Below are 134,331 nucleotides of genomic sequence, written 5' to 3'. Positions count from 1 at the left end.
ATGTGGTGACAGCGGCAGAGGCGTAACTAGGGAAAACGGCGCCCGGGGCAAGCACTGAAATGGCGCCCCCCCATTTCCCCCCGCCCCCCAACATACTACATTATACTTAGGTTTTTCCTCACAAGTGCCCGCCGCCGCCACCAAGCCAGGCCACTGACTGGCCGCCAGGCACCAGCAAAGCAATGGGGGGGGCGCGGGCGGTGCGGAAGGGACCGCTCGTGGGGGAGGGGGCGCCGACGCGCTCCCTTGACTGCTGCAGCGCTGCTGCACTGAGCAGGAAACATTTGTATTAACAAAAAATAAAAATAAATAAATATTTTTTGTCATGGCGGCGCCTCTCACGTGACCAGAAAAGATGGCGCCCGGGGCACGTGCCCCCCCTGCCCCCCTATAGTTACGCCTCTGGACAGCGGCAAAGAACAGAGAGCTGGGTCCAGGCTTGGAACGTGGAGGTGGGGCAGAGTCAAGGAAGGGTAGAAGAGCAGCAGTGGTGGCTCCCTCCCCAGGGCCACCAACAGCAATTAGGGTGTGGAGGCAGCAGGGGCACATTCTGCTGCCCCCTAAGGCACATCTGAGGCAATTACCTCAGGTTGTCTCAGATCTGAGCAACCTGTAGATGGGGCCAAGGAGGGGGTAGGGCAGCAGCAGTGTTGACTCCTGCCCAGGGCCAACACCAACTACCAGGGTGGGAGGCAGAGGGGGAGGGGGGAGGGAGCATTCTGCCTCCCTCAAAAATCCCCCACCCAAAGCCACGCCTGAGGTGATTGCCTCTATTTGCCTCATGAGAGAGCTGCCCCGCTCCTCAGGACCAGATCCAGGTTTGAGCAGGTGTTGGGGACAGGGTGTCCTTAGGACATAGCAAGCAGGGTGACCGCCCTGGGGTCCCACTCTCTTACCCCCTATTAGAATTAACTGGAAGGGGGGCCCACAATGGCTGATTTGCCCTGGACCTCACACCCCTCCAGGGCACTCTAAGGAAGGCCCTGGCTGGGGAAAATGCCTTCTGGTGCCCCCCACCTATGTGGATGGATGTGCCTTAGTATGCTGGGAGTGACAGCAGGCGGCGGCAGCATTTTCAGTGCTGTGGGTGGGCCCTGTCAGGCTTACCAGGCAGCAGGTAACAGCAGTGCTCCTCCCACCACTAACATGGCAGAGCCACCAGAAATTCCCCACAATGTTCCAAAGTAACATCACTCCAGACACTGTGAGGGAGACACTCCCTCCAAGCTTTGATGACCAAGGCTCAAGAGAGATCTTCAGATAGCTCCTAACCATTAGCTCCCATTAAGGAAACATCCGGGGCCATTAACTGATAATCTGCCTAACAAAAGGAATGGCTGGCCAGCAGCCATAAAATTAAAATGTCCTACTTATATTACTTATATTACTTTGTCAAAATATGGTATATTCGTTCAAAGCATTAAAAAAAATTATAGCAAGGATAATTCCCCATGAGATTTAAGAAGATACAAGTATTAAATGCCTTCAGTGGAGATATCTATATAATTTCTCACATCTGAAAGTTGCAGAATAATGTTGGTTTGTCCATCAGTCAAGAGTTGATAGCATTATGTCATGTACAGACTGTAAATGCAATTGTTCCTGTCATCTGCAACATTAAAAGCCTGATGATAGAGATTTTAAGGATATAACTGAAATAAAAAGGATTTCCCTCCTGTAATATCTAAAATGGAAAAAAGATACTATGTCCACAGAGAAAGCAATGAGGGAAGATACAACATGATTGAGTACTTTAGGTTTTGTGAATCTCCTGCTATGTTCTTTCACTGTTGCCTTTGTGGGGGAAGGGGGTAATTCTGAAATATTTCTTTTTATTCCCAAAATAAAGGGCAGTTTGTTTCTTTTTATTCCCAAAATAAAGGGCAGTTTGTTTCTATTAAAAAGTGAAGATCTGGAGCAGAATCTATATTTCCCTTTGCCTTTAGGGTGACTAGACATGTACAGAAAATTAAAATGAGAACATTCTTCATTGAGACAGTTACCAAATCAATCACCAGGAATGGATGGAAGAAAAAGCCAGGACCTTATGCTTAAAGGAACATGCTGTTCTCTAATCCCAAACTGCTGCTTCTTAACATCAATAGCTTTCTGGCATCCCAGAAGGAAATGTTTGCAGCTCTGCTCAGTTGTGCTTAATTATTTTCCAATGATGATATATCAGCATAAAGAATGCCCGTGATTCTGGGAGGGAATTAATAGGTTTCCTCCACAGCAGACTTTGGAAAGTTGACCTTGGAGATTTGTCTCCAAAGAATTGGAGCAAATCAAGTAATTGGAACCTACACCCCCTGCAAACTGGACCATACCAATGTTGTATTGTATTCAGAAGCAGAAAAATCCAATCCCAGCTTCCTGCTAGTGAACTATTTTAATAAAGTGGATGAAGGACAGTGACTAAGTGCATGAGCTTTCAGTCAGGACATTCCCAGTTCAAATCTTACTTCTACCAGGCACTCAGGGACGTAGCTAGAGGAGAGGGGGCCCGTGCTCATCCCTCTCTCTGGCAGCCCCCCAGAGTGAGGGAGATAATGAAGGAAATAGGGAGGGATGGAGCTGGAGGGCCCTCAGGAGCTGGGGGCCCGTGTTCTTTCAACTCTTTCCCTCAATTATAGCTATGCCCCTGCAGGCACTCACTTGGAGCTTTTATACACATGACTCTTACTTCGAATCTCCTCCTGATTGGAGTGTGCCAGTCCACCTATTAGCTGCATCTACTCCAATGTCTCTGTGAGCTATCAGGAGCCCCTACAGACAGGACTTTGTTTCCCCCCAAATCAAGGCTAAGCATTTTGGCCTAGCCCAAACTATGTCTGACTTTTAAAAATCCTCTATGCTAAGCAGCTTTTTTAAAAAACAACCCGGGGCTTCTATTATGCCCCCTAAGTTTCTATGTGATGTGTGGAGGGAACACTGCCAATTTTGCCATTTCTTTCTTTGTTTCTTCCCTTTTGGTGGGGGGCACCGGTGAATTGCTCCCTTTGAGCACTGCAGTTGGGATGTTAAACCTGAGGGGAGGCTGTTCTTTGTCCGCCGCTGCTTTTCTCTTCGCCTCACGGTCTGTGGCGGTGGCTGGAGGACCCCCTCAAGCCTGGGCTATGACCTGCCTCCCAAGTTGCCTGAGTGGCAGCAGTCCCTGCACCCTCCACCGCATCTTGCTCAAATCCTCCTGCAGGCAGCAGCAGTGGCACCTCGCCACAACGCCCACCACCTTCCACCGGGCTGAGTCGTACCCGGACCCTCAGAACTACTTAGAGGCAAGATTGGGAAATAGCCAGATCTACTTTCTTCCATAACATCTGAGGAGGTAAAATGAACAGTAAGGAAGGAAATGGGTATTGTGAACGGCAGGGGTGGTGGGAGAGAAAGAAAAGGGTTTCAGTAGTGAATGAGGCCCAGGATAGGGAAACGGAGAAGGAAACAGGATAAGGAAATGGAGCAGGAGAGGTACCAGTACATGGGGCTCTTGGAAGAGGGCCTCAAGCAGCTGTTTGCCTTAAAGGGGTCCAATTACAGTGGACTACTAGAGCGACATCATATTCATACCAAAAATGTGGAGCATGTCGTAGATAGTCTAAGGAATGAAAACATTGAAGTCTGTCTTGTGAAACGCAGAAAATATAATGAAGAGACTGTTTTTAAAATATCTGCTGGGTGGTCTTCCGTAACACCAAGTTTCAGCAAAGGAGAGTTTGACAGCTCAGTCCGATGTGTTCTTTGAGTGATTTGCAATTGCATGCGCTGGGGGCACGGGGGAGGGGTTGTGGCAGATTGATGCAATTCTGTGAAGGGAGTCCAGAAGGGGAGGGGGAGGGAGGGAGAAATTCCTGAGTCAGGAATGCACATGCAAAATGTGGGTCTTCCTATGCTTTCAAGTTTGGTCAACAAAGGAACACAGCTTACATAAGCAGATGTTTAGAAGCTTAACAATGGAGACTGCAGGTTAGATGTAACCTGAACAGCCTTTCGTATCTGAGCTGATTTTTCTTCATCACAGAGAGATAGCAATGATTTCACAAAGACAAGTTGATTATAAAGACAAGCAAAGATTTGGGTCAGATTCGGCAGGTTGGAGTTAAGCGTTATGTTGTTTTGACTTGTCAGTTTTGTGGAAATCTAGCTGCCTGTCAAACTTTTTAAAAAGGTAATACTGAAGGGAGGCATCTTGCACCTCCTCCTGGGATGTGATTGGTTGGAGGGGGAAAACGGGGCAAGCAGTGGGAACGCACATAGGAGAAAGATCACAGGGAGTGTGGGGAGGAGCCCACGGCTCGGTGAACTGTCCATCTAATCCCCGTAATTAAACTGCTTCGAATCTACTGTGAAGTAGATTCGCTCCTCGATTACTCCGCGGCATAAAGCCATGTGTGAATAACTCCCTGGTGGCCTTAAGAGTGCCATGATCTCTTAGTCTCAGTTCCCGCAAAATGGGAATGATAATACTGATCTTTATTATGGGGCTGTTGTGATGGAGGTAATATATATTAGAGCTTAAAGGGTGCTAAGCAGGGTTGTAGCTATGTTTGAACAAGGGGGGGAACAAATGTCCCTGGCCCCCTGAGGGTGGAGGGCCTACTGGCAGCTTACTCTTCATTCTCCACCATGTTCCACCTCCCAGACTCATTGGCACGCCATGGGCTCATGATTGGTGTGTGTGTGTGTGTGTGTGTGTGTGTGTGTGTGTGTGTGTGTGTGTGTGTATAAATCCCCCCTCTCTCCCTGAGCCAGGAATGCACACATGCGATTGTGAGTGTGAAAATGTCTGCATGTGTGTGAGAGTGTGTGATATTATTTGCATAGGAGTGAGAGAATGAGTATGCCAATAGTTTTGTTTTGTTCCCTATGTCCTTACAGTTCTTTTGCAGAAAAGGCAGGGGGCAGAAAGGAGAAGGCAGAGCGGGGTCCAGGGGCCTATCTTTGCTTCTTGTCCCAGGCCTACTCCAAACTTTCTATGCCTCAGTGCAAAGTGTTGTTATTAACAAAGGACCAGTATGTGGGCAAATAAATAATTCCTAGGTAATCTGAAATGTATAACACACCACAGCTACAATCTGCAAATGTGGAATATACTAAAGAGGTATGGAAAATAAAGTATTAAAAAACACAAGTCATTACCCCAATCCACACATAGTTAGTTAGCAATAGTCCTATTCAGACATTGCGTTGTACAGGTATATATATGTCTGCATGCTTGTACATGTTTGTGTGTGGATGACTGTACCTGTGTTCATTTTAAAAGCGAACCCGGGTACAGGCCCCTTAAATGCATGGCATTGCTGTACCTGTGTTCCACATAATGTGTGAATAACTACCTGTGTACACTGCATACTCATACAAATGTTGAACAATGTGTGGATTATGTCACCCTTGTAGAGGGGTGTCACCCTTCAGCTCACTTCAGTCTCATATTTGCTTTCCAAGCACTCTAGGCTTGCTTCTTTTTCTACACAGGATATTAAACCACCTAAAAAGGAGCATGCTCATCTTTAAGTGATAGTTGAAGTCCAGAATTCACTGCAGGGGAAAAGTTATTTTTGCAGATGCAATGTCAAGGTCACTAGGCTTCCTAGCCATTTTTAAAGCCATGTTTATGTTGGAGCTAGGACTCTGGCAGCATCAGCTCTCAGCTGCAATGTCTCATAGTGACCACTGGGAGGGGTCGTGGATAAAGTACTGGACTCCTCCCCAATCTGTTCTCCCAGTGTTAGTCTCCATTTTCTCTCTCCAGAGATGGCTGTTTGTTTAGTCTCTCTCCCCTTTCAGCCTTAAGCTCAGCTTTCCTATCCTTTTTAAGCTTCTAAATAAATCCTTGTTGTTCTTCAAACTTAAAGAACTGTCTCCAGACCTCTTGCTTGGCTGAATTCTCCCCAAATTGGCTTTGCTTTGCTAATGGGAGCTGAACTGCCATTCTTCTCCTACAGTTTATTGATTCAGCATAAGTACCTAAATGAATATCCCTTGAAACAACCTGCTGGTCTTGCAATCAACAGTGCTCAGTAGCACCAAATGTCATGGCCAAGAGCAGCAACCCAGACATCAATTTATGTGATGCTACTGCCTTGTCTCCAGACCTAGTATGATATAGCCACTGACCCAGAGGAGGATGTAGAGTTCATGGGATCTGAAGTCCAATCTGAAGATGAGCAAATAACAGACTCCAATGGAGAAGAAGCCCTGCTGTCAGTTGTGCATCCAGAAACAAACATTCACCTTTTTTTTCTCCTTTGCTCAAGATGTTAATGGGCCAAGAGGACACACAGGTCGAGGCAAGTGTGTAGCCCCTTTCAAGGATCTTCACTGAGGTGTAGGACTTGAGGGAGTTGTTAAGGCCTGCATTGCTAGTTAGCACTCAACTCTGATCTGGAGACAATGAGGTCATTCACACAATCAAAAACTATGTTCTACCTGGGTTTGGGAGCTATGTGTGCTCCCAATTCTTGGTTGTGTGGAAGCAACGTAGGAGGAAAAGCCATGGTTTTCCTTCTACCTTGCTTCTGCACAATAACTTTTACCCAGGTTTTCCTTTTACCTTGCTTCCACACAGCCAAAAATCAGTAGGACACACAGCTCCCAAAGGTAGAAGAACATAGGTTTTGATTGTGTGAATGACCTCATTGTCTAGGAGCTAATCTTAGGCCTTCAAATCCCGGCTGATGCTTTGTCAACCGCTTTCCCATTGTGGTGGGCATTCCAGCAAGTTTCAACTGCCTTCAATGTGGACTTCTGGCTCTGGGAGGTCAGTGCCTGCTGCTCTTGTTTGCTTCTATGTGGGTTCAGTCAGTCCCTGAGGACTTTGCCCTGTTCCTCACCAGGGGCTTTGACCAGCCAAAACAGCATGTCAGGAGAATCATACAAGAAATTGGCTGGTGTTATCTGGTAGGACTGCCTTTTACTGATTTTTCACACATTTGTAACTATAGGCATTTAGAGATCTTGCAGCATGTGTATGCAAAATGTTGCTCCTCTTGATGTTTGCCATAGATGACCCTGTGTAAATTTCTCCAATTCTACTTTTATCAGGTTCTTACATACTTGGAACCAAACCCTTGGCTGTTACAGAGCAAGCAAATAATACATGCAGGCAATCCTTCAATGCTCACATCAAAAAAGATTTCTCTGGAATTCTATTGCATTATTATTTATACTAGCTGGCCTTGCACAGAACACCTGCGCCCTAGTTCTCCCTCTCTCACCCCTCCCCAGATGGCATCCAGGATGGCAGTGGAGGTGACAAAACCTTTCCCACTCCCCATCAACTCTCTCTCTCCCCCACACACAACTCTCTCTCTTCCCTTCCACAACTCTCTCTCCCCACTACAACTTTCTCTCTCATTCTCACTCTCCCCCACAACTCTCTCCCCCACAAAACTCTCTCTCTCCCTGCCTACAACTCTCTCTCTCTTGCTCGCTCTCTCCCCGCACAGCTCTTTCCCCCCACAACTCTCTATCTCTCCCCCATCCCTCAGCCTCCCCACTTCCCTCCCCTCCCTAAGGAGAGCGGGGTCACGGTGGCCTAGGTCAGCTCCTACCGCCGGCCTCCGTCGTGTCACCCTGCCGAGTCTCCTCACAAGAAAAATGGCAAATTTGGGTGGGAGAGCACACCAAGGGCAAGCCTCCATCGCCCTGCCATGTTTCTTCATGAGCAGAATGGCCGAGCCAGGCTGGGGCTTCCTTTCCATCCTGCACGGACAGCCCTCAGTTCACGATTCCACCATGGCCGTCCTCCTCATGAGGAGACTTGGCAAGGTGATGGAGGCCACCGCTCAATGTCTCTTTTTCTTTCTTCTTTGTTGCCACAGCACCACCGCCACCTCGGCCCTCGTCCTCCTCAGCCCTCCGTCCGCCACTCAGCCCTACTCGATGCCTTCTCTCTCCTCTGGACAACTCTCACGAGATGTGCCACATACCACGGGATGTGCGACATACATCCTAAGGCTTTTAAATATAGAGATGAGAATTATTTCAGCCTGACCAGTTATATATCCTAGTTATTAGCAAAGGAGACAGCAAGCAGCACTTTGTGATCCACACACAGCACATTTGCCTACCAAAACTCATGTGTTAATCTGCTTTGGCACAGAGATTGCCCTTGTTGGCTCCGAGTGCTTATCTCAACTTACACAAATAAAAGGTCACTGTAAATTATTCTGCCTCTTTTAAACCGAAGCTGACGGCGGTTATCAAACATCCAGAAGGGCACTTGGCAGTCTGTGACTTTAAAAGCCACATGGCAGCATTAGACATAATTTATTTATGACTGACATTTATAATTATATCTAACAGTAGGCTGACAGGGCACAAAATAACTTTTCTAGTCTGACATTAAGAAAATAGCCATGCAACTGGTTTCCCCTTCAATGTCTGTATTATGGTATATGGGACCATATGCAAACTTGAATCTGTGCCAAGCATGTTACAGATGGGGACTTGAGGGCAGTGTAGAAGGTTGTGGGTGGAAGGGGTGATGTTGCAAAACCAAGTGACTGACACATCCAATTTTACATTGCTTGTAAAAGTAATGCTTCACTGCATACAGCTATGGCTAGATACAACATCACAAACATGCAGCGTATTACCAGTCTCCCCAGAGTCTGACATTTTAGATTTCCACATCAAAAATAACTCCTGCTTCAAAAGCATCTTTCCCTCTGAATTTATTCGTCTTTCTCGTGTATATCTATTAACTTTAATTTCACTATAATACAGGCCACAGGAGGGGCCTCTCTGTATTCTAACTTTTCTGAACTGGAACATGGCATTGACTTGCAAACAAGAGTGTCCTGCAGAGCCAGGACAGGTTGGCTGGTGACTTGCATAGACCACAATGGAAGCATGGGTATGCATGATCAAACAAGTTCCAGGGAGTTCAGTGAGACTTACTTCCAAGTAAGTGTTCTAACGATAGAGGGGAGAGTAAAATGGCATAGCCATTGTTGAACAAGGAGGGGGGATGTTGTTAGGTTGCCAGTATCTGGGAGCCTCCTGGGGTCCCCTCACACCCCAAGGGACCCCCTCACCACCCCCTGAAACCCAGCTGGAGAATGAACTGCTCAATGCCTCCTAGACAGTGATGGACGGCATTTCCATGCCCAATGCGGCCACACCCCATGCCTATGTCAGAAGCATGTTCATGCAGTGGGCATGGCCAGCCTTGGGCACAGATACACTGTTGGTAGGTTTCTCCCAGCAGGCAAGGCGAGTGTTTTGTTCACCAAATGAGTGCTACCTTTCTCTCCTTCTCAAGAAGAGAAAGGTAGCATATAACTGGCAAACACAGGCTGAGAAACAACTGGCTGGCTGGCTGGGAGAGACCAATCAACAGTGTTTCTGTGCCCAATGCTGGCCATGCCCACTGCATCAACATGCTTCTGACACTGACACAGGGGGCATGACTGGCATGGAATCCAATGGACAGGCGGCAGTTGTGGAACATAGGAAACTGCCATATACTGAGTCAGACCACTGGTCTATCTAGCTCAGTATTGTCTTCACAGACTGGCAGTGGCTTCTCCAAGGTTGCAGGCAGGAATCTCTCTCAGCTCTGTCTTGGAGATGCCAGGGAGGGAACTTGAAACCTTCTGCTCTTCCCAGAGTGGCTGCATCCCCTGAGGGGAATATAACCAGGGTGGACCCTGCTTAGCTAAGGGGACAAGTCATAGCAATAGCAATAGCACTTACATTTATATACCGCTCTATAGCCAAAGCTCTCTAAGCGGTTTACAATGATTTTAGCATATTGCCCCCAACATTCTGGGTACTCATTTTACCGACCTCGGAAGGATGGAAGGCTGAGTCAACCTTGAGCCCCTGGTCAGGATCGAACTTGTAACCTTCTGGTCACAGGGCGGCAGTTTTACCACTGCGCCACCAGGGGCTCATACTTGCTACCACAAGACCAGCTCTCCTCCACAGTGCACAGCAGGGCTGTTGCAAAAGCAGGCTTCTTATACAGAATTTATACTATATAGTATAATATATATTATAATATATTTATAATATATAAGAATGTATACGTTCACAGGGGGCTGCTGCGAACTTTCCTATGCCCATGGAAGAGTGGGATCAAAATGTAATAAAATAAGGGAGGAAAAATAATTACCATAGTTATTTAAATGAACAATCAAGTCTATGGGTGCAGTTCTTAAGTATGCTGACTTGGAAGCAAATCCTTTTACCTGCCTTGCAAACTAGAGGGAGCAGCAAAGACCAGAGTTCGTTTTTCTAATCCAGGTTGTCTTTTGTGTGAAATATGTGATTGACTTTCTTTTTAGCTTTTAAATACTTTAAAAGAAATGCCCTTCTTCCAATGCCAGTACAGACCCTAATCTCGGCAATGCTGCAGGGGGAAAGCTGCGGCTGAAAGGGAGTGCCTTGGCAGTCCTGAAATTTAGTCTGTTGTCAAGATTGCAGGCTAGGAGTGTGGCTGAGCCTGGGTAGTATTTCCAACCCCAGTGCTCCCTGAAGAACATCCCTCAAGTTGCAGGAAAATTATTTTCCACATAAGAGTTAAATTAGCGGGGGGGGGGGGTGTATATAATATGCAAACTAGGCTGTCCTGGTTTGGGGAACTGGAATATTGCAGCCTTAGATATACCTACTCGAATGGTCTTTCTAGCAAAGAACTCTGGGTAATTTGACAGATGACATACATTCTAATGACTCGATGTATCAGGCAGCAGGGGGCTCAAACATGGAGGCTTACAGTTCAAATACTGGCTTCCTGTACCCCGAAGCACTCTTACCCCCAGACTTGGGGGCATCAACATGCTTCTGTGTCCATAGCCTCCAACATCCAGCATAGATGGAGGCTCCAACATAGCCTCCAACACGCGTCCATAGCCTCCAACATCCAGGAGGGCCTCCTGCGGCCTCCCCACCCCACGCCCACCCTGCCGCTGCCCCTCAGTGCCGAACCGCAGCGCCAAAAACTTCAATAATTGTAGCTGCCATGTGCACAGCCGGGGTGGGGGGTGGGGGGTGAGCTGAGCAGGCCTCCCCTACCCCTGCGGTGGCGGCTGCAGCAGTGGGTGGAGTGGGAACAGCCACGGGGCCTGACTGTTTGGCCCAGCGGCCCTTGAGAACTGCAAGGTGCTCCAGCGTGTCTGTATACTTAGAAAAGAGTGCCGCAAGCCTGTGACGTCGGGGCTTGTGACACTCTATTCCAACTGCCCAGGTGCGCTGGAACGCCTTGCAGTTCTCAAGGGCCGCTGGGCCAAACAGTCAGACCCAGTGGCTGCTCCTTCTTCACCCACTGCCACCACCACTACAGGAGTCGGGGAGGCCTGCTTGGCTCAACCCTACACCCCACACTCCCCAGCCATGCACATGGCAGCTAGAATTATTGACGTTTTCGGCAGCGCTGTTTGGCGCTGCAGGACAGCGGTGGCATGCTTCTGGGGAGGCTTTAAAAAAACAAACAGATTCGCTGCAGGGAAGCCTCCAAAGCCCTTCAGGTCCGGTCACCAAAATTACCTAGATGTGCCCCTTCCTATACCACCAAAACTAGTGGTCAGGAGAAAACAGACAGCTCCAACTGTGATACTCACCAGCAACTGAAACTTCTCCTAGTTCATGCAATCAGGTGACACCAGAGGGCCAATCTAGTGCTACTGTCTGATATAAAATCCCTAGATGTGTTGCTTTCCCTGAGTTGAGCAATTTTGGTGCTTGTTGTCTGTGTGCAACCTGACTGATTCTCACCTGCAGTATTTGCTTGCTCTTGGGCTTGAGTGTCTGAATTGTTAGCCCCCCAAAAAGTAAGATCATTTGTGCTATAGAACCATAAGCCCCTTACAGCTAATATATGTTGGATTTTCTTGCTGTACAGTATACAATCCATCAGCAAATTGTTTGCATTTCAAAACAAGTTTCATTAAACAGATCATTAGCAAATCCTACCCAGCCCTGCACCTCCCGGGAGCAAACCTCCTGTCAAAAAAGTCATCAGCAAGATACTGACATGCAGCCCAGGTTACTATATTTCAGGGGGGAAATGCCAGGATTTGTGCTCAAGTGTTTCAGGGGCACAGAAGATTTAACAGACTGAAAGATTAGTTTATTGATCAGCCCTGCTGCCATGGAACAATATTGATTGTATTTTCTTCCCATGTAACTGCTCCTGAAACATATTTTCAAGTTAATTAACCTCACTATCCTGGCCAGAAGGCAGTGCAGTATGCTTTGGATACATGATGCGCAAGTTTAATCCATCCATTTTGATGATAAATGATCAAAGCAGTGTTGTTAGAGAGGTTGTTAGAGTTTACCTGTGTTTGGGCTAAAAAGTTGCTTTGAAGGGGCTCTTGTTCAGGGACTGGAGAGATGCCTCTGTTTCCTTATCAGAAAACGATAATGGCCCGTGAGTGGGCTTCCCAGTTTTGTTTTGTTCTTTGGGAAATTATAACAGCCCATTCATATTCACGTGTATTTGGACATATTCTCAGATGTGTGCATAAAGGAGAGCTAGTCTTGTGGTAGCAAACATGAATTGTCCCCTTTGCTAAGCAGAGTCCACCCTGGTTGCATTTGAATGGGAGACTACATGTGAGCACTGTAAGATATTCCCCTCAGGGGATGGAGCTGCCCTGGGAAGAGTATCTAGGTTCCGAGTTCCCTTCCTGGCATCTCCAAGATAGAGCTGAGAGAGACTCCTGCCTGCAGCCTTGGAAAAGCTGCTGCCAGTCTGTGTAGACAATACTGAATTAGGTGGACCAATGGTCTGACTCAGTATATGGCAACTTCCTATGTTCCTAATTGCAGGCTAAGATATTATTATTAATACACTGCTGAGAGTTAAGATGTGGAGTCGTTTCAACATTCTGCCATTATAAGCTGTGGGCATTCTATTGGTTATAAAATCTAAACTGTCTGTCCAATTTTCTTGAACATTTGTAGGCGTCTGCTAGGTGACACCACTCCTCCTAATCTGATACAGATCTGATATAAAATGGCTGAAAGGTCGCAGTTTAAAAATGGACCCTTCAGTGTTGGCTGCTTTTTGCCACTGGATAACACACCTCCTATAATTTGTAAAATATTTAAAGGGATGCTTTTAAAATTAAAAAAAAAATCCTTCATCTGCTTCAGCATGCCAATCTTGTGGTGTTTTGTGGGGGAGAGTCCATGTAATATTTACTTGAGTTCTTAGCCTCTGAGGCCCTCATAATATCAGGGTAAAATCAAACTTAGAGTACAGATCAATAATTTTGCCCACTGAAAGTTCTGAAGGCAGAGTTGGGAAGGGCAAATCGGGGCTGTCTTGGCAAGTTCTGGAGAGTTACTTCCTGGTTCTGAACAGAGCTGCCTGATAAGGAGAGTCTAGGAGCACTCTGCAAGCCACCCAGTGGTACAGCGGGGAAGTAACTTGCCTAGGGAGCAAGAGGTTGCTGGTTCGACTCCCCACTGGTATGTTTCCCAGACTATGGGAAACAACTATATCAGGCAGCAGCGGTATAGGAAGTTGCTGAAAGGCATCATCTCATACTGTGCGGGAGGAGGCAATGGTAAACCCCTCCTGTATTCTACCAAAGACAACCACAGGGCTCTGTAGTCACCAGGAGTCAACGCCGACTCAACGGCACACTTTACCTTTAGGAGGACTCTGCACTTAACACACAAATCCATTTCTCCCTCTTTTTCCTTTTATGAGTTTTTTTCCTCCTTCCACTGAGGCAGTGGAAAGGCAGCAAGGGGCTCTACAAGGACACACAAGGTGGAGTTAAACTTCTATATAAAGTAGTTTATTTAGGAAATACACCAGAGAGATAGGAAAGGCCTACATGCTGAGCTGCTTGCTACATCAGAGAAAGAGAGAGAGGAATAGGAAGTCTGCCTCAGAGCATGAAACCTGAGACTATTAGTCTAACAAAAGAAGTAGAGTAGAGAACACGTAGTCAGAGAGGGAATTCCCATGCTCACAATCTCTGCTTCTAGTGCCCCTAGTGATCAATAGGGTTGCTGGTGCTAAGAATCAAGGTCATCCAGAGTTGCATCTCCAACATAATGTCTCTTACGAGTGCATAGAATTCTTCCTTTGAATGTGAACTTCCTATATAAAGCGTATACTGTCCATGAATATGGAGCCTCCACTTAGCCATCATGAGGTCCTGTGACACTTCCTACCCATAGTTCCCAGTCAGGTTTTTCTTTTCCAAAAGCCTGGAAATTCAGTTATCCAAAAACCTTTGGTGTAAGATGAGAGTTAGTATGCTTTTAATTGCTCCAAAAAGCATGGAAATTATGAGTTAAGGTGCCATTAACTCCATACCTTAACTCTTAACTTCCACGCCATATAAGCTGTAAAGACTTTGTACAGTCTTATATGTTATGCTGGCTTTAGAAATGAGGCTGCATGCATCCACACTTTGCCTTGAAATTAGGCTGAAGAGGGATGCATTCAGGCAGAAATTCAACTGCAGTTTACCTAATAAGTTACTAGAGAAGCCCCTGATGAATTTCTGCCTGGTGCATCTCTACAGAGTACAGTGCTTCTCCAGAATGCCACCTATATAGTAAATGCCTGGCCAGAAATTTACTATTCCTGATGCTTTGTGAAGCATTGCATTGTGATGTATCCACAGCATTCCACGAATGGTCTCCTAAGTGAATATGTCATCAGTATCTTACATTGAATATGAATTCTCACAGCATCCATCTGTCCTCAAATAATCTGCACTGAATCAATAGGCACTTTCAGTCCTGAAAAGTTGTCCACATTTACAGCAATTCCCCAGACTTCAGCAGCTGGAGGAATTGCAGCTGGAGGAAGTATTTGATTCATCCCAAGCATTTTTTTTTTAAAAAAAACTGTTTCCAGAGGGATATATTAATAGCATGTCTGTAAGCAGTAAAGACTGCATAGCTATTACCATTTATTATGCCAGCTGATCTGCAGAATTCAATGACACTTGATTACATTGGCCTATATTTTGATAGAAGAAGAAGAAAACATATTGAGGAGATATCTAACTAAAAATTGAAGAAAACATTGAAGAACAAGGGCAGCAGAGCTAACCATTCAAAAGTTGCCGTTGAAAACTATGCCAAATAAAGGGGGGAACATAATTCACAAGCATATTCACGTCCACCTCACTAATATATATTTGTTGCCCTTTTAGGGGAGAAAATGTGTCAGCATGTTTTGAGGCAACTAAGCAGTGCTCCCACTCTTGTTCTAGATTGACATGCAGTGAAATGCAAGTAAACACAGAGCACTAAGCCAGAAACAACAACAACAAATATTTATATACCACTTTTCATCAAAAGTTTTCAAAGTGATTTACACAGAGAAATAACAAATAAATAATTCCTAGGTCAAACCTAGGAATATTTCCTCACTCCATTCAGATTGAGGGTCAGGAAAGCCCTTGTATTACCAGAAGTCTGTCCTGGGCACTTTCCAGATTAGACCCTGCAACGGGGTCACGACGTATCTCCGAAGTGGGCTTCTGCACTTCCTGTGTTGTGACACTATAATGTTGTATGTCTGGTGTAAAAAGGTTGCTGTATTTTCCGGTTGTTCATTTTTGCAAGACTGCTCCCCCTGCTGGGCACTTTGCTATTTACATTTTGAATGCAATTTGCCCGAACCAAAGCGGGTAATCTGGAAAGCTCCTTGGATAAACGATATGTGATACTGCCACATGTCCTGGATTTCTGCCTGGACCTTTACTATAATACATAGCATTTGGGGGAAAGAACTGTGCCTTGTAGAAAGCATCAGTCAGAAATCTGTCAGATGTATCTGTAGGAAGTGATTGGTGGCCTGTTGAATGTTCAGGCTTTTTAAAGCCCAGGTGAAAATTAAAAGCTTCTCAGCTCTTATCAAGCCAAAAGTTTTTTGACTACTGAATATGATTTGCAGATCGGAAGGAGTGACTTGTATGGCATTTCTATGGCAGGTAGGGAGATTGTCTCCGGCAAGAGAGCAAGAATTGAGGATGGCAGCTGCTCTGACTAGGTCTGGGAGTGGGAATAGATGTGGCTCCCACCAAAATAGTAAGGAAAATGGCTTTACTTGTACCAGAACTGGCAGCCCTAAACTGGATTCTCAGTTCTGTTGCTGCTACACATATTAACTGAATAACAAAAGCGGGAACAGTCTTTTAAATGTCGCCAAATTCACACATCAGAGACTTTTATTAGAGTAGCATACCAGTTTGGATGAAAATAAGACCAGACATTTATAGGACTGAAGACATATTAAATCACCAGCTCCGTTGTCTTTATATACCGTACAAGCCCAGAGACACACATATTATAAATTATACCCCAAAGTATGAGACAGCTCCATTTTTTCATCCTATCTGAACGCAGATGAACCTCAGCACTTCATTTCACAGATATGAGACCCTGTTGACTGCCTCCCAAAATGACTGTTTCAAATCACTCAGCTTTCTCACAGAGACTTTTCCAGAACAGAATCAGATTTTTGTCTTGCAGTATCTGATGGTTTTTCAAACCTTGCTCTTGGGAACCATAGTACTCCTTGATTATTTACTGGAGCCCTTCAATGAGTGAACAATAATCATAGACAAACACCCCTAAAAGACAGCTTATCCACTATTACCAATCTTCTCCTGCAATGGGTGCCTCCCCTTCTGGGCCCCATTCTGCCTGCAGGTCTGGTATGGGAGGTTCTGACAACATGGCTCCTTGTGAGACATGCAGGAGTTTCTTGGCAGATATTTATTTATTTATTTATTTATTTATTTATTTATTTATTTATTTATTTATTACATTTTATATCCCACTCTTCCTCCAAGGAGCCCAGAGCAGTGTACTACATACTTAAGTTTCTCCTCATAAAAACGCTGTGAAGTAGGTTAGGCTGAGAGAGAAGTGACTGGCCCAGAGTCACTCAGCTACTCTCATGGCTGAATGGGGATTTGAACTCGGGTCTCCCCCGTCCTAGTCCAGAACTCTAACCACTACACCACACTGGTTCTGATGAGTTTCATGGAAAGGTTCCAAGAAGATAGAAAGGCTGCGTACAGACTTAACACAGAACTGCGGGTCCAATGGACCCGCGGTTCCACTTCCACCCGCTCTCCCGTCCACATTCACACTTTGAAGAGAGGGACCTCTCTGCAGTCAGTGAGACTGCAGAGAAGCGGGGGAGCTGGCTGTGTGGGCTTTCTTCTTTCCTGAAGAACAGCCAGCACAGCCAATAGCAGGCAGAGTGAGGGAGTAGCCTCAACTCTGTTTGCAGAGAAGGCTAACAGCAGTGCCGGTGTTTGGATGTAACGCAACACCGCCAAACTGGAGGTTGGGACGGAGAAACTTAGAGATAACCAAAAGTGACAAACAAAGTTTGGGGAGGGAAACCACGAGTCCATTTTTTCCCTTTAACTGCAGTTCGCCACATTCTGATGTTCAGTTAGCAAACCAGAAATGAAACGACCTCCGGTTTCGTGTTACATCTGAACCTGGCCAAAGTGTGAAAGCAAGCCCCTTATCACATTAACTGAGGCTTGCAACCAGTTCACTTTTTACTACCTTGCTTGCCCACACAACAGCAGCAAAAGGCTGTTTTCCAGTTTACTAACGCTTCCTGTCTGCTCACCTTGAGGTACTTGTGAGGGTTTCTATTTTTAAGAAACTGTACCTTGAAGTAATTGGACGTGTGGCCAGCTGGAAGAATGCAGTGTATAAAAGGAAGCAGGAAGGAAGGCCTGGCCTAGGCAGAGTTCCTAAATTGGATTACTGCTGTTAATTGAAGATGTACTTTTAATAAAGCAGTTGTATTTTACTCCTGCCTCCATTTTGGATATGAAGGAAGCAGGAACAGTGTATGAGCAGTTTATTAAAGAGTAGATCCCGACGCATTTAGAGTAAAGACTCTTCTTCAGGGGAAGTGGTTTACAAGGCAGAATACTCAACTTGTAAGCACCTGATTACAAGTTGAGTATTCTGCTTTGTAAACCACTTCCCCTGAAGAGGAGTCTTACTCCAAATGTTTCAGGATCTACTCTTTAATATGTTGGGAATTCTCTCTGGTAAGAGATACCCTTCTAATATAGCAGAGTGCACAGAGGCACAACACAGTGGAGTCTGCCCAGGCATGCGTGCATGCTGAGAGTAAAATAACTTGGATCCTGTTCATAGTTTCAAATCAATATAAGGAGTATTTATTAGTGAACTCCATTCTAGATAGTAAAGTGGAGATATAGGATCTCTAATCTAGCTAGCTAGCTGGATGCACATGGATGCATCTCTGCAAACATGGTGCAGGGAGAGAGAGGGGCTTGCATGTTTCAAGAGAGAAGAAAGGAAAGAGAAGGAAGAGGAAGTGGCCAGGCAGAAAGGAAGGAATTCCCTAAGAACAGCAATCTACATTCCAAAGGGACAGTGTCAGAGCAGTAGAGAAGGGATGAGCAATGTCTTGACTTCTCTAGCCCTCTGGCTCACTAGTCTGTCCCCCTCTGTCACTGAGACATGAGACAGCGCAAAGTCCTTCACTTCCAACATAATAAACTGCTACTGCACAGATTCTGCTTCCTTTTTGTGAGTGTGGTGTTTTTCCCTCCTGTGTGCTTCCATTTTGGATCCAACAGCAATTCTTACTCGCCACAGGCAAACAAGAATGGCTACTGACAAGTTTGCCCTAGTTCCACCAATTGGCCACAGGTTTGCACTGGCTCCACCACACACACACGGAAATTCCACACGCCACTTGTGTGTGCTTCAGCTAAGAAAGTCGATCCAGTGAATCTGTGGCCTTTACTGAAGAGAATTGGGAAGGTTAGACAAGATGTGCAGCTGCATATAATCAGTGCCATAAACAGCTGTTTCTGGACCAGGCAGAGATGTGCCCTGGGTGCCTGAGAGCCTCAGCCAAGTGCAGCCAAAAAGCCAAGCCTGCATGCTGCTGGATGGGAGGAGGAAGAAACAAAGAGATGGATAGGAGTAGTGGCAACACAAGGCTTAGCAATGCCCCACTTAGCATTATGCTTCAGGTAGGAGTCACCTTTACCCTGCCTTTATCCCAGCACTGCCTGTTACCTGGCACAGGCACACACAGTTCTGAATTGGGGTTCAGTATTGAATATGTTACCAGAGACTGTGCTGGGATGCTGCCATCAAAGTTTTAATAAAGCACGATTTTAAAATGTATTCTATTTTTTTTTTAAAAAAAACCACTCAAGTCTCTCTAACCCCCACTATGTGTGGGGTGTGTGGGTACAGGGTACTTCCTTATGACCTAAAGGTCTGAAATTGGCTGGTGGATAGTGTTGTACATTTTAATTGCTAGGCCTGTGTATGGCCCAAAATATCAGGTTCTGACCTGACATGATACGACCCAACCATGGCAATGTCAACCCTGATCAACTGTTGTGTGTATCAGGTTGGACATCTGACATGTGTGTCCCCCCACATGTGTCCGCCCATGCCCTGCTGCTGCTGCCACCGCCGCCTCTTTCCCTCCTTTACGTTTGACTGTGGACTGGAGGCAGAGGATGGGCTCTGTTGTTCTGGAGGGAGCACATCACAGATACACAGGAAGCTGTATTCTGAGGCTTCCATTTGAAACTGCCCCCACTCATGCCCAGGGAAAGGAGGAGAGGAAGAGGGGGCACTGCTTGCCTAGCTAGAAAGCTGGTTTGTGATACCCATGTACATGTAGATGTCCAAGACATCTAGATTCACATAAAAGCCTTAAAATTGACAGTCAAAACTTGTGACATGAATTTTACTTAGAGACTGCACTAAGAACATAAGAACATAAGAACAGCCCTGCTGGAGCAGGCTCAAGGCCCATCTAGTCCAGCATCCTGTTTCACACAGTGGCCCACAGAGGCCCACCAGATGCCACTGGAAGCCACAGTCAGGAGTTGAGGGCATGCCCTCTCTCCTGCTGTTACTCCTCTGCAGCTGCTACTCAGAGGCATCCTGCCTTTGAGGATGGAGGTGGCCCACAACCCTCCGACTAGTAGCCATTGATAGACCTCTCCTCCATGAAGTTATCAAACCATTCTTAAAGCTTTCCAGGTTGTTGGCTGTCACCACACCTTGTGGCAGAGAATTCCACAAGTGGATTATGCGTTGTGTGAAAAAGTACTTCCATTTGTTGGTCCTAGATTTCCCAGCAATCATTTTCATGGGATGACCCCTGGTTCTAGTGTTATGTGAGAGGGAGAAGAATTTCTCTCTATCCACTTTCTCCACTCCATGAATGATTTTATAGACTTCGATCATGTCTCCCCGCAGTTGTCTTTTTTCTAAACTAAATAGCCCCAGGTGTTGTAGCCTTGCCTCATAAGAAAGGTGCTCTAGGCCCCTGATCATCTTGGTTGCCTTCTTCTGAACCTTTTCCAGTTCTACAACGTCTGGTACACTCTGGTACGAAGCGAGCCATACTGCATCTGGGTTGCATTTTGGGCTCATACAATTGAATACACTTTGGATTGGGGGACTTCCAGTAGCAACCAAAAACATCTGCTTGTAGAATGCAAGTCTCACTTATTTTATGTGTTGTCATGATAATGAATAACACAATAGCTGATGTTTAAGGGAGTAATATTTTCAATCTCTGGAGCCTTGATCCTAGCTTCATTTATATTTCTGATAAACATGAATAGCTCTGTTCAGATCAATAGCATTGTGATGGTGTTGCACTAGTGTAAACAGGCCTATATTGTCTGAACTAGCAGTTTCAAATAATAAGGAGCTTATTAGTCAAATTAATAAACCAGAGGAAGAGAACCATAAATGTATAATGAACTGAGTAGCAATGTTCTTCTTTTCTTTCCAGTGCTTCGCTGTGATTTTCATAAATCTCTACCATCAAAGGAGCCTTTAGACTCACAATAGCAACCAATGCTATTATGAGCCCAGTGATAAAGCAAGGGCATTATTAGTTGGGGCTACTAAAGACAAAGGATTGCAGTGAGAGACAGTTTCCTTCCTGAGGGATGAAAATAATGGTCTCATAAATACATCTTCCGATTTAGCCACCACTTTAAAACTTGCAAGTATAAATTGTGTTCCCGGGAGTGCTCAGCCAGACAAGAAGCTATCGACTCTTTTTCCAGCTAAGATTGAAATGCCACAAGTTACTGGGTTGTAGAGAGGAATTATTGAGAAGCTTGCAACTCCTGAAGAAATTGACAAGACAAGGCTATTGGTAATGTACCGAATAAACGGCAAGTTGCCCAAGCCTAGACAGGTTAAAAACTACTTTCCCATTTGCTGACTTTGTAATTGGTTTTTTGCCATTTTAAGCTATTGCTCAGACTTTCTGGCTCATGGTAATCTATAAAAAGAGATAAGGATTCTTCAGTGAAACCACATTACGCAAGATTTATTAAAGGGTTTGACTCTTGCAGTAATATCGATACCATGCAGAAAGACATGGGGGTATACTTTCCATTAGCGCAGAGAAAGTTATTGACTGTTGTGGACAACCTTCTTGTTTTGATCCCTTTTGACAGTACAGTGAGTTAAGCCCAGGAGCAAGGTCAGTGCTAAATGATGTAGGGGGTTTTGGAAGGTCATATTCTGATCTGGTGTTTGTGTTTTTAATGATTTCATGTCACAATAATGCAACCTTTTTATACAAGCTCCAGGACTGTTGAGTGCAAAAAAAGAGGTAAACACAATATGTGCCCCAAATTTAAATGTATGGTGGTCCAAAGAACATTCAGTACATTACTCTGTTGCCTGCCTGGGATTACAAAAAGAGAGGCGTTGTCATGCACCTGGCCGCAGGTGTGACCCAAGATCCCATGATGCCTGAGGTCAGGTGCCAAATGCTGCCTTGCCCCATGGGGGCCCTTTCAAAACCAAACTTTGAAACTGCATGGGGGGGAAGAGAAAAAGGAAGTTTGCAAGCAGCCTCAGCTTCTCTCCTCATGTGAGGAGAGGAGAGGAGCTCCTTGCAAATTTTCCAAGAGTGAGATTGGTACCAAAGAGCTTTTCCAATGGCAGTGGCAGGGGGCATATTGCTGCCCTGCTGGCATCCCAATAATCTGCTACTTGAGGTGACACCTTGCCTCATGAAAGGATCATCCCAGCCTGGCAGACCTCAATACACAGCTGTCCCACTCTTCCAACATTCCATCACATTCTAGTATGACCAAAAGCTAAAATTCCTGATAGGGCCATGCACATAGCAGTGAGTATAATAATGGCTGAAGTCAGCAGAGACAAGGAAGTGGTTCAGACTCCAGTGCAATGGTGCCCAGACAATGTGTAGTAATCAGCCTTTCCTCCCTCTAAAGAGTTAACAAGGAGTGAACCCTTGTCTCAACTGACAGGCTGGTAAACTCCTAGGCAGCCAATCAATTCACCAGGTGGGTGGGACCTAGAGAGAGGTTGCTGGGAATTCTGGGGAAAAGAATGGCGGCCTTTGTTGGAGAGAAGCGGGTGTGGAAAGGCTTAGTGAGGGGCAATGGAGTTCTGCTCCCTTGTGGTCAAAGACAGCATGGAAGTTTCTCTCATGGAATAACTCTGTAGATCTTTGAAAGAAAGAATTGCAGGAAGCTTGTTTCTCATCAGGAATTGTGTGAGTTCAAGGAAGAGGGGATTCAGCATGGGGAACAGTTTGTTAATCAGATTTTGCATTAGAAACTTATATTTTTTTGGTGTGTGTGCTTTTACATATTCCTGATATGGTTCTATTATTGTTTACCTGTAATGAAATTAAAATAAGAAACACTAGCCTTCACCCACCCTACATAGGGCATTGCAAAGGACTCTATAAACATTTAAATGTGCATTAAGACAACCTATTTTTGTAATCCTACTATGTATTCTTAACTGTATTTAAATCTGAGGAAAGCCTCAGACGGAAGCATTCTGTAGTAATTGAATAAAAAAAATTAGTTCTTTTCTTTTTACAAGCCTCTCAAAGTTGGTTTTTAACTCAAGAAAAGGGCGTGGTGATGAAGGGGGATCCCTCGGGTGCAAACGCATCCTCAAACGTTCAGCAGCTATCAGTTTTCTCACCAGTGTAGGCCTGCATGTGGAAGCTTTTTGTACTTATCCAATAGCAAAATAAAGAGAGTTTTCCCTGGGATTCCACCCCAAGCCCCGGGAGGTTCAAGCTCTGTCGATAAGAGGGGTGGTGGTGGCAGCATTTCGAACCTACCAATAATACAGAAGAGTTTTAGGAGAAGCCTAGCCAGGCAGCTCAGCAGGGATGATTCAGCATTTCTTTCCCTCACATGAGCTTCCTCTGAGACAAAGGCTGTAATCTGCAACACAGTGGTATCCAGTTCAATGGCTGCCATTCTTTCCTTTTTTCTAGTGAGGGAAAGTAAAGTATTGCAACAGGGGACAAGATCACAATGGAGACTAAATCTGTCCTGCACCCTGGTACTGGGTGGTTTGTTCCTCATTGACATGGATGCAACAAGGAGTAAGATGCACTGCACTCCAGGGATCCTTATAATATACAAGGTCTGTTCCACATACACTCTATCTATAATATACTGATAGGCATATGTTTTACTATAGCATTGCAGAAGGGGCACAAGTTCCTTAGCCTAATGGCCACAAACAAAAATGTCATTATTGAGGGCCAGTCAGTTACTAGTTCCTCTCCAGCATCAGAGCTTCAATTAATGGGAGTTATACTCTGTTCTGTCAGCATTCTCTCTCCTAGGACCTGCTGAGTTAAGGGCACTTTAAATTAATTCCCATTTCAGACTCAGTGCTAGTGAGCACAGCTCAATTGATTACCTGGGCATTGATCAAATTTGGATAAGTCATTACCTTCAGAAGTAGCAGTAGCACTTAATTATTCCATAGTATCTTTCTCCAAGTCAGATGTGGAATGAATTTTCAGGAGCAAAAGGCTAGAGATGTGCATATTTAGCCACCAGCTTTACTACTGAGACTTCCAACTAAGGACTTCACACATTACATATTTGTAATGGCCGGTATGTTGATTAAGTGGGATCTTTCAACTATATCGACACAAAAGGAATTTGAGACAAAAATGTTACATCATATCTGGGTTCCTTGCTCTCACATTTGGTTTCTTTGCTCCTTCCCTCTCACAGCCCCTTTCTCCCAATTCTTTCTTTCACGCTTCTCTCCTTTCTTAGCTGTGCCTTGTTAGCTGACAGGCAGAGAAGAACCTTCTTTTGGAATCTTCCCTCAGTCATTCGATGACTGCAAAGTATATGTGCTTTCCTTCTTTGGGGGTGTTTTTTGTCCTGTGGGAATTCCAGGCTCACCCCCCCCAAAAAATGGGGGGCATGCCTTATGGTCCCTCCCAAATGCCCCCTGCCCTTAACAGCAGCTTTCGGAGGCTCTGTGCCTATCCACTCACTCCCTTAGCCATCAGCAATATATTAATAGATTGATGATCATCTATTCCAAAATTAGTTTCACATATACATATATAAATTAAACTATTGTCTGATTTGCACTGCTACACAACTTTAAATGTAGTGGACATAAATCAGTTAAACTCTTTAAAGCCCTATTGATACCAGTTAGAATTAAGCATGTGGTGAAATTTCTCTCATTTTAAATCATTGGGATGCAAAAATGCTTACCTTTGTCGGGATCACACAATACTTTTAATATATATTTTGTCTCCCTGTATGAGTTACTACATGTGTGTGTGTTTTTCTTACTTAAAATATTTTGTAGAGAACATCCATTCTTGCTAGCACAAATACTTAGAGCAAGCCAAGTGATCTTCAGTCCAGATAGTGGATCTATTGAAAAGCACGAAATGAATTTTCCCCCTTTTATCTGTGTCTCTAGCGATGCCATTCACAACTCCTGTGATATCTGAATGCCTTACACATTTTGAAGAACGAATCTTCCAAAGACCCCATTGCTTTGCTGATATGTTTTTTCCACCTCCCATTGCAGCCTTTCAGACAGAAGCAAAGCTTGCTGGCAATTTAGCTTCATTGTGAACTGAAAGCTTGACATAGCAAACAGCACAGGCTTCGAAGAAAAGATGACAGAACTGCTCTTGTGGTTATCTTTTGCTTACAGCTAAAGCTCCTTGATGCATTCTAAATGCCCGACAAACCATTTTGGAAAATTATGCTCTTAAGCAGGGCTGAGAGAGAGACCTGCTCATGCTTACAGACACCAGACCCTCTGCCCATTTCTGAGAGACAAAGAAGCTGCTTTAATGTAGATATGGATAAATATGTTAGCAAAAAGCTTCCTTGCAAAAGCCAGCCATCATAAAATATATGCAATGTCATGCCCAGGTGCTTTTTCACATGTGGCTTTTAGTTCGCATCTTCTCTGGAACAGAGGTGTGTGTTCACATATCAGCCAAATATACCCTGAAGTCCCCTCAAGCTACCGGGGAGCACTCCACACACAATCTGGGTTTTTAAGTGCGGGTTAGAGTGTAGCCCAACGTAAATCCAGAGTTAAAAAATCTACTTTTTACATCAATTTTGGGGGGGCAACTTGGAACCCGCAGTAAAGCCTTGCAGTAAACCCAGTAAGGTCTGCTGTCTGGTCTGGGAAAGCTCCTGGAGGCTTTACAGACAGGGCTGTTACCCTGAATCTCTTTTGGAAGAGAGTGTGTGTATTCATCCATGCACCAAACTTACCCTGAAGTCCCTTTGAGATCCTTGGACCCACTCCAGACACAAATCGCTTCGTCTTGCAAATTCTAGCTTATCTTGGTGTATTTCCGGGTTTTAAAATGCTGGTTTTAAAACGCTGGAGCAGGTATGGAGAGGCACTGACATAGGATAATTAGCATGATAAGAGGAATACTCTCTTTAGAAATGCTGGTATAGCTCTTTAGAAAGTCTCCCCCCCCATTGGCTAGAAGGAAAACATGGAGGCATGCCATGTGAACTTGCATCAAAACAAAACCCAAGAGCAGAGGGGAGGTGCTGCTTCCCTCAATGCCTTGAGTGTTGATTTGAAGAGACTTCGCTCAACATTTACTCCACAGCATGAAGCCATGTGCAGATAACTCCCTGGGGCCTGAGGAAGGAGGAACATGTGCATCAGCAAGGCAAAATGGGGAGAAGTGGCAGCTGATGGTATTCTTCACAGTCTATAGAAGCCTCTCTCTAAGACACTGGGAGGATATAGTTGTTTTTACAAGCAGTTATCAAAATTGGGATGATACTACACTTTGTATGTGGATTATAGTCCATTTCTGCAAATGGAATCGCAATTCTTAATCCCAAGTATATAGGCAGAGCAAAGCTGGGATGGAGCAAGGGCACAGCCTGGCAGGTCATGAGCAGGCCCTGGTTGGCTCTCCCATGGACTCAGTAGATGGTCCTGTGGAAGTTAAAATATCTCAGCTACAAAAGGAGAGAATAATCACCCATCTCTCAGAGATTTCTCCCAGAGACGTGAAGTCCTGTGTATGTTTACTCAGAAGTAATGGTCACGGAGGCTAGTAGGACTTACTCTCAGGCAAGTGTGTATAGGATTGCAGCCTGCTAGAGAAAGGGATTCGAAAAGTCTTGCTCTAAAAGCTCTACATGAACAACAAACACAACAACAACAACAACGGTTCCTGTAGACAAATCAGGTATTAATTGCTCCTCCTAGGGCCATTTATAGTGCTAACTAAACATTTGCTTTTGAAAGTCTTTTAAAGAGCCATGCAGCATTAAAGTATTACTATCAAAGTATTGCATCATGTAAAATGTAAAATAAACTATATATGTGAGGTGAAGTTCTTTTCTTAGTACCTACTGTAGAAAGGCAAGTGGGACAACACATTAGCGGTACAAAAGTGAAGCATTTTAAAGTGTATCAGGGCCAGTGTAGTGCTGAAGCAACTGCTTTTTTGGCAGCAGATTCTAAAGAAGAAGCTACTCTCCTGCTTCCATTCCTTTTCACTGTGTGTTGATCACTCATTTTAAAATAATGAGTGACAGCCCAAAGCATGTGGGGTGGGGCATGACAACAGACCGCCGCATTGTCATGCTGCCTTGGTTGTCCCTTTTCCCTGAGTGGTGAAAAGTTCCAGGGTCTTGCAGTGTACCTTGGATTCTGGTTTTCCTTGAAAAGAGAGTCACTGCAGACATACGTTATCTGTGATGCAGAGTTAACATAAGGGTTGACTCCTGCTAACTTGTCAAAGAGGCACCTTTTAACGTGGTGATTCTCGCAGGGGGAGAGTAACTGGCCCTATCCACCCCCAGCACAGTACCTCCAGTGACTGTTGCTGGTGTCTATGTTATGTTTCTTTTTAGATTGTGAGCCCTTTGGGGACAGGGATCCATCTTATTTATTTATTATTTCTCTGTGTAAACCGCCCTGAGCCATTTTTGGAAGGGCGGTATAGAAATCGAATGAATGAATGAATGAATAAGAACATGAAAGCAGCCCTGCTGGATCAGGCCCAAGGCCTATCTAGTCCTGCATCCTGTTTCACACAGTGGCCCACCAGATGCCGCTGAGAAGCCCATAAGCAAGAGGTGAGGGCATGCCCTCTCTTTTTCTGTTGGTCCCCTGCAACAATTATTTAGGCCTATAGCCACCAGACTTGTATGTATGTATGTATGTATGTATGACATTTATAAACCACCCCATCTGAAGGCTCTGGGCGGTGTACAAGAAGTTTTAAAAGGAACACACACAAAAACCACTAGTTAAAACACAATGCTAAAAACAATTTTAAAACAATTCAAAACCAATTAAAATACTTTAAAAAACCATTTAAAAGCCTTGGAAGGCGAGGCCAAACAAGTAAGTTTTTAGGGCTCTCTTAAAGGCCGACAGCAAGCCTAAACTGTGGATATCTGCTGGGAGTGTATTCCATAGGCCAGCAGCAGCTACAGAAAAGGCCCGGTTCGAGTCACCATCAGACGTACTGGTGGTAACTGGAGACAGACTTCTCCGTAGTCAATAAGAAACAGGGTTTATTTTCACAAATTTACTGGTTGGATGGATTTTGGAAGCTAGCAAATTATTCCTAGAGAAGTCAACAGCATATTACATCAGGGAGATCAAACTCTGCATTTTGAGAAGCTGTGGCTTTCCGCATTGGCTGCTCCATTCCAGGCTCTCTCTTAGATTCTTTCTGGAGTCTCTCACCTAGCAGCTGTCTGCAGGCTCCTTCCCCCGCCCCTCCCGACTCCCTCCAATACTTCTCGGGGAGAGGGTGGGAAAGAGTGATGAGGCAATCTTATATCTTCCCGTGAGTTTTTGCCAGAAGACTGGAAGTATTATTATTTTTATTATTATTATTATTATTATTATTATTATTATTATTATTATTATTATTTACATTTATATCCTTCTCTTCCTCCAAGGAGCTCAGGTGTACGACATACTTAGGTTTCTCCTCACAACAACCCTGTGAAGTAGGTTAGGCTGAGAGAGAAGTGACTGGCTCAGAGTCACCTAGCAAGTCTCATGGCTGAATGGGGATTTGAACTCGGGTCTCCCCGGTCCTAGTCCAGCACTCTAACCAGTACACATACCAGTATGTGTCACTAACTACTACTACTTCTACTACTACAAATATTTATATAACACTTTTCAACAAAAGTTCCCTGAGCATTTTACACAGAGAAATAAAATGAGTTTATCAGTGGCATCCTTCTCCAGCATGGGGGCCATTCAGTATAGTTCAGTCCTAACCTGTCAAGGTGTGTGATGAACTAACAAAAGAAATGGCCAGCCCGCTAACACCCTGCCATTTTGTAACAATATTTTTGCTTCTGTTGCAAACAATGTTTAAAATTGGCACTCCTGAAAGTTTCCTCTACGGAAATAAAGCCGTGGTTTTCAAACTGTTCCCCTTTGAATCCTGAACTTCCTTAGGCAGTTCAGGCCCTGATCTGAACTGGAACCTTGGCTGAAAGAAGGAGTATGTCAGCTTCTGCCTATGCCAGTTTGGAGGCACCCATTTACTCATTTCTTTTGTGGGTTGGATTGTAGGTAGTACCCATCATGCCCTACAACACAACCCACTTTGGTGTCCCTAGGAGCTACCCATGGGGAACAATGGGGTGTTTGGAGTTTCCCCATTGTTCCCTATGCTGAAACACTCAAAACGTTTCAAATTTGTTCAGTTGAAACAGCCGGGGTCAACCGCTGTTTTGGCAAAATGTTCCAGCTGTTGGCATTTCATTTCAAGCTCAAAACAGAATACAGAAAACAGAAACAGAAAACCATTTCGTGCACATCCCTAGTCTGGAGACCTTATGGCCTTGTGTCTTAAAGGGGCAGTACATAACTATTTCCATTACCACTGGCAGATATGCAAGGGTTTCTTGGCAGTCAAGTTGATCTGGAAGAGGTTCTCTGAAAGTTGGAAGTTTGAGCATTTACCAAAACTATTTTTAAAAAGTACTGAGGTGACCTAATAAAATACAAGAAAATAAAGTAACATTGAACATGAACAACCTGCCTAGAAATCATTTATAAGTACAACGTGGACAGATAGTGATTTTTTCCCCTTTGCTTTTGTTCCCATAAAACGTATAGGGAAACTGCCTTTAAATGATTATCCAAGGAACCAGCAAGCATCAGTTGCCTGGCAGCAGCAGCATTTCTCTGTAACTTTACTGAAATAAATTATACTGTATCCTTGGGGGATACTTTGAAATGGTTGCTTAAGGCAGCAAATTCCTTAGTGCAAGTTTCACATTATTTCAACGTTTGATTTCCCCTCTGATTTCCCCTTTCATGACTTGCTTTCAGCATGAGCCTCTAGTTGCAGTGGAATATTGATACAATTATTTTGGTCTTCCATCATTAGTGCTATAAATGTGTGATTCGTGTTTTCTTCTGCTAAGTTTTCTCTGCTGGTTTCAGGATCTCCAATGTGGATTTCCACTGCATAATTTCTTCAATATTCCTAATTTTCTTCATTCAAATGAGCTGCAGTGATATTGAAATGTTTATGGGAGACAATAAAACTTTCTTCTAATGGACTTTTCACTCTCTGAACTTAAAGTGAATAAGAAACATAAAACACAGTCTCACCTATCTTCTGGAAGAAATAACTATAAATCACTACTTATGCTTCCATTCATCTAAACAAACAGCAGGGAAACTAATAAAATGAATTTAGGTCATGAATACTGAAGGGATTTGTGGTGCATAGCTTTTTATGTATGAAATGTGTTTTGTTCTGTTTAAGTGGTATATTGAACTATTACAGGCTGGATACAAAGGGCTACCTACGCCTTGTAGCAGGGGGAATTGTAACAGTCTAGTGTTTCCATTGTTTAAAAAAACAAACAAGTGGCCTTTGTCACAAGCACCACACAATTAGCACAAAAAGATCTGAAACTAAGCATTCAAATCACAACCCAACAGATCCAATCAGATAATAAATGCAAAAAGTACATAAGAAATGAAATATATTAACCTTGACTATACTATAGATCATAGAATTGATAATACAAAGTAAAAATCCTAATGAAACATGGGATACACGAAACATTCTATTAAAAAAGAACTATAGAAAAAGAACAAGAACTATATAGTCCATAATATATGCCCCAAATGACAACAACCTGGGAAGCTGTTCTGAACTCCTTGATCAAGTGTCCATGTATAAGTTTGTATTGTTTCTCATGCACATGTTAGAATTCCCCAACACATCTCACATTTTGAATTTTTATTGATCAACCAATAAATAAATCTCTTCTTACTGCATTGTGTAATTTCTATCAGGGCACATAAAAATTATTCCCTTTGGGTTTACTCAAAACTCCGCATTGGCTCCAACTATAAATCAGTGTGACATTTTGGAGAACAGCTGCTACCAAATATAAACCTGTCTCTGGTAATAATGCTGCTATAAAATGAAAAATTATATATAATCTGAACTCTCTCCACTGCAGCAGCTTTTATATGTTCTAAGACACATAAATACTATCCACCAAATTTTACAATCCCTTTTCTTTATCTCCATTTTTCTTGCACTATCTCAAAGCCTTTTTATAATTATTTTTACCATTTGCAGGCACTTACTGGTATTGCTCTAGTATAACTAAGGGCCAAACTAGTTGTGGAAGCTGTCTATTCATTGGACATCTCATTTATTTATTTATTTAAAATAGTATTGCTATTATTTATTGATAGCAGTTCTGTGGCCTCAGCCCCAATCATAATCAGGACAGGTTAACCTTTTCCCTTAGTGATTTTGCTCTTTGAAATCACAGATCTCAAAAGCTGCTTTTTGCCCCATGGGAAGAAGATTACAGCTATCATACAGGTACTTATATTTCCCTCCAGCAAGGCAAATAAAAGTTGGAGCATAATTTTAATCAGGAAATAGGCACAGGGTGGAAAGGTTTATCCTTTCCCCCCAGTACCACAGTCCCAAAGTAGTTAGTACATAAAGTAAAAGGTAAAGTTGTGCTGTCAAGTCAGTTTCGACTCCTGACAACCACAGAGCCCTCTGGTTTTCTTTGGTAGAATACAGGAGGGGTTTACCATTGGCATCTCCCAAGTAGCATGAGATGATGCCTTTCAGCATCTTCCTGTATTGCTGCTGCCCGATATAGGTGTTTCCCATAGTCTGGGAAACACACCAGTGGGGATTCGAACTAGCAATCTATATAGATAATAGCAATACATAACTGCTATTAATTCACACACGCACATACGCACACGCACACCCCTAATGGAACTCCCATGTCGTGTCTAGCTTCACCCTTTAAAAAGTGATGCAAGGGCTTTCTCATATTCGTAATTAATACTGGCTAACATACTGCACCAGGGGATGTGGGCAACCCTAGCACTGCCCATCCATTGTGTGTGTGTAAACGTCTGTGATGGGGCTGTGCAGCAGGACAGCAGTGCTTGGTGGTAAGAGCTCTATGCAGAGTTGCATTGCACTATGCCCATTGGAAATAATGGGTGTCACATCATGTAACTCTGTGCATGGAGCCCTTACCACTGAGCAGTGCTACCCTGCAGTGCAGCCCCATCGCAGATGTTCACATATGTGCAAGGGATGGGCGGTGCTCAAGCTGCTCGCATGCATCTCCTTGTATAGTACATCACAATTTTTTCTCCTTTTTTCCTCCTGTTTCCCATTGCAATTGACTGATTGGTCAGGTCAGGTCATCAGACAATATAATCATATGAGACTATAGTAGCATTTTCAAAGTGTATTTCTGTGATTACAGTTTTATTTCTCCCTCTCCAAAGAGCTCAGGATAACATACAAGGTTCATCCCCTCCCATTTTATCCGCTCAATAACCTTATTAAGTATTTTAGGCTGAGAGATAGTATCCAAGATCACCCTCAGTTTCATGGCCAGGGAAGGTTTTGAAACCAGGTCTCCCTGGATTCAAATCCTTCCTTCAAGTCTAACAACTTCATTATTCTGTACTGGCTCTCATCCAGAATAGTAGCACCCTCATTCTCAGTATTTACACAGGCAGTAATTATTGCTAGAAAAGCTGCCATTTTGACAGGGGTTCATTGTACCAGGATAAACCCCACATGACACTTAAGGTACATTTGTATTACAGACCTAGGCTGGTTTAAAAGTTATTTATTCTCTGCAATACAGTTCTGTGTGGGATGGAGTAGTGGCTAGGAATTTCTAGTATAGAATTCTCAACAAAGAATCTTGTGGCATCTGAAAGACTAGTAGATTTTATTATATGGCATACATTTTCAAGGACTACAGTCCCTTTATCAGATGTATGAGGTGTTATCCTCAGTTGGGTGGTTTATAAATACATACATATGGGCATAGAGAAAAAATATTAAAACTGAAGAGATAAGACATTCATAAGTTATGAATCATCTGCGTACAGTGCACACATGCAGATCTGTACACATGTCTTATGTCCACATTACATTCAGTGCACATATACCAATATACTTCCTATCTATCCCCTGAATTTGAGGGGCCCTGTACCCAAGTTCACTTGTAAAATATTTAGAGCAATTCACACAATATATGTACCAACACTTGTACACACATACAACACAATATCTGAAAAGGTCCACACTTCGTGACAATCCTGTGGGTTGTATCCAAAGCAAGTTAGGCATGAGTAAGCATAACTGAAATTATGCTACAGTGAGACTAGTTAGTTATGATTAAACTTAATTTCAGTGGCCAACATGTAGCACAATGAAACATGGGTGGTTGTGACCAGCTGTACCACTGTGAGTGTCGATAAAAACCATTGGTGGTCTTGCACAAAAGCACTCTTGGGCAAATAAACTGGTGCGATTGCATTTCTGTGATGCTACTTACATTATTTTCAATGTATGTAGCACTGCGGAAGTGTGAGCATGCCAGTTCAGGCATTTGACCAAGAGCACTCTTGTGCAAGACCGCTGGCAATTTTTAAAATGCCCACAGTGGCACAGATGGCTCACAGTTCCCTATGTTTCATTGGTATAACATGTTGGTCACTGGGACTTAGTTATGACCACCTTTCTTTGGATACAACTCTATGAGTCAATAGTACTGTTCAGGTGTAGAGCATCCCAAGTGGGTCCAGAAGTCACACCCACTGACCCCAGTACATCACCAGTGCCGTCACTCATCCTCCCATCCGTGCTCTTCACACTTAAGGTGTTTGTCCAAAAAGGTGAATGACCTAAGCATGATTGTGCACGATTCTGTGCCTGTGATCAGCAGGTTAGAGCACCCCAGTCTGATGATCATAGAAACAGTCACGATCACACTTATGGCATTTGCCTCTTCAGACAGATGCTGTATGTATGAAGGGGTGGGAAGGTGAGTGATTGTGCTGCAGTCAGAATTTCTGAATCTGCTTCGGATGCTCTACTCATCTTTGAACACCTGAATAGGGTTTAAGTTTCCAATGCAAAAGCAGCTATACTCTAAAAATAAAGCATTGTTTTTACTTGTCCGGATAACCCAGACATAAGAAACAATGCACTTGCTCATCTTCCTTTTTAGCAGTATACCATCAGCTCCATGAATTAGAAAATATGCATGTAATTCCATTAGTGCTAATGGGAAGTATATGGCCATAAATTCTCGTAAAAAGAATATCCCTTAACAGCTCCAGCAATCCAGCTTGCATGCTTACAGTTGCAATAGACCATCTGTGCTAGCATCCATTGGGATGAGCATCAGGAATCAGTTCATGAAGAGTTTCACATAGAAGAAAGATACTGTTAATAGTAAACGGCAAAATAAATCCTCACTCCAGTAGCAGTAGATTAAAAAGTAATAAATATCTCATAAAACATAGCAAATGAAGAAAGCATTACTACCAAAAACACACCAAAGGGATAAGCTCATTCTGACTGCTAATAATACAAAAAGGAAATTTAAAAGCGAAAGATGAACATCAGCACCAGTCTTTCATCATGTAAACTAAATGTTCACAATGTTACCACACAACTGGGCTAAAGAAGCCCAGCCCGGTTTTGCACGCACACATGTACTGCTGGGATCAGCCCGATCCCAGCAACACCACGGTGGCAAACCCACTTGTGGAGCCTCCCTCCAGAACGAGGGTAGGAGAACACAAACACAGAAATGAAGATACACACACTCACATGGCACAAACGAGTATACACATCAGCACATGGACACAACACAAACAAATGCATAAAAACACTCACAGTTATATAGAAAATTAAATCCATTCTCTACAATGATTTATTTCAAATTGTGCCCATCTGTAATTATTTCTAAAGTGTTATTGAGTTCCAGTTCTATGAGCAACTTAGTCTGGATGTAAGACAGTAGCATCAGTAAGACAGTAGCATCAGACAGAGCCCCTGGTGGCGCAGTGGTAAAACTGCTGCCCTGTAACCAGAAGGTTACAAGTTCGATCCTGACCAGGGGCTCAAGGTTGACTCAGCCTTCCATCCTTCCGAGGTCGGTAAAATGAGTACCCAGAATGTTGGGGGCAATATGCTAAATCATTGTAAACCGCTTAGAGAGCTTCCAGCTATAGAGCGGTATATAAATGTAAGTGCTATTGCTATCAGTAGTAGAGCCAGCCAAACGGTGGCCTGCCTGACGGCCCCTCCAGTGATACCCCGTGTGTGTGTGTGATGTCACATGCGTGAGGGCATGGCTCAAGCTCTGGAGAGCCCTGAGCAAACTTTCTCCCCTCTCATTTAAGGCAGTGTTTGCTGCATTTATTTCCCTTCCTCTCCCTCTCCCTTCCTCTCCCACACTGGAGGGAAAGGAAGGGAAATAAACGCTGTCAGGCAGCACATGCTGCCTGAAAATGAGGTGGGGAGGACAGGGGTGGGCCTTCTGGCAATCAGGCCATGCCCCCTTTGTGCATGACATCACATGCAATGGGGGCTCCAGCAGACATTTTAATTGGTGGCCTAGGTTCTTTGAACCCGCTTGCTCAATGGTGGTTCTGCCCCTGGTCTCTATGAGGTACTTGAGCTGAAGGTTTGCAAGTGTATCCTTTGTTTAAAAAAGGTTAGGAGCCCCTGCTTTAACTGGTTCAACCCTGATAAAAACCTTGTTAAATAAATGTATGCAAAATCACCTCATTCACATGTTCAGACTTAACTGGTTCTCAATAATAATTTAGAAATAACTTACAGATTGGCACAATCTGAAATTAATCATAGTAGAGAATGGGTTTAATTTTATGTATAAGTTGATAGTCTAATGTAGTTGTGTTGTAAATCTAGGTAACAAGGGTAATCTAGGTATTAATTTGTTTTCTAAATGCATGAGTAATTTTTTTGCTTATCTGTTCATTGTATTGTTGAGCATTTTTATTTATTTTTCTTTTTTCTTTCTCTTTGTTTTTCATTTTTGATGTATTATCAAAATGTGCCAATGTATTATGGAAGCAATAATGTTCTACTTTAACCATGTTGACATGTCTTCTGTATGTTTGCATGTTGTTGTTGTTGTTTCAGTCTATGTCAAAGACAAATAAAATATAATATTAACAAAAATATAAAAATAAACCTTTTAAAACCCTTATCCTGATTCAGGCTTGGGGTGGGGGAGAAAGAATGCACAGATACAATGATTTAGACCGATGTTTTCAGACATTGCCTTCTGAACTAAAATTAGTACAAAAATAAAAGCCTAAGGGGTTTTGAGAAACTGACTTATTCAAAAGTTTGTTTTTGCTGTTTTGCTTAAATATAAGCACATTGTAATATATAGAGTGGGTTACATTTGTTCTCTTTAGAGAGGAAAATTATTACGAGGCAGCATAACCAAAGGCAACAAATAAAATACATACTTACAAGGAAAAATAGAATTTAAAAACACATAAAATCACATTTCACAATACATATAATATACATCAAACCAGGACAAATTCACTACCAAAACCTACAAAAGAATTCCCTGCCACATTAATCAACAGTATTACAATATGAAGCTGTACTTCTAAATTCTCCCCAATACAGCTGCTAAATCAAACCACAACCCTGCCTGGAAAATTGTATAACTTTCATCTCCCCCGAATTTCTGGGTCCTACCCAGATTTTAAGCAAGTCACCCGGATTGCTTAGGCTCAGCTGCCCAGTTTCCCCCGGATTCCAAGTTTTAATGTTAAAAAAAAAAAAAAGTTAAGCTCTAGCCCTTGTAGAAGTGGAGTTATGGAGCAAAACATGCGGTCACTATTCTGCTCAACCACTGGACTTCGATTAAGGCAGGAGATAAAGCACAGAAGGCTAGCAGGGCGGGGTTCACAAGTATAGTAATCCCGTGAGGAATGTTGCCTTGGGTTTTTTTAATCAGCAGGGGATCTCGATTGGGCAGTTGAGAGAATAGCTTGATTTCATTTGTTTGTTTGTATACTGCCTTTCATTAAAACAATCCCAAGGCAGATTTTGATGTAAATCACTGCCTACCAGGCTGTGTATTGCAATGGTCTTTGACTTTATAGTGTAATCCATTCTATGCATGCCTATTTAAAATAAGTACCATTGGTTTCAGTCAGATCTTTTCTCAAGTAAATGTGTACAGAATTGCAGCCGTAACTGAAAAACTGTGAATTGTTTTTGTTCTATTGTTAATATAGCTGTTGTTAATATGACAAACTTAGTGTAGTTTTCATTTATTTTCTATAGATATTATTTCGTTTGTGTGTGTTTGTTTTAAAATTTGCTTTAAACCACCATGAATTTTCTCTGCCCACTGCTCTTTTTAAAACCTATAGTCATTTGTTGTTCCATTTTATATATTTATCTCAGGATGTACATGGTGACCATGACAAGGCTTAAGCTTGAAAGCCTTAAACCCTAGTGCCAGTTTTGTAGGGTCAATTGCAGAATTTAGCAGCAATGAAAATGCACTCAGTCAGAACTGCTTCTCAGCATGAGCTTTAATTATCTTCCCCTTCACCAATACATATCATATTTAAATTAGCATATTTAAACCAATAAATAGCATATTTATTCACCAATAAATAGTGCATTCAGGTATTGGGAAATGGAGTGGGATGGTATTCTATAGTTGGTGAGGAATCCATGACAGCACTACACACAGCTCATTAGGCAATATTAAAAACTGAATTTCTATGTCATTAATTGTTAGTAGGTATGTGCACGGAACCGGGTGGAGGAGGCTCGAAGGCAGGAGGGTGCTGCTTTAAGGGTGGGGGAGGGTGCACACATGTGCCCGCCATGTGCGCACCAGATACTTCCAATTAGTTCCCGTAAAGGGGGCAAACGGGGCGGCAGGGAGGTACGCTAACGTCTAGATGGACTTTCTAAAAATGGAGTGCCGGTGGGGGAAGAGAGGTGGGAGTGGTAAGTGCACCCTCCCCTGCCCTTAAAGTAGCACCCCCGCCTTCAAACCGGTGGGACTACTCACTGTTCAAACCAGTTCTGTGCACATCCCTAATTGTTAGGATATAAGGTCTGGGTGTTTAATGCTCAGGAAAATGGTCAGGCAAAGAGATATTCCCCAACTATTGTTGGTAGATATTCAAAGCAAATACAAGTCAACCGGAAAGTGCACCGGCTATTTTCCCATAATTTACATAATATGCAAATTATTTGCAAGCCAATTTACATAATATGCAGATTAGGGTACCCAGATTTGAAGAGCCAGAATATGGCAACCCTTCAAGAGGGTGTTCTTTTCAAGTATATGTACAGAGGTGGGGGGCAACTGTTAACACTATAAGCTGCTAGAAGCTGCTCTTCTATAGTCTCAGTAAAAGATTTCCCAGTGAGGATTTTCAATCACTCCACAAACTTGATCACCTGTGCAAATTTAGTAACCAATGTTTCAATGCTCACAGCACCTACCAATGGCAGTGTCTACACAAAAGTGGACTTAGACAATTTGTCACTAGAATAATGGGGAAGGTTCTTGTCCCTTGGGGAAGAGAACCAACCCTTCTCCAGGATCAGCGAAGAGTCTCCATGGGAACTCCCAATCCAAAGGACTGGCCCAGGAGGCAGTCTAGAGTCTTTTGGGCTTTCTCTACCCAGCCATAGATAGATTCAAGCCAGATCTCCCTGGGAAGGATTCTGATCCTGTGTCTTTCCCAGTTTAAACAACTCCAGTCACCAGAACCCCTCCAAAATGGATCCCAGTAACTTTGCTCTGATCACCCAATGCCTTGCTGGTGACCATTGGCAAACCAAGGACAGCCACCTCCCCAGATTTTGCTTCTAAAACATAATGCTTCTCATTTAGCCAACTGCCTCACCCTGGGCCTAGAACAGCTCAGCTATCTTCCACTCTAATTCCATTTCTCCCCAGTCTTTCCTAGTTCCTCTAACAGGTCTATCTCGCCTTTTGACCTCTCGCTGCTTCTTAATTGGCCCAGTATATCAGCTGCTTCTCTTGCTTTTTCTGCTCCCTGTGTCTTGGTCGTAACCTCAGCTCACTTGTTCTCTCTCTTCCTCTTTTTTCTCATTGCTTTGCTTATTTGTTCTTCACAGGAGTTAATGCCTTAGTAGCTTAATTAATTGATTATTAGTATTGTCCAGTCAATTGCTGAGCTTCTGCTCAATTACTCTGCTTCATCCCCCGCCCTCTACACTGAGTGCTCTTTATTTCCCTTGTCTCTTCTCTGACACAGACTGCTCTTTGACCTTGATTGCTTCTCCCCACAGTTTCCATTTTGCTTTCTTCCTCCATTTCTAATAGGAATTAGACTTGATTAGAAGAAGTACTCTGACTCTGTTTCATTTACATAGCCTAGACCTGTCACCTAACCAGGAACCTGGCCTACTAGATTGCCTTGGCCTCTGACTCTGCTTTTCACTAATCCTTGTCATTGCCCCTTCTTCTCTGGCACTGTTTTGCACCTAGTCTTTGCCACTGTTTCTTTGCTTCAGTCTATGGTTTAGCTAAATTCATCTACAGTTATGATGGTCTCTTGCTTTCTGAGTGGAGTGAGGGTTCACCTCACCCCACTTTCCCCCTGATCCCATCTCTGACACTGATTATTCTTGGGCCCTGGTTACTGCTCTTAATCTTATTTCTTTGCTTCTTTCTTCCTCTATCCTCAATAGGACTTCGTTTTGGTTAGTGATTTAGATAAATTGACCTAATTTGTTAGCTGATTGCTTAGCTATCTGTTTAGTTATTTATTACTTAGCTAATTACACACATATTAGAGAATCCACTCTAGTTAATAAAGGTTAAGTTTTAGTGCCTAGACACCATTACTATCTAGAGTGTTCTATGTAATGTGAGAATACTCATATGTGTTCTTAAATGCCACACCTCTTCATATAATCAATATATCTTTATTTGAACCATAAAATCTGTGGCTGTCTTTTCTCTTGGGGACTGCTTAACCAACTCTTGTGATCCAAATTTTGGGGTACCAGGTTACCCAATGTTACATCTCTATGCCTCTTCTTCTGTAGACTGGGGGCAACTCTGAAGACGGGGTCAGTATTATGTCAAACTTTAATCAGCTACAGAAATCTTAAATGAGGCTGAATAGTGGTAACAAAAAAGCATAGTTCTCTCTCTCTCTCTCTCTCTCCAGTGTGCCACAACAGATCACCCTAAATTATTTTTTAAAAGGTTTTGTAAATTGTGGACGATGCAAGTCATTTAATGGTACTAGAGAAAGACATGCTGTTCTGGTAGCTCCAGGTCTTAACACTCCCATCAATTTTGGAGGATGAATACAACTGAAGGAAACCCGGGCGGGTGCGTGGCTGGGGGAGTCAGTCATGTGACTTGGCTCTGGGGCCCCCCCAAACAACTGTCTCCCCTTGCCCTATTATAGTTATGCCCCCACTGTGAGAGGGCTTGAGGGCGGGGAAGGCTGCAGGAGCTCACCTTCCCCACAGACCACCCTGCTGCTGCCTCTGGGTGCATGGATTGCATTCCCAGATGTTCCGCTGATGCCTCTGGCAGCATGGAGGTCAGGACACGTTGTCCTGGCCCCCTGGAAATCCCACACTGAGAGGACACCCCCGCCCACGGTAATGGCCAGGAGCCTCACCGTGTCTCAGCACTGGCTGCAACCAGCGGGTGCTGACACACAAGCAGTTTGATGTGGCTAGGGGCACGAGCGTGCCCTTATCCTCAGCTAACTGGCAAGATTGCCACGAGGTGCTTCCGGGATCTGCACGGCTCCCAGAGGTTCTTAGAAACAGCCTAACTTGGTCCCTAGCCTACATTAGGCTGTGTGTGAGATAGTCTCATATGCTTTTAAATGGTAAAACTCTTAATCCTGACAAGCAACCTCCAACAAAGTTTATCTTAAGTTGCAGAGTGCAATCTTGTACATGTTTACCCAAAAGTAAAACTAGCAAAATAATGTAAACTTGTCAGAACATGAGACTTGTTCTGCTCTGCTTGTAAATTCTAATGATGTAATTAACTCATTTTAGACAGAGCTAACCTGCTGCAAAGGCCAAACCTATAAATGTTTACTCAAATGCAGAACTCACTGCCTCCTTTCTCTTGCTGACAGTGTATTGCCTAATGAGAATACAAACAGTAGCCCCAATGTCAGACTGCCTCCAGTTTTGTGTCCCTCTGTGCATCCTCCATCTATCAACCTTTCCTCACCCCATCACTACAACAAACATATGCTTTTCTTCAGGCGTAGCAGTTCTAAGAAAGTTTAGCACCAGTGCAGCTAAAGCAGCATCTACTTCCTAGCCAGGTGACTACTTGTTGGCCCATTCAGCCAGTTATCGGAGCAGAGGCCAGCCCAGTCAGGAGGTGAGCCTAAGGCCCTGCCTCCAGAAGGAAATTTGGCATGGAAGAAAGTGTAGTTAATATGGTACGTTTTCCAAGTATAAACGGTTTCACTATGTACAGTGTAAGTGGTGAGAAGAATGTAATAAACTGTTATTATTTTAAGATAATGTGACAGTCTTACCTCCTAGGTGTTCAGTTTTAGATAGGAAGAAAAAATAGAGGCCTATCATTCTGAAAAACACAGTGAAATTAAATATTTTCCTTTTGGAAATACTTACTGTGAAATTACTCTAAATAATGAATATTTAAGTTTGACTTAACCTACATACCCTGCATAGCCCTTAATTAACTCAGAAAGCTCTCTTCCAATGTGGTTGTTCTTCCAAAACCAATTAAATATTGAACGTACACTGTCAGAGTAAAGCAATGTTATTGAATTTGGAGCCACTGGGAAATGTAGCACCTTCCTTCACATATAAGGCAATAGCAACATTAGAACTAAAATAGAGCCTGTTAACATTTTCTAAATTAAATGATTTACTAACATAGTTATTCATTTTTTTTAACATTCAACTTCAAAGCACAATGTTTCTAATAATAGGGCAACATAGAATTGACAATTCACAGCAAACCAAAAACAGAAGTAGGAGGCAGTGCACAGCAAGCTTTAGATGACAACTTCAAAGCATGAATACTTAATAACATTATTACATCATTACTACCTAATATGTTAGCACTTGCAAAGTGCTAATACAAATTAAAAATGGGGGAGAACTCAAACTGTTCCATATCTGTTTCACATCTATAGGCTGCATCCAAAGGTTTAGCTGAAGGGATCCGGTGGAAGCTCTTTCAGCGAGAGGAAGGAAACCCTTGGATTCATGTTTTTATGCCAAAGCAGCACCATAGAGCACTGAATCAGTGGTTTTTATGGTGAGTTCTGTTCACTTGTGAATAGCTGGTTGTAGTGACCAGCCAGCCCTCCCGCTAAAGAGGAAACTGGAAGTTAATGCTGACAGACTGGTGAAATCCAGAGCTCAGCCAATCAGCACACCAGGTGCGTGGAACCTAGAGAGCTATGAGGAAGAAGAGACGGTTCCTTTGTTAGAAGAAACTCAGCTGGAGGTGAGAGAAGCATGGGTGGAAAGGCTTAGTGAGGAGTAATGGAGTTTTGCTCCTTCATGGTCAAAAGCTAGCCTGGCAATTTCTCTCATGGAAGGGCATCTGCAGATCCTTGAGAGACAGGATTGCAGGAAGCTCGATTCTCTTCAGATGGTGGGTGAGTTTTCAAGGAAAAAGGGATTCAACCTAGGAAACAGTTTGTTAGTCAGATTTTGCATTAGAAACTTATATTTCTTTTGTGTACTTTGTAAATCCCTGATATTGTTCTAGGATGGTCTATTTGTAAGCTCTTAAAGGTACTTTTGTGTTTCCCTACATCCATATTCTTTGCAACTGGGTAACCACACTTTTTAAAGTGTGCCAGCCCAACATCATCTGGGGTGCTTTTTGAAGTATTCTCATAATCTACTGAGTATTTCTTTTACCTGTAACTAAAAGCTGAGAGAGCCTCAGACCGAAGCAGTCTGTAGCATTTGAATAAAGTTTGTTTCTTTTGAATTTTGCAAGCCTCTCTGAGTGGATTTTTAACTCGGGAAAGGGGGAGGCAGGAAGGTGATTTCTCTGGTGCAACTTGCCTCATACATTCAGCAACTACCAGTTTTCTCACCAAGTACATGTAGATGGTTTTTGTTATTTTTCCAGTAGCAAAAGACGGAGAGTTTTCTCAGGGATTTCCACCCAAGCCCAGGGGTAGTTTTAAACTCTGTTGATAATTGAGTGGTGATGGCAGCCTAGATCCTACCAAGATTACAGGAAAGTTTGGGGAGAAGCCTTGCTCAGAAAGCTGGGGGGAATGATTCAGCATTCCCCTTCTCCTCACGTGGGCTCGCTCTGAGACTGGTAATTTACTACAATGGTGAATCTGAAGCATTTTAATGGATCATGAGGAAGGATCGATTAGAATCTGTGCCTCACATCGTTTTTTGAGTTGCAAAGTACTATATCTGTGTTTGAATGATAAGCACAAATGTGAGCAATGACTTGATTATAGCATTATGGGAACCTTATACAAATCATAAGACTCAATGCCTCAGATGGACATTTGTGCACAGTGGACATGGATGTGAACTGTGACTAGATAACAGATTTGAGTCTATAAAAACCTTAAGGATCCAACATCTTCACTCTTATGCCATGAGGTCTGGATTCATCATTTTTAGAATGTGGTTTGTAATTATAAATGTGAGCTATGATTAGATATTGAATAAATTATGAGAATTTGATAGCATCTATGTCAATCAGGCTAGATCAAATTTCTACTTAATGGCACTTGTGATGGATTGTATCTTCAATTCAAAGATTCAAGATTCAAACAGCATTCAGTTTCTAAAGAGCAATGTTTAATTCTGCTTGGAAAATACAGCATGTGAATGATAAACTCTGGCCCCAGATCCCAAGTATGATGTATGAGGGCTGATTGTGGTTGATCACTATAACAGAAACATGCTCTGCACGTGCTCAAGAGCACTCTCATTATAAAGTAAATCGAGGGATGGGGTGGTGCTTTCAAAATAGGTCCTAGGTCTGAATTTTCGTTGATATGCTTCAGGTTAAAAGCATAAAGTTAAACAACTAGGTTGGGGGGGAAACCGCTGCTACGGCTTTTATAAAGACGCCTTTAAACGATGCTAACAATACATTTCAGAGACACTCTGTCCCTCAAGCGATACAATCCTTAGAAACGGTAAACAAATTAGCCCGCCTGTCAACACTGCTCTCTTTATCCCAACGCCCCACCTCTAATTTGCATAACTCCGCCTTCAGTCCGTCCCCTTTCTGTTCCAATTGCCTCTTCCTTGGACCTCGCGGAAGTAAACGCTCCGCTTCTTTTCCGCCTGCACTCCTTCCTCCGCCGGTTGTCGCGAGCGCCTGCGGGCGGTTGAAGCGCGAGACAAAAACAAGTCACCTCCGTCTTTCACTTCCCGGATTGGAAAGAATCATTAGTCCCCTTTGCGCGTTCAATGTGGCATTAAAGGGGGTGGGGGAAGGAGCTGGAAATGGAAACAAAGCGAGTAGGTGATAGGACGGTCGGGGCCCGAAGGGGGCGTGGCCAAAACTCTTTCTTCTCTGTCTTCTATGAGTCGCCACCACCGCTGTGGCACTGGCACCAAAGGGTCCAGCCCCGCCCAAGTAGGCGTGCCTGAGGAAGAGGGCGTGGCCCGGATTCCGAAGGAGCGGGCGTTGTTGTGGAGCTAGGAGGTTCCGCAGGCGCAGCAGTTGGGGGTGGGGAGGGGCTTCTGCTTCCCTGCCAGAGCCCTTTTCTCCCCGGGTTCCGCCGTTAGCGGGACACGAGCTGGCAGGGCGGGACGGGACCAGGGCCTCCATCCCTCCCCTGGGCCAGCAGAGAGGTGAGAAATGGGTTGGGGTGGGAGGCAGAATTAGCAACGAACAGTCTCTGCTGCTTCTTCCACCTCCGCTCTGCCGCTCGCGTATGTGGGGGAGCGGCGCCTGGCATCTTCTGCCTTTCTTCGGATTCCCTTGGGAGGCAGAAGCGAAGGGCATGGGCAGCTCTGCAGCAGGGTTTGATTTCAGCCTTGGGATCAGCTGGTCTTCCTGTCCTGAGGGAGGGGGAGCAAGCTCCGGTCTCTAGAAGTTTACGTGAAGTAAGATAACGAGAATGCTCTTGAACATGTGCAAAGTGCCTCCCACATCACTTATGTGACCACAGCCTCTCAGGTTCCATAGGGCGCTTGGATGCATCCTTAAATAAGTTCGGAGTCGCTGACCTTTACCATCTTTTAACCTGCTCGCAGTCTGGCTGATAAAGAGGGTTGCTTCCTTTTAAGTCCCCCGCCCTTTCAGTATATTGTTCTGGGCTTGGGGAAGAAGAGAATCTAAACCCACCTTTAGCGACTGAGGCATTTGGTTTGGCAACTTGACTCCTTCAAAAACTGCCATCTTCCAGGAAAACAGAATGATACTTCCTCAGATTTTCTAATGTCTCCATACCTTTCCTTGGCCCCTGCTAACTGGGCCAAGGGGCATCTTTCAAAGTGGTAGTTTTCTTATCCTAAGCAGGGGAGAGCAAGTGGCTGTACTCAACCCCAGCACAGCATCCCTCCAATGGCTTTTGCTGGTGTCTGTCTTGCATTTCTTTTTAGACAGTGAGCCCCTTGGGGACAGAGAACCACTTCTACCTTATTTTTTTGATATATGCACCGCTTTGAGGACTCTTTGTTTTTGAAAAGTGCTATATTCACTGTTAGAGTAAGAGGTATGAGGCGTATTCATGTAGTCCAAAGTCTGCACAAAGTCCTGCACACTGCATCCCCCTGTAAGTCCATAGAAGGAGCTGGGGGGGAGATATCCTACCCTAAACTTGTGTGCATATTCTTATCCCTTTTTCTTGTCCATAAAATCAAGGGTTTGAGCCTAATTACTGAACAACTTGTTAAGGATTGTCTCCATATGAGGGGATACATACAAGCCTTGTACCATCCCACTTTTGTGCCACAAGGAAGGTATACATATGATTTAAGCAAGAACTGTTAAATTCAATGAGATCAGTATCTTTCAAATTCTAGCACAGCTGCATTCTCAGTGCAAGTCTCCTCTGAGTGTGTGTAATATTTTGTAAACTAGGACAATTCTAACTCAGGCATGTGATTCATCTGATCTGGGGAAGCTAGTGTAATGCAGCATTAAAGTAAATAAAAATTAATTACCTTAGGTTATAGTTCACGACCTCTGCAAAGATATTAGATGGGCCTCCTTCCCTTACTACTTTATTGTACTCTGTCAAGTACAATGGATTCAGACTGTGGGAGCTTGGTTGGCGGGGAGAAGGGCTTGTGCAAGTGGCATCTGTCTTGTCACATCAAGCTGTTTTTTCCAATCAGTGATTTGGTTATTGATGGAACTGAAAGAAGTGTTGAATATCCATGTACATCAAGATAATTTTTTGCTTCTCAGTTGGAACAAATTTCTACTGTTGAGAGTAGAAATTTACAAAATTTACAAAGAAGAAAAATTCTGAAGGCTACATTTTCTAATACCAATCTCTGTAAGTCCAGGGAATATCCAAGTGTGTGTGTGTGTTTGTGAGAGAGATACATGATTAGTTCCTTATGTTGTCCAGGAGCCAAAGTTCTTTTCTTGGTGTAGTGCTTGTAACGGGACTATTACATTTCTCCAACATTCAGATAGCACCAACTTATCACTGGGAAAACACAGCTCTTACTGGAAACAAGAATAATGCTGCATTCATTTATTTTATACCTACACACTCACACTCTGTGGGTGTTCTCTTTCTCTTTATGTATTTCTCTTCTGGGGCTGTATATGAAAATTATCTCTGCTTCAGTCACTCCTCTCTCTCACTAAGAGGTGCTGAATAACATAGGAGCATTATGCATATTAAAATGGAAAAGGCTTGGTTTTGTATAGGCATTTAGCTATCCACTGGGCAATCTCAGGGAAGATGCAGTGGGGGTTTTGTGTCAAGTCTGGAGTAGAGATGTGGAGGTCTAGGAGAAAATGGTGTGTGTGTGGTGGTAGGGGTGTTAGGAAAAAACTCAGTTTTTATTTTCATGTTTTTCTGAGAAAAGAATTGTGGTGGTCCCTCCTTCAGTTCCCCCCTCCCCCACAGGCTTTCACATCTCTAGTCCATCTGCAATTAAGATGGGTGTTTAATGAATATATAATACACTGCTCCTGCCCACTGTAGCATCACTGGATGTAATAGCAGGAGCACTGCATTATAGGAATACTTTGTGGTATTGGCAACTACTTGGAGTGCTGCTTGGCAGCTGTGCTAGGAATGCACCATTCTCTTTTCAGCAGGACCTCAAGGGCTTGATGCATTCCTTTTTACTTGCCATTGTCAGTATGAAAATAATATCCAAATTGGCTGTCAAATCTCAAGAATTGCGCTGATAAATCCTAACTCCACAAACATCTATAGCAAATCCCAAATCCCTTTAAGAACAATTACCAGAAGTGAGTATTCACCAGTGATGTAGTTGCAAATTCAGAAGTGCAGGCACTCTTCATGAAAGCCCCCAACAGCCAGAGATACCAAGAGGTACTGGCACTCCATCCCTGCACATTCCCCCTCCACTACAGCACTGATACTCATATGAATCTTTCACATGTTTTATTTAAGATATTATTTCCTTGCTTTTTGCATGCTAAAATGCAGTCTCATGTGCAGTCAGATCCATAGAGCTCAATTTAAGAACATTGATCTGACTGTGTGTGAGATGCATAAGTTAGCTATTTGCATATTACATTTTAGTACACATGCAGAGTGTTTTTGTAGGCACTGGGTATCTGCCAAACAGGATCAGCTGAACTGGTTTGAAGAGGGTTCAGTTTCTGGATCAGGTGGTGGGTCTGGAACAAGGAACGAATGCTTTACACAGAATTAGTGACTTGCTTTGTAAATCAGACCACTTGCCTGGTCTTCTGTGGTGAATGAGAATTGATTCCAAGCAGAAAAGCTTTGTACAAGTTGGATGTTTTTCCCCCCTTCCAGCCCATTAGGTCACAAGGAATTAAAATAGTTATGTGTGGGCTGATGGGCTGGTACACATTCTGGTGGGTTGGAAACTTGTGTACCTTTTTATGAGGCTAATGTACACTGTGTGGCGCCTTTTGGGACCAAACTTCTGGTCCAAAGTCTGACCCCTCGCAGGCCTGTGAGGCCCCCAAATGCTTAGAAGGACTGCCACTGCTGCTGGCCTGCCTGTGCCATGTCAGGTTGCCTGGCCAAGCGTGCTGGTGAGACTCGTGTGGTGGCCGGGCCCAGACTGCCCGATCCCTCCCTCCAGCTAGCCAGCCAATCTCTGTCCTCATAGTTGGTGCTCACAGCAGTGGTGGGGCCAGGCGAGAAAAGTTGCTGAGCAGAAAGCAGCTTCTGCCCTGGATGGCCATGAAGCAGCGCCGGAAGAAACAAAACAGGAACTGGAGGAGAAGAAACAGGGTGGTGGTGGTTTAATGCAGTGGTGGTGGCGGCAGCCACAGCAAGAAGGCAGGTTGCACTTCTGGGGCCGGCTGGGGACAGGGATGGGAGAAGGTTTGCTGCTTCCCCCTGCTGCCACATTTCTCCCCCGACCCCTCGTGCCGTGCCAAAGAAGAGTTTCTTCACTGTGTTTCTCCCCTGCATTTGCTGGGTCTGGCACTGGCACATTCCAGGTGAGGGAGGAAGATGGGAGAACAGCAGGGTTGTCCATGCAAAATGTGGTATGTGCAGGTCAGTGGGAAGTATCTTATTCAGAATTTATCGTAAAAATTGCAGCTTATCTTGTGGCGGAAGGGAGGCCTATTATTATTATTATTATTATTATTATTATTTTATTTTTACATTTATATCCCGCTCTTCCTCCAAGGAGCCCAGAGCGGTGTACTACATACTTGAGTTTCTCTTTCACAACAACCCTGTGAAGTAGGTTAGGCTGAGAGAGAAGTGACTGGCCCAGAGTCACCCAGCTAGTTTCATGGCTGAATGGGGATTTGAACTCGGGTCTCCCTGGTCCTAGTCCAGCACTCTAACCACTACACCATGCTGGTCCAGGCTCCAAAATTACCTAGGTTCACCTCTGTGTACACTTACACAAATGAACTCAAACATATTAAACCAGGGAAGAAGGCTAAATCTGATATAGGCTTCTTAAATATGCAAAGTGCTGTGTCTGTAAATGAAACTCCCCAGATGCTGACATGAGCAGTGTTCCCTGTAACAGGGATTCTCAGATGTTGTTGACTACAACTCCCATAATCCCCAGACAAAGGCCACTGCAGCTGGGGATGCTGGGAGTTGTAGTCAACAACATCTGGGATTCCCTATTAGAGGGAACAGTGGACATGAGTAGTCTCCTTTACTTTGTAGCCACCTCACAGGTAAGCCAACACATTTTATATGATAAAATTGCTCAGCAGCTTTATTTTAATCTTGTTTGCAGTGCCTCAAATCCATACCCGTGCTTTCTTTTCTTAAATTATTTGTTAATCTTTTTCTTCCTTGAGATTCGTTTGGCCTGGGATGTCTTGAAGAAGATGAGAATGGAACTGCAAATCGCCTAGACAACCAATATAGGTAACATTTTAAAAATCAAAACTGCAAACTATATTCCAAACCCAGTCAAAGTTATAATTTTGAAGTTCCATTGATCTTAGTGCTAGAGTTGAGCAATGCTTAGGGGCTGTGATCCTATGTTTTAAGTTGTTTTTTTAAAAAAATTGTTTTAATGTTGTAAACCGCCTGGAGACTTCGGTAATAAGTAGTATAAACATTTGCTAAATAAAATATGTACACTTACCGGGCAGTAAGTCTCATTTAAAATCTGTAAGATTTATGAGATTCACTTCACAGTAAATAAACGTAGAATAGAGCTGCATATCTTTCACTGAAATCAGTGTGACTTTAAAGTTTTAAACTCCAGCTGGATCTTTTTGTAAAACATGAGTATAAATTCTCACTCTAAGAATATGGTAACTCTAGTGCAGGCTGATATTCTTTTGTGCCACAAGTGCATTGTGTTCATGCATATTTGAACTTGTCTTGGACAGGCTCCAGAACTGTAGAATTATCTTTGTCATTGATCAGGAATAATAACTTAAGGGAAAACATCTGCTACAGATCTTGTTTTAAGCCACTTTTTATAGTATGCAATTTAAAAGTATTATGTTAGCATCTGCTGTTTATTCTAATGAAAATATACTTTAATACCAAATTTATATAGCTCATTCAAAAACATGGTGTTTAAAAAATCACTGAGAGGAGTGATTAGAGTGGCTTGATCGGTTTTCATTGATTCATGATCTGTGTGGTTGTTAGTTTGTGGGGACTCATATTCTAAATATGTTGAAATAAAAAGCTGTTTTAAGAGATAACCACCATCTGAGCATTTTTCACACAGGGCTTTTAGCTCACATCTTCTCCAGAATTGAGGGTGTGTGTTCACATATTGGCCAGATTTACCCTGAAGTCCCTTCAAGCTATTGGGGAGCACCTCACACACGATTTGGGTTTTTCTTTGTGCGTTAAGAGTGTAGCCTGATTTATATCCAGGGTTAAAAAAAATAATCACTTTTTGCTTTGATTTTTGGGGCAACTTTGAACTCTCAGTAAACTTGCAGTAAAGCCTGCTGTGTAAAAAACGCCCAGGTAACACACAGTGGAGGAATGCTGGAAGTAGAATGTGTTGCCCAGAACTCATGGAATACAAAATATAACAATGGCCTGAACACGGTATCGATTTTATGAAGCTGCTGTACTCTGCAAATAAGAGCCATCTTAAATCTCTTAATAAATTTAGGGTTACAGACTAATTCTTATATTGTGCAGAACTGCCTTGCAGAACCCTGTTGTCTGATACGCTTGGTGACTAGAATATTTGTGGAAATGTAAAAAGCCAACTTGAATTTACAAAAGAGAGGGAGAGGTCCTTTTCCAGGCTTCTTGCATTTCTGGTGGTTTTCCAACTGTTGTAGGAACTCGTCTATCTTATATGGGTCCCCCCCCCCTTTGTTTTAAGGAAAGCTATAATCTTATAAATATTTTAGAATCTAGAGCAAAGGTTACGTAGCTTAAAAGGCCAAGAGAGCCTAATGAAATTGCTGGGGAAACTTTGCATGCATCTAGCATAGCACAGAAAACAAGTTGTGGTTTATACTACTCGATTACTATGTCTGCTAAACAGGTTATTTGGCCTGGTTTTAACATTATGGAAGAATGAAGGCCTGCACGTAATTAGGTGTCTCTTCTTACATTTTAAAGTTAGGTAGCCTTTGTGTTCAAGACTACTCTAAATCAGTGTTCTTCATTATAAGCTGGGGGGGGGGGCAGTGGTGGCCCCCAGCACCTCTAAATGTGGCTCCCTGACCAATTGTTTGCTGGGTCTGTGTGAAGCTTTAGCTGAAACGGAATACTCTGCACAGTCCTCCTGGCACCATATGGAGACAACTGTTCCCACTGTGCTGTCCAGTGCTTTGCCCAGTATCCAGAGGTTCTTTTAAGGTAAATGAAACCCTCTTGAATCCTTGACCTTTTTGGAAGGCATGAACAGAGTACTGGGAAATTAGCGCTCCCCATAGAGCACTAAGAGAGGGCTCAGCCTCTCTTAAAAAAACTCCCAGCACTGAGAAAAGTATAGGACTGTGCAGAGGTCAGCACAATGGGAAAATGCTCTCACAGTGAAGGGTTTTTTGCCAAAGTGGAAGGGATGTGTGAACTGGCTCGGCTCAGAGGCTCGCCCCCTCGTACTGAACCGAGGGCAAGTCGAGCCAAGCTCCCTCCGTGCAAGCCGGCGCAACGGGGATACTCCAGCAGAGATTCCCCCTTTACATTAAAAATGCTGTCTTTAGAAAGAACACAGAGCTGATAAGTCCTTCTTGTGGAAGCCTCGGCGAAAAACACTGAATATCCGGACAGTTTTTAAGGACTTATTAGTAAAAGAAATATTATCACAAGCTCCAGATGACAGTACGGACTATTATTACAACACATTTCTTTATGTCAAGGACCTGCAAGCGCAAGAATTATTATTCTTACAAGCTTTGGATAACAGAGAACGGACAATCATTACAGCGAGCGCATTTCTCTTTGCCAACAACTCTGGGAAATAGTGAACTTGTTTTGGTGTTCTGTTGCAACATTACAGTCCTTCATATTGATTTAGTAAGATTGGTATATTTTTACCATCTTCGTTATTCTGTGCTCTGGGCTACTTTGGATATTTTCTAATGTTCCGTTGAAATATGTATGTTTACTTAAAGAATTTAAAATATTATTTAAAGAATTTAAGACACATATATAAAAGTCTTATTATTTAATCTTTGAATTTGCATGTATTATATATTTGCTGTCTGCACACAGTGTGTTGCTGGTTTTGGTTTGTTCTTTACATATGTGGCCCTTTTGTTATATGGTCAGTAGAGCCTGGGGCAGCTTAAATCCAGTCTGGATTTGAGCCAAACCGGGCTATCTGGTTTCATGCACATCCCTACAAAATGGCCACCACTTGAAAAGTAGCGAAGATCACTATTGTTTTTAAATAAATAAATAAATAAAAAGCTAGAAGCCTGCAACTAACGATTTGGCTAGTTGTTTTAAATTAAACTAGCTGGGCTGGGCTCAGAGCATCTGCGCCTGTAGAGCTTCTGTGCCTCCTTCCCCCGCCCACCCACTGCCGTTTCCTTCCACTGCTGCCGTTTTCTCAGCGCCATCCCCTGCCCCTCGCCGGCCAGCTACCCCTATGGTCAGCCACTGCCGCAGCTGCCATTTCCCCCCGTCCCACCCATCCAATGGCTAGCCTATTCAGCAGCTCTCCGAACTCTCACAAGAGCTGCCATGCATGAGATTAGCCACAGGTATGTCTTAGGGAATTAAATATATAGAAGATGTGAATTTCACCTTCGTCACCAGCTTCTCTTTGCCACTCCTGGCCCTTAGCTTCCTATTTTCTCAGGCCTTTGTCTTGGATTCTTCTCTTTTCTTAAGCCCTTCAACATATCTGTCCATGTCATGGGCTAGAGCAACCCAACCAATAGCAACCAGAGATTCTTTTAAGATCAGAGCAAACCAGTCAATGACAGTAATATATTCTTCTGGTTTCCTTGCTGCTCTGTGACATTAGGGAAACATAGGCCAGAGGCTTTATACCACCAGCACCATTACGTAGAAAATTCTAGGCAATGAATAACAGTGTAGATGTAATGAAATACATTCCATCATTTATGATACTTGTCTTACCTTTTCATTCATAGAAGTGTGTTGCTTCAATATTCTGTTTTTATTGATAGTGAAAATTGAAACTCAGTAGAAGTTGAGAAAACTGATGAATTTCTGTGCTCTAATTAGATAAATTTTGAAGTCACAGGAAATAACATTATTAAAATATATGTAATAATTATCGAATTTAGGCTGCAGTTCTAAACATATACTAGTAAGCCCCAAAGAACCCAGTGGGATTACTTCAAAGTGAAAATGCATAGAAATTGCGCTGTTGAATATTGTTTACCACTTTTAAGGACATGCATGTATCAATGCATTTAAAAAGTGCTGTTAGTTTTTTCTTGGGTATACAAATATACTCAAGTTAGAACAGGCTTGACAATTCCAGTACCAGAGAGAGAATGATCGCATCTCTAGTTCCATTAGAACTCAGTACAATATCAACAACATATGTTGTATGACTCGTATTGAGCTCATGAGTTTACTAACATCTACATGACTTCTTGGTGGGTCTGAGTTCTGATGTTAATGCAAAGCTTCCTCAGTTTTGTGTTGGGATTATAATGCCAACAATCAGGAAAAACCTGCATTTCCGATTTGACTGCATTTCCAGCCAAATTCCAATAGAGAAAGCTCATTAAGAGTATATCTCATGGGCATATATTATGTGTTCCACAAAGCTGAACTAATAAGAATTGGGATGGAAACCAAGCTTCTGAAACATAGTGTATGTGCAATTTTTTGGTTCAGATTAGAGTAAAATATGGTCTCCTATTCAATGCATTTAACTGAATAATCAGTAATTTTGTGATTATTCATTAAATACAAATATAAAACTGATTGCTTGATTAAGTGCCGTCAAGCTGGTGTTGACTCTTAGCGACCACATAGTTAGATTTTCTCGAGGATGATGTGTCTTCAACCTGGCCTTTAAGGTCTCTCAGTGGTGCATTCATTGCTGTCGTAATCGAGTCCATCCACCTTGCTGCTGCTTGTCCTCTTCTCTTTCCTTCAACATTCCCCAGCATTTTGGACTTCTCAAGGGAGCTGGGTCTTCCCATAATGTGTCCGAAGTGTGATAGTTTGAGCCTGGTCATTTGTGCCTCTAGTGAAAATTCTGGATTGATTTGTTCTATGATCCATTTGTTTCTTTTCCTCGCTGTCCATGGTATCCTCAAAAGTCTTCTCCAGCTCCAAAGTTCAAAATCATCAATACTTTTTCTGTCCTGCTTCTTCAAAGTCCAGCTTTCGCAGCCATAGAGTGTCATGGGAAAAACCATTGTCCAAAAGATTCTAATCTTTGTAGGTATAGACACGTCATGGCATCTAAATATCCTTTCCAAGGCCTTCATTGCAACCCGACCAAGTGCTAGACTGTGGTGTTTTTCTTGACTGCTGATTCCTTTACGTATTTCTTGACTGCTGGATCTGTTGATAGTCAATCCTAAAAGGCGGAAGCTATCCACCACTTCATTATCAATTCTGAGGCTGGTTGCTGTACCTGTTGTCATTAGTTTAGGGGTTTTTTTACATTTAGTCATAGTCTCATTTTTTCACTCTGCTCTTTGACTTTCATTACTAGAGCTTGCAGATCATCCGCATTCTCAGCACAATCAGCTGTGTAATCAGCACAGCATATTGATATTTCTTCCTCCAACTTTAAAACCATACTTATTTTCTTCCAATAAATTGTAGCTGGGGCTGATGGGAGTTGTAGTTCAGCAACAACTGAAGGCTCCCAGTTTGGGAACAACTGACTTAAGCTAAACACACAATCCTGAGATGATTCCTGAGTTCATTCTTGTGGTGTTATTGTAGGGTCCGATGAATTATTATTATTATTTTTTGGTGGTTCTGAGGTCTCATTATTCAAATCATTACTAAAAAGAAAAAACACATGTACAAACTCCTCAGTTGCAAAAGAGGTTTGCTCTATTGCAAGGGCAACTGCTTTGGAGAAGCTCAATACCCAAGCATCCTTGGGTATGAAGAACTGGTTGCGTCATTTGGCCTTCGTTTGCAACCTGTGCAGCACCAAGGGCTGTGCTTAGGAATATTTACTCAGAAGTGGGTTCCATTGAGTTAAATGGGGCTTACTCCGATAAAGTTCGTTTAGGATTGCAGCCCTAATGTCTTCCATGAATGTGTGGCATTGCTTTGTGATCCTTAGCAACATTTTGCAAGTGAATGGCCTGATCCTAAAACTTGTTAAATCAGTAAACAAATCCTGACATGAATATGTTGGCTGCTGCACTAATGCAGTATTGAAACACATTGGTGTTGTGGGAACATTTTAAAAAAACCCAACATGCTTAGGATCAGGAAGTTCATGTTAAAAGAGTACATTATTTTGTATGCTATATTTATATAAAGCTAAGGACGTGCATGGCAAGCCATGTACATGGAGACAGCAGGGGTGGGGATGCGGCCATTGGGGCATGGCACTGGCTTCTTCTGTGGAGAAGGAGATGGCGGGGGCTGTGAAAGCTTCTTCTGTGGGCCCACCTGCCACACAAATGACAGGTTGGGCCATTTTCAGCCCATTTGGGGGACTCTCTCTGCAAGTGCATAGAGAGCCCCAAAATGGGTTGAAAATGGACCGATCTATCATTTGGGCAGCATGCAGGCCCACGGAAGAAGCTTTCACAGCCTCCGCTGCCATTCAGGGTGAGACTTGAGGGGGGAGGAGGGGTATGGGGCCAGATCGGCCAGTGGGGGTCAGGGAGAACTTGTGCGCAGATGCTCTGTACCGGCCCAGCTAGTATTTTATAATTGTAGAGAAGCATTCTTTGGGGGCTATTGTATAACTGCAATTCCCTTTTCCAGAGATTTAACCAAAGTCTGAGAATCTTTCAGAAGCATCACAAAAGCCTTCTGTTTGGTCTGCCTATTTGGGTGTGTGAGGGGAGGGGTAGTTTTAAACAGGTTCTAAATATTAGTATTCATGTTTCCATCCAGCTTTGCAGAAAGAAAGGGGGCATGATGGTTTTAGTGTTCCAGTCTTAAGAAAGCAGGAATAGGTGAATCATGCAGCTTTGCAGTTGCAGTCTGTCAAAGTACTTTAAGGACCAACAATTCAATGTGAATCTTCCTGCCCATGAAGGAAATTGGGAAGCTCTGTGTCTTTATTTATTTATTTATTTATTTATTTACATTTTATATCTCGCTCTTCCTCCAAGGAGTCCAGAGCAGTGTACAACATACTTAGGTTTCTCCTCACAACAGCCCTGTTAAATGGGTTAGGCTGAGAGAGAAGTGACTGGCCCAGAGTCACTCAGCAAGTATCGTGGCTGAATGGGGACTTGAACTCGAGTCTCTCCGGTCCTAGTCCAGCACTCTAACCACTACACTATGCTGGTATCCACCCTTGCCATCTGAGCTCAGGTTGATGGGTACCCAGGATAGGGCTGCCTTGGTTGCTGCATCCAGGCTGTGGAACTATCTCCCCTCGTACAGTGTCTGCTTGATTTTTGTCTCTTGACACCTTTAGGAAGGTTGTGAAGACCATATTTTATTTTTGTCAGTCCTTTAAGTTGAGTTGACTGCTCTCTTAGAATTTTTATGCTGCTGTGATTGTTCTCTGTTATGCTGCTATTACTGGTTTTGTTTTGTGTTGTTGGATTGTATTGGGTGGGGTGTATTTTATTTTTAGTTGAAATTTTTTGTGTTGTGTTTGCTGTTAACATGGGGACTCATGGGACTTGTTTGAACTTGCTTGGCTAGAAGATCTGAACCAATTTATTTTTACTTGAAATGTAATTCACCGCAAGGATAACACCCTTCATTATGAACCCATATATACAAAATACATGGGTGCTTTACACACACAAGGCAATGCAGTGTTTTGTAATCTAGTATGATCCCCCCCCGCCTCCGATTTGGCTAAGATATGTGCTGCATAGAAAAGCTGAACTCCATACTCCTGTGCCTTTATCTATTTGTCTCCCTTGAAATACATGTTGATGCTGGTCCCAGACCTTACCTGGTTGCTGCCTGCTTGTATTTTAAAAGGATAAACTACTAAGATACACACGTGCACTTTGAATATGTTGCATGTGGGCTTTTGTACTCTTATTAGTGAAGTATAACACTCTTGTTTGCTGTAGCCTCTGTTATTAAGAATTAGATTTTCTCTTAGCTACACCATGGATGTGGTTTGCATGTCCATGCAAACAAGCGATAACAAGAGGGGAAAGCTGCCATTGTTGTCTAAGGCAGATTCAGGTTTCAGCTTGTTGGGGCTAAATGTTCTCCTTCAGAGCAAATTATGCCTCTGAAGGTTGTCTGTAACTGTGTCTCTAGTGTAACCTCTGTGCAACTTTGCACAGCTAGATATGCAAATAAGTAGATCAAGCAGCTGAGTGATTCAGGAGCAAGCAATAATCACAGAGGTTGTTTAAAGGGAATTTTTTCCAATGGGTGAGCAGTTTTCAATTTGCATTTCAATTATTCGTGTAGATAAGTTTAATATCATTTGCATAAGTGTAATTCTAAGGATTGTTGCTTTCATGTTTCAAGTGCATAATGCGTGCCACACAGCTACATACTGTTGCATGTGATAAGCTTTGGTACCTAGACTGCGGCTTGCGGGTAGCAGAACTGGCCCAGCACCATGGAGAAGGACTAGTCATGAAGGTCCTTCCCACCATTTATTTTTTTTTAAACCCAATTTGTATTGTAAGACATTATGAGATTTAAAACTTGGCCATTTTACTCCTAGTAAGCCCTTCTCCATGAGCATTCTGCCTACCCCAAGGCAGCCATCTGCCACAAACCCGCTTTCTCCCTTCCTGCCCTCTTTGGGGAAGTAGAGGGAAAGCGAAGGAAGACAGAAGAAAGGAAGGAGAGAAGCAGGGTGGCCTTTATCTATGGATATGAGTAAGTAAAAAAGACTCTTATTGTAGTTTGTGGGATGGACCCCTGTACTCAACCCTACCCACATGGTACCAGGCCTTTCAATGATGGCAATGTAGGATGGATCCATAGAAAAGCAGCTTCCAGGCTTCTGTTGTAACTTCTAGGGTGCTACCTTTTTGACACAGAATTTACATGTTTCAGAAACCAGCGTTGATAACTCATACTGGTAACCAGCATCCGGAGCAACGTACCACATGCAGGAGGATTTTGTGTTAGTGCAAAGCTGTTGCACCAGCAGGTCTGGAGCTTGTGTTTTGGATTAGTGTTGCACGATTGTGGCACACCTCCATTATTTTAATTGGAACTTTTGCACAAGAGTGTTATAGCACAATTCTGTGAGACCCTTTTGTTAAGTCATCTTCTTGTGCTAGTGAAACAAGATGCAGTTCCTTGCTCTGGATATCAGCCACTGTATGTATCTTATACAATGATCTGGCCACACTTGCCATTTGAAACCTTTTAAAGTACTATCTACATGCAGTTGAACCTTGTTTCTTTCCCTCCTAAATTTGGATTTGCTTCCAAAGGCAGTGGAAACTTAGGATTTGCTTCCAAGGCAGTGCTCGCCATCTTTTGTTCTGAATCGGCATGCACTGAAATGTCCTTAAACAGAGTTCAGAGTCAGGAAGAATTCCATCCTAGCAATCTTGCCTCCCTCTTCAGTCAGATCCCTGCTAACTGAGCAAAGAGACACTTTTGACAGTGTGATTCTCTTATATTTAGCAGGGGGAGAGCAACTGGCCCTATCCAACCCCAGCACAGCATTCTTCCGTGGCTGTTGCTTATATCTGACTTATGTTTCCTTTTAGATTGTGAGCCCTTTGGGGACGGGGCCATCTTATTTCTATGTAAACTGCTTTGAGAACTTTGGTTGAAGACCGGTATGTGAATATTCGTCGTCATTATTTTTTGCTAAACCACTAATAAGCAAATCATGCAGTGCCAAAAATAAATGAAAATCAATTATGATTCTAAAGCAGACATAGAACAGTTCAATAACTGTCATTTAGCTTTTCCACACTTACATAAATGTATAGTTTAGAAGTGCTGATCAAGTGTGTGTTTTGACTGGCTAACATTTTATTTGCATATGTTTCTGCAGAAATAATTGCTTTTAGTATCTCTTTATTATTTTAGTATCTGCAGAAATAATTGCTTTTAGTATTCAACACACTGTCATGGTTTTAAGAAAAATGCATGCCAACTTTAAATGTAAAATTTTAGAGAAACGGTTATAAATAAAAAGGAGTTAAATGAGTCACTTGTTAAGATGGGATGTATGTATGCAGGACTTTAAGTTGCAAGAACTTTAATGTATTTTTGTATGTTAAATTGGATTGAGCAAAAAGTGGGCCATACGTGTAGTGGGTAAATCTATGTGTGTTTTAAAAAAGTATAAATGGTTTCATCTCCCTCTTCCCAGTTAGATGTCTGAACTTGTCTGGGGCTGCTTCCTTGCTCACAGGAGCTGTGTTTCACACGGAAGCTAAGGTGGGAATTTGGAGACACGGTGAAACTGTGCTTCAATGTGTATCTAATGGAATAATTCTTCCTGTGTATCCAGTTTTGGCTGGGGTAAAGCCTCTTAGTTTAATCCCCCTGTCTTTGAGCAGAGTTGCATTTTGAGGGCAAACTGAATGTGCTGTTGGTGAGGAGGGAATGTCTAGTAAACATACCACTGCAAACAGGTTTTGGGGTGTAATTTCAATCACTTGGCAAATAGGAGTGACTGACACAATATTCAGAAATGTTTGTGTGAACTGGCCCTCAAAGTTGGTTTTCTGGCAGGTGGGTTGGAATTTCCAAGCAGAAAACCCCCCAAAACATTTGATTGCATAGGCAAGATAAAAGCAATATAACTGAATACTGTAAATCCAGTCACAGGGCTGGAGGGATGGAGATCAAAGGGAGAAGAGTCAGACAGAGAGAAATCCAATGTATGCTTCATTGTGTCTCCAAGGCAAGGAGGTAGCCGAAAGCTGTGCGGAAAACAGTTACTGGAACTAAAGCAGTAATCAGCACAAGAAAACACAGCCTATAAAATTAATGCTGCTGTTTTAGAAAGGGGTGACTAGTTGTCCTGGCTCTTGTACCAGTGAATTGCCTCTGAACTTGAGCTTCCTTTTGATGGGTAGTCTAGTTCTTTCCTGCTGCTTCCTATATGCACTTACAAACCAGTTGAGGGGGGAATTGGAAGGATTTGCAGGTTGTCCAGCAACTTCCCATGGCTCCTGAAGGTGGCCCCTATCACATTTTGAAGACTGAGGCCTTAATGAGAAAAATGCAGAAATAGTCCTGCGTTGTAGTCAGAGGGGTAATCTGTGAGAACTGTCCATGGAAAGCAGAAGGTAATGTAAAACTGTTGGAATGGGCTGGACACCAAAAGCAAACTAAAAATCCAGAAGGAGAAACATTCATATGTGTTTTAAATTAGTAACGTGCTGGAGATGAACTTCCATTGCATCGACCTTTTGCACCAACTGTGCTAATGACCACTAGCGGCATTGGGAGTAGAGACAGTGAGTAAGGGTCTCCCTATCCGTCCCTACTCTATGACCCCTGAACTGACTCTGCTGAGTCACAATTCTTCCTTTCCTCCTAGAGAGCAGATGGAAACATCTCTCTCTCTCTCTCCTTACCTATCCACTATGTTGTCCTTTAGATTAGATATAGGTCTTTCCTGTCTAAGTGTATTTAACCAATAAATGTTTAGTGTTTAGTCACACAAGGATCTCCATGTGTTTTCTCTAAATAGCTGCAATATCCAAACCATCCTCTGCTACCTACTCTGTAACGAGTGTGTGCTCATTCCTTAGTGCTCTGCTGTTTTACCTATTGTGGGTAAAAAAAATCAACAACCTCTAACATAATGTGCATTGGAGCCTGATTATAGACCATGGATTCTCCTGTGTGGCATTGGGAATTAGCAGGATCAGAAAACTGCAGGAGCCAAGGCCGATTAAGGGGCCTGTTGACCAAGCCAGTGTTATGTGTTTGACTCTAGCTTGGCATGGGGTCCAGCCAGGTCTGACTGAGAAGCTTCACACTAAATGAAATCTCATCAGAGATCTAGGGAACTTGGAGCATTCAGTTCACGCACAATCCCCTCTGTCCTCATTGGCTATGCCTTGCCCATTCCTGACAATTAAGAGGCCCTCCTTGGTCATCTTGGTTGAGTTATCTATTGTGAATGAGGATGAATGAGGCCTGTAAAGCCTCTTACAGGGCAGAAACCTCTATGCTATATGTATCTAACGAATATAGTGGGACTGGGGAGAGGATGGGAATGTGTGCAAATATATTGCACACATAGCTCAAGCTAGTTGAATTCAATATACAAGAAACTGCCTTACTTTGTTGTGCCCGCTACCTCTGCAGACAGCTTCTTACGCTTTAAGTGGAAACATATTATAAGATTAGTTTTGGTTCTGTAAGAAACTTGAAACTTACCAATTGGCTATGAGTCCACCAGCCTGTTGATTATATGGTATCCTCCCCAACACACATTAATTCAAAACATGTTTGTTTTATGAGGGGATAAATGACAGAAGGAAGGCAGAATGGAGGTCAGTGAAATGCAGGATGTGTGTGGAAATAATTGAGGATAGGAAACAGAGTGGAATAGTTATCGGGCAGTATAAAAATAAGATAAATGAGTAATAACACACTTGGATGCTGAGTTTGATCCCTGTTCTAGAGTTATTAGCATTTTTATTTTAAGTATGATTACCCTATGTGATACAGTTATCTCGGGCCAGTTTGGCTGAGCACCCTCACGGCTTATTCACTTACTTGCTCCAGGACACATGGCAAAAGGGTCTTATTAATTTGTTCCCTCCAGGAGTGGGATACTACTGATGAGCTTGTGGGGAGGGAAACGGGGGATTAGATGAGTTTTCCCTTCCATGCCAGAAGCAGGGTGCAAGTTTGATAGCTGGTAAAGTTTTGACTCCCAAATGATTCCAATAGCAATAGTTTTGGTTTTTTTTAAGTCTCTACCATAGCTTACCTTGTGGTAATCAATTTATTTTTCAGCCTCCATGCTCCTCAGCTGCAAAATATGAGTAGTAATTGGTTGTCTTTATCAAAGTCTATGTGCCTCTCTATTGGCCTTCGTTAGCTTTGGATTAGAATCCCTGTTCTATAATGGTTTATGGATAGTTGTATATATGTAGGTTCTTGCAAGATGTGGCTAATGGGGTGCTGTAGGTAACTAGCTCTGCTCCTTTAACCATTATTTTGCATTTGGCTCTGGTTGGTAGACCTTAAGGGTTTTGGTAAAAAACAAAGGAGATCACACAAGCCACTTCTATTCTATGTAGCAGATTTTTGGCAATGTTATAATGCTGATAATGTGAGGGCAGTTTTGCATGTTACGTTAGAATTAGTCTCTGACTGGGAGCCTGATCACCTAAAATGTGCTGACCATGTGAATTTGATCATTAGATCCTTCACCTCCTATAATATTAAGGCTTCTGTTTTGATGCAGTCTTTTTTTTCAGTCTGCTGCTTATTCAGGAGTTGCATATGTTAAGAAATAATGATTAATTACATTGCAAGTTGTTCTGCTGTCTTATCTCTCAAACCAGCATGTGCTGAGCAAAAGTAGAGCACTTGGTTGGCAGCTATAATTTAATCAATTTAGCCCGCTGCTTTTAGAAACCCAGTGCAAGATGGGAAATCCCTGCTTTCAGCTCATGTAAAATTAATGTTGTTAAAACAATATTCCATTTCAACAGTTCTACTTATCTACTATTTTCCTTTCTTAAGAATGTATATCCTCAGATTTGTTTCAAAATTACATTCTTAAAGAAAATAAATTCTACTTGCATCTAGCCAAATATGCCTAGGGGTTGTTGAATCTTGAATTGATTAACTTTCTAATTTCTAATGCAATTACACATTCTAGAAGTTTGTAGATTACAGTGCTTTACAGCAGGTTCAGAAGATGTAAATAACATTTTAGTGCTTTTATGTCAGCTTGACTGTGTCCACACTTAAGAGAATCTAAGCTGTATTTACTAGTAAATATGTATACTAGGTAGGCTTGATGAATCTTGAATTGATTATTTTAATTTCTAATGAAATTACACATTCTAAACGTTTGTAAATTACAGTGCTTCAGAAGATATGTTTGTGGACTCACTCATGCACAGCACTAACTTACAGAATGCACACTGTATTTGCTAGTAAGAGCCAACAGTTAGTCATGTATCGTGAGAATTCAGACATTTTAGGTTGAGGATCAGCAGAGAGCCAGTTGACTCAAAGGTTGAGGGTGTTCTACACCCAATCCAATTGATGTTTCAGTGAAAGTGGTGGAGGATCATGGAGAGAGCTGGAAGACCTTGTGCCTGAGAATGGCTAAGTGGTGTGTGGGGTAAAATGGCTCTCCCACTGAGGTAAAAATGTAGGGACACCAGACTTGGATTGTGGGAGGGGAGACTGCAATGATGCTCCTATAGAAGGCAATGGTTGTGGATAAGGTTTTTCCACAAGTGTATAATTTGCACTGCAGTTACTGATTTGAACAGGATGAAGAACTTTTCTTTGTCATTTTCATAAAAGGACAAATTTCCAGGGACTCATTGTGCTTAAAGAAAAAAAAAATCTTACTTTTTCATGGGTGCCCATGAATGTTCAAGGCACCACGAGATTGTTCTGGCCACTCTGTGCAAAAGTGACAGATTTCCCTCTGTGGCACAAAGGGAGGCTCTGTGTACTTTTGCAATGTGCTCATGTAGGGTTGTTGGGTTGTTCTATGTTTTCCACCCTATCCCTCCCCAGGTAAAAGGCTATTAATGATTACACAATGGTGTTAGTGAGAGGATCCCCATATCCAGCAGCTTGGCCCTGCTTGAACTGCTTACTGGTTAGAGACGATGGTCACTACAAACTGCATCCTCTCCCAGGATGCAGTCCATGGATGCAGTTTGAGTCCATAGGATTGTACACCACGGGGAGGATTTCTGCTAAAATGGGGCAGGACTACAGGCTACATTTACTGAACATTTTTCAGGTAACCTTGTGAAATACACTTGTGTCTTGCGTGGCCATTGATGGGATTGGTGGAAGGTCTCATGTTTCCATGTAAAAATGGCCTATTCCTTGTTTCTAGGGATGTTCACGCATCTAAAATCAGGATTTGATTTGAATCCAGTCAGCATGAAACAGGCCAATTCTGTTCGGATTAGTTTAGATTCAAATCAGTCTGAATCAATTCGACCTGTTTTCTTAGTTTAACTCCTATGGGGGGGGGAGGTAGCGGGGGAGAGCCTCCTTTAAGCATTTTTTTTAAAGAGGCCATGAGGCACTGGGACAGTACATTTTGAAGTGCAGAAAGCACAGTGGTGGAAAGGTAGTGACCCGACCTGTCACCCCCCTGCGGCCTGTCGGCCACTGGTTTAAAAAAAATCAGAGGTACAGAGGCACCTTTGAACCACTCCTTTGAGTGGTAACTGTAGAGAGTGCAGTGGCAGGCAGGTGACCTGATCCACCATCCCTCCCTATAGCCTGCTAGCCGCTCACCTGGCTTCTGTGCGCAGGTGGAGGCCATTTAAAGGAATAGCCCATTTTTATGCAAAAACACTGGTGTTCTAGTGAAGAAACACCGAGCTATCCCTTTAAATGGGATAGGAGGCCAGGTGATTGGCCACGGGGAGGGATGTTGGGACAGGTCACCACCTCCCTGCCGCTGCGTGTTCTCCTGTTACCACTCTGAGGAGTGGGTCAAAAGCACATCCGTGCCTCTTGTTTTTAAATAGGTGGTGGGTGGGCCACAGGGGATGGAGGGTCAGGTTGCTGCCTTCCCACCGCTGTGATCTCTGCACTTCAAAAGGTATTCTCTGTGCCTTTTTCTTGTTTTAACTGATGAAAGGAGGCTCTGCTCCCCCTCCCTCCTCCCTATAGGATTTAAACTTTTAAAAAATGTCAAATTGGTTGGTTCAGTTTGAATCGGGCTGATTCAATTCGAATTCAAATCACTTGAATAGTCCAGATTTGAGTTGAATCAATTTATTTTCAAATCTATTTGCACATCCCTACTTGTTGCAGTTGTTTTTAAAGCCAATGTGGTAGGTGTGTGACTCTGTTATATTGGCTTTCCTCCAAACTTTATTCTTTTGCCTCCTGTGGATATGCCACATCCTAATGCAGTGGTTGCTGTTGAAAAAAGAAACCTACTCCTGAAGTATCTCTCATCTTGAAAGTACTGAGGACATTTAACATGCTCAACATAACAGCAATTTATTGTAAATTGCCCAGTCATCTCCTGCTCCCTAATTTTCAGCCAGCAAGTGTTCTGTGAAAATAGCTGTATGGAAGAAGGAATAAAAAGAACAAGTCCTTGAAAATGGAACAAAAGATCAGTATTAACAGAATGGTAATAAACAAATGTTTAAAAATCAAAATGGATGCATCCAGAGATTATGTATTTAAGGGAAGTCATTGTTTGAATGATGACTTTTGAACCTCCTGTTACATATTCCTGGTGTTCAAGACTCCAGACCGAGCCTGCTCTACTTAGGCCCCCCCGCTGTTTTCGTACTATAACTCCCATAATCCCCAGGCAGAGTGGCCAATAGCCAGGGATTATGGGAATTGTAGGCCAACATCTTCAGGAGGGCCAAAGTTGAGCAGCCCTGCTCCAGACCAATGCAAGACATCCCTTCTCACAAGGGGAGAAGCTCTGCTCCATTGACGCGGCACTCATAAGGCATATGCGACGACACACAACTCACCTTCTGGTTGCTGCTATAATTCAAGGTCGCTACTATGCTAGTCTCTGAGGTTGCCACAAAGGGGCTTTCTATGTTTGGATGCGCTAGTGCTGGGGCTTGACACAGGTCTCATTTTAGGGTGGCAAACAATTCCATTTGCTCTGGTTCCCAGGGGCGGAGCCACCATTGGGCGAACGGGTTCAAAGAACCCGGGCCACCATCAATCAGGGGCTGTGAGCACAGCCCCAGACACGCCCCCCGTGTCTGACATCAGATCCAGGGGTGTTATTTCAGTCCCAAATGGGGCCATGCAGCCCTTTTTTGGAGCCGAAATCGGTTTCGCTGCCAATGTAGTCGGCCCGCCGCCGGGCCACACACGGCCCACTGCCGGCCACCTCATTATACTTAGCTACTACTGGGGCAAAAGGTGGAGTTATCTTGTTTAGAGTTCTGTAATCGTGAGCCTGTAGGTCACATTGTCAGCTTTGAGTACTGGCTATATTGGGGCATTGCAGATGCTCTGCATGAGCACCAGAACACCTCTTTCTTCAGAATCTTTGATTGAGATGCAGAGGGATTCCTCAGCAGCTCGCAGGTACCTATATGTTTTTGAAGGGCAGGATCAGGCCCATCAATGAGAATGGTCCTTTCCCTTTAACTAAACCAACTTCTGTTTTACTCTTGGCCCAAACCCCTGGCATGTCTTGTTGCCAAGGATCTGTAGCTACTTCAGGGAGGGAGAGTGGAGCAAAAGCCTTTAGGGCTGTGCACCAGTGAATTGTTTGAATGACTGAAGGGAGATCTAGCCCTTGCCACAAAAGACTGTTTGCCAAGTCAATTGTGAGGTATTGGGCGTGGAAGAAAGGAACACCTAAGGTCCCTTTCTCATTGCCTTGGTGAGCTGCGCACTCTAGAGTACACTTTAACTTTGAGTCTGGGAGGGGAACATCCTTTTATGATGGGAGCCCTGTGGATCTCGCCTCCGTAGCAACCCTTACTGATTAAGTTTACTCAAGGCTGGTTGGAGAGGAACGCTCTTGGAGAGAACAGCTTTGGATTTTAGAAGGAGCAAGGGATGAGGGGAGGGAGACGAGAGCAGATGTTCTGTCCTCGATCCGTCCAATGGGGTATTTGGACCCTTGTAGCTTGGTCGATACCGAGGGACTTCTCTCCTCCAAGGAATCCAGGAAGGCGAAAGGCAGGAGCAGGAATCCAGGGATCAGGCAGGGATCTGGGAACCAGAAAAAATCCAAAGGAGGCCAGAATCTTACAGACAGGAGTGCAGCATGGATGGGCTAGGAAAAAGGTTTGGTCTGGAGGTGACAAGCGGGGCAAGAGCGAAAGGCAAGTCAAGATGGAAGTGCCAATGCCAAGACATAGCAACAGGCAGTTGGTAAATCCTCAGCCCTGCAAGTAAGTCTACAAGTGTTACTAGCCCAGAAAGAAATGTATTGGCCATAGAACTGTAAAACTGGGAGGGGACCTTATAGGCCATGTTGCCCAACCACATTTTGATGCCAGTAATCCAGAGCTATAGTGTCCCTAACAGATGACTGTCCAGCCTCTGCTTGAAGACCTCCAGTGAGGAAGAGCTACCCTACCTTACTCCCAATGAAAACTACTTGTTAGCAAGTCAGGAGCCAACCCATCTGTTTACAGTATAATCCATTGTCTCACATAACAGTTATGGGAGAAGGGAGGGTAAAAATTAAGCTTCTCTACGTAGCCTCTTGGAGGTAATTCTTACTTGCCACAAGTGAGCAGATACTTAGGCTTATATAAGTTGATGGAAAAGAAACAATGAATTCAGTTTCTCATAGAAACTGACACATAATAATAATGACATTCATTGTTAAACTGTGGGAGGTAGAGTGGGGGTCTGTTGGATCCTCTTGGATAGTGAATTCCAAAAATGTGGCCCTGCTACTGAAAGGTCTCTGTCCTTGATCCCCACAAACTGAATCTCCATTGGTAATGGACCAGAGAGCAGAGCCTTCGACGACTATCTCAGGGCCCAGGCATAACATATGGGTTAAGATAACTTGGTCTAGGACAATAGAGGGCTTCAAAGCTAATTAATGACCAGCACCTTGAATTGGACCTGTATATGAACTGGTAACCAATGCATTTGGCTCATGGCAGGTGAAATATGCCACAATGCAGTAGTTGTGATCATGGATTCTGTATGCTTGGATTACTATAACTAGGTTTCCAGTTGCTAGGGTTGCTACTGGAGAATGAGCCAAAGCTGATAAAAGATGTTCCTGGGCATTGAATCCAAGATTACCCGCAAGCTACTAACCTATGTTTTCAGGGGGAGAACAGCTTTGTCTAGTGCTGGATGTAATTCTCCATCCAGACTAGTAGAATCCCCAACCATGTCTCCATCTTGAATGGATTACTGTTGGAGCTTGTTTGCCCTCATCCAAGTCTGTGCCATCTCTAGACACCCAGTACAGGGTTTTCACTGCCTCCCTAGGATTAGTTGGTGGAAACAACAACAAATATTTATATACTGCTTTTTAACACAATTGTCCAAAGCAGTTTACATAGAGAAATAATAAATAAGTAAGGTGGATCACTGTCCCCAAACGACTCACGATCTAAAAAGAAACATAAAATAGACACCAGCAATAGTCACTGGAGTGGTACTGTGCTGAGGTGGATAAGACCAGTTGCTCTCCTCCTGTTGGGTGCTGTCTACTACTATTCAGTGCTATATTGTCTATGAACCTGCAGTTTTATTTAGCTATCATGGCTAATGGCCACCAAGCAACCTGTTCTCTGTTAATTTGTCTAATCCATTTTAAAGCGATCTAAGCCAGTGGCTGTCACCTCATCTTATGGCTGTGGATCTTCATAAATGAATTCTATACTAGCTGACCTGGCGCAGATCATCTGTGCCCCATGTCCTCTCTGTTTCTCCTTCCTCCCTTCAGCCCCAGTCCGTTCTCCCCCACCCAGTCTGCTTTCCCTTCCCTTCCCTTCCCACCCACTGTCCTGGCCAGTGCCTGGCACTTTTCTTCCCTTCCCACAGGCCACAATGGCGCTTTCCCTTGCCGTCAGCCTGGTGGCGGCGTACCTGTGACTATCTGGCAGCTGTTCATGAATTCTTGTGAGAGCTGCCACGCATGGGATTAGCCACAGGCATGCCTTAGAGACTTTTTTTTTTTTTTTTTTTTTTGCTGTAAACCACCTTGGGATTGCTTTAATGAAAGGCGGTATATAACTTTAACAATCAATCAATCATTAATTAATATGAAGGAATAGATTCTCTGCCTCTGGTTTCTGTTACCAATCAATTTAATTGGAGGGCCATGTGTTGTAGAATTATGAGAGAGAGAAAATGGTTATACCATGTGGACTTTTACAAGCCTTGATCATGTCCAACCCCCGCCCCACCGGTAAACAAACATAAAATCTCTACACATTTCAGCCTTTCCTTGTAGGGAAGGTGCTCCTACCCCAATCATTTTGGTAGCCATTTTCTGCACCTTTTCAAAATCTAAGATAGAGCCACACATGGTATTGCAAATACAGCCACAGCATAAAGGCATTCTGTTACTGGCAGTTTTATTTTCAGTTACTTTCCTAGTAGTTCCATGGAATTTTCTTTTTTTCTTTTTCTTTTTTTCTAACCAGTGCCACACAAGTTGATGTTACATAGAGCTAACCACCACAACCCTAAGATCTTTCCTGTTTAGGCACTGCCAGTTCAGACCACATCAGTGTGAGAGTGAAGTTAGGATTTATTACCCCAAATTGCATCACTTTACTTTCTTTTTTCCTTTGAAACTCATTTGTCATTTTGTTGCCAGTTCATCCAGTTTTGGAAAGATCCTTTTGGAGCTTTTCACTGTCCCCTTGAGTTTTCACTATCTTGACTAAGTGTAACTTGCAAACTTGAATATTTCACTGCTCACTCCTGAACTCAAATAACTTATGAACAAGTTAAAGGCCATCAGTCCTGATGCAGATTATTGGGGGTAGGGGGCACTGTTTTCTCCATCATAAAAGCTGCAAGTTTTCCCTGCTCTCTGCTTCCTGTATACAATTATTGGTCCATATGAGGTCTCTGCCTCTTATCCCATGGCTACTAAGTTTCCTTAGAAGTTTTGGTGAAGAGTTTTGTCAAAACCTTTTTGGAAGTCAAAGCATACTAGACAATCCATATCTATAGGCTTGTTGATGCTCTCAAACAACCCCAAAAGACCATTAAAGCAGAATTTCCCGATTCTTCTTCAGCAAGGCCCAATCTTTCAATGTGCTTATTAAGTCTGCCACTAATAATGCCTTCTACCAGTTTACTCAGAGCAGACATTAAGTGAAGTGGTCTGAAAATTCTTCCTTTCTTCCAGGGCCCCTTTAAAAAAGAAACAAAAACCTAGTGCTATGTTGAGTACTTTCCAGTTATCTGATAAAGATGCCAACTTTAGTGACAATCATTCCTTCCCATGTCCTCATCCCGGGAATAAACTATATTTGAGTTCTTTTGAGAACTCCTGGGTATATATCATCTGGACTTGGTGGCTTGATCTTAATTTGTCAGCCCTAGAACTTAATTGCTTGTCATCTCTATTTGTCTTGGTCATGCCTGAACCACTTTTTTTTTTTTTTTTACAGAGAGTGTCTGAAGAGCTATCTGTCTGTTTTCCTCAGCAAAGACTGATTCAAAGAGCTCATTCAGCTTGTTCGCAAATCCCCTAATCTCTTTTAGCAATTCTTTCACTCTGTTGACATGACATTCAGCTGCCTCCCTGGCTGGTTTCCTGTTTCTGCTATGTCTAAAGATACTCGTATTGTTGTTTTGTAGCAGTGTTTTTATATATATATATATATATATATATATATATATATATATATATATATATATATATATTCATTCATTTGTTTTATAGTCAGTTTACATCTGTTCTGCCATAATTTATGAGGGTGGGTTGGGCAAGATTACCTTTTATAAGGAAACATTTTTTCCCCCTTTGTGTTTCAGTTGTTAGCAAAATTGATTCAAACATATTTTCTCTCATTTCTTGGGGTGGGGAACATTGGTATACAAATATTTTCTAACAGAAAATGTAAAGAATTGTCTTGTGTTCAGCTTTTCCCACGCTGAAATTTTGTTTTCTCTGAGTGTTCTTTACCAGAACAAGTATTTTACTGCCTGTTAAAATCATGGTAATGGTTCTTTCTCTCTCCTCCCCATTTGTTCTTTTTCCTAAATATTTGTAAAGGAAGGAGTTAACAGGATAAGCAACAGAGGTTTCAAGATGCAGCGTAAGAATTACGTTCTTTGTCATTTGTGGTTTAGAAAAGGGGGTTGTGGTCAGGCTCTGAGAGTGCTTTAATGAAAGCTGTTACTGCTGGTAGAAGTTAATGGTAAGAGAATGAGAAGGCAAGAGAGAAAATGTACTGACTACTTTAATGTCGCTGGTTAGTGTTCTTCCTGATGAAAGTGACAATTAAGCCTTTTTCTGTTCATTTTTATTATCCCTTTTGTTTAAATGAGTATTTTCTAGATACAACATGTCTTGTATCTGAATGCAATTGTGTTTTCTACACACAAAAAGGAAACCACAACTCCTCAGCTTGCCATAAACAGGCAGACCATTTGTTTCTCTTGTCCTGGTTGGATGCACAAATCTTCTGTATGTGTGCTGCTGCTTGCCCCGTTGCCTAGACGATAACTTGCTCTCACAGAAGATGTCTGGCTCTCGTAAAGAGTTCGACGTGAAGCAGATTTTAAAAATCAGATGGAGGTGGTTTGGTCACCAGCAGTCTACGCCTAATCCTAGTGTTGACTGTCAGCAGGAAGACTTCTGGAACAGAAGACACCATGCAAGTACTGGTGGGATAAAGTTCTTAGATCCAGGCAACCTACCGCTACCTTTGGCATCAATTGGTTTCCAAAGGTCTGGCCAACAGGGTTTACAGAATTCACCTTCCTGGCCAATGGCATCCAACTCTGAAGTGTCTACATTGGAGTTCACCACAGAGGATTGTGGAGGTGCACATTGGCTTGAAAGACCAGATGCTGATGATGGAGCAAGTGAAGAAGAAAACTTGTCTGACAGCAGTTCATGCAGGTTGTTACTTTCTTATTGTGAGAAATGAGTTATATATATTTTTATTATGCCTCAAATGAAGTGTGCAGATGCACACTCTCCATTGCGGTGCTGAAAAATACTGAGAACTATGGTGCAATGAAAGCACTGACAATTGGCAACATAGAAATTGTATGTAACTTGAAAAGGTAGTAGTATTCACAAGTGTGTGCTGTCTTGAATCTGTATTGAAAAGTATTTCTAAGGGAAATGAAAATCAATTTCCTTTCTGTAGCAACTACATTTTCAAGACTCTGGGGGAAAAGGGTGGTAAGACTGAGAAAGAAAACATCAATATTTTAACTAGAGTCTTGAGGTATGTTCTGTATGTTAATGTATTGGTTTGACCCATTTTTATGGCTGCTATTATTTGTATCTTGGTTGGTGAAGCAAAATATGAGTGAAATGTAAGGTTTGTCTTAGCTTCTCAAAGCCAAATAGCTGAAGCAAGGTTGGACATTTATACTGTAAAGAATCTGCTGCAACATTATGTTCATTGAACATGACATCTTTGAGTTCTTTTCAAAGTATTTTTGTGTTGGCCTGCAGTATTATTTGTAATGCAATAAGGTTATATTGCAAATGTTCTAGAGATGGATATGATTTCCCGCATTTTCAGTTACGTATACTACAGAGGTACTCCTCATGCCCCAATATATTGTATTCATCTTTCTAGATCTTTAAAACCTAGGTTGCAAATGTCCTTCTATATCTAATTCAGCTGCCTTTTGCGATGTTGAGTGTTATTGACAAAGCTAGTTTCAGATGGATTAATCCAAGCTGTCTTTCATATTCAGTCTTTCATCTTTTTTGCATATAGAAGAATTTGTATTGCTCACGGGCAGGTGGGTTGGAGGGAGAGAAAACTCTGTATTTGACTTGTCATTAAAAATTTGTCCTATGGGGGAAATGCAGAAAAGTACTTAAATCTAAAACATTTCTGAAAGGCAACTGTTTTTTAAATGCATGTAGTGATTGGTGTATTCAGTTGCAAGAGTAATTAATGAAGATGTTAGGAATAAATCTAGGCTGCATGGACTGCAGTGTATTTTACTATTTTCTGTTGGTTGGTTTTACAAAAATAAATCACGATTATTGCACAGATAAAACAGAAAAATGTAAAATATAAAACAGAATCCCATTCTTATGGAGATGTTCAAGTGCAGAAAAGCAAAGAACAACAATTTTAATCTCTTAGTGATCAAGATTAAATAAGCCTTGATTCCTGAAAAAGAAAATGACAGTATTTTAAAATGGGACAGAAGATTATTAGCATTCATTTCTCCTCAGAGGTGATAAAGGAAACTGCATCCCCCACCATATATTTACATATACTTAAAAGACACACACTCTGACACTGTTGTTATCACAGGAATGCCAATTATGGGCATGATCCAGCCCTGTGTTTGCATGGAATGGAAGATAAGCATATGCAGAGGAGAACTGGTTTGTGGTAGCAAGCAAGACTTGTCGCCTTAGCTGAGCAGGGTCTGCCTTGGTTGCATATGAATGGGAGACTACATGTGTGAGCACTGTAAGATATTCCCCTCAGGGGATAGGAACATAGGAAACTGCCATATACTGAGTAAGACCTTTGGTCTATCTAGCTCAGTATTGTCTTCACAGACTTGCAGTGGCTTCTCCAAGGTTGCAGGCAGGAATCTCTCTCAGGTAGTTTGTTGGTTCAATAAAAAATCTTGTCCTATCTTGGAGAAGCCAGGGAGGGAACTTGAAACCTTCTGCTCTTCCCAGAGTGTCTTCATCCCCTGAGGGGAATATCTTGCAGAGCTCACACATCGTCTCCCATTCAGATGCAACCAAGGCAGACCCTGCTTAGCTATGGGGACAAGTCATGCTTGCTACCACAAGACCAGCTCTCCTCTCCTATAATGATCCTTCTGCAGGTACACCTACGGAAACCTTGTTGCAACTTTTACTTCCTCTAGATAGTCAAGTTCGACCGTCTTCTCGGCGCTCCGCCAGGGCCGTGTCCGACCCCGGTGGGACTGATCCGAGGACCTCACTAAACCATCCAATCGGTAGTAGCGACAGGCGGTGTGTACAAAGGGCAGCGATGGAGCTACTCTGTGAAGAGCAGAAGTTCCTAAGTTCCCTCCCTGGCATCTCCAAGATAGGGATGAAAAAAATTCCTGCCTGCAGCCTTGGAGAAGCTGCTGCCAGTCTGTGAAGACCATACTGAGTTTGCTGGATCAATGGTCTGAGTATATGGTACATACAAACATACCTTAGGGATCAGCTACATGTGTCATTAGCACTTGTATCCAGCTTTGTGGCTGTGTGTACACATCAGAGATGTGATGGCATTGGTCTGAAGAGACAAACATTGTAACCGTGATGGCAGGTGCTTCCATAATTGGCAGTTCGGATTACCCCAGACTGCCAATCATGGAAGCACTCACCATCATGGTTACAATGTTTGTCTCTTCAGATGAATGCCACCTTAACCATGAGTGGTGCAGTGAAGGAGTTCATATGCTGGAGCAGAACTGCCAGACACACTTTTGGTGCTCTATCTATCTATCTATGGGAGACATATACAACATGTGTGTATCTGAAATCCCAAGTAGGATGGTTCTTTAAACTTTGGTTTTCAATAGCCAGAAAGAGGTCTGGTAGAGCGGTGTACTCAGTCTAGATCTGTTGACTATTGGATTTGGGATGTGTGCCACTTTTCAAGGCATGTCAGCATGACTCCTTTCTCCTCTATCCTGCATTACCTGACTGATTAATGTTTATCTCTCTCCCTCCCACTTCTGATGCCACTTCTTTGTGTGAACTATTGGTATAGGAACCAATGCACAAGTCTATATTCATACTACCTGGTCTCTTTGTATAAGAACTGAATTGTTGGGCAGTTCTTGTGTTTTCACATTTAGATAGTGCTTCTTTCCTCCATCCTTTTGTCAATAAAGATTGTCGAGAATTCTGGTTATGGGCTTTAAAGTCTCTGTCTACTGTAAAATAAAACATAGCTTACTTCATTTTATTTTATTTTCTGATGTCAGACTATCAAAACCATCTGCATATGGGGGAAACACCTCTGAAAATATTAATATCCTTTGTGATTAAATTGATGACTCTGTTCTGTAGCTTTTTCCTTAATGGATGCAGCTACTAATTGCTTTTTACATTTCTACACAAGTCTCCAGTTTCTCCTAAAAATCTAGTCTATGGATGATTTTCCTCTGCATACAAAAATTCAGTCTTCCCATTAGTCAAAGTAACACATCTGAGAGATTAAAAATGTAAGTTGTTCTTATGTAATAAAACAACAACAATATTTTACTTTAGAGGTACAAGTTATGAAAGACAAACCTAAGCAAACTTAAGGTACATCTTTGTCTTAATCGTAATTTATTCTAAGAATCTAGTGAAATATAGGGAAACCTTGTTATCTGTGGATTTGAGTGTCCGCAGTTGTAAAAAAGACATGCAACCTTGGCATATGCCGGGTGGGGTGCAACCCCACATTGACCTCACATATCCATGGGTCGGGAATGGCTGGAAATTACCATGGAGGAAATTTCCGGCCACTGTTTCATTTCTTGGAGCCTCAAAATGGCTCTGTAAAAGAAAGAAAAAACTGCGATATTGGACGATTTGGGGGTATTCTGGGGCACAGCAAAACTCGAGGGGAGTTGTTTCCCTCTGAAATTTGGCCGATTTTAGCATTTTTTAGCCATTTTCAAGCCAACTGGGAACTTAACTCCTGAGATCTCATCGTCCCCAGTGCTTCGATATTCATGTTTATGGTATCCGTGGCTGCAGCTGGGATCGGAACCCCCGCAAATATCAAGGTCTGCCAGTACAGACTTCTCTTACTGTGGAATACAGTTGCAGCATCACAGCTGATAAAGAATGGAAGCTGTCCCCTTAATGGGGATCAGAACATTACAAACTGTTCCAGTTCCTAACCATGGTACTGCTTGCAGTTCAGAAACCACTAAAAGTGATGAGCAAGTGTGTTCACAAAAGGTTAGTTATGGAATAAATGCATACTGATAAGTATACATTCAAGAGATAATCACGTCATTATTGTTATACATCTGTAGTTATGTTGCTGTCCATAGAAGCAAGCCATGACAGAGAAGACCAGTGGTCCCTCTAATTTTGTTCATCTCTGTGCGGAATGAGTTTTGTTCTGAGCAGCAGTATCAAGGCAGTTTGTGCATACCTGCATTCTGAGTGGGGCCTTCCTAATTCAACCTGAGTGGGATCTAAAATTAACTGAGCAGACATCAGAAAACTTGTGAATGCGTGCATGTGCACACGCCTTAGGGGGAACAGTGGAGAAGACCCTTTCTAGCAACTCATTATTTTATTACTAATCTTCAGGGTGTAGACATTCTTCAAATACATAGCAGATAGTTGTAAAATTCTGTTTATTTGTTGGTTGTTTTTTGGAACTTTGGAAGCTGCCATATAGGAACCCAGACCACTGGTCCATCTAGCTCAGTATTGTCTACACTAGTGGTTACCAACCAGGTTTCCTCCAGATGTTGCTGAACTACAACTCCCAGCATTCCCAGCCACAATAAATTGTAGCTGGGATGGTGGGAGTTGTAGTTCAGCAACATCTGGAGAAAACCTGGCTGGGAACCACTTGTCTACACAAACTGGTAATGGCTTCTCCAAAGTTACAGGCAGGAATCTCTCTGAGATTTATTTCTTATTTCTCTCTTTATTTTCCCCACTTACCTGATGGTTGTAAGGAGAGAGTATAGACGAGCTCTTCTATCCATACTTTATATCTTCAATTTCCCGTTCTGAAAATCAGCAGCTCCAACAATTGGTTGACCTATATTAATAAAATTTCAAGCATTCTCACACCAAAACTTCACATAATGCAAAGATGGTAGAGATATCCACAAATGATATGTGTTAACAATCTGGCAAGATAGCAGTTGCATTCACTATAGATTCAAGTGTAGGTGGTCTTTGTTATTTGTGGGGATTCCATTCTCACCTGTAGGTGTGAATACAGAAACGGTGAATAATGAAACCTTACCCTATGGCAATCTAGGGGTTAGGTTCCTAACAAAAAAGGGGGCCAAAAAAGCAATGGAAGCAGAAATAAGAGAAGGAAAGCACAGTACCTTATTCTCCAGCAGTGCCCCTCCAAATCATGAAAATGGCCAATTATGTTTTTTAGAGAGCCACAAAATGGAAGCTGGAAATGACATCAGAAGTCATTTCTGGCCACCCAAAACCATGGATAGGCAGATTTTGCCTATTTTTCTACCTGCAGATAAAGGAACTGGGTCTCTAAGATCCAAGCGTGAATATGTAATCCATGAGTCTGCGGATAACAGGGGGAAGGTAACAGGGGGAGCAGGGTTATTCCATCTACCTTGCTGGGACTTACCATCTAGCCCCTTTGCCTCCTGTGGACATTCCAGCTCAGATGGAGTGCAGCCTGCTTGTTGGCTGCCAAGTTCCAGCTGGCTGGTTGCCAGCCTCCCAGCTTGCTGAAGATTGCTTAAGTTCTACCACCTGCCGCCTGTCCTGGGAGTTGCTTGTGTGAGAAGTGGCTTCTGGGGCTTGCAGCCTTAAAAGCAAGGAGGCTCGCCATCGGCATAGCCGTTGGCGTGGCCGCCTGTAGGCGGCCGCCAAAGCCGGCCGCCAAAGCAGGCCTGCCTTTGGGGCCGGGCCTTCAGGGGTGGGACTGAGGGCTGGGGGGTTGTGTTGGGCCAGGTCTCTTGCAGACATGTGTTTGGGCTCTCTTGGGGGGGGATGGTGCTGGGGGTGTGCCTAGCAGCTCAGGGGCAGCTATTACTGTAGTGGTGGGGAATAGAAGAATTGGTGCTGGCAGAGCAGCTGGCCGTTACAGGGGAAGGGAAGTCAGTAATTTAGTAACTGTTTCCACTTCCAACTGTTCTGTCAACTCTTCGGCCTTGGGGAGCAGCTCCAACGACCCACAGAATCTGGCCTTTCTCCTTTGCAAAGCCAGGTCAGTTCAGAATAAGACCGAAATTGTCCACGATCTGATTGTGGATGAGGGAGCTGACCTGGCATGTATAACGGAGACCTGGTTGGGGGAGGCGTGTGGTCCAGTGTGGGCTCAGCTTCTCCCACCAGGTTACTCTGTCGTGGAACAGGCCAGGGGAAGTGGGCGGGGGGGTGGAGTGGCTGTGGTCCATAAGAATACCATTTCCCTTACCAGGGCCCCTGTGAGACAGCTGACTTATATTGAGTGCATATTTTTGAGGCTGGGAACTAGGGATAGACTGGAGATTCTGTTGGTGTACCATCCACCCCGCTGCCCAACTGACTCCCTAACTGAGCTGACGGAGCTGGTTGTGGAGTTGGTGTTGGAGTCTCCTAGACTTTTGTTGCTGGGGGACTTCAATATCCACTTTGGGGCTTGCTTGTCTGGTGCGGCTCAGGAGTTCATAGCAGCCATGACAACTATGGGCCTATCTCAACTAGTTTCTGAACCGACTCACGTTACCGGCCATGCACTCGATTTGGTCTTTTGTTCGTATCAGGGGGGTGTTCCGTGGGTGGGAAATCCAGTGTTTTCCCCATTGTCATGGACGGACCACTACCTGGTTAAGGTTGGTCTTACAGCCGCAATCCACCCCTTCAGTGTGGTGGACCTATTAGGATGGTCCGTCCGAAAAGGCTGCTGGACCCAGTGGGATTTCAAAAGGCCTTGGAGGATTTTGACGTTGGTGCGGCCAGTGATTCTGTCGATGCCCTGGTGGGAACCTGGAACAGGGAACTCAACAGGGCAGTAGACATGATTGCTCCTAAGCGTCCCTTCTGACCTGCTGTAAAAAGGGCCCCTTGGTATACTGAGGAGCTGCGGGGGCTGAAGCGGTTGGGTAGGCGACTAGAGCGCAAGTGGAGGAGAACTTGGTTCGAATCTGACAGGATTCAGCATGTGACCCATTTGAAGGCTTATGTGGTGGCAGTGCACGCAGTGAAAAAGACATTCTGGTCTGCGCGCATTGCAGCTGCAGGTTCACGCTCAGCAGAGCTATCCCGGGTTGTGAGGAGTTTGGTTTCTTCTCCTTCTACTTCCACTCAGTTCCCGGGGTTGCTCTGCTGTGATGCCTTTAATGGGTTCTTTGCGAATAAGATCTCCTGTATTCGGGCTGACTTGGACTCCACTATTTCTGCAAGGTCTATGGAGGAGGTGTCCAGCAATCCTTCTTGCAGTATTAGATTGGATCAGTTTCAATCTGTGACTCCTGAGGATGTGGACAGGCTGCTTGGGGCGGTGCGGCCTTCCACCTGTTCTCTGGATCCTTGCCCGACTTGGCTGCTTCTATCTAGCAGGGAGATTGTTGGACATGGCCTAATTAATATCATAAATGCATCGCTGAGGGAGGGTAGGGTGCCCCCCTGCCTGAAGGAGGCAATGGTTAGACCACTCTTAAAGAAGCCTTCCCTGGACCCCTTAGCAATGGACAACTACAGGCCAATCTCCAGTCTCCCTTGGTTGGGCAAGGTGATTGAGAGGGTGGTGGCTGACCAGCTCCAGGCAGTCTAGGAGGAAACTGATTATCTAGACCCATTTCAAACTGGCTTTAGAACGGGCTATGGAGTTGAGACAGCCTTGGTCGGCCAGATGGATGACCTTTACCGGGGAATCGACAGAGGGAGTGTGACTCTGCTGGTTCTTCTGGATCTCTCGGCGGTGTTCGATACCATCGACCATGGTATCCTTCTGGATCGCCTGGGGGAGTTGGGGATAGGGGGCACTGCTTTGCAGTGGTTCCGTTCCTATCTCTCGGGCAGAGTCCAGATGGTGGAGCTTGGTGACAGTTGCTCCTCAAAACAGGAGCTGTTATATGGAGTCCCTCAGGGCTCCATTCTGTCACCAATGCTTTTTAACATCTACATGAAACCGCTGGGTGAGGGCATCAGGAGGTTTGGTGCTGGGTGTTAGTATGCTGATGACACCCAAATCTACTTCTCCTTTTCATCCCCAGGAAATGGCACTCATTCTCTAAATGCCTGCCTACAGGCAGTAATGGGCTGGATGAGGGAGAACAAATTGAAGCTGAATCCAAGCAAGACGGAGGTGCTCATTGTGGGGGTTCAGAATCTGAGGGGTGAGTTAGATGTTCCTGTGCTGGATGGGGTTACACTCCCCCAGAAGGAGCAGGTGCGTAGCTTTGGAGTACTCCTGGACCCAGGCCTCACCCTGGTATCTCAGGTGGAGGCCATGGCCAGGAGTGCTTTCTATCAGCTCCGGCTGATTCGACAGCTGCGCCCATTCCTCGAAGAGGATAACCTCAAAACAGTGGTGCATCAGCTGGTAACCTCCCGGCTTGACTATTGCAATGCGCTCTACGTGGGGCTGCCTTTGTACATAGTCCGGAAACTTCAGTTAGTTCAGAATGCGGCAGCCAGATTGGTCTCTGGGGCAACCCGGAGAGACCATATGATGCCTGTTTTAAAACAGTTACACTGGCTGCCAATATGTTTCCGGGCAAAATACAAAGTGTTGGTTATTACCTTTAAAGCCCTGAACGGCTTGGGTCCAAGATATCTTAGAGAGTGCCTTCTTTTACATGATCCCCACCGCACGTTAAGGTCATCTGGGGAGGTCTGTCTCCAGTTGTCACCTGTTCGTCTGGTGACGACTCAGAGGCGGGCCTTCTCTGTAGCTGCTCCTGGACTGTGGAATGCACTTCCAGCGGAAATTCGTAATCTTGGTTCTTTGCTGTCCTTCAAGAGAGCCCTTAAAACCTATCTGTTTGGCCTGGCCTTTCAGGGTTTTTAATCAGTTTTAGTTGTTTTAATACCTGGTTTTCAGGGTTTTAATTGTTTTGATAGTTTAATTCCTTTTAAAGTTGTTTTAAATTCGTATTTATATTTGTATTTCTGTTTTAATTGTTTTTAATGTTTTCTGTTTTAATTGTAAACCGCCCTGAGCCATTTCGGAAGGGCAGTATATAAATTAAATAAGTAAATAAATAAATAAATGAGGGCCACCTGCAACTACTAAAATCTATGGACGATTCTACATGAAACACAGTAAGTAATGTTTCTGCAAACTGCAGGGTAGAGTGCGCAGGAACCCAGCTTTCAGTGTCCAGAAGGCTATGCTGACATTGGGCATATTTTCTAATTTACCAGTGTCAGCCCACTCTATCCTATTTGTGGTTACAAATGTCCAGTTTGGAACATAGATTTGAAGAAAGTTGCAGATGTCAGGTTCAGAACCACAAGTAGGGTAGAATGTGCTGACACAGGTGGGTTTGGACAATGTGCCCAATGTCAGCATCGCCTTCCCGGTACCAAAATTCAGGCTCTCACATATGCTTCAGGAACTAGGGTTTCCAGTACCCTTACTTGCCATGTTATGTGTGAAGCCGCCCCCCGCCCATGTCTTTTTCTTTTTAAATGTCTCTCTGGATTTAGAATATGTAAGGAGTAAAAATATAAAATAAAGTATTAATAATCTTCAGTACCACTGTTCCAAACACTTGAGTTATTCTGGATCATAACTTTTTGTGCAATGAATACAGTTCATTTCTTGCAGGGGATCCATTTGGCTTTCCTCAATACAGTGCAAGCATATAACACTTGCCAGCTTTGGAATAGAAATACTTTGGTTTGGGGAAATTAATTTCTTCCCGACCCACTCGAGTCACCATGCCAAATGCTGGCAGGTATGTCACTACACATGTGCTATCTAATGGGACATAGGGACGTAGGAAGCTGCCATATACTGAGTCAGACCATTGGTCTATCTGGCATTGGTCTATCTAGCTCAGTATTGTCTTTACAGACAGGCAGCGGCTTCTCCAAGGTTGCAGACAGGAAGCTCTCTCAGCCCTATCTTGTAGAAGCCAGGGAGGGAACTTGGAACCTTCTGTTCTTCCCAGAGTGGCTCCATCCCCTGAGGGGAATATCTTACAGTGCTCACACTTCTAGTCTCCCATTCATATGCAGCCAGGGCAGACCCTGCTTAGCTAAGGGGACAAATCATGCTTGCTACCACAAGACCAGCTCTCTTCTCAGGTGATATGGCATCTAATCACTAGTGAATAGTATCTTGATATTATTGGCAGCAAACAACATAATTGTTTACCCACCCACCATGCCTTTGAAGGCCATAAGCACCTCCATTGTTGAGGCATATATTCCACTGGAGTATGTTTTGAAGGAAACAAACTTTAAATATCCCCTTGTAGCACTGCATGGGGAGCACATTGCATATTTGCTGCTAAACCCACTCTAGCATAAATAGTGTTCAGAGAAAAAGTAATTATGTTATTGCCTGGAATAACACTCTGTTAATAACAGCTTCCCCCCCACCGTCTGTTTTGTATTGACCTTCTATTTGACCTTCATGTTGCAAAATATCAAGCATGCAATTTCATTGATGAAATATCAGCATGGTTTGGATATCATAAATGTCAACCTTAACCATAGAGTTTTTTGCTTTTACACATGGATATGAAAACTATACTGTTACGAGGTCTGTGGGAGGCGTGTTGGCTACCTCCCTCCCAGTGTTCCTTTTAAGGCTTGTTCGTGTGCTCACACATTTTTTAAAATGTCTGCTCAGTTAATTTTAGATCCCGCTCAGGTTGAATCAGGAAGGTCACATTCTGAATGCACATGGGCACACACTGGCTTGATACTGCTGCTCAGAACAAAACTCATTCTGTACGCAGATGGAAGAAAAATTAGAGATAACCCTGCCCCCCCCCCTTAACTATGTTTTGTCTCAAGTAGGGAAATTTTTCCTCGGAAAATTAGCATCAAATGGGTGCAGAATGCAGACCCATGAAGAGCAATAACAAATACCTTAAGAGCTGTGTGGGGTGCGGGTGCAGCTGCAACGTGAACACACTGGAAAGGAAAGAAAGAGGGTGGAGATGTGACTTTGAAAACAAAGAGCTGTTTTATTGAGGATTAATAGGGGTACAGGAAATGAAAATGTGATTGGTTAGGCACATTACCAATGTTGATATGTTAGGGAGGGGGAGAGAGAGGAGCCAATTGTCATATCTACCTAGATCTTGCTGTGGGAATTCTTCTCTCTGAGGAGTTCAAGCACAGGGCAAGCTCATGGGCATACCTGGACCAATTGGGGTGCAGTGTCTGATGGCAAGGTTCACGCAGGTCCATGGGCAACAACTGTGATGGATGCAATGGCAACAGCAAGGTGTGATCCCAAAAGCAAAAGCGTGATCCTGTGATTGAAGGGGGTTCTTAGAGGCAAAAACATGTCCTGAGGCAAGGGGGAGACCAGCAGATGGTCCCCTCCAGGAGTTTTCCTGATGACTTCAGGAATTACTGCTCCTGATAAGGCATGAGTGTTGGGCTATAATTAGGTTATGTCTGGGTGGTGTTTTCCTGCATGTTCCATGACAAAGGATGTTCGAAAAAGGGAGATCACAGAGCAGTCACCTGGAAAAAGAAGAAGGGAGGAGGGAACATCTGTCCCTCTGGCACAGATACACTCAATTCTGATAATGACGGGGAGGAAGAGTTGAGCAAAATTGACCCAACCTTGGGAGCTTCTGATCAAACGAAGATAGAAGAGAACTGGCATTTCTTTCTCTTTTGTTTCAAGTGGATCTGTTCTGTATTTCACCTGCTTATGCCATAATGCAATCAGCAAGGGCTTGTGACAGGTCCTTGGGCTTGCGACAGGTCTTTTGCAACTAGAACCAAGTATTGCCTTTTTAGGAAAACACCTTGTCAGAACGACAATTTACCTGGAATGCAGTCAACGTTTCTTTTCGAAGCAATCATAGAGATAGAAAATGGCTGAGGCTTGAGTTTAGGGAGCATACTGAGTACCCCAAAAAGGCAAAATGAGCAGGTCTGCTAATGATACATCTGCCAAGCTACATAAAGGCCTTTTGATAGCTAATTCTTCAAATTCCTTGTATTAAATGAGTTTGTTGCCTTGAGATGAGAGATACCGCTTTAGAAACAAGAAAGAGCTTTCATACACCCAGTGGGGCTTCTCCATCTCTTTCCCCTGCTAGCTGCTCTGCATCTGAGTGGTGATTGTGAGTGTGCACTAAGTTTTGGGGATAGCTTGTAGGGATGTGCACGGAAACACGGAGGCGCGGTCCGGCACTGGGGGAAGTCTAGCTTTAAGGGTGGGGGGGTAGGACTTACCCCTCCTGCCGCTTTCCCCCCGCTGGTGCTCCACTTTGGTGCAAAGTTTTTGGGCCGGCAGAGTTCCTCCCTGCCGCCCCTGCCCCCATCGTTGTCCAGAAAAAGGAGAAGTTGCTGCCACGCATGCACCTGTTGCGCCGCGCGCACTGCACACATCACACGTTGCGTGTGTGACATCACACACGCAACGTGTGATGTGTGTGGCACGTGCGCACACAGCGGCGTCAGGCGCATGCGTGGCGGCAACTTCCCCTTTTTCCGGACAACGATGGGGGCAGGAGCGGCAGGGAGGAACTCTGCCGGCCCAAAAACTTTGCACCAAAGTGGAGTGCCGGAGGGGGAAAAGTGGCGGGAGGGGTAAGTACTACCCCCCACCCTTAAAGCCAGACTCCCCCCCGCCCTACCGCCGGACCGGCCCAATTCCGAACCGGTTCGGAGGCCTCTTACATGGCCCGAGACCAGTTCCGTGCACACTCCTAATAGCTTGTTCTGCTATGGAAGAGTTGATCTTGGGAGGACTTTGAAGCCCTGCTAGGCACAAGAAGCTGAGTATGCAGTGCTGTCAGTTGTTCTGAGAGCCTGTCCTAGAGTGGTATATAAACTCCATAATAAATGATGTTTAGGTCTTAGTCTGGGTTTTCAAAAGGTGAAGAAAGTTGCTAATAAAAGCACAAACTAGAACTAGGAATATTTTCTGGCCTCTGGTGGAACAGGATGGCAACACGTCCATCCTTCATACAGTCAGTGTTCATTTTGAGGTAGGGGTGGGGGCATAGGTGGGACAGGACCTATCTCTAATTTATCCCAGTTGACCATTTTGTTTGGGGTATTTTTACCCTCTGAAAGGAAGCAGTGATCACTTGGCTTGCTGGCTGAAGCCTTGATAATAACTGGTTTGTCTGAGCTACATGCTACTATGCTTCTAGCTAGCGCAGGAAGATAATCTAGAGGTCACTGATGCTTTCCTCCTTCTATCCACCTATACATCTTTTTAATAGGCTGTTAATTTTGAAACCTAATTATGATCACATAAATGCCACTGCCATTAATTGCATCTTTGCTGAACAATTAACCACTTTCCCAGGCACAAAATGTTCATTAGCATGGTGTTCCAATTGACTTCAGAGAGATGTGTGAAGCTCATAAAATTATGCTTGTACTTCAGTGGCTCTCTTGGATTTGTGTGAAATAGAATTGTTTCTTACTTTCTCAGCAAATCTTTAATATATTTTTCAGTGCAAAGAAGCTTCAGATTAGCTATTTTGACTTATTTATACAGACTTCTTTAAAATACTGTATTTGTAAAATTTCAACTTTTTTCATTTGATACATCTAGCTTTATGTTGATTTTAAAAAATCAGTGGGGAGAAATAACATCATGCTGGAAATACAAGAGAGAAGTGCAGTAGGCTTTTAAAAATGTAATGTCTTCTGTTGATTTATTGCTCAGGTCCTGAGTTGTGGGTGCGCAGTTGCTTTTACTGAGTAATGCCTAGAAATTGAACAATGGCTTGCAAAGGGAGTTTTTCTAGAACCCACTGATGTGTTTGGTTGTGGGAATGGACAAGTTAAATACTATAATAATTGTGATTGGAAAAGTTTCACATCACGTGTGCCATGAGTTAAAAGGTATTCCATCTTTTAGCAAAGTCACTGTGTTATGTTATGAAAGTTGCTCTTTGAAATTCTGCACTCTAAACACTCATAAAAATGAATTAGTCTTCTATTCTTCTGAAATGTGTAATGCAAACATCTTTTCAAACTTAGTTTATAAATGTGAGACTGTGCATATCTAGACTTTCAATGTGTGTGTATGTATTATTGTTATTCCAGGACTTCCAACAGCAGCCAGACTCTATCCTCTTGTCATACGATGGAGCCTTGTACCTCCGATGAATTTTTTCAAGCACTCAATCATGCAGAACAAACCTTTAAAAAGATGGAAAATTACCTGAGACACAAGCAATTGTGTGATGTGATATTAGTTGCTGGTGATCGCCGGATTCCAGCACACAGGTAAATACGCATTTAGACCCTCTAACTTGCAACCCTTCTCATTATATGTATCATTTCAAAAATTGAGTGTTTATAAATATTTATAATTTAGCAACTTGCAGCATGTCTACATGATGATTCCAAGTTACAGGGTGGTTGTTTTTTCCTAGCAGTTGTTAAGATGAAAGCTCAGCCAAAATAAATCTTGATAATATTTCAGACACCATAAAAAAGTAGTGTCGACAGTTTTACTGCTCTCCTGCACCAATTTCTTCAGTATTTCACTGCTGGTGGAGAGGTAGATGCAAGTGCATACTGGGTCACTCCATTTTTTTTTATTTTTTTTTGGTAAAAGCTTGTTTAATCTTTAGTCAGTTGCTCTGATCCAAGGGAACCGATTGTCTTTGGAAATGGGTTTATGCATGTAGATTGGCTCAACTGCTAATGAAAAAAGTGGTATCTATTTCAGAGAAGATCCTGATCCAGCAGCCCTGGCTGCATGCCTGATACCTTGAACTTGCAAGTGCATCAAGATATGGTCAGCATTGTTAGCTTATTCCTGTTTGTCTGTGGAGAGTTAGAAGACCAAAAAATGGATAACAGACTGTCCATATGTCCCCTTCCCTTTTACCTGCCAAGAGATGATCATCACTGACTGTTTTGACATTTTTATTTTGTGAGCTGTCCAGAGAACAATTGTTATGGGGTGGCCTAAAATAAAGTTGTTGCTACTGTTGATCATATCTGGACATGGGGGAATGACTCTAATTTGTTCATATACCACAGTGATAAGCGTAATGGTTCTAATATAGTTTCCAGAAAACCACCTGTTACAAAGATGAGGTACTATTTTGCAATGTATAAACAGGGAGGTTACCCATATTTATTTATTTTTTATTTAAAACATTGCTTGCATATGCTTCTTCTCCATGGATGTTTAATGGAATGTATCAAGAGTCATCCTACTTGTACTTGCATTAAATGTAAATTACAATGGTGGTTCATTTTCAGTTTGTATATAGAGTAAGATCTACTTGAGGCAATACCTTTGGGTTACCTTAGAGCAGGCATCCCCAAACTGTGGCCCTCCAGATGTTGCTGAACTACAACTCCCAGCATCCCTAGACACGATTTTTTGTGGCTAGGTATGCTGGAAGTTGTAGTTCAGCAACATCTGGAGGGCCGCAGTTTGGGGATGCCTGCCTTAGAGAGTACCTTCTTCTGGATGATCCTCACTGCACATTAAAGTCATCTGGAAAGGTCTGTCTCCAGCTGCCACCGGTTTGTCTGGTGGCAACTCAGGATTAGGCGTTTTCCTTAGCTGTTCCTAGGCTGTGGAATGCGCTCTTTGCAGAAACCAGAGGTTTAACCTGGCCTTCAAGAGAGCCCTTGTCTTCCCTTCCGGGGTTTTTAAACTGTTTTACATTGTTTTTGTTTTTTATTGTTTTACTGGTTTTAATTGATTATGTCTTTGTTTTATTTATTTATTGTAAACTGCCCATTGCTAACAGATGGGGTGGTATAAAACCTGGCGCATCTGATGGAGCACCCTTGCAGCCTCTGCCCTGCCCCGATGGCTGGTGGTTTCACGGGGGCAGGGATCTCTAGGCTTGCGTGGTCTTGGCCCAGCAAAGGCTGTTGCCAACCAGCCACGCGGTGGGTGCAGAAGGGTCTCTGCCGAGATGGCCCTGAATCACACACAAGCGCACACACACACCCTTCCCATCTCCCCTTTCCAGGTCTGCCAGGATCCTAAGTCCCCAAGGAGGCCAGGAGCAGCTTGGGCAGACCGGCTCCCTTCCCTCTGTCCGCTGAGCGGCTCCTCCTCCTGTGAGTGCCCCTTACTCAGGCAGTGGACACCCTCTTCTTGAATTGATTCCCCATGCCTCCCTGCTGGCATCCCTGAGAGGTGGGTGGGGAAGTGTCACCCTTTGGCCCTCTGCTTTTGACGGGCTGCAGTTGCCACCCACCCACTCTCACAAGCTGAGCAGATCCGTGCCTTCCTCTCCCCTCTCCCCATCTCCGCCTTTATACTTGTGGAGTAGCAAGGGCAGAACTGGGCCAGCAGATGTATCCGATGGAGATGGAGAGCCAACGTGGTGTAGTGGTTAGAGTGCTGGACTAGGACCGGGGAGACCCGAGTTCAAATCCCCATTCAGCCATAAAACTAGCTGGGTGACCCTGGGCCAGTCACTTCTCTCTCAGCCTAACCTACTTCACAGGGTTGTTGTGAAAGAGAAACTCAAGTATGTAGTACACCGCTCTGGGCTCCTTGGAGGAAGAGTGGGATATAAATGTAATACTAATAATAATAATAATTAATAAACTAAAATAAATAAAATAGAGGACAGAAATAGTAGACTAGGAGATCAATGCGGAAGTGATTAAAGCTAACTTAGAGGCAAAATATGATTTAAAATAAATACTTAATTCTTCTAATAATTACAAGTATGACCTACATGCCAAACTTCAGCTGTGGAATTGTGACTAACCTTTGTCTTGTTTGAATGCTTGTATCAATTTTCTTCCTTTAAGGGACAAAATAATGAAGTAGGTGATAAAGATCAGAATGGCTCTGTTCCCCCACCCCTTCTGTTTCCTATGTTCACAGACTGGTGTTGTCTTCTGTCTCGGACTACTTTGCAGCCATGTTTACTAACGATGTAAGAGAGGCAAGACAAGAAGAAATCAAAATGGAAGGTGTAGAGCCAAATGCACTATGGGCTTTAGTACAATATGCATATACAGGTAATGAGAGTGGCTGGTAAAGCAATTTTATCCTTGTATCAGAATTTGACAAGCGGCTCACCTAAGTGAACTGAAATATATGTGGGCCATGGGCAGAGGAGTGGTTCAGATCACCCCTCCCACATGACAGATCACCCCTCCCACATGATTAATGAATGGAGCCACCGTGCACCATGAGGGCAGAAGGACATGTGCGCTCAGTGTGCATATGTCCTTATCCTGTGGAGTTGGGCCAGTAGACAAAGTATTGTCCGAACTGACCCAAAGTGGGCTTGGTTGTACAGAGATATACCCTGTAGAGTTCAGGAGCTTTGGGGTGATTGCTGCAGCACTTCATGGAAACAGCTATTGGCTGCTATGAGCTACTACATGCACATGAAGCCTTGTTTATGCTGAAGCTTTCTCCATGTGATCCAGTACATGGAAGGGAATGTGGGTAGCAAGTAAGTGGCTGGCTTGAATTAATTGAATAGAAGCTTAGATACAGCTGCTTGAAATGTCTAGTGTATGGTGCTTAAGTGTTGCTGCACATAAATATCTTCCTACTTATGCATCTGGTGTGTATTTGTAAACCTGCCCTGGGAGATCAAACTTTACTGTTACCAAGACAACCCAACTAAGCATAAACTAAACTGATAGCTACTTAAATCCAAATCAGGTGCCTCCTGGCTGAAAGCAGAACTTTATTTTTCAGTTGACATTAAAGATGTAAGTATCTGTTCTAAACACCCATTTATGTTATTAATCGATTACATTTACATCCTACTTTTTTCCATTGTGGAGGTAAAGGTGGGATATGTTGAGTTCCAAGGTGGTCTTCTGTCAGGTTGTGATCAGATGCAGATATGCTTAGCTCCAACAAAGTTGTATCGTGTACATTCAGACCATTTCCTGGGACCTGATCATGCTTGTTTATGCACTGCTGGCCATATTCTCATGACAAGAATGACTGCAGTTAAAATGTTAACCAGGATCGGTGAGCATATTGTGAGAACTCAGAATTTCTGGGCTATCCTGGTTAAATTGCTGAGGTTAACCAACAGTTAACTGGGATAGATAACCATCATCTGTCCCAGTTAAATTTTGTTTAACCTCAATGATTTAGCCAGGATAGCTCAGAAATTCTAGGTTCTCATGACATTTTCCACTCAAGCACACAGGGCTTGCCAATTGCATTTAACCCTTTAACTGCAATCATTTTCATCATGAGAATGTGACCTCTGTTAGCTAGTTCTCTACTGCATGTATTTGATGTTGGATGCTAATTACAAAATCTCATACTATAATAAACCAGATGCCCTTTAGGTTGACACATGATGGTCTATTTGCTCTTAACATTTACCATAGACTGGCTGACATCCTGACGAATGAAGCATTTGCAGAAGGATGGTACACTAGCACAGAGCTGTTGTGCTAGCTACTTGCACTAAGTCTGGAGCTTACGTTCCAGACTAGTGTTGCTTGAGCAATAGTCCACATCTGTGGCACGTCTCATTTGTTTTAAATGAAACTTTTGTGCAATTGCACAACTGCATCAACCTCTGTGGTTTTTTTTACTGCAGCTATGTGATCTTCTTGCACTAGCACAAATTTATTCATTATGCAAACAGTTAGTTGGGATGCCAGCCTCTGGCTGACATACAGAGCACAGATGCACCGGAGCAGTGAGAGAGAGCAGCCTAACAGAACTTCCCAACTAACAGCATTGGTGCAGTGGGGAAGCAGCAATTTTTGACACCCTTCCTTTCCCCAGGAAGCCCTCTGTGCCCCTAGAATATGTCCCCAATAGTTGTGCAACCCTTGGGGGCATATTTTTAGGTGGCACAGGGAACTTCCTGGGGAAGGGGAGTGTATCAGCAATTGCCGCTGCACTGGTGCTTAGTTGGGGAGTACTGTTAGACTGCACTCTCACTGCACCGGCACATCCGTGCTCTGTAGATTGGCCTTTGTCTTTAGTTTACCTTTGTATGAGGTTATGTTTGCATTCATAGCAAAATGGAGGTGCATAAGCAAATGTCCCATTTTCAGGTGTTTATACTCTTTCTTGCGTGATCTGCTGTGTTGTTGTTGTTATTGTATGTTGTTGTTTTTAATATAAACCAAATCCATCCCTCGTCCTACCCCCACCTGATTGTTCAGGAATCAATTGTTCTGGAATCAATATTCTTTAAAACCACTTGGGAATAATGACTATAATGCTGTCAAATTCTATATTATATGTAAGTGGAAAGTTTCCCAGAAAGTCTAGTTTGTTCACATAATTTCTAGGTGAAAACTTCTCAGACCTGAGAGGGTAATCACAGGGAGCCGGAAAAGGAGAGTCAGGAAGATGAAAAGATACTTGGCAATAATGTAAAATCACTATATTAGAAATACCCATACAAAGTATATCCCAGATTAGGAAAAATACAAACGAATCAAAGAATGCCAGCATGGCAAATGAACAGAGGCAAGGAAGGTATAAAAGGCAAGCATGCTTCCTTTTAAGAAGACGATGTCTTGCTCAAAGAAGGAAAATAAAAATGAGCATAAACTCTGGCTGGGGGAAAAAAAAGGAAATTGTCCATCAGGGCAGCAAAGATCATATTGTTAACATTAAAACAAACATTTGATTAACTGCATCAGAATCAGGCAACCAAGGAGAGAGGCTGTTGGGCCATTGGATGACAAAGGAATGAAATGGAGATAGTGAAGTTAAATGAATTATTTGCATGGCAGATATTGGACAGAAACTCATGCCTGGATCACTTTGTTCAGAGAAGACATATGAAGACTTAATGCATAGAGTTGACTTCCAAAAAGCTTTTGACAAAGGCCTTTACCAAATACTTCAAAGTAAATGTGGCAATCATGGAACAAGAGGATGAGTGCTCTTATAGATCAAATATTGGTTACAGAGCAGGCTGCAGAGCATAGGAATCACAGTAGAGAAAAGTCAGGTGAGGGGTCTTCCAAGCATTTGTATTTGGACTGGTGGTGCTGAATTTATTCATAATTGATTCAATGATTCAAGTGAGCAGTGAGGCCTCCAAATCTGTAAATGAGACCAAATTATTCAAAATGGTGAATACTCAAACAAACTGCAAAGAGTCCTTTCATTCATTCATTCATTCATTTATTATTTTTATTTTTATTTTTTACATTCTGCTCTTCCTCCAAGGAGCCCAGAGCGGTGTACTACATACTTAGGTTTCTCCTCACAACAACCCTGTGAAGTCTGTTAGGCTGAGAGAGAAGTGACTGGCCCAGAGTCACCCAGCAAGTATCATGGCTGAATGGGGATTTGAACTTGGGTCTCCGCAGTCCTAGTTAAGCACTCTAACCACTACACCACGCTGGCTCTCTTCTTTCCAGGCTGAGAGAATGGACATCTCAAGTAACAAATGCAAAGAGATGCACTTTAGGGCAAACAAAATCCTAGCTTCACTTATGTGCTGATGAGGTCTGAGTTGACTGTTCAGGAAAGAGATCTTAGTCTAGTGAACCAGGTCATGGAAAATAACTCTCCGTATTGCAGTAGTGAAAGAGGCAAAATCGATGTTGGGAGTTATTAGGAAAGAGGCTGAAAATACCATGGCTAGTATCATGATACCTTTATATAAATCTGTGGTGTGGCTGCATTTGGAATACTGTGTACAATTCTGATTGTTCATCCCGAAAATGATATCCTTGTAGAATTGAAGAAGAAATCGGCATCCAAAATAATCAAGAGGTTGAAAGTGTTAGATACTATCTGTCAATTACATTGATTGGCAGTAGATTCAAGACAAATGAAAGGAAGTACTTCACACAGTGCATAATTATTAAATTCATTGCCATAAGCCATAGTGATAGATAGCCTCTGGTGTAGTTAGCTTTAAAAGGGGATTAGGCAAAAGTCCCATTAAAATTAATAGGACAGGTTAGTCATTACTAACTTGTCCTATTAATATCAATGGAACTTTCCATTAGAATGTCAGTCAGTGTTTTTCTGAATCCTTGACAGATAAGCAAAAGGAAGGGCTGTTGCCTTCAGTTGTGGACTTTTGGAATCAGTTGGTTGGCCATCCTTGGATACTAGATGTTGGACTAGATGGACCCTTGTTCTGATCTAGCAGCTGCTCTTGCGTTGTTTTCTAAATAATATTTTTTTTCCTATCTACTTTAGGTCGCCTTGAATTAAAAGAAGACAATATTGAGTGCCTATTATCTACAGCTTGTATTCTCCAGCTCTCTCAGGTTGTAGAAGCTTGCTGTAAATTTTTAATGAAACAGCTTCATCCATCAAATTGCCTTGGAATCCGCTCCTTTGCTGATGCACAGGGATGCACGGATTTGCACAAAGTGGCACACAATTACACTATGGTATGTTGTTTACATATGCATCTGCAATCCACATGATGTTTTTTCCTTTCTTTTAAAGGATATGGGAGGGAAAATAAGACTCATTCAAATAACACAAATCCTGCTCCTTGAGAAGCTATTATAATTTCTGGTTCAGATCTTAATTCATGTCTTGGTTCTGCTCCTGTCTTTCAGTGAGTCCCTTCTCATGTACAGCATAAGCGTAATAATACTGGCCTACTTTTTAGGATGTGAGCAGTTAGGAAGAGTACACACACTCTATTATAAATAATATTCAGCTGGTTAACCAAATTGGTAGATTTGGGGCAAGAACAGCACAGAAAATAGTGAGTTTATAGCTGATTTTTACAAGCTGTATCTACCCAGCAGTCTGTCATTTGTTGTCCTCCTGTTCCCATGCTGAGTTTGGGGGAAAGTCATAGTACAGTGGTAGAAGACATACTTTGCATGCAGAAGAATTAGGTTTAATTCCTAGCATTCCTAGGTAGAACTTGGAAAGACCCCGTGTGGACCACTAGAGTGCCACTGCCAGTCGGTGTTAGCAGTGCTGAGCAGTATTCCCTCTAATAGGGATTCCCAGATGATGTTGACTACAACTCCCAGACTCCCCAATCAAAGGCTATTACAGCTAGGGTTGCTGGGAGTTGTAGTGAACAACATCTGGGAATCCCTGTTAGAGGGCACACTGGTGCTGAGCTAGATGGATCAGTGGTCTCCTTCTACTGATTCAGTATTATGTAGCTTCATAGAAGTTTCTTTTACACATAATAAAAATGATCCTGGGGCCCCCCAAGAATGGCAGATATACAATTAGGTTTTTGTAATGCTTGAGAACAGTCATATGTTCTGAGCAGCTATGTATGAAATATTAAAGGTAGTTTAAAAGAAGTATGATAGTGGTTCTTTACCAACTTCAACCCCTGGCATTTCCAGCTAGGGCTCAGAAAGCCACCTTGCAAAATCCTGGAGAGTCACTGCACAATGAGAGTCACAATGCAACAGCGATGCACACATTGCAGGCAGCCCTGGTGGTGTTGCACAAGAGGGAAGTTGTTCAGCTACTTAAACTAGTACGCCCTCAGTTGCAGAGCACTACTTCTATTGCTTCCAGTGTAAGAGTCATGAGTCTATGCAGGACCTCCACTTATTGGCAGAAGAAGTCCTAAGCACATTATTACAATGTAGCTTGCTGACTACATAGAACATGAAACTTTTATAGTTCCATACAACTCTACCCTATCTGATCTTTGACTGCAATTGATTTTGCCCCCTGATTCACACTAGCTTTCTAAACTGGCCTACCAGAAAGACTGAATAGGTTGCTATTCTGCACATCAGAGGTAAAACTTAGAATAAATAAACCATAATGACAGGTGTTCTGATCTCATGGTAGCACACAATTCCTTAGGGACATTAGAATGTCTTAGTCTCAGCTTCTATTGACCAAAGAAAAACTAAGTCTATTGGTAACTAATAATGCTTTAAAATAAATTTGTTTTAGTTTGATGCTAAAAAGAGCCCTGCTACATCTATCTAGTTCTTCTGCTATTTTTTTTGTATTGTCTCTATTTTATTTTATTGTGCAACTTTTGTGTATTTTGAGCAGAAAAGCATTTTGTAAATAAGTTTTAATAATAATAATAATGTCTTAGTAATTGAACTCCTTGTGTTTCCAACAGTGGTCAGATGGATACTGCTGGGAAATTTACAAGCAGAGCATGAAGGCAATACACATAATGCCTCTGTATCATAGAGGATTCATTTGGTGACCCTTGGCAGGTCAGCAGGGTGTTCCAGGGGAAGGGTAGTCAGAAATTTAATAGCTGTCTCCCCTTCCGGCTGTCCTGCCAGCTCTTTGACCTCGAGGAACACTGCCAACAACCCATATAGCTTTCCCCTGCTCCTCTGTAATGCCAGGTCAGTCCAAAATAAATCTGAACTCATCCATCATTTGATCATGGATGAAGGGGCCAACCTAGTATGTATTACCGAGACTTGGTTGGGGGAGGCTAGTGGTCCAGTTTGGTCCCAGCTTCTCCCTCCAGGATATTCTGTAGAGGAGCAGGTGAGGGGACGTGGATGGGGAGGTGGGGTGGCTGTGGTCTGTAAGGATAACATCTCCCTTACCAGGGTCCCTATCAAGGTATCGGACCATATTGAATGTGTGTACTTGAGTTTGGGGACCAGGGATAGATTGGGACTTCTGTTGGTGTACCAATCGCCCCGCTGCCCAGCGGAATCCCTTACTGAGCTCACGGACTTGGTCGCGGAACTCGCGTTGGAGTCTCCCAGACTCTTGGTGCTGGGGGACTGCAGTGTTCATTTTGGGACCAATTTGTCCGGGGCAGCTCAGGAGTTCATAGTGGCCATGACAACTATGGGCCTATCCCAAGTGGTCTCTGGACCGACACATATTGCAGGTCACACGCTTGATTTGGTCTTTTACTCTGATCAGGGTGTGTTCCATGGGTGGGGACTCCTGTGATTTCCCCATTGTCATGGACGGACCACCATCTGGTTAAGGTTGGACTTACAACCACTTCCCACCTCCGCAGGGGTGAGGGGCCCATTAGAATGGTCCGCCTGAAGAGGTTATTGGATCCATTAAGATTCCAAGAAGCCTTGGAGGGATTTAATGTTGGCTTTGCTGGTGATCCTGTTGATGCACTGGTTGAGAATTAGAACAACTTGCTCACCAGGGCAGTAGACACGATTGCTTCCAAGCGTCCCCTCCAGCTCGCTTCAAAATTGGCCCCTTGGTATACAGAAGATCTACGGGGGCTGAAACGGCAAGGTAGGCGACTGGAGTGCAAGTGGAGGAAGACTCGACTCGAATCTGACAGATTGCGACATAGAGTACATCTAAAGATCTATGCTCAGGCAATAACTGCGGCAAAGAGGCAGTTCTTTTCTGCCCGTATTGCCTCTGCTAATTCACATCCAGCGGAGTTGTTCAGGGTTGTGAGGGGATTAGTATCTGCCCCCCCTCCCTTGAACCAGAATTTGGAGTCATCAGTTACCCGCTGTGATGTGTTTAAAGAGTTTTTTGCAGATAAAATCTCTCGGATTCGGGCCAACCTAGATGGAGACTCCACAATTAATTTGATGTCTGAGCTGGAGGTGCCCAATGACTCCTCTTATGTGATTCGACTGGATCGGTATCAGTTTGTGACTCCTGAGGATGTGGACAACCTGCTTGGATTGGTGAGGCCTACCACTTGTTCTCTTGACCCTTGTCCAACATGGCTTGTTCGATCTAGCAGGGAGGTTGTTGTAAACAGCCTGGTGGATATCATAAATGCTTCTCTGAGAGAGGGCAGGATGCCTCCTTGTCTTAAGGAGGCAATCATTAGACCTCTTCTAAAGAAGCCTGCATTAGATCCCTTGGAGTTGAGCAATTATAGGCCTGTTTCCAACCTCCCATGGCTGGGCAAGGTAATTGAGAGGGTGGTGGCCTCTCAGCTACAGGAGTTCTTGGAGGAAACTGATTATCTAGACCCATTTCAAACTGGTTTTCAGGCGGGCTATGGAGTGGAGACTGCCTTGGTTGGCTTGATGGATGATCTCCAATTGGGAATTGACAGAGGAAGTGTGACTCTGTTGGTCCTTTTGGATCTCTCGGCAGCTTTCGATACTATTGACCATAGTTTCCTTCTGGAACGTCTGTGGGTGTTGGGGGTGGGAGGCACTGTTTTTCAGTGGTTCCGCTCCTACTTCTCAGATAGATTCCAGATGGTGTCGATTGGAGATTCTTGCTCTTCAAAATCTGAGCTTAAGTATGGTGTCCCTCAAGGCTCCGTACTTTCTCCAATGCTTTTTAACATCTACATGAAACCACTGGGAGAGATCATCAGGGGATTTGGAGCTGGGTGTTACCAGTATGCTGATGACACCCAGATCTACTTCTCCATGTCAACTTCTTCAGGAGCTGGCATATCCTCCCTAAATGCCTGTCTGGAAGCAGTAATGGGCTGGATGAGGGAGTATAAACTGAAGCTGAATCCAGATAAGGCGGGGGTACTTATTGTGCGGGGTCAGAACTCTAGAGACAATTTTGATCTACCTGTTCTAGATGGGGTCACACTTCCCCAAAAGGAACAGATTCACAGTCTGGGAATACTTCTGGATTCACACCTCTCCCTGGTTTCTCAGGTTGAGGCGGTGGCCAGGTGTGCTTCCTATCAGCTCCGGCTGATACGCCAGCTGCGCCCGTTTCTTGAGATCAGTGGCCTCAAAACAGTGGTACATCTGCTGGTAACCTCCAGACTTGACTTTTATAATGTGCTCTACGTGGGACTGCCTTTGTACGTAGTCTGGAAACTTCAGTTGGTTCAGAATGCGGCAGCCAGGTTGGTCTCTGGGTCATCTCGGAGAGACCATGTTACTCCTTTACTGATGGAGTTACACTGGCTGCCAATAGGTTTCCGGACAAAATATAAAGTGCTAGTTATAACTTACAAAGCTCTAAACGGCTTAGGCCCTGGGTACCTAAGAGAACGTCTTCTTCATTATGAGCCCCACCGCCCATTGAGGTCATCTGAGGAGGTCCGTCTCCAGTTACCGCCAACTCGTTTGGTGGCGACACAAAGACGGGCCTTCTCGGTCGCTGCCCCGAGATTGTGGAATGCGCTCCCTGCTGGGATGTGATCCTCCCCATCTCTGGCAATTTTCAAAAAACACCTGAAAAACCTTCTTTTCACCCATGCTTTCTCAGATTCCTAAATTGTGGGTTTTTCAAATTCTGGTTTATTTTAAAATTCAAAACCCGATTTTGGGGTTTTTAATCACTGTAATTGTTTAATTGTTGTTTTAAAATGTTTTTAAATTGTTAATTGTTATATTGTTTTTTAAATTTGTTTTAGCTCTTTACTGTTTTAGTGGTGTGTTTTAATTGTAAACTGCCCTGAGCCATTTTGGAAGGGCGGTATACAAATCAATCAATCAATCAAATAAATAAATAAATAAATGTGGCTAATATAGCCATCATATCTTCTATGAATACCTACTTCCTTTTTTAAAGTGTCTTGGGGCACCTTTGAATAACAAATTAGTTGTAGCATACGTTTTCATGGACTAGGCTGTAGTCCACGAAAGCTTATCTAGTATATATTTTGAAGAATTTGTTTGTGCAAAATAGTCATACTTCTCGATGACCTAAAGGTAAAGTGTGCCATTGAGTCGATTTCGACTCCTGGTGCCCACAGAGCCCTGTGGTTTTCTTTGGTAGAATACAGGAGGGGTTTACCATTGCCTCCTCCCGCGCAGTATGAGATTATGCTTCCTATATCGCTGCTGCCCGATATAGTAGCAGTGGGGATTCGAACCAGCAATCTTCTGCTTGTTAGTCAAGCATTTAATACACAATCTTCCCACTGAAATTAACTGAATGCACTATTTTTTACACCAGAATATCTTTAGCAAAAATGTAAAAAAAATTCTGTATTTTTTTGAAGAAATTCTGAATATTATACTTTTCAAACATTTGAACACTCCTGCTATTTAAAGTAGCTGAATGTACCACTTTTTACATGGAATATGCTTGGAGACATATTTTCATTTGGGGGGGTTTTTTAAAGCAGAAATTATGAATTAATCATCCTATTTTAATTGTAACTGTTCTCAATAAATTTTTAACATTCAATAATCCCAAAATGACATAATGCCCAAGAAAAGCAAACAATCTCTCAGATTCAAATTTACCATATATGGTTATTATACAATAAAATGAATGTTTGAAGTTTCAATCCTACAAATTTCAAACTGTACTTTTACTTCTTTTTGCAAGCACATTAATAAAAAATTATATTACATATATTTAATTTCTTGAACTTTCCTAGAAGTGTAATCGACAGAAAATGACCTTGTCTAGTCAGCAATGGGCCTCACTTACTAATGCTACAATAAATGTTTTACCCTTTACGGTGTTACAAAAGTATTGTTTTTGCTGCAACTGCCTAACATGACTATTCTTCTGGAGTAGTTTCATGGCCATGTTTCATGGCAGTGAAAATGTTATGAGAGGGTGCTGTTGTGTGCCTTTGGGGATATTTTAGGCTAGGGTTATAAAGCAGGCAGTTTCCCAAAATGTCAACCACAGTCTTAAAATCCAAATAAAAATATATTTTATTGAATACAAAGTGAGGCTTGGACCAGATAGAACATGGGCATTCCCACATTACAGAGAACATGCAAGATGGTTCTCGTGACTGGCTGCTAATATTTAACCTCGGCTATAAGCTGTAATGGCTATTTAAATATGTATACCTATATCGGGTAGCAGCAATATAGAAAGATGCGAAAAGGCATCATCTCGTATAGTGCGGGAGGAGACAATGGTAAACCCCTCCTATATTCTATGAAAGACAACCACGGGGCTCTGTGGTCGCATGGAGTTGACACCGACCCGACAGCACACTTTACCTGTACCATTACTATATTGAGGAGTGGGGGAGGGGAAACAGAGGCAGGATGTTGTGGAGAATGGGACAGAGAAAGATCTGAGCAAGATTGGTCAAAGAGGCAAGGCCAGGTCAGTGAAGATATCTATGGAGAGAGTGGAGGATGGAAGGAAACAGACCCAAATGAGTTTGGAAAAAGAAAGGGAGTTGAGCCAATTAAGAGATCTAGAAAAGAAATGGAAGGAAGCAGGCAAAAGGCCCCAATGGATTTAGGGAGGAAAAGTGGGTTGAGTCAGTTTGGCAGAGCAGAGGAAGAAGGAAGGAAAGGAGGAAGAGAGCCCAAACAAGTTTGGAAAGAGGAAGCAAATTGGGGTTGGTCCAGAGAACCAGAGGGGGAGCAAAGAGACAGCTAGATTTTAGCCACATTGGGGAAGAAGAGCAGTTTAGGTCTGTCCAAAGGACCAAAGCAGTGAAAGTGAGTGAAGGAAGCCCAAACAAGTGCAAGTAGATAATAAAATCAAGTCCATCTGGAGAACAGAGCAAAGTGAGAAGACAAAGACAACCAGATAAGTTTGGGTAAGAGGGTAAGATAACTAGGAAAGAATTGTGAGAACCGACTAATTTCTGTGAAGGAAGGGCCTGACTTCAGGTCTGTGGAGTGCACTTGGGGGTGGAACCATGCAGATGAAGGGGACTGTTGTACCCTGGGAAGCTAATTTTGAGAAGGTCACCTTGTGTCATTAGGGGGCCATCTATGGGGAAGTATTGAAACTACGTGGAGCCAAACAACTGGAAATCATAGTGCAAGGGTTCCTTTGGCTAGAGTCACTTGAATTGAAAGGGCTACCAGAGCAATATCCATGACAGGGAAAATTGATTGGAACTCATTTCCTGCTCATGGTGTTAAAAGCCTAGGGAGAAGCTTCTGACTGTGGCTGCCATGAGCAAGTGGCCTGTAGGAGAAGTGGTTAAGAATTTCAGGACATTTTTGACAAAATCAAACAGGGTTATTTTTCCTGATTATTTCCCATGAGTCTGTGGTCTTTTGAAAATACCTTCAGGTCAGGGATCTCTTTGAAGATTCCCTCGTGTTCTGGGGAGGAGTTGACCGACCTCCCCACCGGAAAGAGTAATATCCCCTTTCCCTTGGTGAAAAATAGATCTAAAAACCCTTCTAGCCTTGCTAGTTGGTACCTTGCACATTCATATACACTCAAACACCCAGGATGGGAAACTAAGATTGGGAATACAAAATAGAAAGCTCCCAGAAGTAGGAGAAAGGGAAGAGGTGCTCTCTGTATTTAACTGTCTGATGTGACAAGAAGAAAGCTGGGGTCTTTAGTGGAGAAAATGGTGGTGCGATGGTGACAAGCAGAGGAACCCCCATTTAGAATGGGACCCACAGACTGTACGAAATGGGGGTCTCTGGCCAGGGCCTTTATAGTGTAATAAGGCACTAGGATAGTTCTTTCTCTAAAATTTTAAAAAGTGCAAGGGACAGCTCATTGGCCAAAAGCCTGAATAAAAAAGAGAGTCTTCACTTTACTCCTAAAGGCTGGGAGAGAGGGTACTATGTGGGTCTTAGCTGAGAGTGAGTTCCACAGCCTGGGGGCAGTAACTGAGAAGGCCCCGTCTTGCATGCTTAACAGATGGGCCACAGCAGGTGCTGGCACGTGGAGCAGAGCCTTCCCAGCCAATCTAGTCTGTTGAGTATATTCAGCTGGGAGCAGACTGTCTCTCTCAAATACAGGTCAGGCCAGACTGGGCACTTTTGTATGAGTGCCAGACAGTCCAATTCCTGGCCTCCATAACAAAAATTCAATCAAACTTTTTGGGGGGGGGTGAGAGTCTGTCCTGAACTACTACCAATAAATTTGGTGGGTGGTGGGTAGCCTTTCATTCTGGTACCTTTCACTTGATCATTTGTATTTAAATACCCACAGAGCAGCCAGTGGGGTGGACAGTTTGGTTTGCTGCACACTTTGGGCATGATCCAGTGCATCACAGGCAAAGTTCCCAACTAATAACTGGTATCAGGAATGGGCTAGATTGCAATATGGGATATGTATACCATATTTTGCAGTCGGTGTGCATAGACAAGGAAAGAGCGAGAGAAAGCACTCTGTGAGCCTGTGGAAATCTTTTGCATGCAGGGCTTTACCTTCAATGGCCTGATGTGTTCTCTTTCTGTCTATTTTGAGATTTGTCACTGGGAATGTAGGATCAAACAATTATTCAAAATTGTTACTACTTTCTTAGAATTTTCACCCCAAGAATTTGTCATGCAAAGCATCATTTATATATTGTCCAGGGATCCTTGAGCACTTGTCTTGCTGCTTTCTGAATGTTACCAATACAGTATGTTAACACCTATTCCAATACCTCCCTTAAAGCTATGGCCATAGAAATAACTATCTCAAAGCCATTGACAATGAAATAGACAGTGTCACAATTATAGCCTTAAGTAGTTTGACTGAATGAAATTTAAATTAGATAGATTTTTAAAAGCGATTTTGCAGAGTAATTAGTTGTGCTAGATGAATCCTTCCCATGGCCTTTTTAAATGTTTAGTTCCAACAGAGACATGAAATTGAATTTTCGTAATAATGAGTAATACAGAAGCCGCTACTTTGGTTTGAGACTAATGTCGCCATGGAAACAGGATAGAAATGTGTAGTCCAATTGAATCTTCAATTAGAATAAATTCCCTAGTAATTTCATTTGCTTAAAAGCTGCTTGAGAAACATTAACACTAAAACAGCCATTTGATGTTTATTAAAGTATTGTAATATGAGTTCATTGTGTACCTATACCACCTCCAAACTCTGTAAGAAAATCAATGAAATATGCATATTCTTCAAAAAGTGCATAGCTGTGGATCATTTGTGTTGTATGTTCTCCACACTGTTTTGCTTCCTCTGAAGGCTTTTTTACATTTAAGTAGAAGGAATATTAAAATATATTTCAATTTGAACATATTTTCCATTTTTTTGCTTCCGGTCCATATGCACGCTTATCCAAGCTGCTACAGTCATATTCACAATTAGAGCTTCCAATCACTTAAAAAGCACTGGCTGTTTAAGATTTTATATGAAATTGTGAATTGTTCAATAATGTAGCTTCATACTTAATTTTAATTAAAACAGTTGATTGCAGACCTAGCAACGGTTCAATTAAAGAGGATATTTCTTGGTTTAAAACATCTTTGGTGAGTAATCTCAGAGGACTTGCATCAACTAATAGGCTTTTCACTAGTTAAATAATACCTTTAGTGTCTTTTGAAAGTGTTTGCATTGTTTTGTTCAGTCTACTAGGCTTTAAGTATTAGACTGATTCCGGTACTCTGTCACTTCAGCTTACAGGTGCTGTATTAAAAGAATATAACAGAGATCAGTGTTTATCATTCTTACACTGTTGACTCAATAAATTGACAGAACAGTTTGTTTTCAACATAGGAAACATAGGAAGCTGCCATATACTGAGTCAGACCATTGGTCTATCTAGCTCAGTATTGTCTTCAGACTGGCAGCGGCTTCTCCAAGGTTGCAGGCAGGAATCTCTCTCAGCCCTATCTTGGAGAAGCCAGGGAGGGAACTTGAAACCTTCAGCTCTTCCCAGAGCACCTCCATCCCCTGAGGGGAATATCTTACAATGCTCTTAACCCTGCTTAGCTAAGGGGACAAGTCATGCTTGCTACCAGAAAACCATTTTCAAAAACATGGTATTTAATAACAGTATTAGCAGCAAAACTTTGTGCACAACAATTACAAAGTACAGAATATGATACTGGGTAAAACATTCAGCTTTTTGAATTTCTTCACTTATGCTTTAAAAGGAACATCTGAGGACAGGGGAGTGGTGTTACCAGGTTTACTCTGAAGTAGGGGTGTGCACGGGTCATGTGGCTGTTCAAATTCAGACTGAACCATGCCAAAGCGAACCAGTTTGGTTGAACTAATCGACTGGGCCAGTCGGTTCGACAAACCAGCTCAAAGCGGTTCACGGTTGAGCCGGTCCGGTTTGAGCGCAAACTGGTTCTGCACACCCCTACTCTGAAGTGTGTTAGTTACCACCCTTTGTAGCTATACTTTGGCTTAATGTGAGGAATATAGCTCAATTTAGTGCAAACCTATATATAGGCATCTTCTACATTAAGGTACCGGGAAAGCTGACCATGGATAAGATACACCATTGTTAGAGTAATCAGAAGGGTACAACAGAGTACAGACATGTTCCTTGAAAGCAAGGTTAGGTTTTATGAAGAGCAAAGATTTACAATAAAGGCAATGGTTAGCGCCTCAGGAAGGTTGCTGGTAATGAACTTCCTTTAAGGGGTTAAAGTTCTGAAAATGGCATAGAGTTGCCTCCGATACACATTCACAGATTAGCACTGAGGGATGGGGGATACAATTGTGGGCACTAGGAAGAGAAAGAGTGTCAGTCTATAGCTACTTTGCCTCAGGCTGGAGAGATGAGATGGGAGATTCTCCTGGCCGAGGGAAATGTCCGGGCAGTTAAGTTCTCAGCTTGCAAGGAAGTGAGAGGCCCAAACTTAGTGATGTAAAATAGTGATTATCAGCTCAGAGATTCTTGACATAAGGATTTCTAGGATTCATCCACAAAATGTGCTCTCTCCCTGGATTTTCAGTGGAGTGGATGGTTGGGTTAGCGAGAGCTAGGCAACCTTAATCCTTGAGAACAGTGAGGCACATCCAAATGCGGGTTAACAGGCAAGTCTAACTGAATGCTTGATAACTGAACTAGAATCTACTACAAATTCTGAACAAAGTGCTAAACCTAAGATGGGTTTTAATATCCTTTTGGGTGTCTGGCCTGAGCACTTTTTTATCTTCTATAATTTTGATTTTGGTGTTGATGGTTTTTGTGGTTTTGTGGGATTTTTTGTTGGCGGGCACCTAAAGGTGTTATCTTATAGATTCCTCTTAAAACAAAAGGTTGAATAGGTGTCCTCCCAAGGGAGACAATCTGAAGAAAGGAACTGAGACACTGTTTTTCAGCATGATTCACTTGATTAAATGTAAAGTCTTATCTATAGTGGTGGATGCCCTAAGTTCATTGGTTTATCTAGATGTCTCCTCCTTAGGAGGGAAAAACTGCATTCCAGTCTCAGTGCTCCGAAGCTTTGTCTATTCTAGCGCTATACATGCTCAGGGGCTTTGACTATCTGAGTGGTATCACTCTTTTCCAGTCACACTATGGGCCTGGGACCACTCAAGAAAAACCTGGCCAGAATGACCCTTTTCTTTTCCTTGAATCAGAGGAATGCACTCAGGCAGAGGGTTCCTCGTTACTAGAAACAGTGATATAATCATTGTCGACAACAGTGATTTAGTCTGGGGGTGCAATGGAGTAGGCAGGCATGGCAACAGTAGACATTGTTTATGTCATCATCTGCTGCAGATACTATAGTCTAGGTGAGGAGGTGCCCTACTCCCAGGGCTAAAAACATCTGCTACCACTTGGCTATGGTTGCTTGGTAGCACACTACCAATAGGCAGCTATTTTCCCCTGTGGAACCTTAAAATAGAGCAGCAGTTGGAGCAGCAACAGTAACCGACCTGGGAGTGGAAATTTTACATAATTGATTTTCCATAATTGTCACTGGTCACCACTGACTTCAACAATATATGTATATTGTGTGTTAATCTTCATTTATTATAAGCTGCCTGTTGGAGACCTGTTAGACAGAAAGGCAAGGTATAAATATTTTTAAATATGTATATGAGCAATGCCTGGTACATCTTGGAGCCCTGAAGATGTCCAAGGATCGGGGGCAGGACTTTGTGGTTTCTTGCTCCTTCCTGCAATTACTGGAACAAGTATAAGTCATGCAAAATAAAGCACACATATTTGTGTAATATATTCAGGTTGCAGAAGTCAGTTTTTTCTAGGCACAAAATTTAGGGTAACTTCTACATGGAACTTCTTTTTAGAGTACAAAGTAAATGTAACAACCCTGCTCATATAATAGAGCTGGTGCCTGCTAAGAAACATATGAAGTTCCATCTCCTCCAGTATTGCATACCAGTGAAGAAGAAACATGTACTCGTGGTGTTATTTTGTGGATAACTTTATGCACAGAAATGATATAAATGTGAAAAATTATCATGTCATTATAATTTCATGATAATTATCATGATAATTATCATGAAATATCACTAAAAGGCTCTCAAAATATATGCTGTTGTTTCTTAGAGTCTTCTGGACTCCCTTGGCTGTTATGCTCTGCTGTGTGTCTATGGAAAGGCATGTATGACAAAGTACTAGAAAAAACATGATTGTGGTTCCCAACTTTGAAGACATTTTCTGTTTCTACGGACATTTATATGCTGATTTTCAACAAATGTTCTCAGCATGGTTTACATAGAAAAATAAATAAAGATATTACTCTTATCTTTAGGCTGTAACTGGAATCTGAAACTAGGTTGAAACTGGAATCTGAGGGTGGAGTTTTCATGTTGGAGGATTCCAGCTCTCATTTACTGCCATTTGGTTCCTTCCTCCCAGAGCTGTCTGCTATAGTGGCAGTTCTTGCTAGCAGCTATTTGAAAGGCAAGAAGACTAATCTAGGCCCTCTCCAATGGCCTGGCAGGGTCCCACTGCTACTTGGCTCCACCATCCCCAAACAAACCTCTTCACTTGTCATTCTGTAATTCTTATGTACCTGTATTCCTCTTCCTTCCCCCATCCCTTCTTGCTTTTCTGTATTTATTAGGTTATTAACTATCCTGACAGAAGTCTGTTTTCTTCCCCTTTGTACAATGCTTGGCTTTTTAAGAGCATGAATAATAAAATTCATTATAAAAGAATATTATACAGGACTCAAAATATGTTATTCACAGAGGAGGGTACAGAATGTATTACTTCCTGCAAATAAGCAATTTATCATAAATTCTCTTATCTGAAAAAAAAACATTTGAGTACTGAATGAAGTTTCCTTTCATGTAGAACTGAGGTGGACACAGTGTTGTTCTTGAGTGCATATATCAATTTTCAGTTACCATTAACAAGTATCCATCCATATCTTAACTTTATTTATTTTTAGGAGCATTTCATGGAGGTAATTAGAAATCAAGAATTTTTATTGTTGCCAGCCACTGAAATTGCAAAGCTTTTAGCCAGTGATGATATGAATATTCCGAATGAAGAGACCATTCTAAATGCATTGCTTACATGGGTGCGGCATGATTTGGAGCAGAGAAAGAAGGATCTCAGTAAACTCTTGGCATACATCAGGCTGCCGTTACTTGCACCACAGGTACCTTTTTGCAGTTTATACAGCTGTTAATTCTTCCTCCTCCTCATTATGTTGATTGCACCTTATATTGCATATTGTTGCAGCAAGAGTGATGTAACAAAATATTGGAAAAGCAGGAAACTACTACCGTTGAATGAATGATTGTCAGCCACAATGAATAAAAATTATTTTTTAAAGATCTGGTTTTACATTGAATTAGATTTTTTTAAAAATCAAATTTCTGCTCTGGTAAGCTTCTCTTTTTAAAATAACCTGGTTTAAAATGAAATCCTGAATTTAATGCAAATGTAGTCTCTTAAACTAATCTATGACCCTCTTATTTCCTTTGTAGAAAAGGAGCTGTGAGTAAAACATGTTTGCCAATCCTCCTTGCAGTATAATGGATCATGAACTTCCATTATGATTTAATACTAGAGGTCAGGAACTGGCAGTCAGATTACTACTGATGTCATCCTGATGAATCAATGCATGATCTTTTACTTAATATTTAGTAACTACCTGATGTCTGCCACTGGCTCAGTCAGTACGCTAATTATAAATGTTTATGACTATCAAAGAATATGGACACTTACCTTCCATCTCATGGAGAGCACATGAGATGGTTACCCTGTAGCCATTTTTAGTTCTGTGTGGGCAGGGCAGTTCTATGACAAAGGTGAAGACTAAAACAGAAAGGAACCCTGGAAAGAAATAGGGCCTTCTGGTGCTTATTCCAACCAACCACCTATCTGCAAAAACCTATCGTGGCCATTGATTGTAAAAGAGACCCTCTTGGGGAATTTTTTTTTTTAAATGCCTTCACTGATTAAAAAAGGAAAATGTGGCAAATGCTATAAAGGCATGCAAAACCTTGTTGTCATAATTAAATAACATTAAAAAAAATAGGGACAATGATTTTTACCAGAGAAAAATTCCAAAAAATCATTCCTGGCAAATAGGAATAGTTGCAGCCTACAAACCATTGAGGAAATGTGAAAATTCTCTCTAGGTGACATGATCTTAAATCAGTTTCTGATCTGCAGTACTGAGCTGAGGTTACCAATAACATTAAGTGGGCATATTTTATGTAATTAGCATTCTATGAATGCCGTAGATTTGAGACATGGTTTTTTATTCTTTCTTAGCTTATGTAAAAAAACATACATTCTATATTGATTATAGGTTATTTGATATTTATAATGTTCCTTACAGAAGCTTTGATATTTTATGGTCTGCATGTTCTGCTTATTTTAATTGCCTAGCAATTCAGCACATCTTACTCCTTTCCCCCTCTAGTTTTTAGCAGATATGGAAAACAATGCTCTCTTTAGAGATGACATCGAATGTCAAAAGCTCATTATGGAAGCAATGAAATACCACTTGTTGCCAGAGAGGCGACCCATGTTGCAAAGTCCTCGTACAAAGCCTAGGAAGTCTACAGTTGGTGTGTTGTTTGCGGTTGGTGGCATGGATGCCACTAAAGGTATTGATTTAGCATGACAATACTAAGAGTGAAAACAGACAGTTGACATTTTTAGAGCAGTGGGACCAGTTAGCAAATGCTTTCGCCACTACAATGTAAACATACCTTTTTCTTGGGGTGAGAGCTGAAAAGCGAGTTCTGTGTGTTTGCGGCATGGTTCAGTTTGAATCAGGGAAAAGGTGTGTGTGGATGGTACTTGTTGATCTGGATCGTGATCCGTTGCATTCATAAAGAATGGGGTTCTGCGCCTGCGCAGGGACCTCGCGGACCGACTGACTAGCTCCTCGCGACGCCCCCAACCGCCCTGCACGTGATCGTGCCCATACTCTAATAGGCGGTTGGGGCGTGTCTTCCTCAGTTTCTTTTAGACCGCCATTGCGTCTAAACCTCAGATCGATTGTTCCTCGGTAAATTAATAGTTTTCACGGTACAACGACTGGAACGGATTTGGAACTACGTTTGGCTTTGAACTTTGGACTGTTTTGGACTACGTTTTTTGGATATCCCTTAAGAAAATCGTAAATTGGAACATTATTATTGGCTGTGAGACGCTGAGCGCTATGGCGTCGAAAGCGGCGGTTAAAACAACTTTCAAGCGCTGCACTAACTGCAGAGCAAAATTACCATCAACGGATACACACGATGCCTGCCTGCTTTGTCTTGGTGAGCAACATAACCCGATGAACTGCAAGATTTGTTGCTCTTTTTCTAAACAAACTTTGAAAAATCGGGCGTTGCGTTTGCGGGCGGCACTGTACGAGGACGCACTTAGACCCCCGACGCCGAGGCCGGGCTCGGGGCCCTCGACATCGATGTCGGTAACGAGCGTTACGATACCGTCGACTTCGATTCCTCCTGTTGTGGACTCTGCCTCATCGCAGTCTAAAGCCTCTATGGAAGAGGAGTTTAAAAGGCCCGGGAGTGTGGAGAAGAGGCGCAAACACAAAAAGGCGCGATATTCCTCCACAGACGAAGAGGGCGCTTCCTCGCCACCGAGGAAGAGGTCCAAAAAGACACGAGTCCGTAGTAGGACTCCTTCGCCGACGGGTTTACAGACCGAGGCGGAAGATTGGGATACTACTTTAAAGGTGACTCCGTCTCCATGGGTGCAACAAAGTTCCCCGTCATCGGAAGGTTCGCCATCGACATCGAGGTCGGCATCGAGATCGACGTCGAGGCACGAACATGCGTCGGCATCGAAAGCTCGACATCGAACAGAATCTAGAGATCGGGCATTACCGGCGTCGACTTCGCCACCGACATCGATAGACCCGCTGCTGTCGGCGTCGACGGGGTTCGACTCGATACCGAAGGTGTCAGAATTACAAGCCTCGTCTACACAGATTGCGGGAGTTCAGGTTACAGAACAATGTACTGCTTCAACACCGAGTGTTTTCCAGACTGGAGACCGACACCGGCTGGTGGCGGACTTAACTCCTGCAAGAACCCCAATTCACTCTCCGGCGTCGCCCAGGGTGACTTATCATCCGGAGGATTATATGGACTTTGGTGAGGGAGTCATGCAGGAACAAACTGTTGTGCAGAAAACTCGGACTCCATTGTTGGCCCTATTGGATTCAAGTGAAGGCACGCCATCCGGGTCGACCTTTCACGGGTTTACCTTCGACCAGCTGAGTGGGACAGCAGTGCCTAAGACTCCGTCTGCGTCTCCGGGGCGACCGTCCATGCATACTCCAGAGACTAGTCGACTCATTTCAGCAGCCACGAGTCCCATTCGACAGCTCATGACTCCTTTGGTGGAACATCGTAATCTGCCGAAGCCGATACCTATTCTGGCACGAACGGCAGATGCATCAACGGCCACGTCTCTTGCTGTGGGCCGCATCACACATGCTTGTGGTTTCCGCCACAACCCCGAAGTGTTTTTTCCACCAGATTATGCGGAATACAAGATATGGAAGGCGCAGCAGTCACTTCGTGAAGATCCACTGCCACAGCGGCAGCGTCCATTGGAGGCCAGATTGTCGCAAGATAACCCGTCCTTGCCACACTGCTCAGAGTCCATACGTCCCCAAGTGTCGTTGCAAGGAGCACCTTCTAACCTTGTCCCTGCTACGCAGTGTGTTTCATCACATGAGACTGGAAGCAGTAGGAACAGCGACTCAGACACATCATATTTGTCAGACACTGAGGGAAGTACCATGCACGAGCCCAGAGAGCCTGACCCTCCAGAGGAGGTAGCGCCGGGTACCTCGATCTCTCCCTCAGAGGAACTAAAAGCGTACCATGCGCAACTACGTGAGATGGCGGAGGCTTTGGGCCTGGAAGTTCAGCTACCAGTCTTAGATCTGAAAGATCCTGTGTATAATATGATGGCAAAAGCTAAGGTCACTCACCCTGTGTCGCTACCAATGATTCCAGCAATTACGAAGGCAGCACAGTCGGCATGGGCTGTTTTGAGGACTTCAACGCCCACCTCGAGAAAGTTGGAGAGTTTGTATAGGGTGCAAGAAGCTGATAACACTTACCTGGTGAGGCACCCAGACCTGAACTCTTTAGTGGTGGAGTGTGCATCGTCAAAGGGTGCGCAACGCCATACTACCCCTGCTGATAAAGAGGGGAGAAAGCTTGATGTCCTGGGACGTAGAGTTTATTCTACATCCAGTTTAGCAGTGAAAATCGCTAATTATGCTGCATGTATGACACGGTATGCCCACCATCTGTGGGACACTTTTTTCCAGGACTCGTCCACGTTGTCTGCAGATGATTTACAAAAGGTTCTAGCACAGACCTATGAAAAGTCTACGGTGGTGACCAGGCAGTTGCTGAGCACGTACAAGCATTTAGCGGAGACGGAATCGCGGGCAATGGCAACAGCTATTACTTTGCGGCGTCACGCGTGGCTGAGGTCTACTAACTTACAGCCAGAGATGAAAGATAAAATTGAGTATTTGCCCTTTGATGGGAAAGGGCTATTTGCAGACTCTACGGATGACACCATGGAATCCTGGAAAAAGATGAAGGTCACGGCAAAAACGTTCATGACATCCACTTCTTCAGCTAGTCAGCAGTCTCGTAGTCGCCCCTACGGAAGACAACAAAATAGGTATTCGAATAAGCAGGATCGAAGAGACTACAGGAGACAAAACAGGCCTTATCAAAGGAATAGGCCCTGTTATCAGAAACCTAAAGGCCAGAGGGCTGCTAAAGACCAATCTAAGCAGTCTCTTTGAAGTGAAGGTCCATCCACTGCAACACCGCATATCGACACCAACTACAATACCCGAGGCTCCCAACACCAGCCTCGCATTAGCCAGAGTACCCGAGGCTCCCGAGAACAGCCTCGCGTTAGCCAATGTATCCATCAAATTGGCACGCCACGCCAATGCGTGGCACAACATAACATCAGATCAGTGGGTGCTGAAGATTATAACTTATGGCTATGCAATAGAGTTCAAGAATTTGCCACCTTTCCAGGGTGTGAAATACACCAGGTCAACACCAGGACTTCAGGACGAAGTGCAGGTGCTGCTGGAGAAACGAGCAATAATGCGTGTGCCGTGGATGGACAGACTGAGGGGGTTTTACTCCAGATATTTTCAGATCCCCAAGAAGGATGGGGGAATAAGGGCAATAATGGATTTAAGAGAGCTGAACTGTTATATAGAGACGAGGAAGTTCAGAATGGTCACTTTACAGGGCATTCTGCATCTCTTACTGAAAGAAGAATGGGCGGTCACCTTGGATTTGAAGGATGCCTATTTTCACATAGGGATTCGCGAGAATCACAGAGGATTCCTTCGTTTCACAGTAGGCGATACAGCGTACCAGTACACAGTTTTGCCATTCGGGCTCTCAACAGCCCCGCGTGTGTTCACAAAGGTGATGGCAACAGTCGTAGCGTTCTTAAGAACAGAGGGCCTAAGGCTGTACCCTTACCTCGACGACTGGCTTATGGTGAGCGCAGACAGAGAAGGGTTACTTTCTCACACACGATTGGTCTTGCAGCTGCTTCAACAGTTGGGAATCAATGTGAATTGGAAGAAATCCAAATTAGACCCCCAAAGGCGAGTGAACTTTATAGGCTCGATACTGGATTTGGCGAAGAAGCGGGCCTTTCTGCCGGAGTCACGGTACGAGCAGATCAGGGATTTAGTGCTTCTGTTCGAGAAGTTGCCACGTCAACCAGCGGAGGCCGTCCAGAGGCTTCTGGGGCTAATGGCATCCTGCAACTCTACTGTAGCTTACACCCGTCTAAATATGCGCGACCTTCAGTTGTGGTACCTCCGCAATTTCCGTCCAAATGTGGACAACCAGAAAAAGATGTTACTCATCCCTGTCGGTGTCCTGAGGTCACTGCGGTGGTGGATTCAACAAGACAATCTACTATCAGGAAGGGAGTTCCGAACCTGGACACCATCCTTTTGGGTGACAACGGACGCCTCCCTATGGGGTTGGGGAGCGCATTGTGGTCATTGTCAAGTACAGGGTCGGTGGACTCCACAGCAAAAACTGAAGCACATAAATTATCTGGAGCTTTTAGCGGTGTTTTTGGCATTGAAGGCTTTCCGCCCCCAGTTGCAGGGAAGGGTTGTACAAGTGAACCTCGACAACACAACCGCCATAGCTTACCTCAACAAACAAGGTGGAACGGTGTCCCGAACCCTGTGTCATTTGAGCCAGCGTCTGTGGACCTGGTGTATTGCGAACTCCATACGCCCTATGGCGTTGCACATCAAAGGGGAGGACAATGTTCAGGCGGACATGCTGAGCAGATCGTTTCAGCTGAACCAGCAGCACGAATGGGAATTGAGCGAGTGTTACCTTCGGCCGTTGTTCAGGAAGTGGGGTACGCCGCAAATAGATTTGTTTGCCACTGCTGCGAACAAAAAATGTCAGAGTTATTGCTCTCGTGCAGGACATGGCAAACACTCGCTGGGAGATGCGTTCCAGCGTCCCTGGAGGGGGGGCCTATATTACCTGTTTCCCCCACAACCACTGGTCCCCAGGGTATTAGCGCAAATTCTCAGAGACGAGACGCAGGGGGTTCTGGTGGCACCATGGTGGCCCAGACAACCGTGGTTCGCTCTTCTGCTGAAGCTGTCGCAGGGCCGGTATCACCAATTTCCCGTTTACCCGGACTTGCTAAGTCGAGAAAGGGGGATGATCTTACACCCACAACTACACACGCTGAAGCTGACAGCGTGGCTGATAGGTTAATGAAAAGGATCCTACTTAATAGTAGGAGGCTTTCGACCCGGCGTAATTACAATAGTAAATGGCAGAGATTTCGCAGCTATGCGAGAAGGAAAGGATTCTTCCCTAAACGGGCGTCTATCATGCAGGTGTTACTGTATATGACGACCTTGAAAATGTCCGGCTTGGCAAACTCATCACTTCGGGTGCACCTGGCGGCTATATCTGCTGGGCATGGTGGCTGGGATGGAAAGACTGTCTTTTCACACCCCAAGATAAAGAAATTCCTGAAAGGGGTTAATAACATGTACCCACCTGTACAGCGTCCCGTTCAGCAATGGAACTTAACTTTAGTTTTGAATGCATTGACGGAAGCACCGTTTGAACCTTTGGGGGCTGCGCCCTTGGGCATGCTGACTTTAAAGACTGTATTCTTAATAGCAATGATGTCAGCACATAGGGTGAGCGAATTGGCTGTGATACGGGCTGATCGGCCCTACACCCAAATTTACCCGGGGAAAGTAGTGATGCGCCTGGATCCTAGGTTCAGGCCCAAAATAGTGTCGGAGTTTCATATCAATGAGGATATTGTACTACCCGTGTTCTTCCAAGGCCCACAGACGCAGTTGGAAATCAAGATGCATACGCTAGATGTAAGGCATTCCTTGCTGTATTATCTACACGCCACTAGGTCCATAAGGAAAACGAACAAGTTGTTTGTACTTTACCGTGGCAAGCCTAAGGGCTTATCAGTGACGCGTCAGCGGCTCGCGCAGTGGATTGTACGTGCCGTGCGGCTGGCATATAATGCTCAGGGTGTGACACCCCCAAGTTCTATTAAAGCGCATTCAACGAGGGCTTATGCAGCATCAGCAGCAAATTTGGCAGGTGTGCCACTGCCGGAGATCTGTAGGGCAGCCACATGGGCCTCATGTCATCCTTTTGTGAAGCATTATGCTTTGCACATACGGCAAGCGAAAGATGCAGAGTTTGGTCGAAGTATCCTGAAGAGGGTGCTGCCTTGATGACCCGCCGCCAAAGCGGGAAGCTGGCTAATCACCCATTCTTTATGAATGCAACGGATCACGATCCAGATAAACAGGTTGCTCACCTGTAACAGATGATCTGGAGGTGATCCGTTGTATTCATAATACCCACCCAGCCTCCCCGCAACATCAAGGCGGTGAAATTGAAGTTTCAAGAAGGATCGTCAGTATGCACGACGGTGTCTGGCGGTCTGCAGAAACTGAGGAAGACACGCCCCAACCGCCTATTAGAGTATGGGCACGATCACGTGCAGGGCGGTTGGGGGCGTCGCGAGGAGCTAGTCAGTCGGTCCGCGAGGTCCCTGCGCAGGCGCAGAACCCCATTCTTTATGAATACAACGGATCACCTCCAGATCATCTGTTACAGGTGAGCAACCTGTTTATTTGCACTTGTTATGTCACCAACACATCTCTCACCCTCCCCTGCCCCACTTCAACCTCTGGAGCAGCTTTGCAACTTTAAAAAAAATGTTTGTGACTTACATTTATAAGATGAAGTTTAAACAAACATATTTTTTTTGAAGTTGATGGCTGAATCAGTTTTTGACTTGTAGTATATGTCTGCCATGCACGTTCCAAAGCCAGGCTTCCAGTAGGTGTGCAGAACGGGTCATGTCTACTGTTAAAATTTTATTTCTGTCCTCGCCTAATAGAGCATCCTTTGAAATACATCAATTGATATAAGGTAATACGTTGTATAGTATACAGTATATACATCTGTAGTGGGCAGCCAGCCAGCAATTATAGGGTTAACACAAAAGGTGGTTTCCCCTTGATTGATAGTCTGAAGTCCCCTGGGGATGACCCAATTGGTTAACAAGTTGGGTGGGTCTAGAGGGCTCCTGAGAGGCTTCTGGGAAGAAGTGGGTGCCCAGGTGAGAGAGGAGCAATGGAGTCTTGGCAAGTTCTCTTAGGGTGAGTTCTGTAAGTCTCTGGAGGTCAGGGTTGCAGGGGTTTGGTCCTACCTAAGTCCTGGTGAGGTTCAAAAAGAGAGAAGCCAGGGCATATGGCTTTGGAAGTTTAGACTTGGGAGAAAGTGTTTTAGTAAGAATTGTGTTAGAAGTTATTTTATTTTATGTCTGTGGCTTTGTATACCCAAGCCTCTGCTTTTTTGTGTAACTACCTATCTTCAGCATCAGCCTAGTAAATGATTAAGTTAAGTACCACCTGAGAACACCTGGGTGTTTTGGAAATCAATTGTAACCACTACGAAGCTATTCTGAACTGCAACAGCTATGCTTGAAGCCTAAGTCTGCCTATTTTTTCGTAAATTAATAAATTGTTTTATTTGTTTACAAGCCCCCTCAGAGTATTTGACTGACTCTGGGATAAGGGGAGGGTAATCCTCTAGTTCACACAGCCCCAAACAGGACTGTGAAGCCTGCTATTTCTCCACTTAAACATACATAAGTGGAACCATGTTTTTCATATTGGCCTGCAAGCAAAATAAAGAGGGGACCAAAGGAATATCACTCTATTTCAGTCAGAGAGATCCTGCTAGCTAAGGAGAGGCAGCGATACAATCTACCGGAGATTCTTTTAGTTAATTTTAAACCTGGTTACCCCACAAGGCTCAGGGGGCCATGACTAAGCTGTAGTCTCCTCTCAGGTGGGTTGGGCTTGGGTTTGGGCTCATTACAACACCAAACATGCATTTTCAGTTTAACAAGTTTGTTCTGGGGTTTTTTTGTAAACAGAAGAGAAAATATATTAAAGGAAACAGGAAGATTTGGGGTGTGATCCGTTGAATTCATTAAAATGGGTTCTGCACCTGCACTGAAGCCTGTTGGTGTGGAGTACCACAGCTCCTCTTGGCGCTTGCACCCCACCCCACGTGACCATGTAACTAAGGTGGGAGGAAACGCCAGCACTTCAGTTCCTTTGTGACCTCTGTAGCGATTGGTTCCTTAGCCACTACGGCTCCTCATTCTGGTTCCTTGTTTTTTTCTGAGTTAGTTCTATTTATTTTTTTAAAGGATTGATCTGTCTGCTAATTTGATATTTGGACTGTTTATGGTTTTTGTGTATTTTGTGGACTAAATGAATGGAAAGATCGGACTGATACTTTGATTTTGAACAGTGGAACGAGGACAATGACAATGAATGACCCTAAATGCTTGGGGCAGGGTGGGTGGGGGGAGAGATAGATTAAAAACATTTAAGCATTGCTTTAAGTGTAAGGCTAAGCTACCCTCGCAAGATGGCCATGACTTGTGTTTGCTGTGCCTGGGAAAAGCCCACAACACCTCTGCGTGTAAAGTTTGCCAGTCCTTTTCAAAACAGACGCGACACAACCGGGAGCTCTGTCTGAGGGCTGCACTGTATGATGACGTGTTAAGTTCCCCTGGTCGATCTAAAGAGGGAGCTCATTGAACTTCTAAAAGAGATAGCTCGAGGGCTGAGGCTTTGACCCTGTCTAAACCTTTGACACCTATATTTAAGTCTCCTAAGACGCTGAAGCGGCATAGAGACAAGATGGACGTGTCTGAGCACGCCAAAAAGAAGAAAAAAACTGCATCGAAACTGTCTCTATCACCAACTTCAGCACAAGAAGTTGTGTTTGTGTCGATATCGAGGCCGTCAACACTGACAGCGTCGATGCCTGCAAGATCAACGCTGAAGCAGCCAGCCTTGACATCAGCATCTTCATCAAAAGTTTCTTCCTTGGCATTGACAAGTTCTATCCTCATGCACTTTTCTATAGTGAGGGAAGCAGCTTCGATGTCGACTCAAGTTTTGCCGGCTCTACCCATCTCGACACCGAGACCTTCAACTCTGAGATTGCTATCCCCTCCAGTGCCTAGATCAGCACCAATAATGAGGGTGGTCTCCTTGTCCCTGGCATCAACGCCGAAGGCGCAACAGTTGAAGAAGACTCGCCCGAGGTGGAGGTAGTGAGTGTTTTGGATCACAACACGGCACAATCTTTGCTTTCTATGTTAGACTCCAATCCCTTTGACCTTTAGGGGGATTCCACCTTCGGAAGAGTGGGAAATGCGTTCCATGCATCTGGATACTGCTATTTCAAATCAACCAGTGCTTTATGCATTAACAGCTGCACAGTTGGCCACGTTAGCTAGCTGGCACACCTGCAGATTCTCTCACCACACTTCAGCTGCTATACAGTCGAATATCTTTGGTCAGTCTTCTCCAGGATTGGCGTATGACTGTGATGAAAACAGGTCATGGAGGTCTGCTGGGTTCCAGAAACAAAATCCTCTGTGCTCTTCCAGTGTGCACATTGGCTGGGGGGATGCGCCCCCCCCACACACACACACACATACCAAACAAAGCAGTTGTGACAGTAGCTGCAGCCAAGCAGACCCTGGCAGAATCTCCTCCCCCACCAAAACCTGTGCTGGTTGCAAAACAAACCCAAACCAAGGAGAAGCATGTTTAATCTACAGCTTTCCAGACGGACCCTTGGGAACCTTCTCTTCCTGGACCTCATACACCTCCCCCATGGGGGTAACAGCCATATTCCTCTCCAGCACCCTGTGGCAAGAGTCATCGTGGATTTTCTGGTTTTGAATCAGACACAGAATCTACGGACTCTGACCCACTGCCTGGATGTGGCAACGCCTTCATATGTATCCCCCACTGAGGAAATGAAAGCTTATCATATCAAGCTTAAGGAAATGACTACCGCACTAGGAATTGATCTGAAATCACAATTGTCTACATGTCCGCGCAACCTGTTGCCTTACCTCTCTTGCCAGTAATTTCCAAAGTACAAAAACAACCAATAAACCATGTGAATACAAGAGATATCTATACAAACCTCAAAGAATAATAAACTTAATATATAGAATGATGTATTTTTTCTAAATAAACATGTAATAATTATGATTCATATATCCAAATGCTTAAAACCAAGGAGTATGCCAAAAGCCATCCAAACATTCTTATATAAGCATGAGAATGAATGTTACACATGAGAGATTTTCCCATTCATAATGAACATGCGTATTTCAAGGGAAAATCATACAAATACAATGACCACTATTTAGGCTAAATAACAATTGCTTGTCACAATTGAATCTAGTCTCCTAGAACCTAAAAATGTCCATCCTCCTACAGGCAGTGAGGTATGAATTTCTTCAACTTCATCTGAAGCTCATGGAGATGATTCCTTAGTTCCGGACATATAATTAGTCCTTGCCGGTTAGTCCTTAAAAAAACTGTCCAGATTCCAGTAATTTCCACTTAAGCTTCTTCATGAAGGTCTAAAAAGTAAAAATATAACATCATAGATTCTACAGTAAACAATGTAACAAGTGTTTTAAACTTAGGTGACAAAACAATTCTCATACCTTATCTGCTCTTTAGTCATTCATTATGGTAACACTTTACTTGTAGTGTGTTACTTGGAAGATAGATATAGATAGATATGTATGTATGTATGTATGTATGTATGTATGTATGATGAACTACCCTTAAGGCTTCAGATTGCACAATCATGCATCATAAAACTCCTGCGTAGAATAAACCTTAATTAACAAGGTGATCCAGGCCTCACTCTGGTATCTCAGGTGGAGGCTGTGGCCAGGAGTGCTTTTTATCAGCTTAGGCTGATGCGACAGCTGCGTCCATTCCTAGAGGAGGAGGATCTCAGAACAGTGGTGCACCAGCTGGTAACCTCCAGGCTTGACTACTGTAATGCGTTCTATGTGGGGCTGCCTTTGTACGTAGTTCAGAAACTTCAGTTAGTTCAAAATGCGGCAGCCAGGCTGGTCTCCGGGGCAACCCGGAGAGACCATATTATGCCTGTTTTGAAACAGCTGCACATATGTTTCCGAGCAAAATACAAAGTGCTGGTTATTACCTTTAAAGCCCTGAATGGCTTAGGTCCAGGTTACCTTAGAGAGCGCCTTCTTCAGTCTGATCCCCACTGCACGCTAAGATCATCAGAGGAGGTCTGGCTCCAGTTGCCACCAGCTCGGCTGGTGGCGACCCAGAGGCGGGCCTTCTCTGTAGCTGCTCCTGGACTGTGGAATGCGCTCCCTGCAGACATCCGTAATTTGATTTCTTTATTGAAATTTGGGAGAGCCCTAAAGACCTACCTGTTTGGCCTGGCCTTCCAGTGCTCTTAAATTGTTTTCAGGGGTCTTTGATGTTTGTGAACCGCTCTGAGCTATTTTGTAAGGGCAGTCTAAAAATCAAACAAACAAATAAATAAATAAATATATAATCCATGTTCCTTGTGCTTCAATTTCCAAAGCAATCCAGGGATATGGTTCTATTAATAGTTCTATTAATAGGGAGGTTCCACATACTTCTACTCCAACTTCAAAAAGATTAGAAGACCTATATAGAGTACAAGAGCAGGATAACGCCTACCTGCTGAAGCATTCTGTACCTAACTCCCTCGTTATAGTCTGCGCTACTTCATCTAGGTCTGGCAGGCATCACACTACTCCTGCAGATAAAGAGGTGCAGAAATTAGATGTGCTGGGCAGAGAGAGATATTCCTCAGCTTTGGTGAAAATAGCCAATTATTCAGCCTGCATGGCTAAGTATAATTATTGCCTTTGGGACACCTTAGGACAAGAGTTGGACTCTCTCTCACCCGAGGAATTGAAAGCTCGCTTTAAGAAGACTTTGCAAAAGTCTGCAGAATTAATTGCAGAACAGCAATTAAGTACCACAAAACACCTGGTGGAATTCAAGTCTAGAGCCATGTGCTCATATATTACTTTGAGATGCCATGCTTGGCTTCATTCAGCAACCTTACAATTTGACATGAAGGACAAAATCGAAGGCCTCTCATTTGATGGGAAGGATCTCTTTTTGGAATAAATGGATTCTGCAATGGAGAAGCTAAAAAAAAAAATCAAAGTTCACTGCAAAGACTTTTACTTCTTCCTCTTATGTGACTAAATCGAAGCCATTTAAGAGACCTTGTTCCAGCTATAGACAGCAGGATCACAGAGATTTTAGAAAATCATACCAGCCATTTCATAAGAAACACTACCAACCAAAAAACAAGAATAATCAGGGCCAATGTAATAAACAGGTAGAGCCCCAGAAGCAGCACCTTTTAGGCCTGCCTCAGCCTATCACACCAACTGCCATCAAGGGACTCAATGCAAGCATCAGCCTCTAGCACTGTAGCACTGACTATGACTGCCAGCAACCATGGTTTCTGCATCTACTCAAACTGTCCAACCACACATACAGGAGGCTTCCTCAGCGCCAAGATCTTCTGTCACAAGAAAACGCTTGAGTACTACACCCAGAGGTGCCCACTCTACAGCTAACAGCATGGAAAATAGGTTTCTAGATAAAACCCTACTTAACCAGAGGAAGCCTTTCACTATGAAATACTATGCTAGTAAATGGAAGAGGGTCACTTGCTATGCAGCCTCAAATGGCTTTCGCCCTCTGAAAGCTACTGTCTGCCAAGTCCTGCTGTACCTAACCATCCTAAAGACCTCCCTGCTTTCTAATGTTTCCATAAAGGTTCACTTAGTGGCAATCTCAGCTAGACACCCGAGATGGGATGGAAAGACAGTATTTTCTCACTCCAGCTGTGAGAGCTTTCTGAAGGGTCTCACCAATCAGTATCCTCCAATTAGACAGCCACTGGATCAGTGGAGTATATCGTTGATCCTTTCGGCTCTGACAGACACACGCTTTGAACCCCTGGCTACAGCTAGCCTGAAGCTGGTTTCTCTGAAGACTGCCTTCGTGGTAGCAATTACAATTGCCCGCAGGGTGAGTGAACTTACAGCCCTGAAGATGGGTGTGCCTTATGCACGCTTCAACCCAGATAAGTTGTTTCTATATTCCTTCCTAAGGTTGTGACAGATTTTCACATAAACCAAGACATCATGCTACCTACCTTCTTCAGCTCTCCGAGCACAGCTCTTGAAAAGGCTCTGCATTCCCTGGATGTCCAAAGGGCTTTTCTATTCTACCTGTCAAGAACAAAGATGCTCAGAAAGACAAGTTGTTCATATCCTAGAAAGGAAGAACTCTGGGTAGATCCCACTGGTCAGTACAGCTAATCCTATTGACATATAAGTTACAATACATTCAGCAGCCTAAGTCCATCAAGGCATATTCAACCAGAGAATACAGTGCCTCAGTGGTTCATTTATCTGGCATTTCATTTCGGGACATTTGTAGGGCTGTAACCTAGTCCTCAGAACAGCCCTTTGTAAAGCACTATGCCATTGACTTGCATTCTGCAGCAGAGGTGAGTTTTGGGAGAGGCATTCTTAAAAGGGTACTGCAGTGACACTACTGCTCCCTCCTCCTGTAGGAGCTAACTAAACACCCATTCTAATGGATTCAATGGATCATGCCCCAGATAAACAGGTTGGGCCTATGCACACCTGGGAAAAGTCGGATCCAATCCGACCTGATCTGATTCTGAAAATATTGGAATCAGATTCTTTGCCCTCTGGACATGTCAGATATCAAATCAAATCTGATTTCCAGGCAGAGATCTGACAAAATCAGATCTTCCCCCTTAGAAGTCAATGGGGAAATTGGGAGAAAAAATAGCTGGTTGAGCCTAAAGCTTTGAACACATGTGTGGAAGAAGAGCAATCCCCCTTTTATGAACTTGAAGTGGATTGGTCAATCTTTGGATTTTTGGTGGATTTTTGATAATTTTTGTAAAATATGACTAAAAATGGTGCAGTCTGGCTTGTTTCAAGCCAGAAATTTTCAAAAGGTTCTGGAACTGAAACTTCTCCTTGTCCATCATCCCACCCCCATGAGAAGGAGTCTGCCTTCATGAAAAGGGGTAACTTTTGCCCTTCCCCTTTTACATCTCCAGAATGGATGGGCATACACTTATGAAATTTGACACACATAAAGTCCACATTGGCAAGACTATGTGTGTGGGTTTTTGTTTTTCCAAAGCTATCAGTCACTACTGATTTTTGGTGAATTTTGCAGGGGGTTGGGGGAATTAAAAAATAGGGAAAGGGGGCTAAAACTGGCTTGTTTCAAGCCAGAATAAGTTCTGGATCTGAAGCCCTCCCTAGTACCATCATTCTACTCCAAGTGGAGGGAAAAGGACATTGCTTTGATTTTATATATTTTTCTTCTCCATTGTAGGAACAGGCAGTCAGTTAAAGTGAAAGTACTTTTACCTCTTTTCATGAAGGCAAAGGGCAGATTCCTCCACATGGGGGTGGAATGATAGTCCAAGGAGGAACTTAAGATACAGACTTTTTTTGTAAAGTTCTGGCCTGAAACAAGCCAGATTGCACACCATTTTAAAGCCATTTTTAACAAAAAAAATTCAAAAACTCACCCAAAACCAGAGGATTGACCAATTTGCTTCAGGTTCATTATGGTTGTAGGGGCGGGGACTGCCCTCCTCCCACACATGTGTGACAAGTTTTAAAGCTCTGGGCCCAACTGGTAAGTTTTAGTGAATTTGTTCCGATTTTCCCATTGACCTCTGGGGCGGGGGGAATCCAATTTTTTAAAAGGTTTGAAAAGGCGGATTCCACCATTTTGTACCTCTGACATTTTGATGGGAATTCCAGCTTTCTGACATCATATTGGATATTTCCAATCTGATATTGGAAAGACAATGTCGGATCTGAAATGTTTATTTTAAAAAAACAATTTAGCCATTTTCAGATAAATTCTGGCATTTCTGAGCCAACTTGGCACAGGCCTACTACCCAGTGTTTTCCCATCCCATGCCTTCAAATAAGTCACTAGGGTTTCCTGCAGCTCCATATCCCTCTAATAGCCCTCCTCAGTGCTGTGCGCACAACTGCTCTGCATGGAAATCAGCATGCTAACTTGGCAGAGAGGCACCTTTTAATGTGGTGATTCTCTTTATTTAGCAGAGGGAGAGTAACTGGCCCTATCAACCCCCAGCACAGTACCTCCAGTGACTGTTGCTGGTGTCTATCTTATGTTTCTTTTTAGATTGTGAGCCCTTTGGAGACAGGGATCCATCTTATCTTATTTATTTATAGGAGTGTGCACAGACCAGTCCGGAATTAGGCCGGTTCGGCGGGGGGGGGGAGTGTGGCTTTAAGGGCCCCCCCGCCACTCTTCCCCCTCCGGTGCTGGACTTTTCTAAAACATTTTTGGGGCAGCAGAGTTCCTCCCTGCTGCCCCTGCCTGTCAGGGTCTGGCCAACTGCCAGGGAAGATCACGGGACAAAACGGAGCTGCTGCAACAGGATACGGCTCGGAAAGTTCATCTTGACCAGACTTGGCTGCATGCTGTCGACACGGAGGTTGACAAATGTTGCTTTTCAGCAGTGAGTAGAAGGCTGGTGATGTAATTTATAGTGCAAGCCAAGAGCTCCCAGCTGGCAGGAATTCAAGGCTTATCAGTCCTCTGCAAGAGGCGTTTGCTCCTCCTAATAGTCTCTAATTGAGTCCTGCATCTCGTAAGACGCCGCTGTTCTGGAGTCAGCGGGGGTTGATTGCATAGCTCCTCTTCGGATTGGTTTTTCACAATTTCTGCTGTCTCAGGTTGTTGTGCCTGCTCTGAATCATTAGCTGGATCTACCACAGCCATTTCATGAACACTGACAGCTGGGCTCTGCCCCTCAGACACTCCTGCATCGGCTGGAAAGTTGACAGCTTCCCCTTCCTCCTCACTGTCTGAGATCGAGGGTGTGACACTGCCCCCGTCATTGTCTTCCAAGTTTACAAGCAGTAAAAGCTGGCGCTGCACCTGGTACACGCGCGCCCATTGCCCCGCATGCACCGGCGGCCACGACGGGTGCATGCGTGGCGCCAGCTTTTACTGCTTGTAAACTTGGAAGAGGACGACGGGGGCAGGGGCGGCAGGGAGGAACTCTGCCGCCCCAAAAACGTTTTAGAAAAGTCCAGCGCCGGAGGGGGAAGTGCGGTGGGGGGTGGGGGTAAGTACTACCCCCCACCCTTAAAGCCACACTCCCCCCAGTGCCGGCCACGCCTCCGTGGTTCTGTGCACTTCCTTATTTGTTTGTTTGTTTATTTATTTATTTATTCTCTGTGTAAACCATCCTGAGCCATCTTTGGAAGGGCGTTATAGAAATTGAATTATTATTATTAATAATAATAATAATAATAATAATACAAATATTGTCATATTGCTCATCAGTCTTACAATGCAGAGCCAATCCAGTTTTGTTTGCATGGAACAGTGATTGCAAGAATTAATTTTCTATTAATATCATTTTATAATTCACTAAGGAGCAACAAGCATTGAAAAGTATGATCTCCGCACCAATATGTGGACTCCTGTAGCAAACATGAATGGGAGAAGATTACAGTTTGGAGTAGCTGTGTTAGATGATAAGTTGTATGTTGTTGGTGGTAGAGATGGACTGAAAACATTGAATACTGTGGAATGTTACAATCCTAAAACAAAAACCTGGAGTGTGATGCCACCGATGTCTACTCATCGACATGGACTTGGTATGTATACCTTTTTCATAGCTTTCTTTTTAAAGCAAGGACTGTGCTATGTGATCAGCTCACGTCAAACAAAACACTTCCTTTTCAAGTACTATGTGTTGTTTTGATGGAATAATCTACTTGGTAGGCACTAGACAACAACAGCAAACTAATATAGTCTCCTTTCAAATACATAGCAAAATGCCTCTTACTGAATGGGAACGTTCCACTACTGGGCATGTTCTAGAAATACTAAAAGAAACTGGGTGGTTAGAATAAACTTCAGTATCAGACCCAAGAGTTTAAATCAAGGACTACTCTACACAGTACAACTTTTCTACATGAATGTTAAAAAAAAAACCTGCATGCATAATATGTATCTAAGCATCTCTAATGCTTTTAAACATCTACATTAAATCACTGGGAGAGATCATCAGGGGATTTGGTGCAGGGTGTTATAAATATGCTGATGACACTGACACCCAGATCTGAAGTGTGATCCATTTGAATCCATAAGAATGGGTTCTGTGCCTGCGCAAGTACCTCGTGGCCAAGTGCTCTAGCTCCTCTCGGCGTCCAAGCTCTGCCCCATGTGCTCAGCATGGATGGTATAAAAGGCGGTCTGGATGCCATTTCATCAGTTTCTTTTCAACCACCATAGCGCTCACATCTCTGGTCGTTTTGGCTCCTTGTTGACTCGGTTCATGGTGTGTTCCTGTTAAGAAAAAGAATACTTTGTTGATTATCCTTGGTAGCGGACTATTTGGGTTAATTCTCCAGTGGATTGGACTGGCTCTTGACTATTCTTTCGGTACACGGACTACACGGACATATGGTTGCCTTTTATGTTTGTATATTTCCCCATCTAATAACTTTAGGCCACAATTGCTTGTTTATGTTGCCTGCTAACTTTTGTTAAATTATGGAGATGTCTGGATTTAATTCAAAGATGGGAACAACTTCTAGTCCTCCTAGTGAGAGAAGTAAGACTGAAAATATAATGCCAGTTTATACTTGATAGTTCAGAAGCCATGAGGCTGTTAGCAGATAGCTTCTCCCCCTCCCTTGTTGGGAAACTCTAGCTTTCTACAAGACCAATGATGATAGACTGGCTTCTTTGAAAGACAGTTTGCCTATAACAAGAGGTGTGCATGGAACCGCGGAGCTGCGGTCTGGCACTGGGGTGGGGGTTCCTTTAAGGGCGGGGGGAGGGTTTACTTACTCCTCCCGCCACTTTCCCCCCTCCGGTGCACGTATTTTAGTCAGTAATTGGGGCGGCAGGATACCTCCCTGCCGCCACTTCCCCTGCTCGGCTGCGCGCTTGCTTCACATCTCTGCGACGTGTGTGTGCGTGTGAAAAGAGTTTCTTGAAGGTGGAAAATCTGAAAAACACTGTTGTGCATGTTACATACTTTGTCATTATGTGTGTGTTTTTTTCCTTTTAGGGGTGGCTGTATTGGAAGGTCCTATGTATGCTGTAGGAGGACATGATGGCTGGAGCTACCTGAATACAGTAGAAAGATGGGATCCACAAGCACGTCAGTGGAACTTTGTGGCTAGCATGTCCACTCCAAGAAGTACAGTGGGAGTAGCAGTATTAAGTGGAAAGTAGGTAGAACTGCTTAAATAAATGTCTACAAATTGTCCACAACTCTTTTCACAGAAGTGAATATATTTGCACATAAAACTGATGTCATCTATTAAAAGGATGGAGTGCTATTGTTTGGATGATGCTATGTGTTTATACGTTCTAGTCCTACCCATTGTTTGTTAATATACTCAGCAGACACTAGGAAATCTGCCATACTCATTTCATCCTTATTAATTACTCGTAGATATTAAATGACTTCAGGACTGTAGAAAGGATTTCTCTTCAGTTGCTTGTCACAAAATTATCTTGCAAATTTGATACTGTCAAATCTCCAGATGTATATTTAATAGAAAACTTGATAATGGTGTCTAAAGTCTTTGAAAGCTGGAAATGAGTAATTGCTTTTAATAACATGAAGGCTAAAGGAGGTTTAAAAGAAGAGAAATTGTCAGAATTTAATTAATATTAGGAAAGGGAGACAAGCCACATATGTGTTTAGACATTCCCCCTGAGTAATACCATCCTTTCCTTGACCAATCAGAACAAGTATTCTAGTGGGAAACCTGTTTCTTCTTAGACATTTTTTAATTTTGTAATTTCTCTAATGTCCATGTGTTCAATCATTTTTGTACTGTTTTACATCTTAATTTAGAGATTTAAAAGACCTGTTTTCATAACAGAGGTGGAGGGAGGGCAGAGAAGTACATAATTTGCAAATAGATTACAAATTATGTAAATAATTAAAACCCTTGAATCAATGTAACATAAATGAGTGTCCTCAAGTCTAGTGCACTAGAAATGGACAAACGGCACCACCTGGTGAGTGGAAAAGAATTGAGCCAAAGCTGATGTTTAAGACTATTACTAGGCTCTGTCATAGGCAGCTGTAGAACATGAGATGTGAGAGATCTTTTCAAAGAAAGTATCCCAAGAGGATTCCCTTTGAAGAACAAGAGCATCAAACTCTCTTGCACCTGAGGAAGAGTTTATTTTGTTTTACTTCCTCAGTATTTTTATTCTGCAAGAATAAACCATCTAATTAAAGTACCAATTTGAGTCTGTCTTCTTAGTGTGTGTTTAGTAATGGTTGCTTATGTTAAATTCCTAACATCTTTGTGTTTATTTACAGACTATATGCAGTTGGTGGTCGAGATGGAAGTTCTTGTCTTAAGTCTGTAGAGTGCTTTGATCCTCATACTAACAAATGGACACTCTGTGCTCAAATGTCAAAAAGAAGAGGGGGTGTTGGAGTAACAACCTGGAATGGATTTCTTTATGCTATTGGAGGTCATGATGCACCTGCTTCCAACTTAACATCCAGGTTGTCTGACTGTGTGGAAAGGTAATATCTCAATAAAAACATCGAGATGAAGGTACTTTGCTTTACTTGTACATAAACTCTTAACAAGAAAGTGCAATTCAGTGATGTTTCTTCTAATTCTAGTAAAATGAAAAATTTGGCACACTCCAATGAAAGCTAAGCTATTTGAAGTCTTACTGATTTGCGTGGAAAGGTTAAGGTAAGGTAAAGTGCACCATCAAGTCAATTCTGACTCCTGGCGCCCACAGAGCCCTGTGGTTTTCTTTGGTAGAATACAGGAGGGGTTTACCATTGCCTCCTCCCGCGCAGTATGAGATGATGCCATTCAGCATCTTCCTGTATCGCTGCTGCCCGTTTCCCATAGTCTGGGAAACACACCAGTGGGGATTCGAACCAGCAACCTTCTGCTTGTTAGTCAAGCATTTCCCCTCTGCGCCACGTAAGGTGGTGGAAAAGTTTAAAATGTGCTCAAATGGCTTCCAAAGTGCTTAGCTTGGCTGGATTGTGCCCTAGATTGCTGTTAAGGGTAATCAAAATATCTCTCTATTGAATTAAAAACAATTTCTAGCAAAGTTTTTAAAGTTAAAATTAGCAGAACCAGATTTTATTTTTAAATAGCACTATCTTTGTTTTAAACTAATTATTCTCCACCAAGCAGAAACTGTGGAGTCCTGATCAATTATTAATTAATTGGAGTCCTGATAGTCTTCACTGATAAGCCTTGGAATTTTGGCAATTTTTAACCTGTAACACCACCATGCTTGAAATTAGAACACGCTTGGTAACAAGTGCTGAGAATAACTGTGCAATACACAATCCCACACTTATTTTTGTAGTGGTCTAAAATGTGTGTCGATCTTGGGCTTATGCTGCAGGAGAAAGTATTTAAAAATGTGGGGAAATATAAAAGGCACAGCCTAAATTCTGGCAGTTGCCTTGGACATTCTATAATCTTCCAATAAAGTTTACAGAACAGCTAAATCCTCTGAGTAGAGAGAGGTGGATTTGGACCTGGGTTCATGTTCTACCACAGCCATGGACCCATTATGTGGCCTTAGGCAAGTTTTTATTTATATTGCTACTTTTCAGGTAAAGCCCATCAAAGTGTTTAAATTGTCTGTAAAAATACAATAAAACTATCAGAATGCTCCTCCTAGGGAAGAGCAGCAACAGTGTTAAATGCCACTTAAGACAAGCAATAAAACCAAGACACTCTTGAATACTTGGGCAAAAAATATTAAAAAGTCTTCACCTGGTCTGAAAAGATAGGGGTCCATGAGGTAAATTGGTTGTCCCAAATAGTTTAGGGCTTTGACAATTAAAACAAGAACCATGAATTAGGCCTAGAAACCGACTGAGATCAGTATAGTTGTTTTTAAGATTGGCAAGATGTGCTCCATAAGACCAGCCCCAATTAGCTACCTAGCTGTTATATTTTGTTACTGAATTGTTTTTGAGCCTCCCCACAGCCACCTTCAGTACAACATACTGCAATAGTCTGGACAGTTTGTTACCAGAACATGAATAAGTTGTTTGCATGCTCTGTCCTTTTTAAATCTTTCCAGATATGATCCCAAAACAGATATGTGGACTGCAGTGGCTTCCATGAGCATTAGCAGAGATGCAGTGGGAGTCTGTCTTCTTGGAGACAGATTGTATGCTGTTGGAGGATATGATGGACAAACCTACCTTAACACAGTGGAATCCTATGACCCCCAAACAAATGAGTGGACACAGGTATTGATTAAGATCTGTAGTAGCCCATCACACAGAGATAAAGCATAAACTGCCTGGATAGGATCCCAGGCTGAATTCCTGGCATTTCTTATTATACTGTTAGATCGCAAGACTGGCAAAGACCTCTGCCTGAGACTTTGGAGAGACACTGATAGTCAGACAGTCAGGGCTAGATAAATTGGTGGTCTGGCTCTGTATAAGGCAACATCATATGTTCAAATGCCTGCTGCTTTCTGTGGATAGGTTCTGTAAGTACTTACGAAAAAGGAACGAGAGGAACTGGAGATTGCAGGGAGAAAGTACTTCCGTCAGGCGTGACAGCCGAACCCTGGCCTATTCCCAGTTACCCACTTCTGCCTTAGATTTTACCGAATTTTTTGAGCCAACATCAAATCCCCGCTTCAAGTGGGCACATAAGATCAGTAAAATCTAAAGTGGAAGTGAGTACAGGTTGAATATTCCTAATCCGGTCATCTGGAATGCTCCAGAATCCGGAAACCACTATGGCGTGTGCCCGCAGCACCAACTCGTTGCAGCTTAGTTTTCATTACATTTACAGCTACCTGTAGTTATTGTAAATTCAATGCTAATTGGTTTTTATACTTTAAATAAAACCTAAAAAAATAAAATACAGTGTACAGTAACCTTTTGTGTTTAGACTTGGATCCCATGCCCAAGATATCTCATTACAAATATGCAAAAATTCCAAAATCTGGAAAAGTCCGAAATCTGGAACACTTCTGGTCCCAAGCAGTTCGGATAAGGGATACTCAGCCTGTAACTGAGATTAGGGCCTGAACTTGAATGGGTTCATACATCATGCCCAACAGGAGAATGCACTCTCTGCAACCTCTGGTTCCTTTTGTACCAACTTCGTAAGTTCCTTTTCATCCATCCAGGAGTACAGAGCAAAACTTCCCAAAACCTGTTTTGTAGAGGAGACTGCATTTTCAGCTGCTAACACTGGTAAACTCAACACCCTCTTTTGGTGTTCTACCTATGTAGGAACATAGGAAGCTGCCATCAGACCATAGGTCCATCTAGCTCAGTATTGTCTACACAGACTGGCAGCGGCTTCTCCAAGGTTGCAGGCAGGAATTGCTCTCAGCCCTATCTTGGAGAAGCCAGGGAGGGAACTTGGAACCTAGATGCTGTTCCCAGAGTGGCTCCATCCCCTAAGGGGAATATCTTACATTACTCACACATGTAGTCTCCCATTCACATGCAACCAGGGTGGACCCTGCTTAGCTAAGGAAGACAAATCATGCTTGCTACCACAAGACCAGCTCTCCTCGCTGAAAGTTAGTGGGTCGCATGACTGTACCTGCAGGATGTGTTATGTCCCACTGGATGGAGACCATCTGATAGATTGGGACCATCCCCCTTGACAGGGAATGTTGTGAATCCAGCCTGTATTCAGTCCAAAAGTATAGTCTGTGTCTCACACAGCCTGTTGTTAATCAGGTGACTTTAGAATGCTTCCTGTATCGGGAAAGACACAAAAGTTGTGGCAAACCATCATGCAAATGGATTTCCCTATGGTCCTCAGAATCTGCCACTATAGGGAAGCATTATGTCTTTGTACTCAGTACTTGGAGCAATTAAGTCCCATCCTGTCAGGATGTCGGCTCAGTCGAAGAGGAATATTTTTAATTATCACCTTGGAACCATCTCCTCATATTAGATAGGGCATTTGCAAGTTCTCTTTTATAAAAGACCAGGTCAGCTTTTGCCTCTCTCTCCATTTGGTTCCTGTCAGGAGATCCTGTCTATGAGATGACTTCTGTCCTGCTTTAGTTTTCACTATTGTTGGGCTCTCAGCTTAGCCCAGCTGCATAGCTCCAGAAAGCTACTCTGCCCAGCTGGGTAGAGGAAAGCTCCATTCATGATGCAAGTGTTTTATTTCTGAATTTCAACTACAACTACTAAGATATCTTAGCCTCCTGTTTAACACCAGACAGGAAGAGAAAGGTGCCTTCCTGGTGCATTTTGAACATTTGCCATTTCATCTTATTTTTAAACTGCCAGTAACTGTTCCTTTTATATTTGCCTAACTTGATTTTTAATTCTTGTTTTATCATACGGCTGACTATGCTGACTTTTGGATACCACTTTTGCCTCCCCACCTTGCCTGTTCAGGTTCCATGCTACTTTAAGAAGTTTTGAGACATTTTTGAAAATATTTTGAGTTCACCCATGTTCTTGGGCTAAACAGGAGAGCTTTCTCTTGAGTAAGAGGACAGTGGTGGTGATACTGAGTGTTTTAGTGAGCAGACGGAGGCCCAAGTACATAAGCTGGCGCATAAAACCTCCAGTATGGTTCACCACAGGGACCATCTGATAGATTCTACTTTTCCTATTAAAATTCCTGTGTAACCTAATTTATGAAAAGTTGATAGCAGCTTCTTGAAGATTGCACTTCCTGGCAAGATGCTTATGCATGTGTACTAATAACCTGCTTTATAATTTCTAGAACTGAGCCAAGGCCATGGGTGGAGTCCAGGTGCCCTCCGGCTCAAATTAAGCTAAAAAAAAATACAACAGGGATTTCTTCTAATCCTTGCATAATCATGTCAATCTCCCTTTCCCTCCCTCCAAAATTGGTTCCTAAGTTTTTTGGTGTGTTTTTTCTGATATCTAATTAAAAATGCTTTTTTATTTACCTATTTTTCTTTTGCCTTTACAGGTTGCACCGTTGTGCCTAGGAAGAGCTGGGGCATGTGTTGTGACTGTAAAACTCTAATTACAAAGCTATCTTTCTTTTCTATGGGCTCTCTAGGTTTTTTGTCTCAAATTACTAAATTATAATTCAATAAGGTACTGTGTATCTTCACGGAGCAAAGAGTTTGGTCTTATCTATTAACTAAACCTTTTTTAAAAAAACAACAATGGACCAACATATGCACTTTTTAAAAATGAGTAATGCAATTTATGTACATTTATTTGTAACAGAATACACTGCAACCAGCTGGATTGCTATAAAAAATGTTCTTTTAAATATACAGATTGAAAAAATAACCGGTGCCTACAAATTACGGTTTATGCCCCAGGAGGCTTTGAAATGAATTTTATTTTTCTTCTTCTTTTTTTAGTACCATTGATTTCATTCCAGTGTGTGTGTTTGGAGGTTCAGGGTACAGAATGCAGATATTGACCTTTCAAATGTTTTATTTTGACTGTTGGAATATTATTTTTACATGGTACAAAAACAAACCAAATGCAACAAAATCCAAGTATCTAATGTACCTCTTGCAGGGGGAAATTCTGTACATTTGATGCCTGTAACTCTCACCACAGCTTAAGTTTTGTAGCCTTTTTTATTTAACCAAAGCCTTACTTTAATTATTGTCTTAGTATGCAAAGAAAACCTGCTATGGGATACATTCAACAGCACTGCAGCATCCAGGAAGCTAGTTGGATTTTGTATTCTTTTATGTAACTTGTGGTACACTGTATACATTTATACATAATTTCACCTCTTTTTGAGTTTGATTGTATTTTAACTTGGTAGGTTTCCTCCCAAAAGCAGACTGAGGGAGAAAGTGGGAAGAGATCTGAAGTATGATTAAAAGTGACATTAATTGGTGGCTTCTGAAGCATTCCATGATCTGAAAATCTATGTAATAACTTTAATTGAATTTGAAAGTGGAGTTTGCACAGATCTAAATGCGTATTTAAAAGGTGAAAAGTTCTTTGCATTTTAATAAGTGTTACTTTTTTAAAAAGTGGGCATTATCCTGTACAAGTGGTGTGTCCTTTTTGGATATTTAACCACTTAAAAAAAAGACTTCCACTATTTTCAAGAATCAGACTCGTGTGGTTAAATTATTTAATATTGTAATGGATTTTCTTTATCATTTGCCTTATTGTGTTGACCTCTTACATACTCATAATTACTTGGGTGTTCCAAGTGTTCTCTGAAACTTTTATATTTTCTTTTGTGCCTTGTTTCTTTTGTACACATTATTGTACTTTGTCTTGAAAAAGCTGAAGGTGTAAACTCAAGGAACTTTTTTAAGTAAACGGAAGGCATCTGATACCTAAAGCCTTTTTGTAATTTTTAATACAGTTCTGAATTATGTGGCTCATCATTAGCTCTTTATTGGCTCAAAAGAAAATTACATTTTTTCTGTGTATGCTGAGTCCACCTTATTATATATGTTTTATGTTTACGCATAGTATTGTGCTGCTTTACAAATCAAAAGTTATTTCTGGCTATTTTTAAAGAAGTCACTTGGACTCTTTTAGTAATTCCCCCTCATCATCAATATTACAAATTAGTAAATATAGTCAATTGGTGTTTGTTAGGGAGAGCGGGGCATTGCCTTAGTTCCTAATGCCACTCCCCTAAAATATTTAGGAATGAGCCTCCAGAAGGACAAAAGTTCCCCCAAATTCCCTTTCTATTCCACTGCTGCCATCTATTCTCCACAATGGCAAAACCACTGCTCTAAACCAGTAGCTTGGTAGTCAACATGGACATGTGATAGACATCAGATTTAACAAAACCAAATGAAAATAGCTCTGTTGCTTACAAGTTAAAAACATGGCTGATGTACATCTGTGTGCTTATTTCTATTACTTAAACATTACCATAAGAACTGTAAAAGGCAGAGGTGATTCCTTGACTTAACTCTCCCCTTATTAATTTAGGCGAAATCCTACCTTTGCAGTTTTCTCAAAAATCTACCCCAGAAAATTGCCCTATTCTACTCTGGTCAGACTCACAGAAATGTGTTTATGGTCTTGATCCATAGTTCTCCCTGATCTAGTCTCTTTGCCTCCTGACACATAGCTTGCACCACTCTCTCATCTAGTGACTCAACTGGATGGATGCTATGTAAAGGTTCTTCTCCCCACTCAACTGCTGATAGGAAACCACCTTCTGGGATCTGGGATGCCCTTATTCAAATCTTTTACAAATCTTATACAAATCGGCCACATTTGGAGTACTGCATGCAGTTCTGGTCACCATATCTTAAGGAGGACATTGTAGAACTGGAAGAGGTGCAGAAGAGGGCAATCAGGATGATCAGGGGCCTGGAACACCTTCCTTATGAGACAAGGCTACAGCATCTGGGGCTTTTTAGTTTGGAAAAGAGGTGACTACAGAGAGACATGAGGGTCGTATAAAATTATGCATGGTAGAGAGTGGGCAGAGAAGATTTTATCCCTCTCTCACAACACTAGAGCCAAGGATCATCGC

The 134,331-nt window shown here is 43.1% G+C and overlaps 1 protein-coding gene and 1 long non-coding RNA gene across 9 annotated transcripts; one reads left to right on the top strand and one right to left on the bottom strand.

The window, feature by feature from the left end:
- Window positions 1-44,005: 44,005 nt before the first annotated feature.
- Window positions 44,006-133,213, top strand: KLHL5 (kelch like family member 5). 8 transcript variants are annotated; one of them, XM_053254063.1, is made up of 13 exons: window positions 44,034-44,152; window positions 46,053-46,143; window positions 49,107-49,176; window positions 85,508-85,690; window positions 88,281-88,417; window positions 92,565-92,761; window positions 106,226-106,438; window positions 107,714-107,900; window positions 124,273-124,497; window positions 125,922-126,084; window positions 127,197-127,409; window positions 128,954-129,125; window positions 131,812-133,213. In XM_053254063.1, the coding sequence occupies exons 1-13, from the start codon at window positions 44,138-44,140 to the stop codon at window positions 131,866-131,868; spliced, it is 1,923 nt and encodes a 640-aa protein (XP_053110038.1). In that variant the 5' UTR covers window positions 44,034-44,137; the 3' UTR covers window positions 131,869-133,213. The 8 variants fall into 8 exon arrangements, with proteins under 8 accessions (XP_053110045.1, XP_053110038.1, XP_053110044.1 ...); XM_053254067.1 differs by lacking the exons at window positions 44,034-44,152; window positions 46,053-46,143 and adding exons at window positions 44,457-44,488; window positions 58,542-58,613; XM_053254070.1 differs by lacking the exon at window positions 46,053-46,143 and having other exon boundaries at window positions 44,006-44,152.
- On the bottom strand, window positions 117,908-125,556 carry LOC128326707 (uncharacterized). Its single transcript, XR_008308214.1, has 5 exons — window positions 125,020-125,556; window positions 120,948-121,023; window positions 119,444-119,522; window positions 119,167-119,255; window positions 117,908-118,329 (listed from the first exon to the last, which is right to left on the bottom strand). It is a non-coding gene; the product is annotated as an uncharacterized LOC128326707 (long non-coding RNA).
- Window positions 133,214-134,331: the final 1,118 nt, after the last annotated feature.

The sequence above is a fragment of the Hemicordylus capensis genome, chromosome 5 (genome assembly GCF_027244095.1).
Source record: "Hemicordylus capensis ecotype Gifberg chromosome 5, rHemCap1.1.pri, whole genome shotgun sequence".
Classification (NCBI taxonomy): domain Eukaryota; kingdom Metazoa; phylum Chordata; class Lepidosauria; order Squamata; family Cordylidae; genus Hemicordylus; species Hemicordylus capensis.
Note: the sequence above shows the minus strand (reverse complement) of the source record. Positions and strands in the feature narration are given on the sequence as shown.

Excerpts from the sequence above, each read along its gene's own strand:
- KLHL5 (XM_053254062.1), top strand. The coding sequence starts at position 71,151 with ATGTCTGGCTCTCGTAAAGAGTTCGACGTGAAGCAGATTTTAAAAATC. Across the intron at positions 85,691-88,280 it reads CGCCGGATTCCAGCACACAG|ACTGGTGTTGTCTTCTGTCT; the intron begins GTAAATACGCAT and ends CTATGTTCACAG. Across the intron at positions 88,418-92,564 it reads AGTACAATATGCATATACAG|GTCGCCTTGAATTAAAAGAA; the intron begins GTAATGAGAGTG and ends TATCTACTTTAG.